The sequence below is a fragment of the Colias croceus genome, chromosome 7 (genome assembly GCF_905220415.1).
Source record: "Colias croceus chromosome 7, ilColCroc2.1".
NCBI classification, from domain to species: domain Eukaryota; kingdom Metazoa; phylum Arthropoda; class Insecta; order Lepidoptera; family Pieridae; genus Colias; species Colias croceus.
In genome coordinates this window covers 2,509,268-2,631,638 of record NC_059543.1, presented here as the reverse complement: position 1 = coordinate 2,631,638, position 122,371 = coordinate 2,509,268, and the positions used below count along the sequence as shown (strand labels likewise).

Below are 122,371 nucleotides of genomic sequence, written 5' to 3'. Positions count from 1 at the left end.
GGATCAAATAAAGCTGTAATTTTTATAATATAAATGATAATGATCAACATACGACTTTGGATTTGGTATATAAAACGGAGTCAACAAGTGTTTATGGGTTTCTCAATTTCGGCCGTTACGGAGTCGATTCAGTTCGAGATCTTAGCAATAAAAATGTTGAGTATATCAATTTCTCCATGAATACGTTTGGCAACGTCGCCCAAACATTTGCGCCTTTGCCACTCCGGGCAAGATCTATGCAACCGGAGTCGAGTAATATCGGGGAAAAGGTGGAGTCAGGAATGCACGGCAGTCGGGCTGGATCAACTTAGTGCCCAAGTTGGTATTTATATATATATATCACTAGCATTTGCTCGTGACTTTACCTGTATTCATGGGCTGATTGCATAATATAATTCACATCTTTTCGTCCATAGCTTCTTTATTAGTTCATCAGTTTAAATTTTGTTAATATTATGCCCCCAAATACACTTTAACACCAAAATAGTACAAATAATATAAAGTGAAAAAACTAAAACCCAACTACGACAATAACTGGCGCTGAAAAAGTATAAAACAAGATTTCAGAATACTGAACTGAACAAAGTTGCTAATGTAGTTGCAAGTAAATGGACACAGTAGACTCTACCAAGATGCCTTCGTTGTAAATTGACAATAATGCCATACAATACTATTCTGAAGTATGCAATATTCCACTATGTAAAGATAAATTTTCATGTTTGGAAAGGCGTAGTCACACGTTGTTGAAGTGCTACGGTAGATAGGTATATTATGTAACGTGTGACTACGCCTTTCCAAACATGAAAAATTTATCTTTACATAGTGGAATATTGCATACTTCAGAATAGTATTGTATGACATTATTGTCAATTTACAACGAAGGCATCTTGGTAGAGTCTACTGTGTCCATTTACTTGCAACTACATTAGCAACTTTGTTCAGTTCAGTATTCTGAAATCTTGTTTTATACTTTTTCAGCGCCAGTTATTGTCGTAGTTGGGTTTTAGTTTTTTCACTTTATATTATATCAAAACAAGAATTAATGATATTGCTATCTGGTAAGAGTGCCAACTGTTTATTGTGGCTAATAATTTTATAGTTATGCTTATTTAGATGGAACTCTTACTGGTCGATAACTGATGATTTAATAAAGTAGTTACTTGTATTTTTTCAAAAGAGTTTTTACAGTTCCACAGTAAAGGCGGCATTTGGCGTCTTCGCCTACTGAGTTAGTCATAGAATTTAATACCGTCTAGTGTCTCTATTATATCAATGATGTCAGAATTTATCATATTTTGGTATTTACTCATAAAATGTATTTACGACTATAATTTAATAATTCACACACATTTTACTCCAGCACTAGCACCATTTAACGCGAATGTTCAATTAAAGCTCATTTACGGTCGCTGATTACATGTTGGTATTTAGAATGACCTTTATGATGAAATAAACGCTATCATATTCGCAAGTTTTTTTTTTTTTTTTTTTTTGATATTACTGCGACCAGGCAATCTGTTAGGTAACAATTGGCCTTTATATTGTTTGGAACTCCGTCCGGGAACATGATATTGTTTCAAGGGGCTCGTCCAACGACTCCACCCTTGTAGTCCAGTGTTATATTTGTTTAATTTTTATCTATTTTAGAATCTTTTAGCAAGGTTTGTAATGTCCTGTCTTTTTAGCCTGATGTATTGTTGGCCTCCCTCTCCACTTAACGCTTGAGCAAGGTCGTTGGTGTGTACTGTTAGCCTTTCCTGATATTTCTGGCTGCTTTCGACAATTTGTTTTCGAACTGTGGCTATACCGAGGTCAAGGTACATGTATTTATTTGCAATACATTTGGGGATACCAAGTATTGTTCTGAGAGCCTTAGTCTGGAATCTCTCTAGGATTTCAATGTTGCTATTGCTGGCAGAGCCCCAAAGCTGTATGCCATAGGTCCAGATTGGCTTTAAGATTGTCTTGTAAATTAGAATTTTACTATTGTCTTTCAATTTTGAGTGGTGACCTATCAGCCAATTTAGGCTACGCAGTTTTCCATCAAGTTGCTTTCTCTTTGTCCATATATGTTTTTGCCATGTCAGTCTTCTGTCTAAGTGCATACCCAAATATCTAGCACTATCTTCTTGGGGTATTTCTTTGTTGTTTAAGGTTACCGGCGGGCATGTTTCCTTTCTGAGCGTAAATGTCACATGCGTGGACTTACTCTCATTTGCTTTTATCCTCCATAGTTTTAGCCATGTCTCAATTACAGTGAGGTGCTCTTGTATCATGAGAGATGCAGTTACTGGATCCTTATGGATGGATATCAATGCGGTGTCATCAGCATAAGTCGCAATCATTGTTTTGCTGTTCGCGGGGATGTCAGCTGTATAAATAAGGTACAGTATCGGTCCTAGGATACTGCCCTGTGGGACACCAGATTTTATCTCGTAGAGTTCGGATAGATCTTCGTTGCATTTCACCTGGTAGCTTCTTTTGGTGAGGTAAGATTTGAGAGTTAAATAAAAGAAGTGAGGGAGCTTCTCTTTCAATTTATATAGAAGGCCTTCATGCCACACCTTGTCAAATGCTTGACTTATATCCAAAAAGACAGCAGAGCAGTACAATTTGTTTTCAAGACATTTACTTATTATGTCTACAATTCGGTGGACTTGCTCTATTGTTCCGTGGTTTTCACGAAATCCAAACTGATGGTCGGGCAGTACAGTGAGTAGGTGTTCCTTAATTCTGCTGAGTAGTATTCTCTCGAACAGTTTTCCAATAATTGGCAGCAAGCTAATGGGTCTATATGAGGTCGTCTGATGCGGCGGTTTACCTGGTTTAAGCACCATCACCACTTGTGCTATCTTCCATTGCCCTGGGAAATGTTCGAGTCTTAGAAGAGCGTTGAAGATGTTGACAATTTTCATAATTCCTTTAGGTGGAAGATGTTTTAATAAAGTAGCATCGACCATATCATATCCAGGTGCCTTACCTTCTTTGAGGTTTCTGATTTCTCTAGCGACTTCTTTTGGACTAGTGCTTTTAAGAGGAAGACACATCTGTTTTGCCGAGCCTAGGTATGTATTCACCTTTGCCGTATGATCAGGATTACTCTCAGGGTGTGGTTGAAAAACAGTGTTTAAGTGTTTTGCAAATGTTTCAGCGTTTTCTTTGTCCGATCTAGCCCACCCTCCGTTGCTGTTGTGGAGAGGGGACATATGAGCTTTAGGGCGTTTTAGGGCTTTAGTTACTTTCCACAATGAATAATCTGTGTCAGCATTGGGGCTTAGATTTGTAATACGATTTTGGATGTTTTCATTTTCTAGTTGGCTAATGTAAGTTTTCAGTTCCTCCGAGAATTTGTTGAAAGCTGTTTTGTCGCTCGGATACCCGCTCCTGTGCCATATTTTTCTAAGTCTGCGGCGTTCTTTGATTTTCACTTTGATTTCTAGTGGATAAGAGTTTTGTTTTGGAGGCTTACCTTTCTGTTTTGAAGTGGCAATATTTGCAGCATTATGAATTGTCATATTGAGTTTTTCTATTTCATTTTCTACTTCATCCGGGGTTTTAAGTTTGCATTTCAGATCCACCAGTGTGTTTATTATGTCTTGGTACTTACGCCAGTTCGTGTTTTTACGGTTATATAACTTAGGTTGTGGTTGCAACAGAGTGATTGTTGAGCTTATGTTTAGGATGACAGGAGTGTGATCTGAAGTGAGGTCGATAGGTGATTCTATTGAGACGTAATTATTATCTATATTTTTTGTAACAAAGAAATCAAGCAAATCAGGTATCCTGTTCCTGTCATTTGGCCAATATGTAGGCTTGCCACCAGATAAGTATTCTAGATTCATTTTTTGAATTGTTTTCATAAGTTGTCTACCTCTTGGGTTATAGACTCTAGAACCCCAGTGAAGATGCTTTGAATTCCAGTCCCCTCCACAGACAAATCTTTTATTCAAGGTCGCAAAGTAGTTGTTGAAGTCTTTTTCAGATATTATATGTCTAGGCGGGCAATAGACGGCTGACAGTACAGTTTCCAATTTATTGTCTTCGATTATTATAGAAGTTGCTTGAATTTTCTCTGTGGAATAGTTCTCAATTGGGTAGTGCTTAATATTATTTTTAACAATAATGGCACTTCCTCCATGGCTGTTTCCAGATGGGTGATTAGTTGCATACATTTTGTAATTGTCAAAAACTGTGTGCGATTTAGAAGTGAACCTTGTCTCAGATATAAGTGCTACGTCAATAAATTCTGTTTTTAAAAATAATTCAAATTCTTGACGTCTCTCCGTCAAGCCGTTGGCGTTCCAAGTGACCACTCGGAGGTTTCGAGTCATTTTTTAACAAGGCTGCTGACTAGCTGGACCATGCGATCCATCATTTTGTCTACCATTGTTTCAACCATGGTCATTATTGTCTTTTGCTGTTTGTCAAGCATAGTTTCCATAAGTTTCATGATGTCGTTAAGGTCTGTTGTTTTTTCAAAATGTGTGTCTGTTAATTTTGCCTTGGTAGCCTCTGCATATGTTTTATTGAGATTGGGTACTCTTGAGTACCTGTTATATAAAGTAGGTTGCATATATGTAGAAGTTACGTTTTGTGATGGTGGATTTACTTTTGGCTTTGGTGCACTCTTTAAGATCCGTTCTTTGTATTGCTTGTAGATGCTACAACCTTTGTAGCTAGCCGGGTGTTTCTCTTCACAATTCGCACAAGTAGCTTCGGTGTCTGGTTTTTTAATGCAAGATGAAGTAGGATGATCTTTACCACATTTAACGCAACGGAATGGTCTATAGCATTGGTTCTTTGAATGACCAAATCTCTGGCATCTTTTACATTGAAGTATTTCCTTTTTTTATATGGCGCTTCAATTGTAATTTTCATGTTATTCAAGTATTTTACCTTGAATATATCTTTATTGTTGCTCTTTGGTTCCAGGTCAACATAGAAGGTAGGTAGTGGCTCTTTTGTAGCCCGGTGCCTTACATTCACCACTTGTCTGACTTCATGTCCTATATTCGACAGCTCTTTGGCTATCTGTGCAGTGTCTTCTGATGCATGTAGCCCGCGCAAGACAACTCTATATGCTCTCTCGCACTTAAGCTGATAAGTATAGTGAGAAATATTGTTCGCTATAAATTTCTCTCTAATAGTTTTATATACCTGGATGTCTTTAGGCATGATTTTTATAACATGTCCAGATTTCAGGGTGGTCATAGTGTATGAACTATTGTCTACTATTTCATTTAAAACTTCCTTGAGAGATGTAATATTTAGGACACCTGTGACAAAGATAGGCTCAGGTTTAGGAATGTATACTTTTTCTTCTTTCTTGTTGTCTTCTAAGGTATCTTCATTCAAGATTTCAAAACTATTTTGTGTGGGTACTGCAAAAACGGAAGTATTTTTCAGTTTTTTATTTGTGTCGTTTTGTATTGGGCTAGTTTCTTTTCTTTTATTTCTCTTTGTAGGAATTTGGTCTCTTTGCCAGTCCACCTTATTGTTTATTATTTCTAAGGGGGGGCTTTCTGGTCGAAGCTCTATCAAAGTCTGATTACTTTGTTCTGAATTTGGTTTGTCTGAAATTCTCTCTTCAGTTATCAGTTTTGCTGGTAAAGAAGAAGTCGAGTTGCTTCTAGTTCGAGTAAACATACTTTTGTGAAAAGTCTGTTGAATCATATTATTTTGGTTTATGCTTTTTTTTTGTTGATTGGTTTCGCTCATTTTGTTCCCACGAGTAGGGTCGATTTATAACCGTCACACTAGGGGTGACGCCCATTCCCCAGTGAAGGCACGTATACAACGTCGTTAGCCGGGTCCGACGAGGTTGGCGCTAGTAACTTGCCTCCCGCAAGCCATGCATCTTATTGGCGCGTATCCCACCTTAAGATTGGGGTGACTTTTTAAAGAGGTTTTCTACCTCGTAGCCCGGGCGATTAAGCCAAGGCCCCCGATTCCATAGGAAAAGTACTAAGAGTTGCGGGTTGTGAAGGTCATTTCCTACCCTCACTTATTCAAGCTGGTTAAGCTATCATTGTCGGGTTAATTAACCGTCGCCCGATACTCGACGTTGACCTTTTACAGCTGGCTCGGTCACCTCTCAGCCAACCCTCCTCCTTTTGCATACGGGCTTGGGACCGTCATTGGCGGAGTTAATAAATAAATATTCGCAAGTAGTTAAATTTTTAATTGCACTGTATGCACGTGAAGCACATAATATTACACAAAGAGTTGTTTCGTATAGGTTTTCCATTGTAGTCTCTAACGATACGTTTACATCAAACGAACATAGAGCTAAAACTAGAGCACGAGCATTCTTTCGTGATCTTTTAGTGTATATTCGAATGCACTAAGAACAATAAAAAAGCTCTAAGTACGCAGGTTAATACTAAAAGAATTTAACATAGTGGGCTTCTAGAATTAGCATTCGCTCGTTTGATCTAAATAATTGGATGAAAAATGCGATACCTTGCGTTACCATCCGATGAAAAAATCTGCTTCAATTATTTGACACTAAAAAGAGTTACTGGTTTCTGGTTAATAATTTTTTTGATGTCAATTCCATGGTTTTAACAGTCAAAGCAACATACTCGCATGGATCCGCTATTTTGTAGATCCTATCGAAACATTGAAGGGAGATATTGCAAAAGTGCTTCATGCAAATAAAAACTTTATAACACTTTTGCTTAGTTTAGATAACCCAAAGTACGAGCAAATGTAAACTTCATATTTCAATGTGTGTAGTAAATTATCGTTTATGACTATCATTTGTAAACTGTATGTACCTACCTATGTTTAATATTAATATACACAATTTTCACTTATGTATGAGTATGGATAATTTTAATATTAAACTGATTCATTCCTTGTTACCTCGATAGTTATAGAAACATCTTATTTTGCAATCTAGTAACGCTAACAACCTATAACTTCCATTTGCGGCGTCCCCTGAGCCACCTTATCTAGGCTAACGCTTTGAAATTGCATTTTCCTTTGAATAATACATAACATAATGTATACATAGCGCTACAATGTTCTTTGAGGTATGTAAATGCTTGCGTGTTCTTTACTTGCAAGGGAATTATGGGTTCTACAACTTTTACATATTTTCAAAGGAATGTTATTAACGCCAATTTTTTTGAAAACCTGAAAGCTTTGGGAAATTTTACGTTGGCTTTATTTGAATTTTTATGTCCCTAAAGAAAACTAGCCACAAGCTAGCCAAATTGGGTCTCCATAACAACCCTCTATCGATTTTGGTACGACAAAGGGATACTCACAATGCATTGTAATTTCTCCTCTGATTTGACATTTATAGTGGTGGACCCAAACCGTGTTACTAGTTATCCGACCTCGGATAATGTTATATAACGTAACGTATGTAATAAAGCGATAGACATTAATTGGATAATCACATAGGTGACCTTAATAAGTTAATTGCTTTCGACTTTAAACCAACATTCAGTTACCTTATAGAAAGTTTCAGTTTTATGTCTAACAGTAATCGATAGTAATTTTTGTTCTGTATAGTGTAATTCATAATTCTAAATAACTAGCGGTCCGTCTCAGCTTTGCCCGCCTCTATAATATTATAGTCTGTAGCACTCAGATATCACTTTAATATCCAACGGTCAAAAAATTATTAAAATCAGATTGTTGAAATAAACAAACGAACTCAACAGCTTTATAAAATTAGTATAGATTAATTATTAATAATGAAATCAGTGTGTAGAGCAAGGATGTTAATAATTATAATGGGTTTACTATCTTAGCCTTGTTTCTTCGTCTAGAGAAATGTATTGGAGAAAAGCAATAAAATTAGTACCGGGCTGAGCTAAATGATTAGGTAATTGGAACCTTATCACTTTAGTCAATGAAGAGATTATTGATTATTGATGATGGACCCAACTGAACATACATTATTTCATTAATCGTAACGAATAATCTCGAAAATAATGTATACCTATTGTAAAATGTTACAATAATAATTGGCAAAAAGGTAAAATTCATATTCCGTCGAATATCGAAAGCCATTATAAAATCTGTCCCCAAAATATAAGCTTGTCGTCCATGTTCTATTGTGTTCGATTTAATCAAATAGAATGGGTTGAGAATATCAATGTGTCGTGTGGAGCGGATCACACTGATTTAAATCCATTTTGTGACCGTCAAAAGGCCTTTATAGAAGTCTCTAGATTTGCTCTTATCGGTAACCTGCCATTTTCATATCTTTTTATAGCGATTTCTACATTGTAGTAATTGTCACAATGTGTATGTGTTTTATTTGTGTTACAATGTGTTTGAAAGTTTGCGTTTTTACTTGTGTATGTGAATCTGTTAAATATAAGTTCTGTGGAAAGCTTTTGGATAAAATTATTATAATATTTCTCTCCTGGTGCAATACCTTTTGCTACTTTTGGAAGACGTCGAAGCACTTTATGTCGGATATTAAACTATCGCCTTATTCAATCAGCTTTAAGATTAAATTATCCAAAGCAATTTGATCTAAAATTTGTTTTTCCTAAATTAAATAATGTAAATCAAGTCTCTATTAACTATAGTGCTACCTTTTTTAATGTTTATGCATTTAATATCTGGGTGGAAATGTCTCCAGGTGGTATTTTAAAGATAAGACAAAATATCTCACAAACAGCAGAAATTTTACATTAAATCTATAAAAAGAACCCAGATACGAGTAATTCAATTGATAAGAGCACCGCTGTCAATCCCATGGCTATCCCATTGATTTAAGCTCCATTGAATATAATCTGTGGATTCACAGCCGTTCTATTGTCTATGATTACATTGTTTATTGTTTGTTCTTAACACGTATCGCCAGCTTTTAGAATTGACGAATATGATTAATAGATAGCAAAGTATCCTTGATTTTAGTTGATATTTGAAATATCTAACCTGTTTCTTAACAATACTTTTGTGTGTCTTAAAATATCTACAATAATAGATAATAATTCAGGGGTTCCCAATCTTTTTCAGCTCGCGGCGCAGATTCATGTAAAGTATTATGTCACAGCCGCGGCCGCGGCGTCCTACCCACCCAACCTAGCGATTAAAGTGCTCAAAAAACGTACTCGCGAGTATGAGCAAATCGACTCACGGCGCGGCGCCGCGCGCCTCCAATTCTACGGCGAACAACGACGCCGCGGCGCACAGTTTGGGAACCCCTGGATTCAATTATTTATCTAGAATTTAGCGAGTATTTTTTTGTGACGAGGGCCTTTGACGTGGGGTTCAACTAAAAATATATATATTATATATAATCTTTCTATCCTCATCATATTATAATCTTAGTCTAAGCTTTCTATTCTATTTCCACTGTATTAATTCTGGCTTTATAAAAATAAACGAAACAGAATCGTAAATAAAAGTAAGTGATCCACATAAGTTATCAAAGAGCCGTTCACGAGAGTCCTTTGTGAATCACTAAACCACGGTCTGGCTAAGTAAATACTTAACTGTTTAATCGCTACAAAAATATGCTTATAATTTTTTCCTTTTATTCCTTCGCCTCAGCACACGTTCACGACTCGCTTGTCAGAGGCTACAAAAATGATCGGCAGCTATTTATACGATGCAAACATGACAGATTACTTTCTCACGTTACTGACAGGATCTTGTTACACTAATCAGCAAATATTTGTGAGTCTTGGATTAACACGGTTCGAGATTGCCTTTAAAAATATTGATCCAATGATTCATAGTACAAACGACGGCTGACCTAAAAATGTCGAGATTTACCTGCCATGGAAAACCTTTGTGTTTCGACGGAATAACTGCAAAAATTCGTAAATCCTTTTGAGTACGTTTTTTATGCCTAATCCTAAAAATAAACAAAATGTTGTGTGGTTTTATGAAACCACGGTAAAAGTGAAACTTAGGCACAAAATTATCGTATTTGTACGATAATTATCGTACGGTTCGACCGTCACGCGACATGCGCTAGTCGCTACACAGAGCAAAAAGTTTGAGACGATGTAATAAAAGTTTCACTTTAAAAATAAAAAATGTGTGCGTGTACGTGTACACACGTAAGAAGTGAAACTTTTTTATGACCTTACTTTTAAAAAATAATTTACTATATGCGACTTAACAGAAATACGTTGAATCACGCGTGGTAGGGATAAGAAAAAGATGGCGCGTAACGGAAAAATGTCACGCGTAACGAAAAAATGTTATACTAAATTTTTTTCCAACCCCGATAGAAGAACCAAGAAGTTTCACTTCAATTACATTTTAGATTTATTTGTGTCGTCCTAGACGAAGTAAAAGCTTTATCATGTGAGCCAGTCAGAAGCTTAGTACCTATTACAATTAATTTAAGTCAATATCTTTTATATTTTATGTGTAATCATATAATTTATGTCATTAACGATTTATATATTAAAAGCGTGAAACCGCGCCAATAATTTTGTAATAAATAACTTAGTGAGTACGACATTCAACTAATGGCTCTGCGGTAGTACATGGAAACTGTACAAGCCCAATTACACTATTTGCAATTAATTTCCATTTCGACCTGTTTCATAGTAATTATACATAGTTTAAAATTGAGGTTGAAATAATTTGATGTCAGTTTTCGCTTTGATATCGAATCCCTCCATTTGATCTTAATTAATGGTAAATCTATGATTCTAATAAAATAATATGTAAAAAATGTAAGCAGTAGATCCTGATATGTTAAATAATTTTATATTAATGTCGAGTTTCTAGATACTAATTTTATACACAGAGAATTATAACGGCTTTGATAGAACCTCCGCGGAACATTCATTACATATTTCTAGAAAATAAATTTCTTGGTACAGCAATTTACAGAATCAAATATGAATCAACAACGGTCTGTAGAGGGTAATCTTAATCCGTAGCAATGGAGAACTCAAAGGAGTATTTATTTCACTTTATTTATGCAAATCTTAATTGCCTCATCAACGCACTTTGCGTATTAGATTGTCTATAAATACCTTGATAAATACACATAGATATTACTTTTCTGTTTTGTCATTTAGAATATAAGTAGTTAAAATTATTTTAGTATTTCCCCATAGGGGATAAATGATGTCTTGTTACCTACCTCCGTAAATACCACCGTGATATTCTTTTAAAGAATCATTTCATTGTAAGTTTGTATAGTGTAATTAGTGTATGAAATATTATGGGGGATTACCATGATATCTTATAAAGCAGCAGTTCTATTCTATTCTATATCATGGCATGTTCATAAAAGCTTTCATATAATATTATAGTTTTTTATTGTTTCGAAAATCACGAGCGCTTTACGTGTTAATAACATTATTGGATTTACCGGTCATCCTCAAAAACACCAGCAACTAAAGATACGCTGGATATCGTTAGGACAAATATAATATAAAGTTATATTTTATAGCAACAAGAAGGATTTCTTGTAAAATTCTGCAATTACAAAGAAAGAAAGAAGTGTTCACCAATAAATTAAATATTAGACAAGGGTCGAAATTTAGCTGAGTTTCATTGTTTTCTAAGTGAAATCCCATAAATTGAGAGGCGCGCTGTCAAATTATGAATATTCGTTTTGGGGACCATTACGAAGATAACTTATTGATCTCAGGACAAAATGCTTAAAAAAAATTGGGAAGTCGATTAAATATTATAACAATTTTCTATACTTAAATGTTATAACAATTTTTTATACTTAAATGTTTCTATACTTAATGTATTGAATTGATATTTTGATTGTACCATCGGATTTGGGTAATCGAACAATATTATCTACTAATTTAATATTTATTATATAATATTTATAATTACTCATTTAGCTTTTATTTTATAATTAATAGATACACAAATAAATAAGGGCTCCTGTACACGATGCCGCCGCCGCGCCGATACCGCGCCGCCACCGCGCCTCTACGCTGTGTATACGTTCGCGACCGCACCGCCCCCGCGCCGACGCCGCACCGCCACCGCGCCGCCATTCGCCACTGTTTGACTTTGCCTATTCCGCATTACCGGCCGCCAACGTAATATGCGCATGTATGCACTATGCACTTAATTTTAAGTAACCTATCATGGTAATGGAATAGGCAAAGTCAAACAGTGGCGAATGGCGGCGCGGTGGCGGTGCGGCGTCGGCGCGGGGGCGGTGCGGTCGCGAACGTATACACAGCGTAGAGGCGCGGTGGCGGCGCGGTATCGGCGCGGCGGCGGCATCGTGTACAGGAGCCCTTAATGTTTGTTTTGCCTTAATATTAAAATATCAGAAATTTTTTACGAGTCGCCTCATGTATGTACCTACAATGTATTATGGAAAAAGATGAAACTTCGATATCGGATGAACCTTACCATAAAATATATTGTACAAGTTCGAGGCATAAAGAGAGTATTGGTTTTTTTTCATTTTATGCAGCACTTTCCTTTGAACACATCTCGTTGATTTTCTTTCCGTTTGCTCTTTGTTCGCAGCTGCCGTCATAATGTAGGTAGCCAGTTTCAGTATCGCTATATACTTGATTTACTGGAATCTGCTGTTGACTTGCTATTCTATTTTCGACCCAAATACAAGGATGTAAGGTTCCAATATATACCAGGGTTTAACTTCTCCCACTTTGGCTATAAAATCAATGGGAACCTGTAATCGATTATTATACATTGTTGAACTTTGGTTTGCGTATATTTTGTACTGATTACGGTCTCCGTAACTTTTAGGTGAAAATTGTTTCCAATAATGAATTATGTAGATAAAGCTACGGATAATTTACATCCACATAACAGAATATGAGAACTTTGAAAGAGTAAATAACATATTATTTAGTTTAATAACACTTCGATATTACGGGTGAATTTATAAGAAAGAAATGCTAATGGAAAATCTGGAGCGTGATTAGTCTATCTCATGACAAGCGTTAAATCGTTTTTCCTTAGGTGACATCTATTTAGGTCGATTCATCACTCGAAAAAATCTCAGGCTCAAAAAAACATGACTTTGGATTTATGAAGAAGGCTTACTTTCGAGAATTGTTGGGTAATACGGGACTTTATTACTTGGGCAATTTTCTTATAAAGAAAAATATAATAAATGAAAATAACAAGTACAAATTTGATACTGTTCTGGAAAAGTGTTTATTTTCTGTATGTATATTTGTCTTTTAGATGTGTAATGTGTAACTAGTTAGATAGAATGAAAATGTATGTTTCATAACTATATTAATAAATATGGATATAAGTCACTATATTCGGATGTAAATGTAGTTTTTTGATTTGAACCGTTAACTAGTCAGGCTAAAGAATTATTAGGAAGTAGGTAGTGTGGTGTAGTGTGAAGTCCCGTGTCCCCGTAGTGGGGTAAGGGGCAGATGCATTTAGTATGGATACATCTGTTTCACTGATCGATTTTCTTTAGGGACAAGTCACTAGTAGGTGATCAGCCTTCTGTATCCTACCATTTTTTTTCCGCGTGTCCACCGGGAATCGAACCCAGGACCCCTCGGTTGTACGCTCACGCGTCAACCACTGTACCAAGGAGGCGGTGAATTAGGTAGTATGTAGTGTGAAATAATTAGTCCGGATTCAATAAAACAATCTTTAGATTAGCACATTTATTTTATAAAGTGGAAGTGTACACTGAATTATGGCACTTCGTTCCTGAATACATTGATAATTAAAATTAAATCTACTTATAAATAACCTATAAAATAGTAGAAAACGCAATACTGTTTGTAGATATAGAGAGATTCTTCTGGAAGCTTAATTTGTTCCATTTTGATGTTACTTTGTTCTTGAATTCAATTTTTCAAGATATTCTTAGAGAATTTTTTGTTGACAGTTTTTTTTTGAACATTATCTTTTCCCCAAATTTTTGATAAAAATATTTATTTTCTTAAATGCGAACAGTTTTAAATATTTTTTGTGTATAAAATTAGTTGTTTTAAATCGTGTTTTTCACAGGTTACATGAAAGGAAACTTCGTTAATTAAAGTACAATAATTAAGTATAGTTGGCAAATGGCAGCTTATGGAGTATTTAGCTTGACAGGGTGCATTAGGATAATTGCAAAAGCACAAGTTCTTTTTATAAATTATTTTTACTTCCAGGTGTCTTCGTCATTTTTTAAATGTAATTAAAACACGACTTTTTCGCTAAAAGAAATGGTATTATGAGAAACCTCGTGTTCACGATTAACCTATTATACCCAGAACAAATTAAAAAAATATTTCTTACGTGATAATTGATTTATAATTATTCTTAGGCATTGTTGCATACTTTACAATAAAAAATCCTTATGTAGTATACCTAAAAAACTTATAACTGATCTCTATTTTCTTTTGCAACTATAAGATTGTATAGCAGTGGGTTTCAAAGGAAAAGTCGTTAAATAATAATATGAAAGCTAATAAAGATGAAAGGAAATTGGAATCATTTATTGGTATATGTAGCAAATTACTTTGGTATACATTAATTGCTCATATCAATACGGGACATAACATTGAATATACGAATCAATTCATCTAACAATTTCTAATTTTGTATTGATACTGAATTCATAACAATATATTTGCTTTAAATTCAGTATAGAATTTGTTTCACGATTTTGTCGTGGTTCCCTTGCGATCAACTTGCGCAAGTCGAACTACTGCGTGTCATGAGACACGGAATGGGCGCCAGCGGGGTTATGATATCCTGGTACTCTGTAACTATAGTGATATCTGATAACTATGTTTATTTTGTAAGTGTATAATTATTAGGGATGTAACGATACATGATTTTGCCGATACGATACCGATACCGATATTTGTAATCATGTATCGGCGATACCGATACCGATACCGATATCGATGGCTTGGTAGAAAAATAAATAGTGAATTATGCATAAAAAGTTACCAACATTTAACAGAGACTCAACTGTTAATCGTATTCTTTTAAATAAAAATGCCAAATCAAAAAACAACAAAACTATTTATTTTACAAAGTCAGTTAAACTTTAAGTTATACACATACAATCAGTATCTAATAAAAGTTTACTATTGGTAGAGTTTTTTCAGAAAACAAAGTGCGCACGCGCGGGCGGCCTCCCGCATCGTTCATTGGGCGCGGTTTTTTGAATTGTTTGATATCGGTATCGGTTGTTTTAATATCGGCGATACCGATATATCGGCTTGCCGATTATATCGGCCGATATATCGGTATCGGTATCGGTATCGTTACATCCCTAATAATTATTTCCTTTTGTTTTGATTGCACATACCTATATTTTTCATTATTTATTTTGTCTAATTCCGTTCCACGTTCCCGTTCCCTTGCCAATTTTTCCCTAGTGAACAGGTCAGTGGTACGGAGTGTCATCAGTAGTGGCACAGGCCCGTGTAGTACACAGTCGCAGACGGCCGCGGGGTTATGCTGCCCTAGTACTTTTTGAGTGGACTATATTGATAATTGCCAAGTTTATTTTGTAAATTGCAGTATTTTATAAATAAATGGTAATTTTGACACAATTTGTTTTGATTGCCTTAATATTTTTCATATTTTTTATTTATTTATTTAATTCCGTTCGACAGTTTTACACGCATTACAGCAATACTTTCTAAAGGGTGGTACAGCGCAGTTCCTCGCAAGTTGTTCTCTAGTAAACAGGTCACAATATTGGGTGTCGTCTTTAGCTGGACAGGCGCGTATGGTACATCGTCTAAGACGGCAACGACGACGACGCTCACGTGGTTTGGGTCCGCAGAGGTGTTCTGCCGCGGGACACATAAGTGGTCTGTAGGATACCCCCCGCCCACAGCTTGTTGAACACTGTGAAAATGTCATATAAGTATATTGGATACTTAAAAGAGTTACGACTGGTTTTTGAATTAAGTATTTGACGTTGTCTCAAGAACGTTAAAAACCGTTCTTGAAACTTTTTCTTGTATACATAAGTTTCCTGAAACCTTATTTTCTCAAAATATAAAAAGTATGCCCAAAAAAGTCAAGTTACAAATCGTCAAGCTGCAAAAAATGAATAAAAGTTTATCATCCAAAAAAGCTATTTCACACCAAAAATATTTATTACTAGATTTCCGCCCGCGGCTTCGCCCCCGTTGGCAAAAGAAAACCCGTATAGTTCCCGTTCCCGTGGGATTTCCGGGATAAAAACTATCCTATGTGATAATCCAAGTTACCCTCTATATGTGTGCTAAATTTCATTGTAATCGGTTCAGTAGTTATTACGTGAAAGAGTAACAAACATCCATACATTCATACAAACTTTCGCATTTATAATATTAGTAGGATAATATACGGTATCTGTAATCTGACCTGTGTCCACGGCAGCTCCTGCCAGTAAACCGGGCAGGGCAAGCGGTTGCAGGGCTGCGTGCGAGCCGGCGCGCCGCCCGCGCCCGGGCACAGCGCGGGGGACACGCTGCGCGCTATCAGCTCGCGGCGGGAGGAGATACTTGAGGAGGATACATGTTACGAGCATAAAGTTAGTATAGTGGATATAAGAGGAAGAAAAAATATAGATGTTGTTTATCCGGCTCGAAGGATCAGTGACAAATTCCTCTGTTATGTTTATATCTATAGCTTCGCATCTAAGCTTCGCATAGCGGGTGCTTTTGCATTCCGCTAAATTGGGCATTGAGTCTATGGTAGCCATAACCTTAAACGTTAAAGTTGTGCGAGTAGCAAAGTTCAGAGTTCAGTTCACAATTTATTAAATAGAAAAAAAAATGTCTAAATCCATTCATTTGATCTTAGTACACTAAAACTGTCTATTTAGTGGTACATACCTAACGTTAGCAGGAACGCAGAAAAGTTGTCTCTCTTGTACGCCGTCTTCTCCACACGTGGCGCTGCAACTCTCCCACTCCCCTCCCTCCCATTTGAATGAACAACTATAAGTAAAATTTATATAAAAATAATATAAATTCAGCGAATTTGTCTACACTCCAAAATATCAGCCCAGAACAAATTACTGTACTAAATTTTCTAAACTGGTGTTGAAGGTAAAATAAAGGTTTTAATATATTATCATGCTTAATATTAAATAACTAGCTGTGCCCGCTACTTCGTCCGCGTGGAATAGTCACTGTATAGGTAGGTCCTAGTAGTTAGAACATAATACACAATTATTGAGTAAACACGTACTACCGTAAACAATTAAATTATAAGCACTTACATATTATTATACAGTTAAGAAATAAAATAAAATAAATAAATAATAACAAAAAAAGAACTATTTTCTTTCGAACTTTTTAAATGAGCCACAGTAATGAGCCACATAAAACATATTACAGAATTGTATATCAATTGAGATTTAAAATGATTTCAGCATAATTGTTTTACTTGTCACATAAATTTGTTTGCATTCAGGCAAATTGTATCGAACGTTAATCGCATAGCTATTTGAATGATGGCTGTAAGGTTTATAATATCATTGATACCATAGATGGCCAATAAATATGCCTCAATAAACAACAACACAAATAAAGTATGATCGTAAGAGATGGTTTCTATTAAATAAAATATATGAATGTCTATTACAATCAAATTGTGCATTTCATCAAATTCAATTAAATTGTTAAACATTACGAAAAACTACACAATAAACAAATCCAACCAATTCATGTACCATCTATCCTTTCGCCATAAATAATACCCACACGATGCACATAACTAATCCACCACGTAACATACTCAAATTGCATTCTACGTAATATCGTCAGAGTAACTCGATCGGAATGTCACGTCATATAACCGAACTATATCGGCTTGACCGACGGCTAATGAACTTACGTGATTTCACGTCTCGTCTCATATTGAAGGTTGATTTATCAAATTGTATATTTTGTTACTAGCTGCGCTCCGCGGTTTCACCTGCTTGGCTCCGCTTCTGTTCTTAGCGTGATGATATATAGCCTATAGCCTTCCTCGATAAATGGGCTATCTAACACCGAAAGAATTTTTCAAAACGGACCAGTTAGTTCCTGAGATTAGCGCGTTCAAACAAACAAACTCATCAGCTTTATAATATTAGTATAGATTGAGATTGTTCTTGAAGCACCTGTAAACTGTGACCAGTGTTATAAATGTTTATGGCTAGTGGTGACCACTTAACATTAGGTAGCCACTTCCTCTTTTGCTTGCTCTGATAGGTATAAAAAAAAGTTTTTGAAATATTTACTAGACCTAGCAATAGTTACTGGACAACTCCACGGATTTTAGAATTACTTACGTAAATGTAGATAGTGGTACTTTTTCTGATATCAATAAATTTTGAAATCTTTATAGTGAGGATTTCGGTTAATTAACTACCACTAAATACTAATCTACAAAGTAGTGAGTGAATCTTCTTGGCCGTTCACAGCTGAACTAAAACGTGATTTCACGTCTCGTCTGAGGATATTGAAGGTTTAACATTTAACAAATTGTATATTTTGAGGGATTCTGCTTCGTTTGGATAGCTGTTGAAGCACAGAAATAGTAATAATGTCGCTGTGGGTAAGACTTTATTTAGATCGTAAATATAAAATAGTGTTGAACGAAATTGCTCTTTATTTTTTCAGTATCTTCAAATCATTTTATGGAAATTGTTCTTGTGTTTCAAGCATTTTTTAGTCAGTTATTTGTTGTTTTTTTTCTCAAATATTAAAATATGTACGAATCGATTTTGACATAACGTTTATTCCTTTAATGTTAATAATTTAATTTACGTATAATTTTGGATAAATAATTAACACCATCAAAGTAACTAATATACAGAAAAAAAACAGTCGAACCTACGTCCGTGGCTCAAAGTGATAGTCACTGGAAAAATCAGGTCATCAAAGAGGTCAAATATATAATTTAAAATGGATACGATATTTCCGTAAGAGCAACCTTCGAACTGCAATTTCATTCTCGCTAACACGTGTCAGAATTCAACCGTCTGTAGAAATGCGGAAATAAAATCTTGTAAAAAGTTGAAATATAACTTTGTGCTGAATGTTGAAAATATAGCTTCAACTAACTTAACAAATCAGTTGTTTTGTTCATATGTTATCAATATGTTCATAATTTTATAGTAAAAATTATGAACACATAACAAATAATTAATTGTAATTTATTAACAAACAACAAATAGCAAAAATGTTATTTTAGTGCTGTGCCACGCCTTTTTACCCGCATAGCTCCGCTCCTATTGGTCTAAGAATAATTTTCCAAAACGGACCCGCGGTTCCTGAGATTGGCGCGTTCAATCATACAAGCAAACTCCTCATCTTTATAATATCAGTATAGGTATGTAGTAGATAAATCCTTACTCCCGTGGAAGTCAATTCTTATTGGCTTCTAATTTCCATTATTATTGGCACCGACGGGGTCAGAAAAAAATACAATAATTTATTCACCTTCATTTCTGACAGTGTTTTAAAAATATAATATAACATAGGTACTTTAACATCTTTCCCTATCCACATAAAGAGTATTGTACATAACGTATTCTGAACGCCCGCAGATATCGGCCATTATTTATTTAGGTCCTTTGAGTCGGATCCGAAGCACTCGACCATAATACATCCTGTGTTTACTGTTAAATAGGTAGGGCTTAGTGACTTCTTTGATATTTAATGGTCTTTCTATGAATTACAATGTACGTAATGATAATTAAGGTGTTATGGGAATATAATATGAAAGAACGTACAGAAGAGGCAAAAACGGCCTTTTTAATAAATATTTGAGAAACATTATTGTTAACTAGCTGCGCTCCGCGGTTTTACCCGCGTGGTTCCGCTCCTGTTGGTCCTAGCCTGATGATATATTATAGCCTTGCTCGATGAATGGGCGAATTGAAAATGAATTTTTCAAATCTGACAAATACTTCCTGAGATTAGGCGCATTCAAACAAACAAACTTTTCAACTTTATATTATTAGTACAGATTAAGCAATGCTCTGTAATACATTCGAAACAGGTTTATTTAATGAAAATGATAAACAAGTATTAATCTTTACAATAAAATACATTTTCCTTAATAAAAGCGTATAACACAGCACACAATCATAAACATTTGTATATTTTCCGCTTATCATATTAAAACTATAAATATATTAAAGTTGAAAACATTCCGCTGTATTTATTCTACGTTATATTGAATAACATGAAGATAATACACGAGTACATTTAAATTGGCCAGCATTTCAACAATATGCACTGAGCGTAATGTCTTCAGGTAGTCGTGACCTTTTCAGGTAATCGTGTGTTCTGAATGTGGATGTGCCTGTGTTTACGTTGTTTTATTTTGAAATATATAGTTAAGTTATTTGTATCTATAGTTTAAGTATGCAGTAAAAATAAATACTTGACGCTAAATTCTTGTATTGAAAAAATACTTCCAGGTGACTGTAGCTTGAGTTGTCAATAAATAAAAAAAAATGTTTTATTTACTAACCTAAACTTACGTACTTTTTATTTCAGAGCAAGCAAAGGGGATTATCTTACTTTATCGAATTTTTTATCCCAGATATTTATTTTCTCTTCAAACCCGACTGAAAGAAAGAAAAATTTTCAATTATGTTAATATTCATAAATAAGTATAGACATACCTGTGTGTATTGCAACGCTCATACCGCGGGGTGCAGTGTTCACGTGCACATCGCGGCCGCACCATGCGTACCCCGCCACCGCAAGATACTGAACACGGCCCTCTTTCCGTGGACCATCTAGAAGAAACATAATTAAATCAAATAGAAGCCAATGCATACACAATAAATCTAGATAAACCTGTAGAAAAAAATTTAAGTGACTAATAATGATAGTTGGTCAGGTTGGATACGAATCCGCGTCATTTTGCCATTCCGGAGCAACGGCTAGCCTAGTGTAATTCAACAAAAAACAATATTTATGCTCCGATCTGCCGGAAATTCAATGCATTAGTTTTCTTGCTCACTTTACCAATTAAAATAGATGATGAACCTTTTATAAGTAAGCTACATACATTATATTAAAACCTATACCACAGAATACATAATAGTAGCTAAACGCTACCTATACATAACACAGGAGAAGAAAAAAATTCTAAACATTAAGTATCATAAGTAATGCCATCTCAAGAAAACTGTTCACGAACCTCCGCTCCCGCAGTAGTTACTATACAAAATAGTGAAATAAATTCGATGTAGAGATTTCGAGTAAATTGGATCGCGATGAGAAGATTATCACGTTGTCATAGACGCTCGGGGCTATAGTATGTTATCGCTTTGCAGTTGAATTAGACAGACGTCTTAAATCCCTTGGGCGAGTGTCTGTGCTTGGATCGATCTTCTAGATTGGTGGCACCTGTTATTTTATAAGTACTTTGTAACAAGGATGATGATGCTTTTAATTTTGTGAGAGATATTAATTGAACCGCTGTTTATATAATAATTCATTTAATAATTCTAACTGTAAAAATTATATATTACACATATTATGTATTGAGTATTCTCAGGCTATAAAGGTTACGTTGTTTCAATTTCCAATAGATTTTAGAAAATATAAAATTAAATATTTAACTTGTCCATCAAATAGCGCGTGCAAAAAAAAATTATTTACCTCATACTTCCCTACGTGAAGTTCTTAATATATTCTCAAATCAGAGCGGTAAAATAAGGTTTTACATAAAAAAAAGCGGTGTTTTATCCCAGTTTTATGTATGGTCAAACTAAATTATGCCTACTCTACATAAAATACAGTACCTATGCGTCGACGTATTATTCTGTTTCACTGCGCTCTAATGTCACATGTCATTCTTCATTGGTTCGTAAATTGTGTCCCGGGGGATTTGTGAATTCAATCGGGCCTTGATGCAATTTGTTTTAGGTATCAATTTTAATTACATGTAAATTAGGAAGATATTTTGTTGTTAATATATGAAACGTTGAAATAATCTAATCTTACGCTACCTACTCTAAATAAAGGAAGGAATAAAATCATTATTATTATTATAATTTAAGCAAATAAAATTCAAATAACGTAGGTAAAATTATATAATAACGCAGTAACTTCACGTAAAAGTTTAACAGCGTAAATATAAATCATAGCAAAATAATTATCCATCTGAAGGTATATCAAATTACATAGGTCTTCATAACGAACTATGAAGCCATACTGATTGTTTCTCAAGTTTTATTGAAGCACATACTTTGAGCAATTCCACGCAGAAATCGTAAGCACCTTGACACAATTTTGAAATTGTTGATTTAGGATTCCAAAGCTGACGTGTTTATTATTTATGAAATTAAATTTTTAATTATGATTTTTATCTTTCAATAAAATTAAACAACTTCTTGTTTTTATGAAATTTGTTTTATGGCTTTTCTGTTCGTTAATCTTTTGTAGGTTAAAAAAATATCTATTTTGTATATTGAGAAAAAGAAAAAAGGTGTATTACAGAACACTTTATTTTTTTATTACTTCTACTTATTTCAAAGAAAAAATGTTGATGGAAAAGTTGGGAAATATATTTCTCTTTAACTGGTATTACTTTTTCTGTGTAACGTATAAACGCGGATCGCTAGTTATGAAAGTAAAACAACAAGTGTGAAACTAAATATTTGATGTATTACTTGTTTTTGGCCTGATATGTGACGAGGGATAAACGTAGTTTCATTTTCACGAGTCACAATTTACGAGGAGCTTTTAGTTTTTCACATATTATTATGAATTTATTTAACGTGTAAAATGAATAATTTTTCAAGCCAATATAAGTATTATTTGATAATATATTATTTTATAAAATCCTAAATTCCTGAGATAGATGTACTAAACAGTAAACATACCAAAGTTGTTGTTTGTTCAAACTACCTATGTTTTTGTCGTATAAAATTAGGTTACCAAGACTTTTAGTGCAAACATAAATCTAAAGAGCTGTTCAATAAACACTCATGTTAAAGTTTCATACAAAAATACCGAGCGAGGAAACTTCGGCACGGAGTGACGTCACAAACTTAGTTTTCTTTCAATTATAAATTCCTACGTCGCTTCGAAGGTAGTTTCTTTGTGAAGTTAGTTTTCTTTAAGTTAAATGTATCGACGTTGTACGAGATAGTATGCAAAGGACTTGTTAAACGCGACTTGTTTACAAATAGTAAATAGAAGCTTTAAATAGAACTGCTTAGTTGTTCTTTGTTATTCTAAACACTTGATGACATCATGCGTATAATTGTGCAAAATTGAATATTTTTTGTGATAGGAACGATTGCAGGAATGAAAAAAAAAATATTAAAAGAAAATTTAATATTATACGTAATAACTAACCCAACAAATAAATACTCATGTCACAAACATCTTGTAACATCATTTTAAAGCTCATTAAAGTAGCTCAATAAATTTTAAAGCAGATTCAAAATTTTGATCAAAATTGAAAGAAATTACCTTTAATAAAAAGGAGGACAATGTTCGGCATAAATATTCATTCAAATCATAAATAAGCAAGCTATACCGGGATAAGGAAAAGTAGGAAATTCCGAGTCGCTTCACATTATGTTAGTCGATGTGAATTAATTTATATTGCTCGGCACTTATTTAACCGTTGTCACAGATTTAATGGTATGCTATTAAATTGTTCGTTCGTTAAGTTTTATTCAAAGAGATATATACAAATGCTCATCGCTATCAACGCAAAGAGAAAGATTGTTTTATTTTGAATTTGTTTTAACGATAATTCTTTCACAATATAATCAATGATAGATAGCGGAAAAAAGTAAAATCACATATCATGTATAGAAATCCTTAAAAAATCAACTTTCGTTTTGCAAAGTTGATAAGTAACCGATATCAAAATATCGCATCATTCTTCCTGCTTCGCTATCACTACATAGTATAAAACAAAGTCGCTTTCTCTGTCCCTATGTCCCTTTGTATGCTTAAATCTCTAAAACTACGCAACGGATTTTATGTGTTTTTTTTTAATAGATGGAGTGATTCAAGAGGTTTAGTATATAATTTATTAGGTTTTAGACAAAGCGGGCGAAGCCGCGGGTGGTAAGCTAGTTACAAATGTTCCGAGAATTATATTTTCAGTGTTTATCAGAATTGGAAATACAATTATTTCAAACAAACACAATACGCTGAGTTCTAGTTAATTTTAGAAAGTACGTTCTTTATTTTATTCTGTAAAGGTCTTCTACAACGAAACCTTTCAAATGTCGCCGCAGCCTTCCAAAGAATTCTAGCTTTGTGACAATTTCCGTTTAGTCTAGAAAATAGTAAGTACTTTTGCTTTTTCACTATTATAAGAAAAAGTGTCCAGAACATTCTAGCCATTTTTTAACACATCGATCTCAATACAATAAACTTAATAAAACAACTTGTGTTTAGGAAGGTCATTCATTATACTACATTATGTTAATCGTTTAATAGTTCATGTGTTGGATCTACCCAGACTTAAGTTAGTAGCAGACTTAGTTAATTAACGTAAAATTTCGAAATCACAAAGGTGAGTTTAGATCGATTAATAAATATTAATTAAACCCAAATTATTTACGCTCTACGATTTCAAAAGTGCTTCTAGACGAAGTCTAATTGAATGTAAGTATAAATGATTGAGTTTTTAGATAGTACAAGATTTTTTTTTATGGGGAATAGGGAAGCGCTTGACCACAATCTGATGATGCCTGATGTGTGGGCTAAGATGGAACGCGCTTCCCTAGAAGGTACCTGATCACTCTACGCCTGAAGACCCCCATATTGTACCCGTCGGATAATCAAAGTTGACGTTTTTTTATATACAATATCAAATATCAAATTAATTGGTGATAAATATTAAGTAAATGAATATCTAAATTCAACTAGAAATATTTATAAAAATTAAATACATTACCTATATTCCATGGGCCTAGTTCGCGAAGCCGGCGTGCTGTAGTTCACTGAAACTTCTACTGCTAATATTTCATTCGATATTGGTGTCTCTGGTATTGCCTAAAACATGTGAATTTTTAATTAATGTTATCCTTTAAAATCTTGCTAATTTGTAAATGAAATTAGATTATTAAACACAGATTTTGAAAGTATTGTGTCATAATTTTAACATCACAGTTAATATACCTAACACACGTATGGTATCAAATACATTAATTTAACAATCTTTGTTTAATTAGTTTCACAATGGAGCAATACGTATTATTATTTTTGCATAATAGGGCTTTTAGGTAAAAGACCAAAATCACGTCCAGCATATAAACCTTGGAATTTATACATACTGTTTTCTATATAATGTAATTAACAAAACAAAGCTTCAAAATAAACTTGGAAAAGCTAAACGTGGCGTAACATAAACAACGTAAAAAGCATCGTGACATTAAAAACTCCGCAATTAACTTCAGTTCAGTGGAAAGTGTTTGTGAATAATTAAGAGCGAGCTTTATACAAGAGGCGATTCTATGGTTGCCAACGTTTGTTATAAGGGTTTGTATGTAATCAACTAGCTCTCCGCCCGCGGCTTATGGCTGGTTCACACTTTGATTAGTGTGAGTGCAGGTGATTAGTGCGAGTGCAGGTGTGTAGTGCGAGTAGTGTCCAATTCAACTGCGAGTGCAGGTGATTAGTGGGAGTGCAGGTCAATGGTGCAATTCGCGACGCTACACACTACGCTAAACACTAAACACTAAACACTCGTGTCCAGACGTGTTTAGGCAGGCACACTGCGAGTGAGGGGGAAGGGAGGGCGCGCGGGACGTGGCTACTCGCAGTCCACTCGCAAAAAAATAGAACACGCTTCTATTCACTTTACTACACAGCCTACTAAACACTCGCACTAAACAGTCGCTGTCCACACGTAGTACTACTCATCACCTGCACTCGCACTAATCAAAGTGTGAACCAGCCATTAGCCCGCGTTTTCAAAGAAAAACCCGTTCCCGTAGGATTTCCGGGATAAAACCTATCCTATGTCCTTTCTCTGGTATCATATCAATCTCAATACCAAATTTCATGCAAATTGGTTCAGTAGGTAAGGCGTGATTGAGTAACAGACAGACAGACAGAGTTACTTTCGCATTTATAATATTAGTATGGACTATAAGCGAAAAGAGAGAAAGATAGACTGCACTCTCTATTTCAATTAAAATAAACATTATCTAATGATAATGTAACAATATTATACAATAATAACAGCAGTTGACAACCCTAACTAGATCATAATAACATCCTTTGTTGAATATTTTTTATAATAAACCAACCAACAAATTTCCCGAGAGATGAAATAGTCTAACATGTGCCTTTGTAAATGTCTGTAATGCATGACGTATTTGAGAGCAAATAACAAAATACAGTTCAAACAATAATATAGTTCAAAGCTCGTTTTTCGTTTAGAATTTGCTGGAAAATTCCAGAATGTTTCGTATGGACAGTGCATGCGATTCAGTTAGATGATTTCGAGAATTTTGCAGAAGTTTTTAGTGTATTTAATTATTTATCAAATGTGTATTTTTACCATTGAGTTAATATGTACAAATGATTTTTACAGATTACGGATTCTATAAATTATGATTTCGAAATTTAATAAGGAATAATCATTAGTGTGTCTATTTTAAGTATGTCACCGCAAGCAAAGGTTACTGGAAATTTTCTTCATAATGTTTTACTTTTTACACATTTTCCATGACAAATTTGTTGGAATTCGTATTCAAATACGTTTATTTATTTATTTATTTACTCTTTATTGTACAACAGTCTTATAAAATAAAAGTACAACAAAACCATTCAAAATGTACAAATGGCGGCCTTATGGCTCTAAGCCATCTCTGCCAGGCAACCTTCACCATATTTATTGCAAAAAATTGCGAAAAGCAACTCTGGAAATTGTGTTAAATTATTACATTCTATGTTATTAACACATAACCGCTGTGGAAATGTGATATTTGTACAAAAAATACAATGTAAAATCAAATTTAGCTTGACTTGAATGGAAAGTGTGAATAATGTATCATGTAAGGGATCGCGTGATGAGGGATCTTCATACAGCGACTCGCTGACACTTTGCGAGTGGATTTTTGTAATCCCTTTAATATCCTAAGAGGCATTATGAATGTGCAGCTCTTAATCCATACTAATATTATAAATGCGAAAGTAACTCTGTCTGTCTGTCTGTTACTCAATCACGCCTAAACTACTGAACCAATTTGCATGAATCAAGACTTCCTTGATGATATCTGAAATTAAGTTTTTTATGTCAACTACTACGTTTTAAGTTTCTTACTTCTATATCTAGATTCTTAAAAGGAATCATCAAACTAATGTACCAAAATCTACGATACATTACAATCTACAATTCTAAAACACATTACTTACCATAATCATCAAATCCGTGTGTAACCTGGAATCCGAAGTAATAAACACATCAGAATCAGTTTGCTTCCACTTCACCAAACCCCCCGCAGCAATCACTTCCCCCTCATACGCATATTTATCTTCCTTAATATCTATCACATTACTATCAACTTCTATAATTTGTAAATTCTGTGGTACATTCGGATCGTATTTGAGATATTTGTCCTGTTTGCTTTCTATATCTATACGTTTTGCGTGTTTGCTTAGTTCTAGGATGGGTCTGTCTCGGCGTCGTTCTCGTATTGCTATGTTTAGGGCAACGGGGGTAGCTATGTGGATGGATAGTTTGTTCGCTTCATGTGGTATTACTGTAAGGCGGGTCCAACCTAATGTGGAATTTAAATAAAGGTGATTTACAATCGTACAGTAAATTACTAGATTCACAAGTGCGCTCAAAAAGTGTCCGAAGCAAAACTCTGCCTGCAAAGATTAAGCAGAGTTATCTAATAAGGTTTGAACACTTTGAAGGTTACGAAATAAGGTGCTAATTTGAATAAGAATTATATAGAATGATTTTGTATTATACAACGCTGCTCGGACATTTTTTGACGACCTTTTATTAGGCGATTTATATGAGGCTAGTTTTTTATAGGTAATTGGGAAGGCTGGTTATATAAAGTGGTTTGTAGATATTTAAAATTTCTTCTATAAATACAATCATAGAATTGTTTGCATCATTCATATTACTTAAAAACAAATTATCGTCACAAATGGTCAAAGTTAATTTTCGTAATTAATCTCATTCACCAAAAGTTGGTAATTAGGACCCCAGTTTCCTAAATGTGGGAAACCATTTGTAAGTTCCCTTTATGGTTTTTGGAATTATTCCTAATTAGATAAATTAATATTAGTGACAATTATATGCAAATAAAAAAAAGAAATAATAAAAGAAATAAAAAAAAAGAATAAAAAAAGTTTTGTACGTTTATCAAGAAAATATTAATTTGATGTACTTTTGTGGATATAGCTGTACTATATTATCTATCAATGACCTTAAATTTGCATGTAAGAAAGAACATTTCAAAGTACAATAAATAAATAGGTTGTAAATATATATAACTTACTTACATTATCTGACAGCATTAAAATGTTACTTTGCCTTAATTATATTCTTGAATAAATATACAATTACAATTATATGATTTTTAAGCATTTCAATAAATAATAATAGTTTAAAAAAACTAAAAAACACGCTTTTTATAGAAAACCGAACTAAAAAATAGAAAATTTTATCAAATTAGTGTATTGTCATCGGTCCTCAATAAATCTACAAAGTTTGAACGAAATCTGGCCGTTTAAAGTGGGTCAAAATCGCGCCCAAAGAAGTCGGTTACAAACAAACATACAGATGAAGCTAATATAAAGCGTGTAAAAACAACTAAAAATGAAAATATAATATCCTTACCTTTCCCAAGCTGGCGCATATAAATATGCGTGTTATTGTTACAGTAACCATCTGGGCACCAGTTGCAAGCCGGGTCGGTGGCGTTGCATTGTCCCTTCACACATGTGCCCTGATGGACCGACATTTTTATATTTTTATGTGTTGTGTTGATATGTTGTTAGTTAAATTATAAATAGACTTCTATGAGTAAAGAATTACTTTGATTTAAATATATAAAGTGTCATTGTTAATTTAGAATAATTAACATATGACACAGATGTGCGTGGCTAGCGAGTAGGCTAGAGTGAATTATAAACTAAATATTTGCAATTTAGACAAAATGGTTTTCTCTTCTTTATACTCCCAGAATTTATTTATCCCTACTTACGTAATGAATTAAGAAAATATTTTAACGGAAAATATATAAATATAAAAACGGCATTCAATAAAGAATCAAATTGCATTTGTATGTATAACGTAGTTAAACTCAAATATAATTTAATGAATGACAATATAAATTTGTCGTGCTTAATACAGGTCCAGATTTTCCATCACCAAGATAAATTTAATTTTGAATAAAGCCTTGACAACGTCCATTAGGTTTAAGCATATTGCCTAAACTATCCAGAGCGCCGAGACAAATGTCAAAACGCCAAGGAATAGAATACGCTATCGATAGAAATTGACATAAGCGTACGATGTTTTGCCTAAGGATTCGGTCACCCTACCAACGACAATGACGACCACGAACAAAATTTTCAACCAGTCGCAATTAAATAAAATTGTGCAAAACATAATTAAAATGACATTTAAGAATTTCCTGTCGTATTGGTGTTTGGAAACATTTTTTTTGAGATCAATGAATAAACAAACAGGTTTTTCATAGAAACGGAGGCTCCTAGAAAAAAATGTATTTAACATTTTTTATGGATAATTAGATGATCTACAATTTTGGTTCAGATGATTGTATGATAAACTTATCGTCTCAGCGAAAATCGCAAAAAAACCCTATTTTTTATTAATTGACCTCGAAATTTTTTATTTCCGAGTACTAGAATGACGAGAGATTTAAATATTGATTTTGAACAAATTTCGGCAAGATTGGAATTTTGGTCGTGGTCGTCTTCGTCGTTGGTAGTGTGACCGAACCATTACCAAAATGTCATGAGCTTATGTCAATAATTAGCGTTAGCAGTTTCTATTCCATGGCGTTATGTACGTTTGTCTAAAGGCCCAGGACCCGGTCAAACACACACTCTTAATGGGCAGACTTTCAACACCATTATTCGGAACATGTCAAACATAAACTTCATCACAACTTAACTACTTACGAAGTTAACCCGACACATTGTCCGACTTAGGTGTCTACATGATAATAAATTCTGTTTCTATGGGCTTCTAGTTCTGAGAAGCTGACAGCGTTTATATTAGACATTCTAGGATTCGGTAAATTGATGTAGTGAATAATACAATTTTTCAGAGGTCAAAAATTATTTTAGTTTAAGAGTGTATTCTAAGAATTTCAATATGTGTAAATCAAATCATATTTTCGTAGTAAAAAGGACAAGAGTCTTGAAGTGATACAGAAAATCAAGAAATTAATTTTATGTATAACATAAATAATATAAATCTTTTCATTTGTATTAACTGTAACTGAAAAAGAAGTGTATAATAATATGTATTGGATAGTTCTTAGAATAAACATTGCTTAGGCAACACACCATAAATCGTCTGTGATAGACGTAAAGGCCAATGATGAGTTCTTAGAATAATTTTTAAGTCTTTAAATTCTGAATGAAGAATATAATTTAAAACTTTCTCAATAAATTAATATAACAGAGAAATATAATATGTACCTGAAAACAAAGATCAAAAGGCCTCTCATAGCTGCAAGGCGTGCCGTCCGGTAGCGCCCCGAAGTTGGATGGGTCCCCGCCGGCGTAGTCCATACACCAAATCTCACAATGTTTTGATTCTAATTAATATTATTATTATATTATTTTTGATTTCTTGGTAATATTTAAATATACATTATTGTCTTGTGCCAAGTTTCGAGATAATATATCACAATGATATGGTGATAATATCACTACAGGTAGGTACCTCTTTAGAAAACTAAATCTATTTTAAGACTGTTTTTATTAAAAAAAATACATTTTACCGATTTCACTGAACACAGTATGATAAAATGTTTCAAAAAGTTATAATCTACTGGATGTCTGAATATAAGAATTGACTTATAAAATTCACTTGGAAGAAAGTATAGAAACAGCACCGGAAAAAAAATTCTATTGAGATTTCTTCTCTTACCTTGAGCATGCAAATGCGGTATAAGATGGCTGGCCTGTCTGAAGCAGATGTCCGTCCGTACGTCTCTAGTGGCGGCACACGCTTGGCCAGACCAGCAGGTCGTCACTTGCGAACCAGCACCCTCACATGCACTCTCCGATATTGATCTATGTTTATATTAAATCTGTTATCATCTATAGACCAAAGTGAGCACGAAAACTATGGTAAAAGACTAAGTATCGTCATCAAGAGCATAATATAATATGCATAATACTTTGCATAAAAAAGCTTCAGCATCAGGGACAATTTTCGGGTTTTATTAAATGCCAAACAAGTGATAACTACGTTAAAAACAACCGACTTCAAACTTGCACTTGCAAAATTTACAAATACCTACAGACAAAAATGCTCATAAAATAAAAACTACTGGACCTATCCGAATCAAATTTTTATGGGACCAATTCGACACCATTCCGCATCGAACAAAAAAGAATCACGTAAATCGGTTCAGAAACCTCAAGTAATCGGTGTACATACATATAAAAAAAAAAAAACATATCGGCCTAATTGATAACCTCCTCCTTTTTTTCGAAGTCGGTTAATTATAGGTAATGATAAGTTATATAAAGTTCCCCCGCGCGCTTGCAAGGGTTAAACGCATTCGCACAGCTGTTACGTTAAAAAAATAAAATCTGTGAATATGTCGTTCAAAACTTTGGAAAATGTTATTCGTGAGTTGAATAAGACTGTGTTACATCTGCAAGATAAAGTAACTTCACTAGAAACGCTTATTCTAGAACAGAATTCGATTATAAAAGAATTTGTTGAAAGTAAAGAAATGCGAGATCCGACGGTACATTTGAGTTCACCAAATAAAAAGTGTGATGATGAAGAGGGTAACTCTAAGCTGCGGCCACTTCGCGATGCTCGTCTTCGTGCGCTTACGACTATCAACGTCGCGAAGCCCAAAGTGCGAGCAGGGAAGAAGACATTGCCGCTCGCATCTCCGTCCCCACCGAGCGGCACTGACGGCGAGATCAGCCCTACTACGTGTGCTACGCAAGTCACGCAGAACTCGCAAGACGCGTTCGTGGATGCCGATGGTTCGGACGACCGCCGTAACGGAGTCGGGGCTACAACGGAATGGGTCGACGTGAGGCCGCGTCGAGTCCGACGTGAGGCGAGAAATGTAGCTCGTGGTACGGCCGCGCCCGGTTCGACGTCATTGGAGGCGTCCGAACGTAAAAGTTACTTGCATATCTATTATTTAAAAAAAGGTACTACAGTCGAACAAATTATAAAACATTTGTTATGTATTTGCCCGAATGATAAATGTTTGGTGGAACAATTGAATTCGCGTGGTGACTATGCATCCTTTAAGTTGACAGTTCCCACAAAAAATTTGGACACTTATATGTCGCCTATTCATTGGGCGGAGGATGTGCACATTAAGCCATGGCGTAGTGGATTTCGCAACCGTAAAACGACACAAAACCCCTAAATTAAAAAATATCTGTATGTTTTATCAAAACGTGCGAGGTTTGCGTACAAAATTAGATGTGTGTAAGAATTCTATATTATGTGAACAATACGATGTTTATGCTTTAACTGAAACATTTTTAAATAGTAGTGTGTGTGACTCAGAGTTGTTTCCTAACGATTATATTGTATTGCGTAAAGATCGGTGTAATGATTCAGGTTGGGGTGGTGTATTGTTAGCTATTAGAAATTGTTATGATATAAAAAATATTTGTGTTAAAAATTACATAAGTAGTTGTACCGATTGTCTCGAAATTACAGTAGCCTCGGTAAAACGCAATGGCATTAAAATATTGTTATGTGTGTTGTATATACCACCTGGTTCTAAGGATGACATATATTATAATATTTTTATAATATTAGAAGAACTAAGTACACGTTTCTCATCATATAAAATTGTAATATTTGGCGATTTTAACTTAAATTCAGCATCAAAAAATGTTATTTGTAAATATAATAATATGATTTCCTTCAGTAAGTTGCATCAGTATAATACTATTACGAATAAGATGGGTGGAATTCTTGACCTTGTATTAAGTAATGCCAGTAGCAGGGAATTACAGGTAAGTAGTGACACACCACCACTTGTCCCCATTGACAGTTATCATCCGTCTTTGTTGGTGAAATTAACATATCTAAGGACTTACAATATAAACGATTCATCTGTACGGTCTGGTAGTAAATTAAATGAATGGAATTTCCGTAAAGCAGATTATAATGAATTATATGCGTGCATTCAAACATTGCGTTGGGATGACGTTTATTCCTGTACTAGTGTAAATAGTGCCGTAGATAGATTTTACACACAATTATTTGATTGTTTCGATAAATGCGTCCCTAAAAAGAGACATTCTATGAATAGTTCACGATATACTTATCCGACGTGGTTCACTACGGAAGTTGTAAATAATATAAAAATTAAATATTTTAATTTAAAAAAATACAAGCAGTTTGGTCTACAGTATAACTTTGAAATGTTTAAATACTATAGAAGTAAAGTAAAAATACTTATCAATCAGGCTTATCAGAACCATATAAAAAAAATTGAGGCCAATATTAAAGATGATCCCAAGAAATTCTGGGCATTTGTAAAGGAGCAGCGGTCATCTAGTAAGTTGCGTATCGAATACGACTATGATGGTGTTAAAGTAAGTGGTATTGACGCCGCAAATGCATTCGCTAAATATTTTCAATCGGTATTTTTAAATGAAAAACCAAAACTTGATTATAAGGAGGCTTCTCTTGTATCCGGCGTTGCATCATCACGTATTTCTATTGATTACATTTCAAAATCTGATATAAAGCTTGCAATTCGGCGCCTTAAACCGCATTCGGCAGCAGGTCCGGATAATATACCTCCGTTCATTATTAAAGACTGTATATCAATTTTTATGGAACCTCTTCACTATATATTTAATTTGTCACTCCAAACAGATACGTATCCTACCGTATGGAAAACTTCGCGTGTTACACCAGTTCCAAAGAGTGGCTCCAAAGTGAGCATTGAGAACTATAGACCTATCGCGGTGCTATCTACTTTTGCTAAGCTACTTGAAATTATTTTAAATAATCACGTCTCACAACAAATAAGTTCTCGATTATCGGATTGTCAGCACGGTTTTCGTGCCCGTAGATCAACATCAACAAATTTAATAAATTTCGTCGACTACGCTTCTATAAACTTAGATCGGAAAAAACAAATCGATGTCAGTTATTTCGACTTTAAAAAAGCGTTTGATCGCGTAGATAATGACGTCCTTTTGCGTAAATTTTCTATGATTGGTTTCACTCCTAGGCTGGTAAAATATTTTGCAGACTACCTCCGGGATCGTTTTCAATTTGTACAACTTGGTAGTTACCGTTCAGATCCATATGCAATAAATTCTGGTATCAGTCAAGGCAGTACCCTCGGTCCTACTCAATTTCTGGTAATGATAAACGATCTTCCAGATGTTATTAGTTCTTCCCAGTGTCTTATGTTTGCCGACGATCTCAAATTATACTTGGCTATAGGAAGTATTGAGGATTGTCAGGCATTACAAAACGACATAAATAGCGTCTGTGAATGGAGTAAAATCAACCGTTTAGATCTTAATGAGGCAAAATGTAAAGTAATGACTTTTACTAGGAGTAAATCCCCACATCTTTATCCCTATAAAGTTTCGGATAAGATTGTAGCTAGAGAGAATTCGATACGTGATTTAGGCGTATTATTCGATCGTACCTTAAGTTTTAATGACCACATAATTGATCTTTGCCAGAATGCATATAAAGCCCTTGGATTTATTTTTAGGCAGACTGACCGTTTTAATGACAAAACTGTTATCATTAGCCTTTATTATGCATTTGTACGTAGTAAGCTCGAATATAACGCTATCGTGTGGAGCCCACATGAAAAAATTTACACGTTAATGATAGAGAAAATCCAACGCAAATTCTCAAGATGCCTTTTCCGCAAGATGTATGGATATTATCCCTACTTATATCCATCCTTGTACGTAACGGGGATGGTTGGAATGGATACACTGGAGCTACGACGCGAACGCGCGCTTATGGTTCATTATTATCTGCTGTTAAATAACAAAATTGACAATCCCGTGGCACTGGGGGCCTGTGGTGTGTGGGCACCGAGTTGCTCCGTGCAGTGGCGCTCGCGTCCGCTGTTCGCGGAGAGCCTGCTCCGGACGCGAGCCGCTTGGAGTGCACCCACGCATCATGCACTCAATTTGTTAAATAAATTCTTACGTGCTAAATCTGAAGTGGACCTGTTTAATGTTAATATTGTATCGTTTGTCTCTAATTGTACCTTATTTTTAAGTCAAACTTTGTAATAATTGTTATCTTTGTGCGTGTTGGTATGTTTTGTACTGTAAGTCAAAGATGAATAAAGAAATAAATAAATAAATAAATAAATAAATAAATAAATAAATGAGCAAAATAAATTTTACTTAAAATTAACAGTACTAAAGAAAGAAATAAGTAATGTGGTGAGAGATTGTTTAGGTAAGGTGTGACGTATTTCGAAACCTTCATCCACGTTTTATATCCTAGACCCACAGTAAGATTTGGTCCAGTTCATCTTTCTGTATTTATGTATATATGGTTATTCATTAAAAAAATACTAATCGATGGTCTAAACTCTAAATGGTTTAAAATCTCGAACCTAACTCTTATAGTAATAAAAATGCGAAGAAAAATAGACTACTGCAGCATGAATGCATGAAAAGTATTTCTTTGCCATTTTCTCTTCCGGATTACAACCAGACATACAGTAATACATTTTTAATCCAAAGATTTTCAAGAAACTGTGAATAAACTTTTCTCGCTTCAGTAAAATATTGCATCATTTCTTGGTAATTCATAAAGGACGTCTTGACGCAAGCAATGATTAAACTACATGAAACCGTGTCCTTTTTGCCCTCATAGAAAGGAGCTTAATTAAAACTCGTTAACGGTCAAAAGAACGCCTCGTGCAAAGCGCTTTCAATATGCAGCCGGTATTTCACTTTAGATTATTATTTGCATTGGCAATTATTTAATTTTTGTTTTTGGAACTACGACCGGCCGGACGGATTATTATATTTTTAAAATGAAAGGTCATAAAGAAGTTTCACTTCTTACGTGTGTACACTAGTACACGCACACATTTTTTAGGAACTAATAACAGGCCTCGTATTCTAAAAGCATTCATATTTGAGCAAAGAATAATTCTAAATAAGAAAAATCTCTTGTTACATAGAATTATTTGTGTTGCCAGCTTATGGAGAAAATAATACTTAGAATAACAAGGAGATTTATCAATCCAGTGGGTTTTAGCTTTACATTGTTTCGAATGGAAATTTCCAACGAAAAAACGAACACAATTATTTTATTCTGTATATACTATATTTATTTTATTTAATAACCACGTTTTATATAGAGGTGAGAATAGTAAATGTATGGCAATATTCTGTAAGGGTGTGGTGACTTCCCCGGTGCGAGCTTGACCCAATTCGAGTCGAAACGTCGCTTACTACCTACCTATAAGCTTTAGTTAGAACTAGACTAAAATTGTTTTGCAAACTATTATAATATATAGTTTTATAATTACAGTGGACAGCTTAGAAGTGACAGCATAGTGCTGCATCTTATTATTTTATGCTCTTATATCGTTCTAGATAGGTCACCTGGTGGTTCAAATGACCCATAAATTGTTACATATGCCTGTAGTCTATTACGCTCTTTAAAGTTCCTAATATTATTATAACGTAATTATCTGAACATTTCACAGAATATAGATTGTAAAATTTCTGAAATGAAATAAAGTCGTCCTTTTTTACACAAAACCCTAGGTAATTAAATTAAATAGTGATGTTTTAAGCACGAAAAAGCGAGCACATATTTGTTCACGTTTAAATAATCTCATTTACTTTTGTCTGTTCTTATTTAATTACGTTCTGCAAATAAAGCCTTTTACTCTAATTTTGTCGCTACAATGAAGTATTCTTGGTATCATTAACATTTTTATATTTTTTTATATCATAATTCTATATTTTGTTGCTTATTTGCTAGCTTTTAATTTTTATTCTGTCAAAAATAATAAATGGTTCAAAGTTTAATCTTTTATTTTGTATTAGTACAAACTATTTAGCATAGTTTCTTTTAGTAGTACAAAGCCTAAGTTTATATTGTAGACTTAAGACTTTGTACTACTAGATTCTATACGTAGTTAGAGATGAGAATATGTAGACTCTATACATCCTTATCGTACGATGTAAACAATTTCCATTCCTTCTCTAATCCAACATCACGTACTCACCCTTTATACCAACAGCGTCTGATCCTCGTCCTTAGGCCGTATCCACACTCTGCGTTACAATCGCTCCACGAGCCCCAGTCTCCCCACTCGGGGACCAGGGGCTTGTCTGTTTTGTTCTTTAGTGCGTGACCAGGCATTGGCTCGCACATGCGGTCGACACACCACTATAGAGGAATAAAATAATATAATGTAGTAACATGGATATGGTATTTCAGTAAAAAATTGTGTATGTTATTCAGCCGTTTCAATAATAGCCTAGGCTTCTCATTATGTTATACATATATTCTTTAACGATATGGCTGGATATCATCCAGCTAGTCCAAACGGTGATTAGCCCAGATGGCTGCGATATAAAAATTATAAACACAGTGATAACAAATAAAATATTTATGACTTTATATTATTTTATTATAATGCAAAATTTAAACCTCTTAAATTGTACGATATACCTAGAAATAACTGCAACATTTTAATTCACATCGTACAGAGTAAACTATAAAGTTTACTGCTGAAGCTTGAGCCTGCTTAGATCCGAGAAATATCTTACAAAATGTAATAAAGCTTTGGCCGCGTCTCAGGGATTTATCCAGATTATGTCCATCTGTATCCTTGTAATTATATGATCTAATTTCCTTTGTTTTCTGCACGTCTGGACATCGAACATCTGGTTTGCAATCTATTAAATTGTTCCAATACTTTTTATGGTAATTAGTTAATTCTTGTGATCTTGAAACATAATCCCCGCGGACATAACAATAGTTTTAAAATTGTTGTTAACATGAAAAGTTTAAAAAGAGGAAAAAGATTGTACAATGTACATGGTATTTTTTAAAAGGCATGACCACAATGTATGAAACACTAATTATAATGCATAAAAATGGTGTTAGACTATTATTAACTATAGGTATATTATCCCTATAGGTAATTAACACATTAACCTACAGTAAATAATTAGATATAGTCGTATTAACTATTACCATAAAAAGTATTGAAACAATTTAATAAATTGCGATAAAACCAGATGTTCGAGATCTTTAGTTTATCTAAAGTCGTTACTCCTAACTATCTACTTTACTCATCTCAAAGATATAGGTCAAGAATTCGCAAAGCATTTCAAAACAATTGAGTTTTACTTTTCTCTTATTATGAAGAGTTTCCCGACGGCTCCGAGGAAAGGAATTTCTTTATAAGCTTGATAAGAAGCATCATTATTATTGTTCAGTCGACAGGAAAGGCGGATATTAAGGCATTCCTGAATCCAGTCTTACATAAATGATAGCTTTAAAAATTCAAGGACACTTTAAGCTGCCTCTGATTATTGGTTTAAGTAGTGTATTTACAGGCTACAATCTAATATTAAAATCAAGTATTATCTGAGCTAATATTATAAAAAGAAAATATTTGATTGTGTATTTGTTTAAAATAAACATCCTCCGAAAGTACGGGGCCTATTTGAAAAATTCATCAGCAAAAAACTACATTATTCCGGGGTGACAAAAGCTATAAGTAAAATATACTTTAAGCCTAGGTCAAAGCAGACAGTTCAAAACAAGCGTCTAGTAATTAATATATCGTTATGTATAAATTACGTTGAGTTCATAAACCTGGGTCAATCTTTCACATTCCTGTTATGGGAATCCATTATGAGATGATGCACGCGGAAATATGATATGGACAATGGAATTTCTTAAGTAATGACGTCATATCTTCCATTCATTGTACTTAACCTATATCTTAGATGCTTTTATTTGTGTTTTGTAAATTACTTTTATATTTGCCATATCTTCCTACCAGTAAATATAGGAAAAAGATATCTGTTTTGTGTGTTTTCAATGCGGTAATACAAATATAATAATCCTAGATATTGGGTAACTGGGATTAATATAATCAATATTCTATTTAGATTAACTAGTAAATCTCTACACGCCCAGGTGACTACAAATACATAGTGATTTGAAGTAATTCAAATTGAGTCTATTGCAAATTGCGAGCGTCTAGATGTCTCCGATGAGGCATATAACTTATAGTATTACGGGTCATTGGTACATCGTATTACGTATATTACTTTATATTCTAGCTAACCGCTATAATTTACTTCAAGTATGATTCAAGGGTTTAAATTGAAGTGTATTCATGAGTTTGATTGACTCTTGTACATGTCTGATTTACGCTTATGTAGTAGCTATGTATGTCCTTTACAAATACGTATAAAATTATTATTGTCTTAGGGCTGATTTTTCAATCCTTGTTTTAAACTTATTCATCGAATAACGTACTAAACTACCATTTCAAAAATGTATTCTAATTGTCCGTATTTGACAGTTTACAGGTGACAATTTAATATGATCGTGTAATACTTTATTGGACGGATAAATTTTAACCAAGGATTGAAAAATCGGCTCTTACTACTCGACAACTACTAGAAATCTTTGAACGATTGTGTTCATATATTATGTATGTTTATTGTTCTTGTAGGTTTTATGTCTCATCAGATGATACGTGTTTTAATATACTTAAATAAACGAATTTAATTATAAAATTTGTGTGTTCTCCTTGTTTCCTTATTTGACCTTTGGCGACAGGCCAGTATAACGCTAGGTCAGACAAAGATGTATAATCATATTCACATCGCGTACTTACAAAAAACTAAATACAGTTGCCAAATCAAGGAGCGACACCAAGGCCACAGAATTACTCATGCGTTACGATTTAATTATGAAGTCATCAATTTTGTTTGTAATTTATTGATTGGCTTGTATGCGATTTTTGTTCATTTTTCAATGAATATTGCGTATCATATGGTATTTCATTTCGGAATGTATTCATGAAGGATTTTATTGAATTTATGCACACACACGAGCGGATGGCGCAGACGTTGATGGAATTTCGAGTAGTTGTGTGCATAACATGAATGCAATGAGTGATGCTCTTTTAAGGGAATTTATTCAAGCATTCCCTTTTAAATTACTGTGTTTTTTGTTAATTAATGTTAAATATGTAAAATAACATTCTATTTGAACTGTTTAATATCAAAACGTAATAAAAGGTAAAGGTGCATCTTTTGAGATAAGAAAAAGGATTCCAAAAGCTGATACCTACTTATCTATATCTATATCTATATATATATAAAACTCAAAGGTGACTGATATAGTGATCTATCAACGCACAGCCCAAACCACTGGACGGATCGGGCTGAAATTTGGCATGCAGGTAGATGTTAGAACGGAGGCGTCCCCTAAGAAAGGATTTTGATCAATTCTACCACTAAGGGGATAAAATAGGGGATGAAAGTTTGTATCATGTTTATTTATCTTTTCCGCGTAGGCGAAGCTGCGGGCATCTAGTTATATTATGAAATTAAACTCTATTAACATTCGCTTTTCCATTTTTGTAAAACGTACCTTAAAAAAATTGCTAAAAATATACCGAAATTTACTTAATATTTTTCTAACAAATTCCCATTTCAGCTAAAAGCTTCATTATCAGCCATTTAATATATGACTATAAACTGATTTGCATAATTTTTGCTCATATCAAGCAAATAAATAAAAAAGCAGACAGCGGCAGAAATATGACCGCAATTATAAAAGACTTTCATAGTCTTTACTATTAACATAGCTCGGATACTGTGACTAGCATTTCATTAAATTACTCACAGCGAGCATGAAGCTATTTTATCTACTTAAGCAATCTTAATGTCCACTTAACTAGGCCTTTCATAAAGGCTAACTTATTTTCTTAAAATGTTAACTTGGCTTAAAATTATCATTACAGCCAGCTATTTATTATTCGAAATACTCTTTTAGTTCTTTCTTTTTATAGCGTTAAAGATTCATAGGTAATCTAGCCATTTTAAATGTTAACTTTGGCTATAAATTTCCGTCATCATGTTATATGTCTAGGTATACGATAAACGAGATATTATAGAATTCTATGATTGTAGAATGTAATATCTAATGCGTCTCTTAAGTTTTGTTTTTGTTACAAAAATAAGTAAGAAGGATATGTAGCACAGTTGACAGATATATACGAACCAGTCTATACGATAAACGAGATATATAAGGAATGTCTATGAAAGTAATGGTTGTATATTATAATGTCTCTAGATATTTTTGAAAAATAAGTCTAAAGATAATATTAACAATACCTGATTGACTCCACAAGGCGTGCCTTCCAATGGTGGGGCTCGTTTCGACCGGCATACGTGGGGCATCGAACGATGCGCACACCACAATCGAGCACATGGCGATTTGATTTTTACTGACTTGCATATTGAAAATCTGAAATAAAATGTATCTTTATAAGTACTATTAGTGAGAAACATTCAGGGAGGAAAAGCTGTTTTAACAATATCTGTTTAGTTTTACTGCAATTTGTGAAAGATCGCAACGCTACATTATATATCACGATTTAAGGTACTTATTTTTGTTAGTAATCATTTTCCTCAAAAAATTAAAAACGCAAAATTGACATTACGCCGTTAGAGGTATAAATAAAATGAAGGTAAGTACATTCATAATATTATTAAATTGTATCTTTAATTACACAATAATAATGTTACAATTATGTATCAGTTTCATACTTACAAGGAACTAAGAAATTCTAATAAGTATAGATTTTGTGATAAGTAGGTACTCTTTCTAGCTTTCATATTACAATACAATGTACATAATCTTGTCTAACAATAAAAATAATCTTACGTATACGGCTGCGGGTATCCTTGCTTTGTATTCAATAAAGTTTATTATGTAATAGATATTTCGAACTTATACACTGCAAAGATACCTATTCTACATCTATTTTTAATGTATAATGTACCTACATTACATTATTTAAATACCTATATTAATGAAAAACTGTCAAGAACTTTTGCAATTAAAAAAAAACTTTCCCGCGCATTTAGTTTTCCACCACAGATAACCGCCATTTTGGCACCTGACATTACATAGCAATATAGATTATATAAAGCTTTTAAAAATGTACACTATATCATTTAAAGTATTTTAAACTTAAATAACATTAAAATTATTATTTAAGCCATGAATTTAAATGTGTGCCAATAATTATAACTCAATTTAAATAAAGTATTTTTAAACGTTCAATTTAATTCAATGAAATTTTTTTATTGGTGGCAATATTACTTTTTATTTTTTTTTCTATCGCCATAATATTACTTGACAGCCAGAGGCATTTCAGACAAAAAATAAATAAACATTTGGAAAAAGAAGAAGAATAAATAAAGAAACATTGTCGGTATGTATGCTTTAACTAACATTCTACTTTATTATTTTAATATTATTTTATACTAGCTGTTTCCCGCGGTTTCACCCTCAGGCCGCATTGCTCCGCACCTGTTGGTCTTAGCGTGATGATAATATATAGCTATATAGCTTAGCCTTCCTCGATAAATGGGCTATCTAACACTGAAAGAATTTTTCAAATCGGACCAGTAGTTCCCGAGACTTGGTTATACCACAGACTAATAATAATATACTACGTATACAAGTTATACCTACTTGTATCTGAAATATTTTGCGTTTTTAAGTGAATTAAGAGATGTACGAGTACTTATTTTTAACCGTGCTGACATTTACATCACTCATGAAAAAAATATTTTTAGCTTGGTATTTTCACACGCGATCGTTTTATCAGCATTTTGTAGGTCAATTTCAATTTAACAGTGGCACACTTATCCAAAAATATCAGTGTAAATTTTAAAATTTAGGTTATGTCGCATCCAAAATGTTACCATGAATGAAGACTAATGAAGACAGAATAAAAGCATTTCATGTCACTTGAATTTGTCGTTTATTTATAAAACGATAAAAGCACGTAAAAGCCTGTCCATATATTTTTGCTTTACTTAAGTTATTAATCAGTGGAGGAATCTTATCACATTTTTGTTCTCGAGCGGGTAAATATTTAAAGTAGGTAGGGAATAGAATAGTTAATTTATTATTCAAATATCATTTGTATGTATGTATTTGTATATTGTCATAAGTAAATTAAAATAATGGTATCATAAAATGAATAAATTGAATAAAATGCTTTCAGTTCAATGAATTCTCTATACGTTTTAATGAGCACATTTAACGAATGTATTAGTTTCACAATATATTCGTATAACAATGGGTATTAGTTTTGGAATCGCGGTCTATATGATAAAGGCTTTTAGACAATGAAGTTGGAGCTTTGTTCTCTGTAATTATAGCCAAGTTAGGTTCAAAGATTGAGATGTTATAGGGTTGTCAATATTTAATTAATTGTTTTACGGTAGGTATAATTTTATTTTTCTATTTTGTGACAGTTTTTTTGTGCTTGTGTTTAATGTGCTCAAAATGTATTTTTAAGATACTCAAATCTAAAGATTTGAGTATTTTGCACGACGATGCGAAGCATCAGAGAGTGCTTTACGATCGAAAAATTTTTTTCGCCTTATTTTTGCAGCTATTCTTATTATTATAGCCTTGTTAGTTCACGGAATCAAGATATTTTGCATACTATTGTCGAGATAATTTAATGGAGATTAATCCCATACTTTTTAAAAATTGATTTACTTCAATAGAATTGGAAAAAAACACCGAAATGGGTCAAAAAATTGTCCTGTCCGTCATGTGTGAAACCTGAAAACACTATAACTTGTGAAAAAATCCATCATTTGAGTTAAATTTTTTTTTAAATATTCTAATCGACGATTGTAGGTCACTGAATGCGAATGATTAATTAATTCATTGTCGTTTAATTGCAATTATTTATTTTTGTATATTTTTTTTTTTATATTTCATAATTAAATGAGCATTATGAGTCGTGCACTTTTGGATTTTCCAAATAATTATTTTCATTTGAAATGTTAGAAAAACTTAAATAGAAATGATATTTTTATATTGTCTTAAAAAATTGTTAACAATATTTATATAATATGTCAATAGCAAAGTTCAAAAAAGCTTAAATTGTTTTGTAGAGTTAGCTTCTTAAAACTATGTTGACAACCCTAATTATACTTAACAATTGGTATAGCCTTCCGAATATGGGCGTGCGTGGCAATAGACCGTATCTCCCATATTCGTAGGATGTAGACAATCCTCTTTTGTCTATTATTTGTCGACCATATTGGTCTATCCAAAGTTATATAGGTTTTTCTAACATCACTACATAGTATAAAACAAAGTCGCTTTCTCTGTCCCTATGTCCCTTTGTATGCTTAAATCTTTAAAACTACGCAACGGATTTTGATGCGGTTTTTTTAATAGATAGATTGATTCAAGAGGAAGGTTTTAGTATATAATTTATTAGGTTTTAGACAAAGCGGGCGAAGCCGCGGGCGGTAAGCTAGTTTAAAATAGGTATACGTGTAAGATGTATTGACTAGTTTAGTGTGTTTTATTTATATGTACCTATAGCTTTTATAAGAAACTATAATACAGAATAAATCCTTCTATCTTCTAACTAACAATTAATATTTTAATCATTTTCTAGTTTTAATGATTCATCAATACATATAATAATATTTAAGCTTCATATTAAATCTGAATGAATTGAATGAACTAAATAATCATTCATTGTCATTAAAGGAATGCATTTTCATAACAAAGAGTAGGGAAATGAGCCTAATTAGCAAATACAGTTAGCATGCATGAACTAGTGCACAATTACACGCTATAGTATGCGTTTTAGAACGCAATCAACTATGATAAAGTCCACCACTTATCAGTTCAATATACAGCAGACGCACCGAATGTTCGCAACCACATATATTTCGATAAACGAATGATTTACGATTCCAATTCTGCACGTTTGTTTGATCTTCGCAAAATACATTTGCAAGTTTAGCACGATAGTGCGAAATAGTTTTGCTATTTGATAGTCTGAATCAATAATCGATATACTATACGATGTAAAAACATCAATATCATATAATCGAAATAAAGAATCTACAAGATGATGATTTATTTTTATTTTCTACTTTTTATTTAAGAAATTATTTTGTTGTATTTGACATTAGTAAAATAATGTGCATTTTTAATTAATACTACACATCACTACATAGTTTAAAACATAGTCACTTTCTCTGTCCCTATGTCCCTTTGTATGCTTAACTTCAAACTACACAATGGTTTTTTTAATAGATAGAGTGATTCAAGAGGAAGCTTTTTAGTATATACTTTATTAGGTTTAAGTCAAAGCGGGCGAAACCGCGGACGGTAAGCTAGTAATTAATACGATAGAATAGGTACCTATCACTAGATCAATACGCAATACGACATTGACCAACTTTTATAAAAGAAATAGCGATTATTTTATGGACATAATAGTAAAACTTGAAAACATTGTAGCTAAATCGTATTTGGTATCTAATTAATTATCAAATAAATTAGATATGTATTTATGGAGGGCAATTGAGATTTATAGCACAACTAGAGGTCAGCTCGGAACAACTGCTTCTACATACTGTTAATTTTGTTGTTGTTATCTTTTAAAAAATTAATTTAAATAAAGATTTTTTTTAAATAGAAACGATAAATTATACCTTATTTTTAAATCAAATGAAAATTCTGAAGTATATCTCAAATTCAATAGAAGTTAGGTACTAAAAATATAAAATTACGAAAAAAAAGAAAAAAAAGAAGAGTATACGTAATAATTATTCGTAGAATAAAGGAAATAAGGTCATTATGAGCTGATAATTATCTGTAAACTTCCTCTTATATAATAATTGCATTACAAGTGCACAGTACTCGTAAACATTTAGTGATAAAACTTTGATACTAATGTCAAAGCTCTCACTTTTCAACTGTTATTAAATAAATTGTAAAATAATTGGTAATTAATAGATAGTCTTAAGAGTGTGTAAATGATTATAATAGATCATCAAAAATTTGCCAATAATACTTGTACTTAAAAACAAATTCCTCATAAGTATCCTACTAATATTATAAATGCGAAAGTTTGTGAGGAGATGTGTGTGTGTGTTTGTTACTCTTTCACGCAAATACTACTGAACCGATTACAATGAAATTTAGCACACAGGGTAACTTGGATTAACACATAGGATAGGTTTCATCCCGGAAATCCGACGGGAACGGGAACTATGCGGGTTTTTCTTTCAAAACGCGGGCGAAGCCGCGGGCAGAAAGCTAGTTAAGCATAAATATGTGGTTTATTGTTTCTTGTATATTTGTATGTCTTATAATAGTCCGATCCCAATACTATGTTCAATAGTAGATAATAACACTTTTACTGTAGGTACAACTTTTCGTAAAAACACCTACCATACTATAATTTAGCGCATACTGAAAATGTATATGAAAACCGTGAACGCTGACTATTACGTCCCTCAGTAAGACGAGGAGAATGATTGCGTACTTAAGTGCCAAAGGGCTGTTAACAGCAGCTCCGTTTCAAAGCGCATATTTCAAGATTCTTTTAATGTTTCAAACATCGTGTTAGCGCTGGCTTTTTGATGTTTTTGTTGGTATAAGAAATAGTGAGGAAATTAAGAAAATAGAGGAGATTTTTGAATGGTGTGTGTGACTTGAGAGACTATTCTATCAATTTGTAATTCAATTTGTATTTCTCAATAAATTCATTATTATTAATTATATTAATAGTATTTTTGATATAACTGACAAGAAATTTTAAAGAAACTCAAACTCAAACATTTATTTATTCAATTAGACTTCTTTTAGAAGCACTTTCGTATCGTCATTACATATTTTTAACATTTACCACCGATTCGGAAAGCAGTATCTATGGAGAAGAACCGGCAAGAAACTCCATAGTTGCTCTTTTAAAATCATGTCATATAGAATAAAACATTTTTAACGTTTTAAGGATTATTCAAACAGAACCTCATCCAATTAACAGTCTGTAGATTAGAAATATTATTAGAATCCAATAGAAAATAAAAATCCATTCAGGATTGGTTAGATTTTATTATCTCCAGCTCAAAATCGTTTTACTTGTTTAACGCCAGCTTAAAACAGCTAAAACTTTAAATGTGTTTACTTTGGTTCAGATTGTAAACTAAACTCGTGAACTTTTATTCGTTCAATTGCTTTTCTTTTTATTTTTTATTGCACATCTATGTTCTTCTGCGATAATATAATAAAATTATATGTATACTCATTAATAAAATTATATATATCATTATTTTTATGAAGCATATATCATTATCATTGTGCAATATAAACGAATACTAGCTTACCGCCCGCGGCTTCGCCCGCTTTCTCTAAAAACGATTTGAGATTTAAACTATCCTATCTCTCAAGTTGGATCGAACTGCACATGGTGTGCGAATTTTATTATAATCGGTTAAGTGGTTTAGGAGTCCATTGAGGACAAACATTGTGACACGAGATTTATATATATTAAAAGATTAAAAGATTTGTATTTAAATTTTTTGAAAAGTACCTCTATTAATTTTTATTTTCAATATACCTGCAAAACAAAAGTTAATTATTTATATAAATATGGCTAATCATAGAAACAGTTGCTCTGAATTTGGCATGTGAATGCTACGAGACCAAATTATCGGAAAAATCTCCATATGTATTCAAGATGTCACTCCGATGTGCGCACTTATGTTATAAAAGGCGCAATTGGAAGACGAATATATATTTTTTCCTCAAATATACGAATATTTAGGCATTTTCAATTGTTCGTCTTGAATACCAAAAAGTTCACATTTTCCTTCCCGCATTGATTATTTTACTAAACTATGGAACTGTTACACTTTTAATAGAAAGTAAGTTTTAGTATAAGAATTATGAAATTTTAAATTATCCCGAGTAAACATAATTTATTCTTCGATTTGTAAAGAAAAAGAGAAAAAATACAAACAATCAATATCAAAGAGTAGATTAATAGTGATCAAAGAGTAAATGAATTTGACAATTTTGCACGACTCTGAAAGACTGACTCGGTACAAACGAGAAATAAATACTGTAGGATCAAATTGAAAACAATTTTCTTCACATTAATACGTGACTGACTTCTCAAGGCAAACTCATTATTCTGTCTAATAAAAATCATTCAGTGAAGAATCCTGTGTCTATATAATATAATATCATTGGTGAAGAATAGTTCTTTTATTATGATCCCGTATCTCTGATAAGTGATATATATTATTTTCTTTTACTATGATCCCGTATCTCTGACATATGTTATTTTCTTCGTTAGGAATCTAGTTTACTGTTTGAATGGATTTTGCAGGATTAAATTACCTATAAATAACTAAATAAAAGTTGCCGTCTCGTGAAATATCTCACGAAATAGAATTTGCATATATACATTAATCCATTCGCTGAATAAAACTATAATAATAATAATAATAAGGGCGTAGGGATGTGACGACCCCATCGCCCACGGTTGGAATATCTGTTGTCTACGTGACAACAGATATTCCACCCGTGCAATCAGTCAACCCGCAGGACACCTTGTGGCGGGGTGTCGGGGAGTAGCGACCCCGCGGGAACCGAGTGCTCCCGGGGGAGGCCCCTGTCTTCATCTCCGGCTTGCCTTCACCGGCCGGTCGGAGTGAAGCCTGACGAGGACAGGACCCCCACCTCTGGCTTGCCTTAACCGGCCGGCCAGAGTGGAGTCGCGAGAGCTTTTAGCTCGAAGGGTGGATGCGAAGCGTAAGTGGCGAGTGGGCACGTGATGCTGGACCCTCAGGGAGCGCGTGATCGTAGTTTAAAGTCCAGGGACGCCTCTCCACCCTTAGCTGCTCACAATATGTTGCCCCCTTGTCGCACTGTTGCAGCGACTTATTTCGGGGGCCCATACAGTGAGAGGGCGAGTCACCACCTGCCAACATATTTTTACTTTCTTTTAGTAGAAAGGCAGGTGCTATAGTTTCCAATAGTCCCCAAATACCGGCCCATTTAACATCCCACTCCATAGCCCAGTTTATTTTGTTTTCCATATCTCGAAATAGTCCTACATCGGCCGCGGACTGCCTAGGACTGTATCTCTATAGTGCAGTCATGGGCAGGCTGCGGCTGGTGTCCCACAACACAGTAAAGTTCTCTAAAGGGCCTCTGCGTGTTGGATCCGTGTCCCCACGTAAGCCTTCCAAAAGACCGGGTACCTTCCTTATGATGGTACCCGAGTATTATGGATGAGATACACATAATAATAATAATAAACTCTTTATTGTACACCAAATAAAACAATACAAAAGAATAACATCAAATAGGATTATTGTACAATAGGCGGTCTTATCACTAACAAGTGATTTCTACCAGACAACCTGTGATCAAGGAAATGCTGGAAGATTATAATTTTGGAGGTGTAAAACAAAGCAAGCGTAACTTAATTAAATAAGTACCTATAGATAAAATAATAAATAACATATAATATAAAACATATAGATAATATATAACAAACATACATACATATTATAATAAAACATACATACATAAAAATATATATATATATATATATATTTAGTATATATATATTTAGTATGTGCGAGTTAGAAATATAAATACAAATGACGTTACAGCGAAAGATAATAATTTTTAACCAATCTATCAAAGGAAGATATTGTTTGGGCGTGTTTTATTGTATTAGGTAAAGCATTCCAAAGATTTATAGCACGTACTGTGAAAGAGGAATGATAGAAATCTGAATGATGCGATGGAATCAAAAGAGAGAGATTATATGCAGATCTCAACACAAGGCTATTGGAACAAAGAAATTTAAATCTCTCCTTTAGATAGATTGGTGTTCTAACATCAAATAGAATGCAGTAAAGCAGATGAAGAATGCGTGCATTCCGGCGAAGGCGTATAGGTAACCATTTCAGTTTGGTACGGAAAGAGGATACATGATCATATTTACGCAAACCGAATATGAACCTTATGCAGAGGTTTTGAACACGTTCAAGAGCATCTAATTGATATTCATTAAGGTCAGGATAGGCGCTGTCACAGTAATCAAGTATAGGGTGAAGCAATGATTGTACTAGCTCAACCTTAGTGGGAATTGGTAGGACATTACGTAAACGTCTAAGTGAAGCGGAAGCATATATTAGATAATATATATGCAAGTCATTTTCAAGTTACCTTCTTTTTACCTGCTATATTCATATATTTATACTAGGTTTCCGCCCGCGGCATCGCCCGCGCGTATTTCCGGGATTGCGTCATTTTCCCGGGATAAAAAGTAGCCTATGTCCTTTCTCGGGTATCAAAATATCTCCATACCAAATTTCATGAAAATTGTTTCAGTAGTTTAGGCGTAATTGAGTAACAGATAGACAGACAGAGTTACTTTCGTACTTCTTTCGTACCTATTTATAATATTAGTATGGATGGTATAAGGATCTTAAATATAGAATCATCTGTCTAGTCAACTTTAAGTAAAAACAACGCAGATTTCGTTAAATTAATACTCATGGGTAGTAGTAGTGGTAAATCTTTCAAATTTGTCCTAAAATTCTGTGTTGATCGTATATCTAAGCCTTTCACTTGTATAGAATCAGATGAAGGTTTTATGGCTTAGTCTGAGATGAAGACGGTAACAACTTTATCTACCGAGTTTCCACGTGTCTCGCCTCGTGGAAGGTTCGAGAATGTAAGGACTTTTCTGGAATTGTCCCCTTTTAAAGTTTCTGCATAGCGATTGAATTTGAGTGGAATTTTGCTTTTGTTTTGTAGCTATTTTTTAATGATTTCTTAATTAAAATATAATTATTAAAAAACAAGGATTCAAGAGTGACAAATTATCTTTTAAGGCTCTCAAATTTTAACAAAATTATTTAGCTTTTGATCGATTGATCGTTTTTTTGTGTGATTGCAGCGATTCTATTTGTAATTATTAAAATTTCTAAACAATTTGAGTAATATAATATAAATAATTTTTAACATTTTAAACTGCAATCTTTTGTTTTTATAGCAGATAAGTAAATGTATTACGTAGTAGATACAATCTGTTAGAAATAAAAAGTATAATAAAAAATAGCTTCCATTGATTCCGTTGTTTACCGTGGTATACACTAATGGTATTTTAAACAACAAAATATTCACTTTGTTTATAAACACACAAATCTCTTTTAGATATTGCGTCGCAAAAACTTTATTTACATTAGCAGTAATCCTCTGTAATGCAAACGGGCGATATTATTCAAAATAAACAGCACTCTCTAAATATTATGTTTTGAACACGTTTTGTACATATTTTAGTGGAATGCTCAATGGTAATTGGTTGAAAAGCTTTTCGGGGCTATTTCTCTTTATAGTATTTGTAAACGTAATTGATTGTTTTGCGAACTATAAATCAGTACTCAGCGAGTGACAGACAATTCGTTACATAATGGTTAATGTACCTATTTATTTTGTTTCCTATAAATAAACTCAACTAAAATCTATGCTAATAAAGGATGTATAAAAACATAGAACAACCATCAGTTCAGTATACTTATATTAGTTACTAACATAAAAGTTGCGAGTGCCCTGAGTACCTACCCTTTTAATACGTGAGAGAGTAAAATCCGTACCAACCCTGACAATTTTCATGTGAATTTCATATGTTAGGAAACCTTTCCGTTTTATATATTATGCACTAGCTGCTCCGCGCGGTTTCACCCCCGTGGCTCCACTCCTGTTCGTCGTAGCGTGATGATATATGTATCATGTATGTGCCTTATAGCCTTCCTCGATAAATGAGCTATCTATCACTGAAAGAATTTTTCAAATCGGACCAGTAGTTCTCGAGATTAGCGCGTTCAAACAAACAATCAAACAAACAAACTCTTCAGCTTTATAATATTAGTATAGATTTAGATTATAGTCGGTAATTTATCTAACTATCCAAAATATTTTACGTCAGACGGTACAATTTCACGATCTAATAAAACCAAACAAAAATGATGTATCTTACGATGGTACCCATTATTTTACATACATAAAGAACAAGCTTGTAACTAAAGCGATTACTTGTTTGCATATCTTACTCTATTCATGAATAATTTGCTTTCAGTAGATTATACAACAATAGAACTGTCATCAAAAGCGTACAATGAAAATAGCATGTAAATTACTAATATTGGTTCTCTTCACAATCGAGAGCGTTGGCCCAACAAATGATCGTCGACGATTGCGGCAAATATAAAAATAAATATCTACAATGCCAGCCGATCATAGACATAAGGCACTCTAAACTAGCGTGATTGCCTCTACTCCGTACTCGCCAACGCTGCCCATTGTGAAGAGGAACCATTACAACTTACCCCTCTCCAAATTCAGTTCTACACTGTTCGTCCATAGTAAACACATAGTTGGATAGTTCCTTAGCACCGCCCAGCACTACACCATCATCATGGCTTCGTTGGTGAAGACACCATAATTTCCTATAAGAAAGAATTATAATTTAATTTTTCCTTTCATGTAGATAGAATTTGATATTAAGCAAGCTTGAGAAGGTATAAGCTTTGCTTTAGTCTAAGTTATTGTTAAGAATGTTTTTTTTTTTTTAATAAACAATGAGGGGGAAATCGGGAATAATTGATAAAGAATTATCGATTATTTGTCTAAACCAATCAATTTATAACTTACTTGGTCTTTTTGTGGAACTGTTCTCTAGAGCAAGAAGACCAGGCATAATTGTGAAGAGTGGCCAGCACTGTGGGGGCCATCACAGATCCCTTCAGACCATCTGTTTCACACTGACCTTCACCGTCGTGAGTCAGGCCTAGTCTGGGTAAAAAAGTGTGAATTAAAATCATATTTTAATATAATACATAAAATTCTCGTGTCAAAATGTTAGTTAACAAACTCCTCCGGAACGGCTTGACCAATTCTAATGAAATTTTGTTTTTAGAATCTAATAACATCTATTTTTATATAAAACTAAATGGAACTAAATGGAATTCATTGTTATTTCTATATCAACTGTGTTGAGCGAACCTTAAATGGATCGATGTGACCCAGACTTCAGAAATAGATATTACTCTCGGAGGGAACACAAGTACCTCAAACAAATAAAGATAAGCGTGATCTTATATATTTGGAAAGGTACTTAAAATAAATACATAATAGGTAGCAAATATTTGTATGAATAAAACAAATATTAATTTTTGATGATGCCTTAAAATGTGTCCAGTGTATAAAAATTATAATGGAATAATTATTATGATAAACATTCATTTAAACCAGTTACCAGCTACTTGTTATATACTAAAAATTTAATTATTGTCAATTTACATCCGAAGTAGCTATAATATATCAGATAGTATATTCTGAAGTTCGTTACATTTTATTGCACAAAACAAAATTACTAAATAATTTGCTAAACATCACCATGTGTTATTATTTTACAATTTCTGCCACATCTTACATTAAAAGTCGGTAAATTTGATTGCCACTATAAAAATAACTTTTACTATCTCCTCGTGATCTGGGCTGCCATAATCGTAAAAATATTTGAAATAATGTTTATAGCGGTGTAATTTTACTAATGGACCTTCCAAGTTTTGCACATGCCAGATTTTTAAATATACCCTTTTTATGGACATAAACTTATTTCAAATTTGAGGAAGAAACGAGGATTGATGATTCAGCACAAATTAAGGAGTTTAAACCAATATTGTACAGAAGTCAGTCGTTAAGCATCTAATAGGCCCTAATGTTTGTAGTTAGGAATTTGTATTAGTTTTAATTAAACGATAAACAAGCGTGAAATAGGGACGTAATAATAATCCTTAACTATAATCATAACATCATTTAGTATGGATATCATAATTGGACTTAAACGCCCCTAAAGGGCGTTATTAAGCTATATTGTACAAATAATATAGGTACTTGATCTTTATTCTTTAAACCTTATAGTTAGCTAAAGATAAATTCAGTCATATTTCATTGAATATTGTAAGATGTTAAAAGGAACTATATAGGTACATATAAACGTATTTATGCGAGAGAAAATAAATTATATTACAATTAAAAGCGATTTGTGCCAAATGTCTGGGGGTAAGATGAACAATAGAGCAAAAGAAGCGTATTCGACGTAATCCAAATCTTTTTTTGTCTTCAAATCATATTAATTATTACGGGACACCGAAAATGTGAAGCCACAGACTAAAAATGTTGGAACAGTCGAATTGTTTTGAATAAAAAGTTTATAGAACAGTGAGATTTTAATGAGAATGTTTACGAAGGTATTTGTAATAAATAGAAGCCTTATTATGAACGGAGTTTTATAAATCGCATAGAATGCTTCAAGAAATAATAATGAAATGAATGATAGTATATGTGGCTCGTGCTTAGGTATACTAGCGTACTAGAAAAGTAAATAAAAATCTTTGAGAGCTTCGGTAATCGCTGCAATGCTTTTTGCGGCAATACTAGATATAAAAAAACAAAACAGTAATCTTTCTCATTTATAAATAGATAAAACTCAAGTCCAGTAGTTGAAATGTGTAGTCGATTTGCAAATAGACCACTTGAAGTTTATCTCAGCAATAAATATGGCATGTGCGCGGTTTGTTTAAAGGGCCTTATCAATCGTAACAGGCGGCGTCAATTAGCCCTCTGAGGCCACGAAACTTGCGGCATTTGAGCGATGGCGATGCGACGCGACAGCGATTTGTACAAGCGTTGCATAGCCTGTTTAAAATTTTACTTAGGCAAACGGAACGATCGCTTTGCTTTATTTTGATCTGCCCCTCTATCAGCCAATGGAAAGCTTTTAATTTAAACGAAACGGGCGACAGATCAGATAAAAATTTGGACGTTCGAGCGTTGCACGGGAGACGGTGACGCGACAGCGATAAAAACAAACACGTTTGATTTTGTTGCTTTCTCTGGTAGGTATGGAATAAAGAGTTTTGTATTAAGTGCGACTATCGCCAGCTTGTTTCGTGCCCAGGTGCGATGTCACTGCCTAATCGTCTCCTATCGTATCGCGTCGCTGCAGATGCCGCCATCGCTCGCCCATCGCAAGTTTCATGGCCTTATCTTCAGAGTCGAGTGTTTTCGATCGTCGCATAAAAATACTGGCTTGAACAAAACCAGTTGAGATTGAAAGATTGACCCCTCTGACGTATTATGCTGTAATTAGAGGTTACGGAGGTCAAACTGTTATAAACTATATACTAGCCTAAAAATTAAACATATTATTATTTAGGAAATATTTTGGAACAACGAATCCTTTTTCTCCAATTATAAACAAGAGAGACTTAGATGGATAGTAATAGGTAGGCCCTTTCCTTCGATCAATACTAGCAATTTATGATCGAAGGCCCTTTCTAGCAAAAACTGATTGGATCTGGATCAAATTTGGTTCAGTGATAAACTATATTAATATTGGCCGGTTTACTACGTACATGAACTAGCTTCTATAGTTTAATAATTTATATTTTATTCAACAAATAGTCATAGACACCTACAATACCTTCAACCTTCAAAAGCTACATCCTTTATACATATAGGAAAAAACATGCGTGTACACTGTACATACAAAATATCTATGATGGTTTTTGCATAATAAATTTTGCTGACACGGCGAAGCGAGGCGAGTATTGAGAAATATTTTAAATATAGGGAAGCATTTTTTATGGCATATAACAATTCTAGCACTAAGCCGATCCTAATTTTTATATTGCATGAGAAGTAACTAAATGTTCTTCATTTATTTATTTCTAAATGAAGAACTAAATTAATAAAAAATATGCTTGAAATATCATTTTTTGCTTTTCTAATATTTTTCTATAAGATTATTCGAGCGTGAAGTGTTTACGTTTTATATCTTCTGAACTTATTCATTTATATGATCATTAGAGTTTGATTTACGGCTTTAAAAACATTACATAATATATAATTGTAGAAACCTATAGAAAAATATAGATATAAAATACTTATCCACGTTCTCTAGTTCGTTTCTCTTCTAGGACTTAAAAAGCCAATCACTAGCCGTTGTCAACACTTTAATTTGGCTGCGAAAGAGCGCAATTTGTGTCAAATATTATAAAGGAACCGCGGACGAGGAATCTAAATACAAATTGAATCATCATGTTAACATTGAATACGTTTTTGGACTGGACTTCCGTTTGTTTGTCACAAAGAATGAATTACATTTATACGCTTCAAGCTGGCCCCTAATTGTAACAACGTGGATGAAAGATTGCTTGCAATTACTTTTTTGTTTGCCTTTTAAAACATTATTTCAGACGAAGCTTTATTATATACATATTTTTGTTAATAATTAAATTTAAATTAATATTGACGTAGGTCTTATTTTACACTTAATTGTTAAAATTCAAAGAACTTAGTTAAAATAAACATTCTAAATAGAACCTCATTCTTTGGAACATCGTCAATAATACGTTTTCAAAATAATATTATTATGGACAAATACGTGACTTTATATGGAATGCATACCGAATCGTCGTCGTTTATCTCAAATTCCTCCCAAATACAAACAGCGAATCTTTATTAAATGAAATCATGCGAGTCCCTAATGATTATGTGTATTGAATATTTATAATCTAATTATACCTAATAAGTAATATATGAATTTTGAAGTGAAACTTTTTTAGGCGCGCTGAGAAAATTTCAAGGTCCCGTCATGACAATACCGTCACGTCATGGAATAAGAAGACGATTTTCGTACCTTTGAATCTTGCCAAAAAAGTTTCACTTCTGACACGTGTGCACACTTAAAGTTTTTATTAAGAAATGAGTAAAGTTTTATAAAAGCTCTATGCAGCAAGACAATCTATACTAATATTATAAAGCTGAAGAGATTATGAAGAGATTATATACCTATTAGAGATTTGTTTGTTTGAACGCGCTAATCTCGGGAACTACTGGTCCGATTTGAAAAATTATTTCGGTGTTAGATCTCATTTATCGAGGAAGGCTATAGGCTACGACTAACAGGAGTGGAGCCACGGGGGCGAAACCGCGCTGAGCAGCTAGTTATAAATACATGGAATTTTCTTGTGTTTAATGTTACGTGTGTATTTTACAATTATATCAACTAACTGGTTGTTTTTGTTTCATTTTAATGTTTTCATTTAGTCTGTCCGTGAACACGCTCGCTATAGTGAGAGCACATATTGTTTTAATAATATTATAATGAATAAATTTCGTTTAAAATGAAAATATTTAATTTCTTATTGATAAACATAACAGTAAAATATTTAGAAAAGAAACGAAAGAACCTTACCTTAAGCCTTACCTTTACAGATTCAAAAAGACATCAAAATGACATTCTTTGAAGGTCGTATCAAACACGGCTCTGTTAATTCCATTACATCTTTGTAAAACCTTTGAAATTCTTGTATTTTATTTGAGTTTGACTCGTAAATGCGAGACAAAGGCTTTAATTATTAAGGCTTGCCTAAACTCGGTATGACTTTAACTCTTCAGAGGAGCTTAATTGCAAATGCCCAATCAACCTTTTGTCTGCTTAATTTAATTAAAATTATTCTTGTCTTGATGAGCTTACATCAGTTATCGTAAATTAATATGCTATTTAATATTATTGTGATGGATTGTTGAGGTGTTATAGTGTAATAAAAAAAATTGGTTGTCTGTAAAGTCGGTTTACTGACGATAATTATTGAACGTGACAACGTCCGATTGTGCTTCTTTGTCGCTCGTTCCGCGCTCTCGCTCGCACTTCAAGCCTTACATGGAATGATGGAACGCCTCAGATGAGTCCGAGCGAGGTAACGCCGCATGAGTCATGTTTTTTTCGTGCGTGCAGCCGGCTTTATCGAATTATAAGACGTTGTCACGTCAAAAAAGCCAGCTTTGTGAATTAATTAACAAGAAAGAACAATAAATTGTAACATTGTAGGTAACGTATCTTTCTAGAAAGTCTTAAAGAAAACTAAGGTTTTGAACTGTTTAAGGACTTACTCAGCTTGGCCAATTTAAAACAAGAACAACGTATGTATTTTAATAAATGTTATGTATAAAAGATTGTACATAGAGCACTATTATCAATCATTATTAATTTTCGTCCAAGAGTCTTCCTTTCGGCGAATTAATTACTAGGTAATGGAACTAATTGTGCGTGTGAACCGTGAATGACCGGTAAATGTAATACATACGATAATTCACTTTAAAATTAGAGCAATAAGGTTCCAAATGGTCTTCACGATGTTCAGAGCTGGAGTTAAGTAAAGCCACGCTAATTTAAACCTTAATGCAAGATGTAAGAGCTTATTTCACTTATCTTTGTGGTCAGGGGGTAATAACCTATCTGTATGAAAGGATAATGCTCGTAATAAGTTTGGAAAAATCTGAAATTACATTCTTAACTACGTAGGTATTGTATGTTTTCGGTTGATCTTATTAAAGCCAGAGGATTTGATATCGTGGCTTTATTGGGGTCTGATTTATTTAGTTATCAAAATTTCAGTTTATTTTTAAACAGCATTGTATCAAATATTTAACTATAAAACATGAATGGAGGTTTGGTTTAAACAAATGTATGCTGATTGAATTTAATGTAAATGAGAGAAAATTTTGTTACTAATTTGTGAATTGTGAGAAGAAGAGATTTTTCTTCCAGAAAAATCTGGCGTCAGTTGTTATTTAAAATTTCCTCCCAAATTTCAAAATCATTTCATTGAATATCAATCTATACTAATATTATAAAGAGGAACGGTTTGTATGTATGTATGGTTTTCACGCATAAGCTACTAGAGCGATTTTGATGAAATTTGGCACAGATAATCTTTAAACCCTGAGAAAGAACATAGGCTACCTTTTATTGCGAAATAATATGTACCACGGGCGAAGCCAGGGCGGACCGCTATTACATTATATTCATAAACAAAAGAAATAAATACACGATAGATATATAACAAATATTTGGTTCTCTAATTTACTCTCTGATTTCCAAACGATGTACGTTTTACTTGTACACCTTTTCTTCCAAACCCGTATGACATTGCTCCGATAAGGCTCCAATGTTTTGGGATAGAATAAAATAAAAATAAAAGAAGTAAATTCAGCATTATTCAATAGATTCACTATTTACATTTGGAGTGTATTTACTTGATTTGACTTTGCAAAGGAGTAAGTTTTGCCTAGTTATTATTCTGTGGTTTTGCTTCAATATACCTATAGGTTTATACTTATGTATCATTCATCATCATCATCACTACATAGTATAAAACAAAGTCGCTTTCTCTGTCCCTATGTCCCTTTGATTTGATGATATCTCTAAAACTACGCAACGGATTTTGATGCGGTTTTTTTTTAATAGATAGAGTGATTCAAGAGGAAGGTTTTAGTAGATATATAATTTATTAGGTTTTAGACAAAGCGGGCGAAGCCGCGGGCGGTAAGCTAGTTATTTATATTAAAGGACATGATGTTCTTTGATGCGGTTATTATTACAGATATTAAGTATTTATAATATCTGGAATGAATCTTTGGCAATTCTACTGTTTATACTTATGTTCTTGTTTTATGCGAACAAAATCTATTAGCTACCTACAACATGAAACTTACAGGTACTTCGTTTCATATTATTTTTATACGTATCATATCGAATTTACATATAAATACAAAAAACATAATATCATAAGGAATTCAATATCTATTCTTAAAACAATCTCAAATCATTCAAGCAGACTTGATAAGGCCAATTATAATAAAATATGTATATGTACAAGATCTGATCAAAGGCATCAGAAATAGATGTGTTCTGCAAGTAACCGGGTCACGATTATTATAAATACGATTTGGCTTTACTAGTAGCTCATTCAGTAATGGTATATGTATATTATAGAATTAACTAGCTGCGCTTCGCGGTTTCACCCGCGTGGCTCCACTCCTGTTTGGTCTTAGCGTAATGATATTTAGCCAGCCTTCCTCGATAAATTGGCAATCTAACACCGAAATAATTTTTCAAATCGGACCGTTCTTGAGATTAGTGCGTACAAACAAACAAACTCTTCAGCTTTATAATATTAAAGTATAGATTAATAAAAAAACTACTTAGTAGTGGAAGCATAAAAGAAGAATTATTGAACTGCCACACATGGTAAATATTGACGATGATTCTATGACAGATCAATAACAATAAATCATGTCAAACACAAATGAAATGATAGACTTTGACCCAAGTGAGAAAAATCCTGAAATTGTATTTATTTTTTATTTCCCGTCATTCATTCAATGCAATTTTAATTATTATCTTAATGTTTTAAGTTAATGTAATATTCGATTAATTAAAAAAAAAATAAATAAAGAATTATAAATATATATCTTCAAGCAATATCTGCTAAACGAGTTTTGAAATGCCCAATTTCTTGAAGAAGTCATTTTAGTCAAAAATATCCTTAATCGATTTCAAATTCAGACTATATCAATATCTTTACTTCAGCTTTAGTCAAAATATAATATTTTGGAAACGGAACTTACATAATGTATCTATATTATTCAAGTTTTTATTCCTGTAGATACCTAATTGTAATTTTTCTAAACAAGTCCCAAGTCTCAACATCTAAGTAACAATATTGTTTTGTTGTTTTGCTCGTAAAATATTATCAAAATTAATGTTCGCTTGTGGTCAAAGCTTTCTTTGTTGCGAATTTAGATTATGGAATTCGCGAGAGATAGTAAACAAGCGTTTATATTAAAAGCGATAGCGGAAGCGGAAAATTAAATATTTCTATTTAAAATTCAGATATGATAAATCTACGTAAAAGAAACGGTAAATACAAGTAAGTAATATTTAAAAAGGTTGGTAATAAACTGTAATCAATAAACTATCGCAAAACGCATGTTTATTTTTTCCGTAATTTCAAAGTACTTTTAATAAACATAAAAACGCAGGAAAGTATTTTATTAGTGTGATATTCATGCTACTTCAGTGTGCTTGCAGTTTTTACAGTTAATACATAACTGATTCTAACGGCAATATAAATAATTACTTCACTTACTCGTATCTTCCGCGTATTCTTTTTTTAAGATGTTATTATTCTATGTATAGGACACAATATCCTGCTATTCGATAACATAAAAAAAATATACCACAAATAATATAATACTATACTTTTACACCAACATTTTAGTTTATTTCAATATTTTAATCTATCTTATTTATAATAATCGCTCTCGCTTCATAACAAGTCACGGTCTTATACCAAACTAATGGCAGCCACACAAAATTATCGCTATCAGCTGTGAAAATACTCCAACGATAACATTTCGTTTTAGTTGTTCTTTTATTATGGTCATAAACGTTCCAATTGCACAAAATTAATTTCTTTACAGGCGTTTGCGAGCTTCTTCTCAATGATGTATGCGATATTGAATTAATGTGATAAGTGATTGTTACTTATTTATTAATTGAAAGGAGATTGCCCAAGTGACTATCGCAATTGGTATCGCAATCAAACTTAGTGTGTCAAGATGAATTAATATAGTCCAATTTAAAGCTTGATGTTGTACTTTTAGATATGATTAAAGTTTTTTTTTGTAAATAAGGCGCAGTTCGCGACAATAAAAATAAAACAATCGTTTTATTCAACACGATGAACGTAAATTTTTACATTTATTACATGGGTATTATTTTAATTAACAAGACAAATGTGAAAAATAAATCGTAATAAACATTATTTCAAAATAAATCTCAAAACAAATAGAAACTATGACATTAAATGACGCTTCAGATTGTCAGTGTTACTAGGGTAATGATTAAAAATACCCACCTTGGTATTGATTTTTATTTCGATTTGTCAAGTATTTATTCTATTGAGATACTGTTACTATTTGCATTATACATTTTTTGAAATCAGCATCGTTACAATTATTGTATTCACTGAAAAGTGCTTCATATTGGTTGAGATGGTTGTTAAATCATCTCAATAGATGGCGCGCGGTGTGTCCCTTAAGACACATAAAACTGAAAGGATAGAATAAATTCGATTGCTCAGGCGGGTCACGAGTGGCTGAGTTGGTTAGGCATCCGCCCCGGAATGGCGCGAAGGATGCGGGTTCAAGTCCCGCCTCGTGATCGAATTTTTTCTATTCTTTATAAATTTATAATCAGCAATTGATTAAAAAATCCGCAAATCATTTTACCGAATTAAATTGAAAATATTTAATTTTTTTAAATCTATACATATAATAAATCTGTAGAAGGGTCAATTCTGTAGTTCTGTACATTGAAAATATTGAAAAAATAAATACCAGGGGGTGTTAGTGGATCGATACCAAACCCAAATATGTGATTAAAAAAATTTTTGTCTGTCTGTCTGTCTGTCTGTATGTTCAGGCATCACGTGAAAACTAACGGTTCGATTTCGATGAAACTTGGTATAATTATACCTTATTATCCTGGGCGTAAAATAGGATACTTTTTATCCTGGAAAAATACGAAGAAAAAAATTTATCTTAATTTTTCAGTTTTACCCATAGACGTTGTTCTGTAGAACCGCGAACACACGTTGCGTATTGTTATAGGCCTAGCCGTATTTGGGTCCAATTGATATTTATAAGATGTCATTGTCAGAGTTACTCAAAATGGAGAAATAAACCACCCACGCGAAGACCGACATCCGCGCGGACGGAGTCGCGGGCGGAAGCTAGTATAATATAAAATGTTAAATTTTAGTAATGACTACTTGTTACGGACTTAATATTTGGTACAGGTACTCGTACAGATTTATTATTTACTAGCTTTTCACCCGCAGCTTCGCCCGCGCAGTCATAGAAAAACCCGCTAGTTCCCGTGGGATTTCCGGGATAAAACCTAGCCTACTTCCCGGGGTAAAAAGTAGCATAAGTCCTTTCTCGGGTATCAAAATATCTCTATACCAAATTTCATGCAAATTGGTTCAGTAGTTAAGGCGTGAATGAGTAACAGACAGACAGACAGAGTTTCTTTCGCATTTATAATATTAATGTATGGATTTATGACTGTTATCACCGGACGATTAATATATTTTATTCATCCGATTATACGGACAACTAGCAACAGCCAAATTAATTAATAATTTTAATTCTAAGTATAATTATTTATTATACCAAATTTAAATTTCTTTTCTTTTTTTATAGATTAATAAAACCTTGTACGTTATCCAAGGTGTCAAAAATTGACAGATTTGAGTTCTAGGGGGTTTCCCTCCACGTATAGTGAACGGAAACCACTTGAGCACCGTTCGCTGAAATTACGGTGATATTTACGTTGCGCTAAAAAAATACTTATAGCGCGATCGTAAAACACGTTTATGATTTGTGGAGCCATCTAGCGTCAATAATAAATTATTTTAACTTTCTTAAAGTTGAATACTTTACAACTCAGTATACAACTCAGTATACAGTATACAAGTAAGTACATAATAATATGTATGTTTGAATCGCGTCAAAATAATTCATCATCAATTATTTATCAAAGAAAAAGACAATATCATTAAAATCAGCGTGACTTATTGAATGCTATAATACAGTTTTCATCTCAGGCCCGTTAGTTATTAACGAAAAGGAACCGTTGGAAATTATTAATTACATCTTCGTATTGAACTCCAATTAGAGCAGTATTGTAAAACTACCGTTTATTATCGATTTAAACTTCAATCTACAATCTAAAATATAAGACAACAGCTAAGCAGACTTTTTCTATTGTACATCAAAACATTCAAGGCTTGGCTAGCAAATTATTAGAAATAGAATTATTTTTAAATCATAATAGAATTAAGGTTTTTTGTGTAACAGAACATTGGCTTAAACAATGTCAGTTGGTAATAAATATTGATAATTATACATTAAAAAGTATATACTTCAGGACATATGCTATTCATGGAGGTTCTCTTATTTTTGTACACAATAGTGTAAAATGTAAAGAACGAACTGACATTGTTAGTCTTTCTGTAGAACGGACCATTGAACTGTCTTGTGTTGAACTGGAGCGTTACATTATTGTTTGCGTTTATAGACCCCCTTCCAGTGACTACAATATGTTTGAGACAGTCATGGAAGAAATATTAAAGCGTTTAAGTAGGAGTAAAAAAAAAGTTATAGTATGTGGTGATTTTAATATTGATATACTTTTACAAACACAAACGGCTACACGAATTGTTAATTTGTTTCAGTCATTTAATCTGTATAAACTTTTTAATGAACCCACACGAATTACACCTACTTCTGCAACCTGTATTGATAATATATACTGCGACTGCTTCTGTTTAGAGAAAAATATTCTCAATACACTCACTTCGGATCACTGTGGCCAGAAAGTAGTTTTTGAATGGGATTGCTTACCTGAATTTAAAAGAATTAATGTTAGGCCTATAAGTAAAAAAGGCATTAATAAATTTAGAGATAATATTAATAAAAACCTGCCCGTACTGAATGATCAATCCTGTAATAATAATCCTTGTGAAATGTTTAAAAATCTTTTCAATTTAGTTCATAATGAATTTGAAAAAATATTTAAAGTTAAATCTTTAAATATTACCAAGGATTTACCATTTAGTAAATGGGCGACACCTAGCATACATAGGTGTAGGATCGTTCTTTATGAGTTATATGGTATGAAGCAATATAATAAAGACCCATCTTTTCTTAGTTATGTTAGAAATTACTCAAAAACTTTTAAAATTGTTTGTTTTACTGCGAAGCGATTGTATATCAGAGATAAAATACGCGAATCGGATAATAAAGTTAAAACAGTTTGGTCTATTATTAATGGTGAAATGGGTAAAAGCAAATCAAGTAATACTATAAAACTTGTAAATAATGACAGGGTTATTGACAAAAGTGCTGATGTTGCGCTTGCTTTTGAAGAATTCTTCAGTAGTGTCCCTGTTACTATTACTAATAGTTTAAATTCGTCTTCAGCACTTGCAGAAACCTTTTTGAGGGACCATGTTGCGGGGTGCAGTACATTATTTGAATTACGACACGTAACTGCTAGTGATATTGTTACTGCCTTTAAGACGCTTAATCTAAAAAATACTTGTGATCTTTGGGGAATGTCCGTAAATTTAGTTAATAATATCATAGAAAATATTGCGAAAAATTTAGCTTTTATATTTAATAAGTGTTGTGACTATGGTACATTTCCTAATTTACTAAAGCTTAGTAAAGTTATACCTCTATTTAAGAAGGGCGATCAAGAAGACTGTAACAATTATAGACCTATCTCTATTTTACCAACATTAAGTAAGGTTTTCGAGAAGTTAATATTAAACCAACTGAGTAGTCATTTTGCATCTAATGATTTACTGCACACCAAACAGTTTGGTTTCACAAAGGGGCGCTCAACCACAGATGCTGGGGTTGCACTTCTAACACATATATATAAAGCATGGGAAAACTCAAAAAATGCTCTGGGGATATTTTGTGACCTCTCCAAGGCATTTGACTGCGTTGAACATTGTACTTTGTTACGTAAACTTAATCACTATGGAATTAAAGGAAAAGCACAGAACCTCATAGCGTCATACCTGCATGATAGGATACAGACTGTAGTTGTTAATGGAGAACGTTCTAGCGGTGCGTCAATTAACATTGGTGTTCCACAGGGGTCAATTTTAGGTCCCTTCTTGTTCTTGGTATATATCAATGATCTTCCCTATTATTTGCAGGATAGGTGTGAAATAGTTCTGTTTGCAGATGATACCTCATTAATTTTTAATGTGGATAGGCATGACCCAAATGTTGACGAAGTGAACAGTGCTCTTTTACACATATCTGAATGGTTTAATGCCAATAATTTATTATTAAATGCCAAAAAAACCACTTGTGTTGAATTTTTACTTCCTAACGTAAAAAAGTTGAACAGAGATATTACCTTGAACGGGGAGGTATTGCATCCTACTGAGTCTACTGTATTTCTAGGGTTAACATTGGACGAGAAACTACAGTGGGGAGCCCATGTCAACACCGCTGCAGGTAAGCTCAGTTCAGCTGCATATGCAGTCCGAAAAATAAGGCAACTCACCGATGAAGATACGGCTAGACTGGTTTATTTCAGCTACTTTCATAGCATTATGTCCTATGGAATTCTACTGTGGGGCAGGGCTGCAGATATAGAAACTATATTTATCTTACAGAAAAGAGCCATTCGCTCTATATATAATTTACGTGCTCGGGATTCACTAAGAGATCATTTTAAGAATACTGGTATCCTTACTGTACCATCACAGTATATATTTAATAATATTTTGCATGTACACAAAAGCTCCGACTTACACACAAGAGTAGGAGATAGACACGATTATGGCACAAGGAACAGGAATAGAATTGAAATGCCATTTTTCCGATTAGCTAAAGTTAAAAATTCATTTATGGGTCAAGGTATACGCTTTTACAATAGAATTCCTCACAATATTAAAGAGTTTAGTAGTTCTAAATTTAAAACTTATATAAAAAATGTATTAGTTCAGAGAGCGTACTACAGTATTCAGGAATATATGGACGATAAAAACCCATGGAGGGTTGTCGCGTAAAAACCACAAGACAGTTCATTGGCATATTATGTAGTTAGATATAAGTTTCATATATTGTAATATTTACCTACATGATTTTAAAAGAGCAACTATGGAGTTTCTTGCCGATTCTTCTCCATAGATCACTGCTTTCCGAATCGGTGGTAAATGTTAAAATAATTATGTAATGACGATTCGAAAGTGCTACTAAATAGTAGTCTAATTGAATAAATGAATGTTTGAGTTTGAGTTTGAATCTGTCGATGAACTGTGCAAAATTCATTCAATTATTAATTTAATGATGTCGTATTTTTTTCAGCTTACAATAATATAATATTATGAAGTCCTACATAATTTTTATGCCTAACTTCAAGAAAGCTATAAGTATATTTTTTAAATATTAGATAGTACTAGCGGTCCGCCCCGGCTTCGCCCGTCGTACATATTTCGCAATAAAAAGTAGCCTATGTTCTTTTATTTTATTTTCTTATTTTCTTTATTTAAGGATCACAAAAGGTCGTTACATGTGTACTTAGGCTAAATACAGTTTTTTTATATACAAGTTGGCGTATGCACTACCGGTTATATGTGACCACAGCTTACACACAAGCGTTAACATAAATTTATGAAATTAATACAAAGTGATAACAAATATTAAAACAGCTTAATCATGCATATAAATATACCTGCACCAAGTGACTAGAATTATGCTGTTTTAAGAATTTTATTAGGACAAAAAAAGTTTTATAATCTTGTTCTTCATTACAGGCCATTTATCAGAAAAAATATCAATATCCACTAAGTTTAACAACGAGTTATAATATCTTAAAGTTCTTGTAATAGGTGAATTATATTTAGTATTTGTTTTACATGAGGGTAGAAAAAATAATTTATAAGAGCTAGGACGCTTCTGTCTACAAGGCACAGATTTATTTATATGGTTAAGAAGTTCTGGACAATCAACTTTACCATTTAATATTTTATGCAAAAATGCCATATCTAAAAGTTTGCGTCTGTTATCTAGGGAGCATAATTTAAAAAACTTTAATCTTTCGGAATAAGAAGAAAGCTGTAGGTTGTGATGATAAGAAAGTAGGGACAAAAATCTTTTCTGAATCCGTTCGACTCTGTTCCTGTGCACGTCATAGAAAGGAGACCATACTTGAGAACAATATTCTACAATATTGCGACATAAACACAAATATAAAATTATTTTAGTTCTAAGTATAATTTTTAAATTGTTTTGTATTACGTATTATAAAACCTATTAATTTGGAGACTTTAGTTAAAATTGCGTCGATGTGTGGATAAAATGTTAGCTTTTTATCAATAATAACGCCTAAGTCTCGTATCGAGTCGACCTGTGCCAAAGATTTATTATCAATTACATAAGTTACTGGAATCAGATTTTTATTTCGTGTAAAAGAAATGTGATAGCATTTCTGAATATTTAAAGACATGTCATTCTCTTGGCACCAATTAAATAGTCTATTAAGGTCTTCTTGTATAAGAAATTGATCGTAAGTACTAGCAACAGGTCGCATTATTTTGAGATCGTCTGCGTAAATATAGGGAGTTGTATTTTGGAAGCAGTTAATTATGTCGTTCACAAAAACTAGAAACTTTCTCAAGGTCTAAAGATTGTCTGTGTCAAATTTCATCAAAATCAGTCCAGTAGCGTCCAGCGTGAAAACCATACATACATACAAACCTTTTCTCTTTATAATATTAGTATAGATAAGTAATTTTAATAAATATGCTTCTATTCACATAAAGATACAGAATTATTCAATTCGATAATTTGCCTTAGGTGTAATGGATACGTACTACCAATAGTTTTTCAACTTAATAAATTACTTATAGTAAAAAAAAAACAAATAGTAAATGAGTGTCTAATAAAAATAACACGTGTTCCAAAGATAATCTATACATATAATAAATCTGTAGAAGGGTCAATTCTGTACATTGAAAATATTGAAAAAATAAATACCAGGGGGTGTTACTGGATCGATACCAAACCCAAATATGTGATTAAAAAAATTTTTGTCTGTCTGTCTGTCTGTCTGTCTGTCTGTCTGTCTGTCTGTATGTGAAGGCATCACGTGAAAACTAGCGGTTCGATTTCGATGAAACTTGGTATAATTATACCTTATTATCCTGGGCGTAAAATAGGATACTTTTTATCCTGGAAAAATATGTAGAAAAAAATTAATCTTAATTTTTCAGTTTTATCCATAGACGTTGTTCCGTAGAACCGCGAACACACGTTGCGTATTATTATAGGCCTAACCGTATTTGGGAATTGGGTTCAATAGATATTTAAGTATAAGATGTTATTGTCAGAGGTCTCAAAATGGAGAAATAAACCATCCACGCGAAGACCGACATCCGCGCGGACGGAGTCGCGGGCGGAAGCTAGTAAATTAATAAAATAATAATAGTTTAAAAAAACTAAAAAACACGCTTTTTATAGAAAACCGAACTAAAAAATAGAAAATTTTATCAAATTAGTGTATTGTCATCGGTCCTCAATAAATCTACAAAGTTTGAACGAAATCTGGCCGTTTAAAGTGGGTCAAAATCGCGCCCAAAGAAGTCGGTTACAAACATACAAACATACAGGTGAAGCTAATAGATGTAAAAAATCAAACAGTAAATGAGTGTCTAATAAAAATAACACGTGTTCCAAAGATAATAAACTTTTTACTTTGCATATTCATTGTAGCTCACTGCTCAAGCTTGATCGATTATTATAAAGAATGGCGACTCCGTGGAGTTATTTATAGATGATTGTAATGAATAATGATAGTAAACACTACAGAGTATGCCCTGATGCGTACCTAATTGGAAATTGCGTAGAGTTGCAATGGCTCATAAATTATATTGATAAAAGATAGCCTTAGAGTACGCTAGTAATGTCGATTAACTATATCTGTGCTGTGATTGTAGAGCCCATTTATACATAATATACTTTATATTGTAGGTAATTTTAGTAATCATTTGATATTTTTGTAAGGTCTATAAAAATTCGTGACTATCTGTCTCTCTGTTGGTAAAATTTAAAGGTACCTACACTTTAAATTAAACGACGGATTTTATAGATACTTTTGAACGTGAAAGCTAAATTAAAAACTTTTGTCTTTTTTGGAATATTGTCGCTGGCTGCTTACGGCACAATTTTAACGTGTTAATCTGGATTTCATTAACGATGATTGGGCTAATTTACATACTTATTCAATAATTTACATAATAGAAACATCATTTTTTGTAGTATTTTCTTGACTATACGAACACATCGTGCAAAACCAAATCTATTTTGTGTGTGTGAAAAAAGTGTTTATTCAATTTAGCTTGAATAGTTAGTAAAGTTTCTTGCCAAAAGTATGTTACATACAAAACTTTCAGATGTTTATGGAAAATATTATATCCTTTCATAGAAATACTGTATAGTGTGTACATTAGTCTTGTTATTTAGATTTCTATGATCTGGCCCTAGACACTCTCGTAAAAAAATTGAAAAGTCAGATTGCATATTATAATGACTTCATCAAATGAAACTGCTTCTTTATAATTACGTCAGTTATCTTAAACTCAATAAAGATATGGTTAACGTTTAAAAATAAAACACGACAACACTTACTTACACGCTATAAACCATAAAGAATTAACGTCACAATTTAATCTGGAGATTTATGGAAGTTACAAATCGACTTATTACAAATTTATTTTTGAAACATTTTCAAGGATAGTGGGAACGGAATATGTTTTATATTTGGGCACAATGTATCGACACACGCCCCTTATTCTTAGAAGTGTTACTCATCTAATGTTTATGCTAACATGAGTTATGTACTAATCATTATTTCGTAGTGTTGTTTGAATTTTTGCTTGGTTCATAGCGGAATAGCGGCGGTATATATAAAAGTAGTTTAGAAGAATTATAAGTGACAAGCTGTCTACACTCTGCAATTGATTGGCCAATTTAAATTTTACGTCGTCAAATGTGGGTTAACGATGGGTCAAAGTAATATCATATATCTAATTTACCTTTAATAAGTGTAGAAATTATGTAAACAATATGCATTCATTGGTCGTGAGTCCGTGACATGGAAGACGTCGAATAAAAAAAAACTTCCTCATCGTATATTTTGACATTTATGATCTGTTTTTATTTACGCAGTTACAATATAATTTTATGACCTGGATTAATTTTATTTATCAATGTAGAGTGTGAAATGGCTTTCATGTTGTGTATATTAAATTAAGTTCAATTATACATGAATGAATAAATTATGCGGTCTGGACGTTAATACGCAAATGTATGGAAATAAACAGGATGTCATGTCGCCAGCTGAATCTTGAATACAGGAATGCAGTAATTATATAATTGTATACTGATTTTTGCATTCTTTTCGGAAATACACACACTGTATACACGTGCACAGTGAGTAAATAATGGTAATATATTATGTAGATAAAATTGTAAGTAAATAAGTAATATAATATTAAATACCCGTTTAAGTATCTACTAGAATAAACTAAATATATATTTAAATATATATTTTGTTAAAAATACTTAATTCGAAATTCAACAGTAGGTCTATGAAGTTGTCAGCTGCCAGAATCTTTACAAAAATATAATTTCAACAAGCTTTTTTGAACTTTTTTCGCTTATTATTTTAGAAATCTAATACAAATTTAAACTTCTTGACTTTATAATAAATTATTTTGAAACCGCTTTTATTTATTAAACTCGTATTCTAGAAGTATGTGAACTAATAAGTTATCCAGTATCCTATATAGTACTGCTACGGCTAATTAATATAATACTGCATTATTTTTAAGTAGGTATCAGATGATAGAAATTTATTACTGCAAAAAAATTTGAAGACGGTCGGCGGATTATGACTATAAAAATGATGACAAATGAACATCTATTAATAACACATTTTGCATACAGTTAAAAATGTTAAATCATGTATAATCTCAATAATATAAAGCATTATATCCAACTACTTTATACTTAGTAACTCTACATTTTGTGACGCTATCGTCACAAAATGTATCTACCTATATACAGAAACGACTGAATGTTATTAAAATTTAACATAAATAAGACTGACCGCTATATTCGCGTATCGTTTCAGTGAAGTCAGGAGCTAAAACTATACAATGAACATATAGCGATAAGTTCTTACATCAATTAGTTGCCATAAAAACATATCAAAGAATAAAAAATACAACTCACAGATGCGCCAACTCATGAGCGATGACAAACGCACTAGTCAGCCCCTCGTCTCTGTCTATCGCCGCTGAACGCATCTGGGTGCACACGCCTCCCACAGGGGCGAAGCCCGAGGGGCCTCCGAGCTGCGCGCGAGTCAACCACACCGTTGCGTCCCACCCTGTACTGTCTAGAAGAGAAGTTGTGTTTGAGATCCTAATCGTAATTGTTGGTTAAAAAGTGAAAGAATGGTTGGTTTTAAAGCTTCTGAATATGTACTGTTTAACTGGTCTGTCATGTAATGACACGAAAATGTATGTTAAAGTGTTAAAAAGGAAAATAGTGTTCCTGATAGCCAATGATGAAACTCGACCTATGCATGGAAATTTCGTAATAAAGATAAATATGTCGAATACCTTTTTTCCTTTTTTTCAGTCTGAGCAGAAAGCCAAGATAAAAATATTTATTTATTAACACCCTTGGGTTTGTCCAAAACAACAATATTCATATCTCGTGAATAATATTTGCAATTGCAAGGGTCATAGGTTTATCTATAAAGTTAAAGGGATGTTTTGTGTTGATTGTATAATTTCTTAACGATTTTATTAAGACAATAATAAAATGTTTATTTATTTTTAGGAACGTCAAGGATATTTTTTTGGAGTTAATTTAAAGGAGTTTTAATAGCACACGAAACTACAGTAACGTGTAGGTATTAGCAAACACATCAAACTAGTTTGCCTAGTATTGAAAAGTTATTATTGTTAAAGCAATTTGTGTTTTTAAGTTAAAAGTAAAACGTAGAGAACTCTTTAAAATTTTAAATATTATTTATATGGATACTTTTGACCATATGATATATGTAAATAAAAATATAAGTATATAAGTAAATAAATTTGAAAAGCACAAAACTCTAAATTTATAGCGTCCTTAAATGATATATTGTGAATACAAAAATCTTTATTGTTCCCAATATTTCGCCTTATGATAATATACATACGAAAATATATCGTATTAGTGAGTTAAGACATATAGTTAGATCCTATTATAAAACTGCAGCAGACAAAAAGTCTGGCATGTCGTACTAAACAGAAATAGGTCACTAAATCAGATATGAATTGCATCTGGCCATTGCCCCAGTAGATGGAATACGATTAGTTCAGTCAGTAAGTATTATAATTTATAATATCTGTGGTTCAGATAATCGTTAAATATATTATCGCTATAAATATAACAAACTAGATTTCTGCCTGCGGCTTCGACCGCGTTTTCAAAGGAAAACCCGCATAGTTCCCATTCCGTGGGATTTCCGGGATAAAACCTATCCTATGTGTTAATCCAAGTTACCTTCTATATGTGTGCTAAATTTCATTGTAATCGGTTCAGTAGTTTATGCGTGAAAACCTACATACATACATACAAACCTTTCCTCTTTATAATATTAGTATAGATATATTAGTCGCATATTATCCCGGAAATTACCAATAATTATATCTATATTTCAATCGATATAAAAAATAGGTCGCGTACTAGTATCAATATCAAATTACAAAAAATAATCAACATTGCAATTAAAAATTGTAACATCACGAATTCTCAGAACTTCGCTAGAATTTCGCGTTTCAAGCGAATTTTAATTCAGTCAATAATTTGCCAACGTAATATATATTCAAATATAACACTTTTTTAATTTATTTCTTTGAAGTTGTATGTTTGCCAGATTAAATATTAGATGAGTTATAAATTATATGATAATAAACAGATACAATCTTTGGCTACTGTTTATTTACTAAAATGAGAATAGAATTGTTTACAAGCGTATTAAGTATTCACTTATCAAGAGCGATATGTGATACCAACGTCTATTTACAAGATGAAGGGTTTGATTGTTCATTAATTAAAAGGTTTGTATAATATGTACATATTATTTTGTTTCTTTTCAACATCGACTTTATTCTTATCTATAGGTACTCGTTTATATTTAATTATTGTATGCTTATCCAGATGTTACGTGTAAAGTGTTAAAGGAAACATTTATCACATTTTCCTATTTTTATATTTATAGCATTAAATCAAATTTTATGTAGCGATTCTGTAGCAGTTTATTACATTTATAGCGACATTAAATTTAACGATTATTATATTATATTACGACTGTTAAATATTGGAAATTTCTCTCAAAATATAAAATATTCCCGCTCTATTGAACCAAAAATATTATTGCTTATTCAAATACGATCTTTTACGTTTGATTGATAAAATATATTTTCTGTACACGTTTCTGATGTAATAAGTTCATACCTGCCGGCAACTTTATGAGATGTCTGTAATTCCATTTATTCACAGCCTCCAGCGACTTCTTAACATTTCCATATTTTATAACAGAATCCTTTTCTTCGAATAGAAACAATTTGTTGATAACCAGAGTCATGTTCGACTCCAGGGAGCGATCGTTGAAGATGGCACTGACCTTAAAGCGTTACATAATCGTATGAGTAACTATGCACTTGAAATTAATTGCAACCCGCCGGTTCGTGTATCTCGTACTTACGATGTTCATTATTGCGAGGATATAATGTTTCACCCGTTCCCGGCCGTGGAATTTGAGCATCGTATGATCGGCAACTATGGCCAGTTCGAGCCAAAGACCTTTCGCTCCTGGAACAAAGGAAACAATGCATTTTTGCACACCATTCTCGTGACAACACAATCCACAGTGAACACACCTGACACCGGTCTCGTAACGGGAAGCATATTACGAAAATCCGCGACATCGGAATTGCCGTGTCGCGAGCGCACGTGCATCGACGGCATGGGGTCATCATCTTCGTAATCAATGTCGAGGTCGGTCACGGTGTCACCCGTGAGGTTGAACTCTGCGTTACGTTCCGCCAGCACGACATCGCGGCGCTTCAAAACGTGGCTCCCGTCCGAGCGCGTCGGCTGCAGCACAAAATCTTCACCGTCCACTTGGAGCAACCCATATAATTGTCCTTCACACTCCGTCACTGTAACTGAAGATCCTTCCTCGTACAGCACGCGGCCTTTATAAAACTTGCACTCATTGTAATACGGGGAGCGTATCGCTCGGTTCTCCTGCAGCTCCAGGTGCCAGCCGAGCAGGTGCAGGTGGTGGATGGCGTGCACGTGGCGCGGGGCCCGCGAGTGCAGCTCGAGCGGGAAGTAGACGGGGGTGTGGGGCTTCCACGCGGCGGCGGAAGGCAAGAGGGTGACGAGGAATGCCCACAGACAGCGCGCCATGGTCCGCGCGCCGCCGCGGGCTCCGTCCTTCTGCCCGACGCATGCGGAGTTGCGCTTACGCATTTACGCACATGTCGACTGTCTCGCCGCACGGAAGGTAAACGACTCCGCGGTTTAGATTGCATTGGACGGCTCATGCGTCACTTGTAAACAAAAGGCGCGCTTTTGTTTTATAACCCCGCGCCTGCGTAACGTACTTGTATTGTGTCGCTACTAATTTATTTTACGATGTTTTTACTATTTATACCCATACTTTTAGAAACAAAGCATATACTTCATATATTTTTATGGTTTGAAATATTTATAGAGCTAGTTTTGAAGCTCATAATAATAGTTACATATTTCATACTTGTTATACAGTGAATTAATTAGCAATTAAACAATAAAACGTTTTTGATCCATTTAAAATGATATTTTGTTTAATATAATATTTAAAATAAACGTTTTACGTTTCTGTTTATAATTAATATTTATTATTCGATCTCTATTTTTCTAGCGTGTTTTTGTTACATTCGTATTTCGTATAAAACTTAACATAGGTAAGTATTTTTGTGAAACTGTTTTTACAATTCAGCATAACCTGAGCAAAATAAAGACATGTTGTAATAATAACTGAGCAAAAAAGTAGACTTGCTTAACTAAGTATTTTTTGTACATATTCTTTACTAGCTTTCCACCCGCGGCATCGCCCGCGCAGTCAAAGAAACAACCACATAGTTCCCGTCCCCGTGGGATTTCCGGGATAAAACCTATCCTATGTCCTTTCTCGGGTGTCAACATATCTCTATACCAAATTTCATGCAAATTGGTTCAGTAGTTAAGGCGTGATTGAGTAACAGACAGACAGACAGAGTTACTTTCGCATTTGAAATATTAGTATGGCTGACAAAATATAGAGTTATGTAGAGTTTATTCAATACGAATCATTATTTAATGAAGTAACATTTATTATTTCTACTTGTACTTTATTATAACAAATGATCGAATATTTATTTCTGTTAAGAGTTTATATGAATTATTGCTAGATATTTGATTTATTAAAAAAACTCATAAATGAGTTAATAAAATAGTGCTGCTTGCTCTCTCGATGGAGAGCCATTTAGGTTTTAATTCATTTCAATTATATAAATTAATAAGGATAAATTAATTAATTATTTGAGTACATATTAAAATCTATTTTTTGTTGTATCAAATTTATTTTAACCTTAGTTATAACCATTAATTTCAATAATTATAACACATCATGCTATTTACAAAAAAACACGCACTACATATCGAAATTCAATTTATACGCCTAGTTCCCACTTCCCACGTCAATTTAAAAAGATGTAACAATAATGTATTTTTAATAAAAGCACCTTTAAAAACCTAATTAATATAACGTTTATTCAAGTCACTTCAATCTTTACATAAAACAGTTTCTGACAGACATAATGTTACATTACAGTATCTCTAAATATTACACAATACTCGATACAGAATAACTCCATACATATTATAGTAAATACAGGTGAGTGACCGGTATATTGTAACTTGTAAGTGATCGTCTTGAGTCGCAAATTGATAATTGAAATGTAAGCCCATGCGCATGCTGGATAACGGAACCTGCACACTTATCGATCTTATTATTTTGACATTAAAAAACTATTTATCAAAAATTGGTTAAGGTTGTTGGTATGAATCAATGTAATTCAAAATTGATTATGTTTTTCTTCAGTTTTAACTGGTAATGTTTTTATTTCTAGTCGATGAAGTATTTTAATCGCAGTAGAGTTTATTGTCCTAAAATGACGAGCTATAAGACACTTTTCTAACGTTAGACGTGTATTATTTTTTATACTAAGTTTACAAAACATGATTATTTAAGCTTTTGCTAATATAATCTATATATTTTGTAATATATTATAATATTATCTCGGTAACTTACTTAATGTAGCTTTACTGAGATTAATCTCAGAAGGATTAATAAGATAAAAACATTGATAACAACTAAGATAATATATTATTATGATAGTTAATTTTATCATATTTTGTAAAATGTGTGTTGTTGTTGTTGTTAAATAAGGGAAAAAACTAACATTCATATTCCTATCTTTCAGGTAGGAAGCCCGGTTGAGAAAAAAACCAGGAGGCTGAGAGTTTTGTTATTCTAAAGGTCAAAAGTAAAGAAGAATATTTTGGGACCACTTTTATCTAATCTTAAAAGTTACATTTATTCAGTACCATTAACAGTACCTAAAAATTTTTTTTAATATTTTCTTATTCCAGAATATATTTTACTTTACAGTTTCTACACCTAAAATTAGTCACGCATATTCCTAACGCGTGTACAAGTCCCTTTATCTCTGTGCATATGGACAGTATTGCTATGATCTCATTTATTCCGCAAAAGGAAGAGTTCTTGTTTCACCACATATTTACGATAGGCCGTATATGTTCTTTCGCTGCTTTGAACATTATGTGAGACAAGGTTTACCATTTTAGGGTTCTGTATGGAAAATTTGAAATGGCACATATTATGTTTCATTTTTAAAAGCCAAAATATTTTTATTAATTTCAATTCATAATGGAAGAGAGAATCTTGAACTACGATAGGATGAATGAAGTTTTAATTTAGGACGAATTTTTTTCGTCGTATTTTTATGTGACCCAGAACTTTGAAAAGTGCCCTTCCTACAGAAGAAAATTCAAACATGAAACAATATACTTAGCCTATAAAAATTGTATAAATAAAGACAGTAAGAATGTTTAAAAAATGGAAAAAATATCCAAATAAAAAAATACCCTGAAGTCTGAACAAATTTTACAGTAGGTAGTCGTATTGTAATTGGGACCAATATTCCATATCAAAACTTTACCACTATCCATAACAATCCTTCCTAAATCCGCACATATATCCATAACAAAAGAACCCTTAAAGCCAACACAGATTCGCACTTGCCCATCTTCTCCATAAGAATAGTTCATTAGACGCGTCATACCGCCGTAAATAGCAACGCCCTTGTATTGTGACATTTGCCGGTTTTCTAGGCAATAAAAATACGTGTAATTACAAGTTTTATCTATTCTTAGATAGCCATGTGTGTTTGTTTGTTGCGATGCGATTTAAGGCGTTGTGCTTTATTTTTATTGTATAATAGTTGATACAGTTTTCTAGTTTCCTTGGTATGTAATTGTTTATTGAATTTTTTATTTAAAGTTAATATAATATATCATGTTAATTTATGTATAGCTATAATGTTCTATTTTAGTGTTAATGTTCTAGTTTAGTGATATCACGAAAAATAAGTTCTAGAAACCTTCAAGAAAAAATAAAGTAAAATTAAAATCTCATGCGATTCAGCTTTACTTACTACGTATTTGAATCCATTTCCTTCCGTTTCTAACGCTCACATTGTAAGAAAGGGAATGAAATGGATACCTAATTGTTTTATCTTATATCCTGTCAAACACAATTAAGAGAAAATCCTATCTTTATCATTTTATAAATTAATTTGCCTTATAGCAAAATAAAAACATAAAACAATTAATATGAACGTGTTAACAAGACATTTATGATCATGTTTCTTTTTTTGGCAAATAGAATCACTGTTTACAATGACTAATTTACATTTGGTTAGAGGAAGTAACGCTTTGCTTCGAGATTAGCATGCGATATCATAGTGTCGTCAGATTGTAAGAAAAGATTTTAAATTCAGTGTTAATAACACTCCTATACTTAAAAGGTGATAAACTCGTTAATGCATGTTAATAAAGCAATAATAAAAGAGCAGTAAATAGACAATCTACTAAAACTTAAAATTACTTGCACCAAAATTTTGTATACTTAAATGCTCTTTGCCAAATCTATCAGTATCCTACTACTGTCCTATCCTATCCTATCAAATCCTATCTTATCCTACTAATATAATAAATGCGAAAGTTTGTGAGGATGTGTGTGTGTTTGTTACTCTTTCATGCAAATACTACTGAACTAATTACAATGAAATTTAGCACACATATAGAGGGTAACTTGGACTAACACATAGGATAGGTTTTATCCCGGAAACTCCACGGGAACAGAAACTACGTGGGTTTTTCTTTGAAAACTCGGGCGAAGCCGCGGGCGGTAAGCTAGTGTTTAATAAAAGCGGAATATTTCCGAAACCACAGTCACATAAACACTTCAAATAGCCACCACACATTTTCCACTTTTAAGAATATTAAAATATTAAATTTAAAATTGAAAATTCTACGTCATTCAGGATAAGTTAGTAACAGGGCCATTCAAATTTGATTTTGCTATAATCTTGTTGTTTTGGCTTGTATATAGATAAAATCATAAGACAAATATTATGTAGTATATAAATCACTGATATCTAAAGTTATAATAGAGGTTAGTTACACGATGCCTGATAAGTATAGTCTCAGTGTCTTGTCTAGCTTACTCTGATACAATTTTTCATTGAAATTTTTTACTATTTCTATAGTGGCTGGCCTTAAGAAATATGGAACTAATGCAATCTATACTAATATTATAAAGCTGAAGAGTTTGTTTGTTTGTTTGTTTGATTGTTTGTTTGTTTGAACGCACTAATCTCGGGAACTACTGGTTCGATTTGAAAAATTCTTTCGGTATTAGATAGCCCATTTATCGAGGAAGGTTATAGACTATATTTCATCACGCTACGGGCAACAGGAGTGGAGCCACGGGGGTGAAACCGCGCGGAGCAGCTAGTGAAAAATATAGAGCCACATAGTGTTTATTCAATTGCTGGTAACAAAATAATTTTTAAAATCAAATAGCCTGTAGATTACGAGATAAAGCATAATTAAATCATACATAAAAACAATGTAGCTAGTACTAATGAAAAATAGTGGAAGTATTTATTTATTTATTTATACAGAATCATTCTTTGTAATTACAGTAATAACACAAAAGCGTACATAGAATTTAGTAAAAATATGTTAACAAAAATACAAACAAAACGGAGTTACATACTATGTGCATCCAAGTACCTGATACAGAGGTCTAGGACAGTATTTGTACTGCTAGCAAAAATGTGAATTGGGGCATCGGAGGCCAGCACACGATTTAACAGATGAAGGGAGTATGAAAAATGAAACAAATAATACCGGGTTCAAGTATTTATTATGATAGAATTGCAGAAAAACAGTGAATATTTTATAATATTTCATTGATATAAATCAAATAGAGTAAAAAGCGTGCTAGTTGACTCGACGTTATTTCATCGAAGCCGGAGTAATACAGTGAGAGCACTATAAGCCGTTTTAACCATCTGCAAACGAACATTGTAACATGTTAATAACTAAACAAGGATCCTTACATAAGCCTATTAATGTTCCCTGTTGGGAATCATAATCAATATTGTACGCACATATTATATTTTGTTGAACAAGTTTTTACTATAGAGTTACCAGCTTTTATCGTGAGACACGTTATGTTTCATGTTCATTTAATAATATTATCTGTATAAACAATTGATTTGTACATTTAGATGTATTTTTTTACCTCAACATTTTGTTAAAATTTAGCATAGATTGATTATACTGAAAAGGGCTTTCTGTGTGCAACAAAAAAACATATTAATTTTAGATGATAGCAGAGTAAAACCTTTAGTCCCCTTCATTTGTTATTATGTACTACTACTGACTACTGGTAGATTAATCCTTATTAAATAAACATTGTTTCTTAACACATTTAGTACTAACAGTAGCATAGGCCTCCAGCGATAGATCGTACATGCCGCCCGCGGACATGACGAGCGGCTTGTTGGCGCGCGCCAGGATGAGCAGCATGCTGGACTTCACACCAGGAATCTTGGTGATACCGCCCTCCCAGCCTGAGAAGTATACCGCGTCGCCAATCGCTGTGCTCTGTGGAATTCTAGACTTTATGATTATGGAAATAAAATACAGTTTACAAAATTACTCTTATTTTTTCGATTACGTCCACCTAATATAATGCTTAAAGTTGTAAAAATGTGTGTACTCATTGCGTAAAAAGCTCGGAACCGATCTTGATGATACTTGGCAGTGATGTAGCTATCTTCTATTTGCTTAAATAGAAAGAAACGTTTATGTTATGTCTGTAATGTATGTAAAAATAATAATATTGAAGGTCTACTAGGAATTCTTGTGATTTGCTTTTTGTTTGTTTTTAGCAACTCTTGATTGTTTCAGTTTGCTTCCCTGCTTGCTTTAACCTACATACTACAAACTTACTTATTCAAATGGTTAACGAGATAATAAAAATATAAAAAAGAACGAATATTACCTGTATTTTCAATTCCTCGCACCATCGACACAATATGTAGAGTACAAACATATTATATCCCAAGTAGAGTAGACTCATTACCCATTTCGTGAAGTTAACATTCACAGACTGAAAATTACATTCATAAATATGACTTTTTTATCTGTTCCATATAATATTAAAACGTTGTGAATAATTGTCATACAGCATAGCTACATCATAAAGTATGGCTCTATATTTTTTCGTAAAAGAAATTTCACTGAGAAGAAAGACAGACAATAAATTTGCTAAGAACAAAACTATTAAGACAAGAATTTATTATTATTTTAGTAATAAGTTACTTATATTTAACGTCATTTTGTCTTTTTTAAGTAAGTAAAAATCTCTATCTGGAATGACGAGGGTGTCCTGGCAGAACAACGTTAACGTTACGTTAATAGATCACATATAATACTTATCTTTATAAAAACCTTACTATAATCATCATTATCATTTACTCAATAAAGTAGATTGTATAATTTTATTAAACTTATTAACTTATTTGTCAATCAAAGGCCGGCAAAGCACCTGCAACACTTCCAGTGTTGCAAGTGTTTATGGGCGGTGGTGACCACTTACCATCAGGTGGCCCACCTGCCTCTTTTTCTTGCTCTGACATAAAAAAATAATATGTAAAAACGTGTCAAATTGTATACTCACAATGGCCACTTGAAAACCAATACAGCAAATGAGAGTAGTGCTAACAACCATCTGGGCCAACATTGGCCTACTCAAGATCTCTCGAAGCTGTGACGTGATGCTAAAATTTGTGAATCAATATTTTACTAACCATAAAAATTATCGCATTTATTTAGTATAAAATATTTACTGTAAGCTAAACCGCGTATATAAAGGTTTTCAAAATATTCGAATGGTTTTATTATATTATCTGAACATTTTAACTGTGATACTTTTTTAACGACGAATTGAACTAGAAATACGTCACATAAATGTAACAGTTATATAATTTACAATCAAAATTGATGAGTAATTCATTAATAGGAAACAGGCTTGATTGAAAGGATGTTAAGGAGATTAAAGTCTATTGAATCCCGTTATTAGGGTGTACCTACTAATCTCATGCGTATGAAATTTGTACGAAGAGCTTGCATTTCTACTATATTTCACATATAAATCTAAACAATCACATGAAATTCAAAACAAAATCAAAGCATTCACAACCACAGTTAGTAAGTTCACCGTTCAAATAGTTATTTCAACTTACTCACAGCTCATATTAGAGTTACTAATAAATTCACATAAACCGTATATTTGTAACATAAGCGAGAATACTAAACTATATGCGGTATCGCCTGTTTCCACGTGAATTTAACTCAACAACGCCGCTCTCGATTTCATGAATATGTAATGCCTCCTGAATATGCTGACGTTACAAAGAGTACGTTAAAGGCTGTACATAGATGTACGAACTATAATATTATGCATATTTCCATAATAATAGTTGGTTGACTGAATTGTTTAGTGAAGTATACACAATATTTCGCAAACGCACTGTATACCTAAATCTTTTCTTTCGTACTGAAACTTATCTTTTAAAACAGTAACATAATTATGTTTTTGGATGTATACTAGACCGTGTACGTAAGTATAATCATAATATGTATTATAAATCTCGTGTCACAATGTTTGTCCTCAATGGACTCCTAAACCACTTAACCGATTATAATAAAATTCGCACACCATGTGCAGCTAACTTGTGAGATAGGATAGTTTAAATCTCAAATCGTTTTAGAGAAAGCGGGCGAAGCCGCGGGCGGTAAGCTAGTAAAATATAGATTTCAAAAATTACAATTAGGTATGTAAGACCCTTGTATTACGTAGACAACGTTAAAATATTAATGTGAATATATTACTTTACTCATACTTTATGTTACGTTCACGCTAGGAAAATGATGAAAATTCTTAGTAATATCTGTGGTAATATTTAAAGGAAATAGAAGCTTCTTTCCTTATTTATACATAGATTAAGCTTTTACATGTTGAAGTGTATAAAATATTATTTTCTATATATTTTCTATTCGGTTTGTAGACTTATAGTTAGCTGCCTGGAACTAAGAGGTATAAAGAGCCAGGGATGTTGCGGATGCTGATTTTTTCACATCCGCGGATGCGAATGCGGATGCGGAGTTTTGAAGGCTGACATCCGCGGATGCGGATGCGGATGCGGATGTTCAAGATATTATGTAAATAAAGTCTATTAATGAAGAATGGTAACTTAATTATTTACATTTTTTATTGTAATCAAATCAAAGAGAAGTACTTATTTTTATGTTAAACGCCTACTGGTACTTATATTAGTAAGTAAAATTAAAAATAGGAGCATTATACTCAATAAACAGTAGTATTGCCGCGCTACTAAATAATTGTCCGCTATGAACACTGCCCGGTGGAGAGGATAAAAATCTTCGTACTATCGGCGATAATACCTTAAATTCCTCTCGATGAACTCCACCAATTTAGAGAATTTTCACCCACATTTATTCTTTTTTTAGTGCGGTAAGCAAGTATGTAATTCCTTTTTAAGTACAGCTTCAATGCTTCCTAATTCTGGCATTTCTGTATTCTCGTCTTCACTCGACGAATCTAATACACAATGATCACTGTATCACAACAACATATATATTTATACGATAAGTAGACCACACACAGCGCAAACAAACACGTAATGATTTATTCACAAGAAACAAATGCACCACAAAAAACGTGTCGAAACTTGTCACTAATTCCTTCACTCCCATTGGTCATTGTCACGTGCGAGCGGCACGTGCCAAACGTCGGGCCCGCTCAATTTCTTTCTTGTCGCTACTTGCATGATTTTCACATCCGCATGAACATCCGCACTGATCAATGCGGATGCGGATGCAGATGCAGATGTCCAAATTTATGCGGAAGTTCCGCATTTGCGGATGCGGATGCGAATGTTCGCAACATCCCTGATAAAGACTTCCTCATTAAGTATTTACTATTTAGTAGCTTTTACAGTAGGGTTCGGCTTTATTTAATCCGCTTATGAATTCTATTTCAGTGATATCTTTCTAAATTTATTGGCTATCTTTTTACTTACTTTAAAAGAAATTTGTGCTGTTCTGTCAGGTCTCCCAATCTCCTTATGAACCTTTGTTGAAATTTTTTTTTCGAAAACAATTGACTGTCGTTCAGATCTGCAATGAATCAATTTCAAGTAAGTAGCAGTAGTATAGTTTTTATCTATTCATATTTAAAAAGATATAAAAAAAAATATTCACATTTCTCCTATTGTATAATATAATATTATTTCACCACTTAGAATACGAATAAAAGGATTCCTTACTTAGAAACCCTTACATATCTCAGATCTTAGAAAACATATTGTTGATTACCTTTATGGGTTCGCTCCAATTTACTTGCTTCTTACTTACTTAAATCCCTCATCATATTATTTTTAATATGTCATACCAATAACATGCTCAACGGTTTTAGGAATTAAACTTAATTAAATTAAAAAAAAACTATATCTAATAATAAAAAAAAACTATATCTATCTAACTATATCTAAAATCGTGTATTCTATTGACACCGATTATTACTGTCGAGATTATTAATAATTCTTATATACTTAAAGAAACTTAACACAAAATCCCTTTTGTGATTATTAAATCCAATAGGTATAACTCTATATTCATTTTTTTATATCCTCGCTTATTTTCATGACCTTATACATTAACTCATATCTTACCTTTCTTACCTTTACAGTCTTCAACGCAGTCCTTCGAAATATTTCTGAAGCAGTCATTCAACACAGCGAATTGGCACAGCAAATGCATTAAATGTGCTTGTATAGTCAGATCATTCACCATCACGAAGTACGACACATATGAGAAGATAACTACCAAGGCAACATAGGTTATAGGGTATAGAGTGGAATTCTGGTAGTCGTAGGGCAAACGAACAGACACCATTAGGTTGTAATCTAGTTCATCTACTAAGGGATAAATGTACCTGAAACATTTCATAATATAGTTGAGTAGATATTTGAGATTGTTAATAAAGCGGACTACTCACTTACCCACCGCAGGGGCAATATTGGGATTCCACCCTTAATTGCCTCCTTAAATAAAGGCAAGCAGAGGCAATTTAGAGAATAGCTGAAATTGCTCTGTCCGACGTGCAACCGAGATTGTCCCGGCGGCAGGTGTATGAGCAGCCCGCCATTATTAATTTAATACTTCGTTTGATGAGCTGAGATGTTTAAAATATTTTTCTATAATCTATTTATTAATAACTCAGCCCCCGGAATCACAGACACAATAGGAAATCTATTGTGTCGTGGCCCGATCGGGCCGCTCGGGGCTCAAAGTGGGTCATCGTATGTATGGGCCTTAGAATGCTTTCTTATTACACTGGAGTCTGGAGATGAGCTGAATTTATCTTTTACATTGTAACATGTGCAGTGGAATACAGGTGAAAGTCATTAGGAGAAAATCTAAGTTTCATTCACTGAAGATTCAAGTAGATATAAAATAGCGCTAGGATCATGAATTAAATATATTACTATAAAATTAAACATATCATTATTCTATTTTATTTGTTTTTACTCAGTGTCCCTTATATGGTATGATATCATGTTTAATTTTCCGACTCTATATCCTAGATTAGACTACAAAATCGAATTTAATATTATGTAAAAGGATACAATAAAGTTTAATTCATTTGAGTTTAAAGTATGTGAAATAGGTCTGAAAGGGATGTGAATAAAGGTGGAAAAGGACCTTTACGGTTTCATTTCATCCTTTGATATTTACCGTTCCAAATAAAACAATACCTGGCATACAAATAATACTTTACTTAATACCTATATGTATATTACCCATGAGCCGATTGCGAATAACACATCTGTGAACTGTAATATTATCTATTTTTTAACTCTTACTTATCACAAGCAAATAAATTAAATATTAGTTATTAAAATCATACTACCAAGCTATAAGTGTACATGTCCCAAGAGCCAAAAGGAGTTTCAAATGCGCCTCATTTCTCTTTTGCCAAACTTCCAATAACTTTTTCCTTTCGGCAGTCGATAGATCAAAGTTAGGGGAATTCATGGACGAAGCGAGGCGTCTAAACACGTTCTTGTGTACTAACTAAAAGAAATAACGTTAAACTATTTCAACTGGAAACATAACAAACTTAGAATTTCATTAAACAATACTTTAGTGAGAGATTTATTAAACTCTACCGAGGAGTTAGTTCGTTCGGAATGCTCTAATGGAAACAGATCACTATAATAGCATATTGGAAACAAATAAAACATATTGCTAGACGAACTGCTAAGATTAGGTTCATGCCCTTTTGATAGACACTGGTCTTATGTAAAACTTTTTACGCATATTTTTGTAATTTTAATCGACAGATAAGATAAACATTATCTATCAAGAAGTGAAACTATAATTCCTTCGATTCGAATGTACGATGTCTGACCTTTCGACACGAATATCCAATTTTATATTAATTATGCAACCTTACCCTGCTTCTATACTTATAATATGCACTCATCTGAATAGCGATAATATTGGTGCTGTCTATAATAGTATCTATAGTCAGTCGTGCGCTGACAAATTGCCATACTTCGCTGAAAACCAGCAAGAGTATCAGTGACTTTACTGTGGAGCTGTATATCCAATAGCCTATATTTGTCTCTGAGAATGATATACCTGGTAGAACAAAATGTTTCAATGAATTAAATAATCTTTTTACATTAAATAAATAAAATATTGTTATTTATTAATAGCGATGGGGTGTTTTGGGAGCTATTGGTTTTAAAAGTGTTATAAATAGTTTCAGGTGGTGTGTGTTCCTTAAAAATTATCAAAATGTTATGTTAACATAATATGATTATGTTCAATGTACCTTTATGAATTTTTATTATTATTTTTTTAAAGTAAATTTTTCGTTGCAAATAACCGGAACAGAAATCGGATTTTTTTCAAAGATATGCGATAATAATGATAAAATATAAGAACCGATTATCGAACTGTATGCGAAATAAACAGGTACTAACTTCAGCTACATTATTGAGTGAAACAATTTCCTAACTTCTTACCTTCTAAGTATATTACTCGGTACATTGACTCAAAGTATTGAGTTTCAAGTTTACCGCTGGATTCTACCAATGCTCTGGTATTTGTTAATTTCCTCCAAATGATTCCTAATATTCCTTTCATTTTAGATTTCTGGTTGAACTGGGATTGGAGGTATGTGGGCGTATCGCGATTCGGTTCAGTTTATTGATGCTTAATAATTTAATTGATTTTTAAGCTTAGTTACCTCGTGCTCAATGTGTCCATTGTACGATTTGGATTCATTTGTAAGATATAACGTGACGTAAATACCTGATATTATTAATAAGATTTTCTCATTAGATTATTAGATTATATTATTATATTAGTAGATTTCTCATTCTAATACATCATAATAAATATTGTTAAGTATTTATGATATTATATGATAATAATTAATATGTTTTACCAATTTCAAATTAAAAACTTTAAATGTTTTACTTTCGTATTACGAATTTGTGTGCATATAAAAGCTATGAGTATAATAGATACTATTTCTGCACACATTTATAGCCGTATCGTCCTCGAATTTTATATAGTTCCGTGTAAAAGTCCGTCCAAAGCTGAAAAAGGCTGCGCTTTGCATATTTCACAGCAATAAACCTTTGCCGAGCGAGCAATACGTGACCATTATCTATTCCGATTTGAAATTCCTACCTAGAACTCCATTGTAATTTGTCCCGACTCAAATTCTGACATAGAATATCAAGAACATTGTTTTAATGAACAATATGGTCTAAGATCCGAATATAAATCGAAATGCAACGGCGTGATAATAGAATGAGATCAATTTTATAATAAATTTAGTGTAGGTATTAAAAAATGTATTAAAAATGGGTTGACTGGGAAAATCCTGGACAGGACATTTTTAATGAATTTAAAAAAAAAACGTTTTTTTTTAAATTAATTGCAGTATCAACATAATAAAAATATTTATAATAGACTTAAAGTATGAAACCTACAAAATATGCAGTCATAGTCGTTTTCTAATATTTACCGGGACAAACGGCTAGGTTGGCAGGTATAAACAGGTATGTCGGTATAAGTTACTTTCACTTGATAGGATGATGAAAAAAAAAATGTCAGCTCTGTTTTATTACAAAATTGTTTTATTATCACGAAACTGCAATTAATAAAAAATGAAAATAAAAGATTAAAAAAAATATATCATGTCCAGGATTTTCCCAGTCACTCATTTTTAATACATTTTTAATACACTTATTAAAATTGGTCTCATTCTATTATCACGCCGTTGCATTTCGACTTATATTCGGATCTTAGACCAATAATTTATTTAAAATATCATTTAAAAACAATTGATTTAAAAAAAAAAAAAAACATGTACCGAATGTTAATTAATCGGCTTATTTTACTAAAATATATTCCAGAATGTTTACCATTCCATTTTAATATAAATCCATTTTAATTTAATATATTCCATTTAAATATTTATTAATGAAATGTACGAGAAAATTTATTAATTGAGTTATATAATGGAAACAGTTAATTTGTTTTACACTCATTAATTATTCGTAAATCATCATTGCGGTCAATTTAAACTCCAAATTCGTGTATCCTAATTGACAGTTGATACCTCACTTGAGCTTCTCGTAGATTGGAAAGTAATTGGAAAATAATAATAACATTCTGTATAGCTTTCAACAAATTATCGTAAATTATTTGAATATTTTCCGTAATGTTATGAACCTATATTACTTACTGATCCTATCTGGCAAATCATCACTTCTTTTCATTGTTTATCATAATTATTTATAAAACACTAGCTGTGCCGCGCGGTGTTGGTCTTAGCGTGATAATATAATATAGCCTATAATACTCGTGGATAATATAGCTTTCGAATGGTGAAAGAATTTTTAAAATCGGTCCAGTAGTTTATGAGCCTATTCATTACAATCGAACAAACAAACAAAATTTTCCTCTTTATAATATTAGTGTAGACTATAGCTGTGCCCTGCGGTTTTTATCCGCATTGCTCCACTCCTGTAGGTCTAAGCGCGATGATATATTATAGCCTACACAGCCTTCCTCGATAAATGGGCTATCTAACACCGAAAAAAATTTTCAAATCGAACCAGTAGGTAGTTCCTGAGATTAGCGCGTTTAAACAAACAAACAAACAAAATCTTCAGCTTTTTAATATTAAGTATAGATATATTTTTTTAATTAAGTTTTAATAACTAACGTAAAACGTTGAGACCATAGTTGACACAATTAGGTATTTAATATCAGTAGGTATATTATTTCAATGCTTTATAAGAAAATGTGTATACTGTATAAACTATAAAGTATACTTTTAACTGTATAAAGAAATAATAAAGTTTTATTTCATTTTGCTTGCAAATGAACTCGTATAAGTTTCGACAGCACCGTTAGCGTATTTGTTAGAAATTGCATGAAAGCCGCAAAGTTTCGGTCGAACGAATTGAAATATATTTTATTCCTAACTAAATATTGTACTAGTTTTTACTTAGGCTGGTTGCAGAGCTCGACCGACCATCAGTGTGTACATCAGTCGCGCTTGTCATATGTATGGAAATTCTTAAACCGTTCATAGCTAGACCGACCATACGCACGCGTATTGTCCTGCGCATTAGTATCATAGTCATACAATTGTTGATGCGTATCGTCAGGACCGACGGTATGCACTGACGGTCGGTCAAGCTCTGCAACCAGCCTTAGGCAAAAACATTCGTACCTAGTCCTAGAGTTAGATAGAGGTTAGTTAACGTTAACTTTCATGGCGGTATTTAATAGAAATAAACACAGTTTATAATTCGATACCTACATCTCTATACACTTTTTAAAATATTTATAACTATGAAATGTATTAAACTCTACAAAATTAATATTTTCGAAGTCGTTTTTCTTCCGCTTATCCAATAAATTAAAAAAATGGACCCTATGTTAGCTTCCTAATCTCTTCGAATGTATATTCTAACACACATTTGAATAAATCAAGAATAACATAAATAAAAAGCAATGTAAACATTTCTGGTCAATAAAATTTCGTAAACTAATAAAATTAATTATCAGATGACGGAAGAACATCTATTTCTGTTTCGCCCAAACATCAGTGTCTGTCATACATGTCCCCTTTTCTAATTAGAAGTCAGACATGTGGTAACGATTTATTTGTAGGTCCGTATTGGTTACGGGTTATTTTTACGGTAAAAGTTTAAAGGTAAGCTGAAACTGTTATACTTGTGTAGAAGGAATTATATTTCAAACATTTTAAGAGACCGATATCTCGCTAATGAATAAGGAATAGTAAGGTCATAGTCACGACTGTTATTTACTACTACAATAATGAACACAATTGGGTCTTTATTGAAAGTTATTACTTTGCTCATAATTGCTACGTTTAAAAATATTGTTGACAGACGTTTGATCTGTTTAATTTAGCCCTAACACATTGTAGTTACGAAACGCATCTGTTTTAAAACAATCATTGAGAACAAGTTATTTTTATACTCTTTGACAGTGATATGTGCATTATAAATGTCCATGTCAGGTGGCGGTTGGGTTTATTGAAACTGTATACTTGTGTTGTATTTGTGATTCATTGCTGTCCTTGAAAGGGATAATGCTTTCTTAAAAGCTAATGCGCTAATTGATTTGAGAACGTTTAATTTTATTAACGGGTTGTTTAAAACAAGGTAAATGTTTGAGACTGATTTCAATACGCTTGATGTATAATTATTAATTCGATTAGTTATAAGGAAAACATTGCTAAATATTTTTTTAAGTGCTCGTTAACAGAACTCCTCAGAAAAGGTTTAACATCAGCTGAATATTAGCTATTAACGTAAAAACTATAGATACGTTAAAGTGTCAAACAACTTGTCAGAATCTTTATCAGCAAGATGCAAACTGTCTCTTTCTCTCCAATTAAGCAACTCAAATACCTTTAATAAACAGAAACACGTGTGTCCAAGTTCTAGAATGCACAAGTTAGTTAATGCATTCTCTATGCTATTGCACTTAGAGTAAATGAAACTTGGACTGTTTAGAAAGATCATCATTAACAGTAGTAAAGCATGCGTTTGACAAAGCGCAAACAAACAAACATTTAGCTACGTTTTTCCATGGACGTTTTCGGTCAGTTTTAACAGTATTTTGGAAAATTTATCGACTTCAATTATAACAAATAAAATAATATAGGTACATAATATTATAATAAATCTCAATTTAAGACGTAAATATTCAGTTTGCTCGTAAGTACCAATCACAATGAAATAAATTACTCTATATTAATAATCATTGTTTGCTAATTTAATAACTATTCAATGAACCTCATCTAATTGTAATGATCATTCCCAATTCAAAAAAATGTTAATAGAGCGTGACATTGGGCGTGGCTCATATAGATTTTAAAGACACACACAATTCTAATTGAATTATCGAGATAACCTTCATTTATTATCACACATTTTACACTAATAATTTCTAATACCGTTTTTGTGATAATACTCTTTTAACCAGTATGAAGTGGCATTATTGTAAAAACTCTGTTTTAAAAAATCTCAACATAACTATTAATTAATAATTGGTCTCCAAATAAATATATTATTAGTTCATGTCTGAGGAATTATTAGGTACTCCTAAAAGGTTATACTAAAATCATAACAGTTTTAAATGCTTCAGTGAAACGCTAGGAACTCGACAAGATTACTCGTTAAATAGGGACTGCAGACTCATATTCAATTAAAACTTCTTCATCTTAGAGGAAACTTACTGCTTCGATGACACAGCTTTTATGTTATTAAACTAAGGTATAGTAGTATATATTATCTATTTATACATAAATATGTAAATACGTTAAAAATCAAACGTAAATACATTTGATTGGTTATGTATCTTGTAAATATAAAACTGAAGAATTTGTTTGTTTGAACGCGCTAACCTCAGGAACTATTAGACCGATTTAAAATCTACTTCACCGTTGTATTTTTTTGCGATCGCTGAATTGTATTTGTAGATATTGTAATTGTAAGCATTATATTATGTACCACGGGCAAAAACGGGGCGGAAAGCTAATACCTACTTTATAATGACCACATTTTTTTATTCATTGCATTCTATTTAACCGACTTCAAAAAAAGGAGGAGGTTATCAATTCGGCCGGTATATTTTTTTTAAAGCTGCAATTAAGAAAGGTTCCAAGTTTATTATTTAACGCTAGAACAGTCCAAAAACAGATACCCATACAAAATAAGTCATAAAACGAGGTACAAAGTTTGAAAACATAATTTGCCCCGCAAGAACATTCCAAGCCGCAGATGTTGAAAACTTCAAGCATTAATGCCACTTTGAACATATATTAAACCACAAAACTCTTAACGGAATGTAGTCTTGCAAACTTGTGATGACAATGTTATATTTGTAGTACGATTTTGAAGCTAAAGTTACCAGCTTTTTAAACATATAAAAATGTGATACAGTTAAAAAAATATATCTAGGAGATGCATTAAGGCTACTGGTTATCTTGTAAGTTATCTTAATATATATAAATCTCGTGTCACAATGTTTGTCCTCAATAGACTCCTAAACCACAATAAAATTCGCACACTATGTGCAGTTCGATCTAACTTAAGAGATAGGATAGTTTAAACATGTAGGTACCACGGGCGAAGCCGGGGCGGATCACTAGTAGGATTATAAAGACTTGTTGATTATAAAGACTAAGTTTAGTAAAAATCTAACTATTTGAGTATATTTTAGGATCTATTAAGAATAAGAAATAATTACGATATTGTCCCTTTATTCCTTCAGATTTCATAAATAGCTATTCTTATTACGTTTTGTGTATTTAACCTAAAGCTATGTCAATAAAACACCGTGTGAACATTGAAATCTCAAGGATCCATAACAAACATAACATCAAAAGCGTCGAAAGCCACACAGCTCTGGTGATAGACAATAAACACTTACCTTCTAAATACGTAACGCGGTACAAATATTCAAAGAACATAGCCTCCTCTCTAGCTGAGTGCTGTAAAGCTTTAGTTGGTGTTAATTTTAACCAAACACGGTGGAGCAGACCCATTTCGGCCCCTTGAAATGTATATTGTTGAAATAGATGCATTTCTCTTAATTATATAAGTTCTAGGGAGTGTTTCCATTGACAGAACTAACGATTTCATTTGATATATTTAGAACAATAGTTGCTTTGACGTAATATTATGATATTTAAGTGAAGGAACGTTATATTTGAGTACTAGCTTAGCGCCCGCGGCTCCGCCCGCTTCTAAAACCTAACAAATTATATACCTACTAAAACCTTCCTCTTGAATCACTCTATCTTTTAAAAAAACCGCATCAAAATCCGTTGCGGAGTTTTAAAAATTTATGCATACAAGGGGACATAGGGATTAGGGACATAGGGACAGAGAAAGCGACTTTGTTTGTAGTGATTTTAGTCTTTAGACAACATCGCAAGTAGTATGGTAGAGTAAGATTAAGAAACATTGCATATAACAATAAAATACATGATAGATACCTAGGAAAAATAAATAAAACACCTTGTTCATTTCATAATTTAATACCACATGCAATAACACACATTAATAATTTCAACAGTAAGTATATTTTATTTACAATAATACTCTTTACTATAAATTAATTAATAAATAATCAGAGTTATAACAATAATCATTTTATATTATGTATGTGCTTCTATAGACACTTTTATGAATATAAAATTTCAAATGCAAGCGTACACCATAGGTATCATAATAGATAGGGAGGCGAGGTAGCTAAATGGCGTAATTCAACGGCGTCGTCGAGACTTATCAAAATCGAAAGAAAAAATAATTTCGAAAAGAAAAGCTTATATGGTAAAAACCATTTTAGCGGTGGGTTTGGCGTGTACGGATTTTCAAAAATGTAAAAAAAAAAAATAGTTACTTGGGCATTCTCGAGCGCGTCAGATATTCATACTACGTATGCCCCAAGTGCCTCTGATAACAACGGTACACTAATCTGCCGGTTTGCGTGGTGGGGCTAGGCATATAAATTCGTCAAAATGCACAAAAAAAAAATTACTCGAGCGCGTCAGATTTTCGGAAGGGGTGTTAAGTAGGCCCCAAGGAAGCTCCCCTTAAAAAAACTGACGATTACGGCGTGACGATAAGTTACGATGAATTTTTGAAAATGCAGAAAAAAAAAGTCCTTTTGAAATACTCGAGCGCGTTAGATTTTCATAGGGGAGGTTTATCTCGGTATCCTGAAAGCATATTTTCTTAATCTGACAAAAATGTTGGTGGGTTCTCTTAATCTGACCGAAAAAGATTTGTGGGTTTCTTTTTTTAATCATCGTTATTTCATATCAATCTTTCTTGACACCCTCAGTTTTCGAGATATACTCAAAAAACCGGGAGTTTGAGTTTTTATAATGCTTCAAGTAAAAAAAGTTTTAACTTTCGACAAAAATGAAAAGAGACCTTTTTTTGTAAAATAAAATTACCTTTTTTGTTTATTTAAACTTTTTTTTTTGAAAAAGTAAAATTCGCGACTTATATGCTGCAACGCGTTTTTCGGAAGACGAAATGGCTCCTCCAGACTTCCGGTCATGCGGAAACCGGCAGATTTTGTATTTTTAGTAAGTTTTAGATTATATTCTTCAAAATAAAAATAAAAACAATCGCGCTCGAGAATGCCGGATTAACGTTTTTTTTTTACAAGTTCGCGACCCTATAACTCGGCGGCGTCAAGGACCAATGGTCAGATTAGTTAAATTTAGTCTTAAAACACTAAAATCAACCCCCAATATCTTAATCTGACGCGCTCGAGTATTTCAGACTATCGATTTTTTTTACTAATCTGATCGTCTATCCTAGGCGCGCGTCACTACATATAGAGCTAAATAGTTAACAAGGTTGTTCTATTAGGTCTAAGGTATCTCTCATATCTTAAACTGCCACGCTCGAGTATTACAGAAAATTCCCCTCTTCGCCTCCCTATCTATAATAGGCAATTATTAACTTGAATGTGAATTCATTGTTAAAAGTATACTTATTAATATAAATAATTAAATAAAGATATTATTTGCAGACAAAAATCTGACTTGAATATGCTATTCATATTCTGTAAAAATGTATACAATTAAAAATTGTCTCAAACAACGAGTGAAATAATGAGTATTCATTTGAAATTTAACTAATTTATCATTTGTCGTGAAATTGTACATAATTATTATATAAGTACATACCACATAGGTATATCAAGTTTATATTATAAAGGTAATAGATTCAATAACATAATTATCAATAAAAGAGATCATATTTTACACATTTCATATCATTAAACATTAAAGTTATCAACATTTTATAATATTCCCACTCTCAATACATTTTTAATAACTTGTCAGCTATAATAATTATTTTTTCTAACTCTTTGTACACTAATATGGAAAACCATTAAAACAACAAACGTAACGAAGTTCACAGATCATACGAGAAGCTCCGCTATGAACACGATCTTACGAACCCCTTGAGACTTAACAACCTAATCCCACAGAAACTAACAACTTAGACAACAAAACAAAAGACAGATCTATATAAAATTCACAGATCCAAATACGTAATCTGTGTAGCAGTAACAGCAGCGCACGCAGACAGCGTAGCAGCGCGAGTAGCTGTGCTATGAACACGACCTTACCGACCCCCATAAAACATGATAACTTAATCCCACTGAAACCAATAACCAAGACAAGACAACCATAATACCCAGACAGATCTATTGTAGACAATAACACATTGACAGATGTGTACAACAGAATTCAGAGATCCAAATACGTAATCTGTGTAGCAGTCACAGCAGCGCACGCAGCCAGCGTAGCAGCGACCGCTACGACCGCAGCCGTAGAGCCCGTAGCCCGCACCGCGACCCCCATGATGCAGGACACGAGCAGCTGCGCTACGAACACGGACTTGCTAACCCCCATAAAACATGACAACCTAATCCCACAGAAACCAACAACCAACAAAATACGACCATATCATCCATACAGATTCAATTAATAGTAGACATCAGCCCGATTTTGAGACTCAAAAACATAATTCACAGATCCAAATACGTAATCTGTGTGGCGGTCACAGCAGCGCACGCAGCCAGCGTAGCAGCGACCGCTACGACCGCGGCCGTAGAGCCCGCAGCCCGCACCGCGACCCCCATGATGCAGGACACAAGCAGCTGCGCTACGAACACGCAGCTGCTAACGACTGCTACGTCAGTGCCGATTCCGCGCGACCCCCCGCTGCCCCCGCCGCAGCTGTCCCACTATAAGGAATAGTGGCCACTTAATTGTTTATTTATAATACAAAATATTATTATATTACTTATTAGTTATTCTACAAAATATGAAAAAAAGCAGAGTAAAAAAAGCATAATTTGCATAAAAGGCGGCCTCATAGCTGAAAAGCAATATTTTCAAGATTTGTTATATATTATATACTAGTTCAAATAAATTATTGGGAAAATTTTAAAGAATAGAAAAAAAATAGATCACTTGGATTCGATCCGCGTCTTTTTGCCATGCCGGAGCAACGCCTAGTATCTCGGCCACTCGTGATCTTGCCTGCGGCCTGAGCAATCAAATTTCTTCTACTCTTTCGGTTTTACGTGCTTAAAGCCCACGGCCACGATGTTTCGAATTAGAATTCGAAACATTCGTGAGCTAAAATTTTTCTATTCTTTAAAAATATGTTCTCTGAATGAAACTAAATACCTATTAAAAATAAATTGATATTATTATATTTATTTACACTTTATTATAGACACACAATATTCATTAGACGGAATTTGAGTTTGAGACTTCAAAAGTACTAGTAGAAGGAGAATATTTCATTCATATGATTTTGTAGGGCATTAAGATAACACGTAGTACGGTATAAAAGTGGTCCACAGAGTCGTAGTAAAAATTTTCTTGGCAGTAGGTAATTTGATTTTGTATGGCATCCATTCCATACAATTTCAACACCTCGTAAATTTCGAGTGACTACACTATACAATGGAAACGTTCCACAACCGTGCAGTCCATTAATTAGCATCGGATTTAATTACAAAGTGTTAAATTCTATTAAATCTCTTTGATGTTGTACCTTGATTTCATATTCTGGATTTCAGATTTATACATTAATTATAATAAGACGGAATTAATGTAGGAATGATGGATTAAAATATCCTCTAGATAAAACTAAACAGAAAAGGTAAAATTCTAGAGATATCTCTAGAATTTCACCTTTTACATTTTACGTTCTTGCGTCTAGTTTCTGGTTGAAAAACAAGGCAACTAAACTCAAATTCAAACATTTATTTATTCGCGTAAACTCCTTCTAGAAGCACTTTTGAATCATCATAACATTGTTACCATTTAGAACTAGTTTTGAAAGCAGTTTCTACACAGAAGAGCCGACGGAATGCTACAGTTAGCTCTTTTACAATCATGTCATCACTAGAGTCTAGAACAAGCTTTAAAGCTGACGGGTAACAATACAGATATAGAAAATAAAACTTAAAGAGAGGGCCATTTATATGAAGATGAGAAAGCGTTAACAGGAAGTACAAACGACGAATAAGTGCTTAATTAATAGGTACTATACTAGTGACTTGAAAGTGATAACTCCTATAGCTTTTTTTTTTATTATATTATATAGCGACAAACTAAAAATGCAACACGATAAATTATGACGAATAGCTTTTTTAACCTATATAATAACTAGCGGTCCGCCCCGGCTTCGCCCGTGGTACCTACATGTTTAAACTATCCTATCTCTCAAGTTGGATCGAACTGGAGTTGGAACATGGAGGACAAACATTGTGACACGAGATTTATATATATATTAAGATTAAAAAATAACTCACCATTCCCGTAGCATGATAATGAGCCACCAATAAATACGGCATAGTGAACAACGTGGAGTACATGACCCCAGCAGTCCAACTGAACAGTAGTACAGCAGCTGGAGCCCGCAAGATGCAGAGCAGCATCATACCACAACTGTACGTGCTTAGACCACCTACATATACCTTTTTAGCCCTGAATTGGAGAAACTATTGTTATTTATTTGTGTCGTAAAAACAAACACATAGTAATAAAATCGAATTTAACTTAATTATGGAGATTTTGGTGAAAGATGGTGCCAATGGTAGGTATTATTTCTGAAAATGGTTATTATGAGGCCATCAACATGCATAATTAAATAAAATTATTGACGATTTGATCTATCTACTCTTTACAAAAGCTGAGAATAAAAATAAGCCAAAAATTGCTCATAAATCATAATATGCAATTAAATTTCTTAATTTGCATTAAAAGTACCTAGTATACGGAAATTTAATATCATTCGTAATATTTTAGATATCAAAAACAGAACTTTCGAGTTTAATTCTGATACAATTCCAATCCAGCCTGGGAGCCTATTATATAATACAACATGCTTAATGACAAAAAATAGCACCTTACCACTTACAGTAACAATAGACAAAAACCTAAAGAGCTTCAAATGCTTATAATTAAGAGCAGGCGTTCAAATTTTCAAAGAAATAAATATTGAGAATATATTTTATTTCGTAATATCACGGTATAAAAAGTAAAAACTTCGAAGGACATAGACCGTAGTATTAATTTTATTATAAAAAAATGCCAAAAAAAACTGGGCCATGAAAAAATTTCTAGAGCATGAGAAGCCACAAAAATGATTTAAGAATGAATGTCAAGTCTTGTCCTATTAAATTTCAAAGTCAAGTTTAAAGTAAATAGATAGGTAATATAAAAATCGTTTCGAATATTTTTTTCATATTTAAAAAGCATTACCTAAGAGCATTACTTACTTACGTCTAAAAGCTTCCAAGAATTTCTAAATAATTTAATGATATTCAAGAATGGCCATTCAGTTACAATCTCCAAGGTTTAAAGCTATTTGTTTTAATAAATTTAACTTCATATAATATAGGACTAAGATGAAATGTTCATCTTAGTGCACATAATAATTTACCTTAATTAAATAATTCGGGACTATTTTCACACACGGCATGATCTGATCCCATACTAAGCTTTCGCTTGTGTTATGGAAACCAGATGGCTGATGAACATACATATTTATTTAATCTATACATATAATAAATCTGTAGAAGGGTCAATTCTGTACATTGAAAATATTGAAAAAATAAATAGCAGGGGGTGTTACTGGATCGATACCAAACCCAAATATGTGATTAAAAAAAATTTTGTCTGTCTGTCTGTCTGTCTGTATGTGAAGGCATCACGTGAAAACTAGCGGTTCGATTTCGATGAAACTTGGTATAATTATACCTTATTATCCTGGGCGTAAAATAGGATACTTTTTATCCTGGAAAAATACGTAGAAAAAAATTAATCTTAATTTTTCAGTTTTATCCATAGACGTTGTTCCGTAGAACCGCGAACACACGTTGCGTATTATTATAGGCCTAGCCGTATTTGGGAATTGGATCCAATAGATATTTATAAGATGTTATTGACAGAGGTACTCAAAATGGAGAAATAACCATCCACGCGAAGACCGACATCCGCGCGGACGGAGTCGCGGGCGGAAGCTAGTTTTAAATAAATACTTATCTAGATAATTAACAAACAGAAACATAGCAAACATCTATGTTCATCACACAAATTATAGCCCCGGGTGGGAATCTAGCCCACGATCAGACGTGCCTTGGAAGGCAGGGTCACTATCAACCAAGCGAACCGGCCAGTCATTCATGTTTTATATTGGAATTGCTCTAATTTAAAGGTGCTTGATATTAAAAATGCTACTTAGCTTTGATTATAGATAACTTTCAGATAGATGATGATAGGAATATGAAATCATATATCATAATGAAATCAACATACACATAATATATCGAACTTAATTACAATGTGGCGATTAATTCAACAATGATAAACCCAATTATATCGAATAATTAGACTGAGAAGCCATATTAACTCGTGATAGTTAGGCTTCGTTTCGACCTCGCAATGTTTACCTATATTAAATTAATTTTAAGTTCTCTATTCAACGAAATCACGGACAAAGTTTTTTCAGGTAAGCGAGATGTTTTGAGCAAACAATAAAGCGTCTGTTGACTGTTTGTATTTTTTTGATTAACTAGCTGGAACCAATTTTATTTATAACCAATTTTAATTTTATTTTTCGACTAAAAAACCGACAGTATTCAATACCTCAAGTATTTACTAGTACAAACATAATATAAAATCCCTTATTTTATATCCCACATATAGAATAGTTTATAAAGAAAAAAATAGGTACTCTAATGACTAATTAAATGGTAGTTACCCAAAAAAATCGCAACACATTTTAATATGTTTCTGTATTACGATCAAGGAATATTTTAAATATTAATAATTAAACAAAACCCCATTATTACTAACAAACACACACACAAACTAGAAAGGTCAAAGGTCTGTGTGTGTTTAGGATAAGGTCCTACTTACCCATGTTTCTTTATCAGCTTCTCAATGATAGTAGAATAACAAGCACAAGACAGCGAGTACATAGCCATTCCCCAGCATCCGAAACGAACGCCGGCTTCATAGTTGATTCTACTCTCACTACCTTCTGGCGCCTGTTGGAAATAATCGAGCAAAACTTGTAGCCACATGTATAGAATTATATATTTTAGGAGAAATAAAATATAGATCTACATTTTTATCACACACTAGCTTTCCGCCCGCGGCTTCGCTCGCGTTTTCAAAGAAAAACCCGTATAGTTCCCGTCCCCGTGGGATTTCCGGGATAAAACCTATCCTATGTGTTAATCCAAGTCACCCTCTATATGTGTGCTAAATTTCATTGTAATCGGTTCAGTAGTTTTTAGGTGAAATAGTAACAAACATCCATACATCCATACTTACAAACTTTCGCCTTTATAATAGTAGTAGGACTACAGAGGTAACTCTTAAATAATGATAAATAAAAGATTTGAATTTAGAGGCAGCAAAATATATTTTAAGACCTTACACAAAAATAATAATAGAAATACATTGAGGCTGCTGTCGTAATCATATAAATAAATTGAAGGTTTCGTAAGCCTCAAACAGGTACCTCAAACATCTAATAATAAGTTCTTTGAAAACAGTATTCAGGATTTAGTTAAACAGTTTAGTAAGTTAAATCGCTTATAAATTATTTCATAATATTAAATTGTTGACGTACTATGGATCAACATTACCAAGAAGCCATATTCATTTAATCCTTCTCTAATAAACAGTTTGTTAGATCAAATAACTGTTTAACTAAACTCAGTCATAAAATTTAAGCCCATAAATATGATAGGAAGTTCTCTATAAAAAATTCTGACTCATTCGTCTTTTCTTGAAAATACGATGTAGGTGTGACTGTCTTATACTGCAGAGGATTTAGATTTATTTATTTAAGATTATTTGGAGATTTACAGAGATCATAGTAAATAATTATTCCATCAGATTGTGATTTAATAAATCTGGCCAATTTTTTTTCAGTAAGTACTAAATAAACTTCATAATATAACCACAATTATTTAAAGACCTAAGTAATAAGTTAAAATATATTCTATTTTAAACACTAAAGATTATAATAGAGTATTCCAAAAACAAATAAACATTACAAAAAGCATACTCACGGCTGGATTACCACCATACACAGATTCACCAACAAAATCGGTGAAGTACAGTGAATAGCACACGTGAGCCATCCAACAGAACAGGTTGGTGAGACACACCACACGGAGGGAGTTGGGCATCATGATGATGGACAACAAGTAGTGCTTCAGGGATAGTGGCTCCCCGTGACCCTCGGGGATCGGGATACTGGGACCCTGGAGTAGACCATGTAAAATGACGATAACACCCAACCAATAATCTAAAGAAAAGTACCCATACCATTAAAAAAGAGAAAGGATCCGATTACTATTAATAATAAAATTTTAAGGATGCATCTAGAACGTTTTTTTAAAAATGCGTCTAACAGACGAGGTTGGTGAGACACACCACCCGGAGGGAGTTGGGCATCATGATGATGCGCAAGTAGTGCTTTAGTGATAGTGGCTCTCCGTGGCCCTCGGGGATCGGGATACTGGGACCCTGGAGTAGGTATAAACCGATTTTATTATTAAGGGAAAAGTACGGGGACCATGGAAAATAAGAAAAAAAACCCACCCAGAGGCTCTATTAACCTCTCTAGCAGCAAGGAGTTGAAACTTAATAAGCTAGCTAAAATTATTTAAAACTAGAAAGTAAATTAAAATTATCTTTCTTTTTATTATAATTACTATAAACCTCATATTAATTAACATTACCATCCCTTACCTCATTCTGTTCCAACGCTCCATACATAACAGTGCCATCCTTAATCAACCCATCTTTTTCCACTTGTTCCTCCTGGATACCCTCTACTTGAACTACCGGAGGTTCCTGACTTTCATCGCTTTTTCTAAATTCTTCATATTGATGCAACTCATCCAAAGGAATTTCTTTAAAACTGGTTATTGTAGCTGATACACATACTATGAATATTATTGTGATTAGAGAAAACACTGCTCGCACGTGCCCTCCGAAGAAGTCACCTGAAATTTTGGGAAGAGATTTTTTTATTTTCTGTATGTAGTTTAGAAGTTCTTATACCATTTATTTAAAAGTCTTTATAACAATCCCTCCTTGGTTAGTACTAATAATAACACCGCTGTTTTTGTATAAATAAAAAACGATTTTAATTTAAGAAAAATAATGTGAAATGTAGAATCTATACTAATATTATAAAGTTGAAAATTTTGTTTGTTTGTTTAAACGCGCTAATCTCATGAACTACTGGTCCGATTTGAAAAATTCTTTCGGTTGTAGACTATAGTAGACCGTAAAAAATCAATCATACGATACATAAATGGACTCTATTACATTTTCGAACAATAATGATGAATTATTTGTAAAATTGATGCTTACGAAATAAATAATAAAACTATAATAATTACCAAGGCTAGTTTCATCCCAGTTGATCCCGCCCAGAGCGTATCCCATGAAACCACCCAGTCCTGCCATTATCGTGAACGTACTCAAGCCTTTCGCGTGGTCCTCTGAAAACGAGAAAAATAAAGATAAATAATATCGTTTACAATTATATAAGTGTGTTTATTTATTTCCTTATCTTAGTATTTATCTACTTTATTATTTCGCTCACAAGCATTATTCATAATTTCTTGACTAGGTATATTTTTATGTATTTTTCCTTATTCAATAAATTATAGACAACTTTCTTAATTCATATAAATCCAAAGATTTTGAATTCAAGATAATAAATATATCCTACTATGTAGTATAAATCCTATTAGTATTATATAAATGCGAAAGTTTTTGATGATGTATGTGTATGTGTAGGTGTTTATGTTTGTAACTCTTTCACGAAAAATCTACTGAACCGATTACAATGAAATTAAGCACACATATAGAGGATAACTTGGATTAACACATATTAGGTTTCATCCCGAAAATCCCACGAGTACGGGAACCTATGCGAGTTTTATTTGAAACGCGGTCGAAGTCGTATGCGCAAAGCTAGTCAAATATAATTTTGGGTGTATCAGATTTTCCCTTTTTATGTATCAATTATGTTTCTATTACACAATTAAAAATATTAATATTATGATGGAACACAGTTCATACATTACACTCTTTTTCTAATAAGATACCTCTTTTTGGTATATATATAGAAGTACCTACTATATCAAAGAAACCCATAGATAGGTATCTCATGTTATTCGTGATAACACGTTTGGAAAATCCCAAAACAAGACGTGTCTCTAGAGATACTTGCACATTAAATTTCATTAATCTTTAGCTAGCGCATAATTTTGGTACAGTTTTAATGTTATTATTCAATTAACCTTAGTTATATAAGGGCTGATTTTTCAATCCTTGGTTAAAACTTATTCATCGAATCGCGTATTAAACTACCATTTCAAAAATGTATTCTAATTATCCGTATTTGACAGTTTACAGGTGACATTTTAGAATGTTCGTGTAATACTTTATTGGGCGGATAAATTTTAACCAAGGATTGAAAAATCGGCCCTTATATAAATAATTTTTTAAAGTGAAACTTTTATTACATCGTCTCAAACTTTTTGGTTTGTGTAGCGCATGTCGCGTGTATCGCGGCTGCCGAGTAGGTATACCTACTCGGCAGTTCGGCACGCGACATGCGCTACACAAAGCAGTGTTCGGAACCGTTCGAACAGTTTCACTTTTACCGTGGTTTCATAAAACCACACAATATTTTTTTTAATGATTAAGTTATTATTCAATTAACTAAATCCTTCCATTCAAGAGTGCAGTAAACTGACAAACTAGCTGGAATGGAAACTAATTAGGTAGTACCTACTAATATAAAAAATGTTTTGATTCGATTAAAACTATATTGATTTGATTATATGTTGTAAGCATTTTTACTATCCTATATTGATTTATAAAGTTATTTAAAATCAGTTAGATTGTAATAGCTACATTATATTATAATTGACTGAAAACTAATATTTTTTTGCCGGCAAGATCTATCACAAGAATGAAAATATCTAACGACTAAAATAATACCTTATATAATCTGCCATTACCCGTTCAATCTTAGTCTTGACGCTAAGCTAATAATAGTTTTACGTCATATAAATTTACACTGGAGATAAGGACGAAAATATAGAATTCCATTATCGACTACTTCAAAGGCAATTCAGGTATTTATAGCACAAACCCTCGTAAGTAGCTTATAGATTCCGAGATTTACCTACATCGGAATTTTTAGCAAGCTTTCACAAATTACCTATTGTTGTTTTGTTTGTTGTTTATTAGGTATTTAGTTTGAAGGACACAGGCTTCATAGGACAATAACGAATATCTAATAGAACATCTATTAGATATTCGTTATTTTAATAATTGTAAATATTGTGAAATTAATTTAGTTGACATTACTTTTTTCTATTCGAACCGTAAACAACAATTTAAATAGATATATATATCAATTCTATAGTACCGTTTGAGAACAGCAAACATGTCTAACCTTAATATAACTTAAATGTACCAAAACTGTACCTATTTACATGAATATATCAGTGATAACCAAATAGCCAAGAGGAAAATACCAAAATAAATATTGTTAAGATAGATCAATCACTGCGAAAGGAAATGATAGTGGCTTGTTTTCAGGCTGAATTCAAGTCACATGCCGTGACGTAGCAAATAAATATTTAATTAAACACTGCCCACGTCTATCAATCTGGGTTAAGGATAGCAAGCAAAACGTTTGAAACTGAATTTTATTTAAAATATTGAGATAACACAAAAAGAGGTCACAAAGTTCGCGGTGAAATAGGAGCAATGCTCTCGCAGGCTTTTAGTGTTATTATATGGTGTGCAATGTTATTGATTCTCTAATTGGTATATCATCATTGAATTAACTTTTTTTTAATATTAAATAGCAAATTAAGAGTACTCTAAGTACTCTTAAAATATACTCTTAGGAAGGTACCTACCTAAATGAATATGTTACCTGAAATGTTATCATGAAAAAAGTAAATTTGATTGATGAGTGTTTTGTTTTATACTAAAAGAATTTTCAACAAAATGGGTTTTATTTAAGAGATAAAAATATTTTAATCTTTAGGAAATTGTCAGAGTATTCGTCAGTGCCGAACGAATATCATTGGATATTAACTAAAATGTTTTTTCCATACAAAGATAATATACCTAGCTTCCTTTAGATATGGTAATAAGCCGGTAATATGATCGACATCTTTAAGTACGCCTGATAAAATAATCTTTCCATCGGAAACTATGATTCTAAAGTCTATATAAGAAAATGTTTTGATAACAATAAATCCAGTTGTTTGTAACTCCTCAAAAAAGGTTTAAAAGATGCTAATTTTTTCTCTTGTTGTTACTATGAACCGATTACACGTATTCCAAATTCCACACACAATCTAGGTAGGTACATTTTATTTAAATTATCTTTTATCTGAAGTAGTACAATCAATCATAGCGGCGATATGATACAAGAATCTTTAAAAATCTCCTTGATATATTTTTATTAGAATATGACATCATATAACGGAAATTCATAGATATACTTAATATTCATAGGGATTTTATGTATCTGGTTGTAGTCATCTACAATTATAGTATTTTTTATTTACGAAAATAAAGATATTATTATCATTCATGAATCACTTTTCACGTTTAATTCAGGTAGATTTTTCTCATAATAAGTTAACGTAACATAATAAATTAATCCCCTTAATCTTAAAATAATACCGAGGTACAGATCTGTACCCAATTTATATAATAAAAATGAATCACCAAATGTGTTGCTAAACGTAAAATTCGAGAACGGCTCTACCAATTTGGTTTTTTTTTAACGTTAAAAGAAATAGCCGAATTAGTCGAATGATCTAAGGCACAAGGAAGAATCTTATGGAGAAAGGTCGAATGATCTAAGAAGGAAGAATCTTATCGAAAGAAAACACGAAAAAGTGGCAATTAGACAGACAATGCCGTTGGGCTAGTACCTACTAAATAATTTCTATACAGCTATACTCACCCGGTACAGTAACATCCAGAAGGTAAGCTCTCGCGGGACTCTGACAGGCATCAGCATCGAAATCCAAGAGAACTGTACCCAAAACTGTGAACAAAACCCCCCAAGGGTGATGGTTTGTGCCCTGCGTCTCTAACGCGGAACTACGAGGGCCCAGCGCTGAGGGGACATTTGTTCTGTTTATGGACCCTAAGTCCCCAAACGCGTACCCTATGTCTTCGCCGTTTGGTACTAGGATGAGACCTGAAATTATGGTCATGAATAGTATACTGTAAAATATCTGTTGAAAAGGAAATAAATACTATTATAAACTTAAAAAAGCTTTTTATTTATCTTAAAAATAATTGAATTGATATATCGTAATTTATAGAACAAATGACAAGGTATTTCATGAAGTCTGTGTATAAAATAGATCCTGACTACAAATTACGAAGATCATGTCATTGATCGTTTAAAAAAATACCGAAATTGCATAATACTAAGTGCTACGGCGTAGCAACTCTACAGCAAATCTTACATTTCTTACAGTTAATTATAAACTAGCTTACCGCCCGCGGCTTCGCCGACTTTGTCTAAAACCTAATAAATTTTATACTTAAACCTTCCTCTTGAATTACTCTATCTATCAAAAAAAAACCGCATCAAAATCCGTTGCGTAGTTTTAATGTTTTAAGCATACAATTAAGGGACATAGGGACAGAGAAAGCGACTTTGTTTTATACTATGTAGCGATATGCATTTTTAATAATCATCTACTCTTTGATCTTATAGCAATAATAACTCCACTATACACTAATCCAATAACCTACATACTTACCAAGAAAAACACCAATAGACATCATAACGATAAAGGGTCGTCGTCTCCCATATTTAGAGTTGCATCTATCACTCAAAGAGCCCAACAGAGGCGTCATAAAGAAGCCTATTAAAGGCGATAGAGCCCACACTAAAGTCATTTGCTGATGAGGAACACCAATTTGAAGTAGGGTTGGTGACACGAACGCCGTTTCGCCGGCATATGAAAATTCTATACCCATGACTGCGGCAGATATTCGCATGAGTTCTATCCTATTTTTTCGCCTAGAATACATAAAGGATTGGTTTTAGATAATGGATAAAATGTATAAATAAATGTATGTATGGATAAGTGGTTAATAGAACATTCTTTAACTTTTATATTATATAAATACATAATATGTGTGTATTAACGTAGCGTCGATTACAAATAACAAATTAACATATTTTTTATAATTTCTTTACAAACTATTTAAATAGATAATTATTTTATTTTATTTTTTAATTAAATTTAAAACTAGCTGTCCGCCCCGGATTCGCCCATGGTACATGTTTACGTTTTCTCTCCATAAGAACCATCCTCGTACTTCAAGGAATACTATAAAAAAATAATTAATGACATCGGTTCAGCCGTTCTCGAGTTATTCGTTTACCAACACATTTTGCGATTCATTTTTATATTATAGATGCAACATATAAACCTTGTGTATATTAATAATTCGTAACGAAGTAATTAATCTAATTAGGTTATCTGATTCTATTTATTATAATGCGTAGTACATGTTTAAACAATTCACATGATGATATACATTTTTTAAATATACAAATAATGAAAATGTGTGTGGAAAATTGTGAAAAAAGCTTCAAATTAAAGGTAGGTAGATAATAATTGCGAAGCGTGGAACAAATATAAAATTTTTGTTTGTTTAACTTTAACTCTTGTTAAAAGGATTTTTTGTTTATTTCTTCTCATGTATTTTCATACAATTAAAATGTTGAATTTTATAAAATTCATAGACAAAAAATATATTAAAATGTCATTAAAAAGTGAACATTAAAAACTGTTCAAATGTAAATAACCAATATCATTTCGATTGATTTAATTTAGACCTTAACATATTTTAACGCTTTCTATTGGTCAAAAATAGATTAAGGTAGGTACTTAAGTATTAATTTTTATTAACTAACAAAATAATATGATTCATGAAATCACTGAGCATAATATTAATTATTACTTTTCCAACATCTTTAGTCGGGTTATATCACGAAATTCAGCTATGACTATATATATTATAAATAATGAATGACTAGGTATTTAAATTTAATAATATTACCTAAACAAATCACAATATTCGCTGTTATCATACACACGGTCCGGTGGCTCATCTGACGTCGGTATACCAAAAAAATGTTCCTTCAGCATCTCACGGATACCTCTCGGGTGCTCTTCTTTCCATTGCGCCCACCGCTCCTTATATTTATCCCTTACACCGTGCAAACGTCCCGTCACACCTTGATATTCATTTAATTTTTCCGCCATGTCTACTAATTCACTTTTTACAAAATAATTATAAAAAATGGAACGCGAATTCACGAAAAAGAAAACGACGAACCGCGCATTTTTGAATTTGGAACACTCTTTTTTTTTAAGAACGTGCTGCATTCATGCCATGGTTGGCATAAAAAAAAGTTATTTGTTGCATAAGGGTTGATATTTGTTGATGCTAGTTCGGAAGTCTAAAGAATACTGAGGCGCCCGCGCCGCCCTCTGTCATGGTCGCCCGCCCTGCACGAGGTGACATCGCCGTATAACCCCTAGATATGGCTTCCTTAGGTGTTGGAATAACATTTTATTACTTCTAATATCGATACTTTCTAATATCGATGACAATTATAAACTCATTTAGTTAAGGATAACTATATAAAAATACATTTAACAATCAATACAAATAAATAGGACTTGACACGTGTAAACGAAATATTTATACAAGGAAAACAAAAATGTGATCTGAAACAACTATTTAAGACGGTCACAACAATAAAAAGTAAGTATTTCATCCCACTTAAGCTGGTTAGATAAATAACAAGCATTTCGGACTCAAGAGGCAAACAATCAAATGAATGTTCCGCTACTATGATAAGTGCAGACTTAGTAATCTAAAGTAAACTTCTTATCAATAAAATATCAAACCGTATAAACTACAATTCTTCATGATAAATGCATTTTTTTAATGTTCATGTTACACGGAGAGCCACAAACCATTGTTTGATGAAAAAAGAGTGATGTTTTGCCCGAAAATATCTTCAAGCATGCATGACGAACCATCATACTTAACAAAGCGTCTGGTCGTGGCTTTATGTTCCAAATATTATCAAATGCCATGAATAATGGAAGGTGTGGTCACTGACATGATAAGCTTTGATCATAGCCGAGAATTGTCTCAATTGATTCTTAACTGTAATACTGACCTTCATAATAAGTACATTTGCTTATCATGGTAGGTACTTATTAAAGAAAATCCCACAAAAACATTTTCCGATAAGTACCTACTTTTTTATTTTGAAATGATTTTCATATGTATAAATTTTATTTATTTATTTATTATATAATCACTTTCAATTCTAAATTTCAATTCGAAAACACAATTTAGGAAAAATTTATAGGTACGCTACTTTATCTTATCCTCCAATTAGTAACTGAACTACCTACTTTACCAATTTCAAACTCAATTAGCCTTAAACGTTAATACGAAGTTAAAACGTCGTTTATTATAAAAAAATGTTTTATTTTTCAAACGAACTTTTCAGGTTGAATAAGATTGAAGTGAAGCTTGTGAAAAGCATTATGAATATAATTGAGTTCACCTTATATCGCAGAGTTTCAAACGACGTTCTCGATTTTACAAAAATCAACAACAACTTCATATCTTTTTATAATAACTTATAATACCTAACAAATAAATGTTTTGTCCTTGGGATCGTAGACGCCAGTTATGACCTCTTCATTGCTCCCGATCTAAAAAGTGTGTAAACACTACTTTAATTAAACACAGTTTATTTATAAACCACGTGCTTTTCCTTTTATCGTATTATACAAATATTTAATGTTAAATATTTTCATAATATCAAATTTTATCATTTCTTCTAAATGTATTTGGTAGCATCTGAAATAAGACTGTTTACTTTGTTAATTTGAAGTCTTTGCATTGCTACTGTATAAAAATAAATTATGATCTATTTTAGTACACTATTTGTGACTACGTGGTCACTACCAAGTTTCATTTCGAATTTTAACTTAATTTATAAGTACCTATTTTTTGTGCAGAAAATGCCATCAATTACAACGACTTTACAATATTATATTAATCATTTCATTATCTCGTTGCCTATAATGAATATCGGTATCTTTAGCGATCAAAAACACAAACCGTATAATATCCTAATACAGGCAAATTATAACCATTAATTGATACTTTGTTTAAAAATATAAAACAAGATTGTTTCATTTTATGTCCATTCCAGGATCTTAAAGTCTACGTCATCCGCCTTTGGGATTACACTTATTGTAGCCCAGGGAACGACAGATTGTTTTCTAAGCCTTATATAAACAAAATGATTGTTTATTTTATTGCTTTTCCCAGTCTATTACGATCAAATGCGTATTTGCCAGGATTTCCTACAATAATCGTTTATCCGTCTCGTTTTGAACTAATATATAATAGGTTAAGGATAAGTTATGGTTTTTTCTTAGCAAATAGTCTAGAATTTTAAGATGTTTTAATTATAAATACATTAATTATTTCAGTACACTAAGAAGGAACACATAAAGACAAATATATTCCAAAGGTTTATTAAAGGTGCAAGTGTACATTTTTTTAATTATTATAATTTCATTAAAATAGAAACTTATTTTAAACGACAAACTTTAATGTTAAATATTTTTTAGAATGTGATATAATACTTAAATACTGCTGAATGGCAAGATCTAGATCCATTTAGAAGCAAATTCAATAAGCATTTTGTGTAGTATAAAATTGTCATTTCTTTATAAACAAATTGCTTATAAGAAATGACAATTTTATAAGCAAACCGCATCAGAATTATTAGCCTCAACCTCAACTATACCCACGATACATAAAAATAAAGACAGTTGTAACTGCATTAAGTGAAATACATACTAGCTACATTTTTAGGGTTCCGTACCGAAAAGGTAAAACGGGACCATATTACTGAGACTTTGTTGTCTGTCTGTCTGTCTCCAGGCTGTATCTCATAAACCGTGATAGCTAGAAACCTGAAATTTTCACAAATGATGTATTTCCGTTGCCGCTATAATAACAAATACTAAATCAAACACTAGAAAATACTACAAATACTAAAATTTAAAAAAATAATAATATATTAATAGGGGTCCCCATAGTACGGAACCCTTCGTGCGCGAGTCCGACTCGCACTTGGCCGGTTTTTTTTTATGAATAGTATTTCGTGCTATAGCGTCCGGCAAACTTCTTGGCCAAAAAGTAGCGTGGTGGGGGAAGTTTGCGCATCAAGTTTTAGTACATTTTTATATGCGCAAGCTTCCCCTTCCACGCTACTTTTTGGCCAAAAAGTTTGCCGGGCGCTTATCAGTATATAGTATATCATATACAGGGTTACTTGTAAAACACCAGCAACCTCGCAGGACAAGATATCTAACATCATAAATAACAACATTTGTTCTACGACTTTTGGCATAACGCAATAATTTATTTTTAAATGATTTTTTAAACTTTAATTGTACTCTCCTAACATTTGTAATTCTATGTTCTATTCATTATCGAAAGGACGACGCGACGCCCCCTTCCCCCTCTCGTTCGCTTCTTGTTTACATAATTTTTGAAATGCGCGTAGAGTTTATAATATTCAAACAGAAAATTAAATGAATATTTATTTTTGTATGAAAATAAAATCTAACAAATTATCAAAAGTCGTAGAATAAATGTTGTTGCTTATGATGTTAGCTATCTTGTCCTGCGAGGTTGCCGGTGTTTTACAAGTAACCCTGTATAGTATATCAGTATATAGTATAGTATATCATTTCTTATTTCAGGAAGTAATTAAAGTATTACAGTTCATACAATAGAGCCTTTTCTCAACATATTCATATCGACGTGAGGCAGGCATAAAGTTGGAAACACAAAAAGATTGTATGGAAAAGCCAGCGCTTAAACTTCTCGAGTTTTCTATTATGAAAATATTCATTTCGGTTCAGTTATTTCTCGAAATGTTACTATAATATTATAAGAATAACATGCACTTAGTATATAAATATTTTCAAGTGATTTTTAATGTTGCATTTTCAGTTCTTATATTATTATTTTATATAATATTAAAATTCATGTTTTGCAAAGATTATAAAAAAAATTATCTTAGCAAAAAATTTATTATTTATTATTATTATATCCTGTAATTTGCTTTATTTCAAAGATGTTTATATGTAATTAATTTAAAATAAATTATGTATATTTTATCATAATCTAGTTCTTTGAAATAAATAATTGCTTATGCATTTTTATAATGATAAATAACCAACTTATAATTAACTTATTTTATACGAAGCATCGATATTTACTCGTAAATCTAAAAACGTCCAACGTAAGACGCAAATAAACAACTATCTATAAATTTGAATTAAATATGTAAACAGTTGTGTAATTGAAGATACGGCGGTGTTTGTCATGTTCCTATTATTTACCAGTAGCTGTAAATCACAAGGTGTTGTTTATAAGTCCTTTAGATTAGAAGTACTATTAATTACAATAGAAATGAATCAAGGCTGGTTCCGCACGACGCCAATCTTCGTGACTTAACACAAAACCTTTTACTTGACTGATTTGAATATCTTTGTGAGATGGTAATGTAATTTAAGATTGTGCAGATGTAGCTCCTAGTGATGATATAATTTTATGTTTAACTGGCGTTCCTTTAAATATAAAATTAACATACTTATTAGATGTTAATATAGTAGGTATGACTTTAGACTGCACGGCTGTGCACGCTTATACCCTGCATTGCATAAAAACATTTGCAATTTTTTATTAAATTTATGATTAATTTTAGAAATTGTGTTTATTATGGCTCTATATTTTATTATTAAGACTAAGCAATGCACACAATTCTCTTTTAAAATCTCTGAATTTCAAACAACTCGATTATAATTTGACATTAGTTCAACCTTGAAGCATTCCCACTTTGGCTTGTGACAACTTCATAGAAAAACAATTAAGCTGCTAATAACAAAACGCACTGAACAAACATAAAATATTCTAATGTAAAAAATTTGCATGAAGCTTCAAAAAAATTTATCTTCAACCAGAGTATTTCATCATTTATATCTCCCGTCTAAGATTGCTTTATCTGTGCTGTTTCAATTTGAGATAATCGCTATCAAATGTCAATCGTTGTTTATCTGTTGGTTTTGAACCGTTTTTGGTGGCAATAATATTATGCATTTAGATTTTCGATAACTCTATATTACAGGGCCTTTTAACAACTTTTATTTGTATTGTTATAATTTTGATTTAATTGCAGCATTGTATTAACGTTGATGCAGGGTCTGATATGATATTTACCTAAATTGAAGCACATAGAAGAAAATTAAAAATCAATCACGCGGCACGAGCGAGTTCATCGAGTCGCCTACGTCCTACGCTATCGATGGCGAACATTAATTATAAATCAACAAGTTCTTGTATTTACAATACCTCATCGCAAGTTTCTCACATATTATTATAGGCAGCAAAAGGTTGCGTCTCAGCATTTGCTGTCCAAAACTTGAGAGACAGCGCTGATTTTCATGCAACTATTATACATTTACAAAAACATTATTTATTAACGATGTTAGAATAAGACAAACTGTCCATTATAACTACGACTTGCATATAATCCTATTAACAGACATTAATGCTTAAACAAACAGCTACTTTACTGACAATGGTATAAATATTGACAGACAGAAAATGATAAAACTTCCTGACTAAACAAATGTAACGATATATAAATGTAGGTTAGCATTTACAGTAAAATATTCGTGTAATGAGATCAATGCCACTCGATACGGTATTTGTGTTATAGGTATACAATTGTAACTACTGAATGAAATGATAATTTCCATAGTACCTTAAACAATTTCAAATAAAATGATGCAACTGATGCTTTTTATAATTTATGTTTTCTTCTTTTATTTAGAATCAACTTTTCGTAAAACAATTATTGATTGATTCTTATAGTAAGAAAATCGATTAGGTAAATATCGTATTGTAAATAAGACGAATATTCGCATAAAAATAAAAGGAACCATAGAGCGACAAACACTCGCTTGTTCCTTAAAACATTAACATATAGATTGAATGTTGTATTCGCATTTAATTAATTAATTAAGTTAACCAGATGCGTGTTAAATGTACTATATAAATAGGATGAGATTCGTCAAACAAGATTTTCTTTTGACTCGACCTCTGAATCTCTAATACATGAAAAAACCTGATGATAGTCATTAGTCAATGTTTTGAACAGATCGTATCTATTTTTTATCAGTCAGACATTTACCGTTACACTATTTCCACATAAACTATAAATGTAGAATTTTATTCACAACTACGACCAAATATAAGCTGTTACAATATCATTCATAATTCATTAAATGTAGGTACAGCTATGATTATAATTAAAAAAATAGTTTTTTCTAGATAGATCAATCTCTTTAAGAAAACGATGTAATAAATACACTCTACGTTCTAAACTTCTAGTAAAAAACATCAGATTGGATATAGCTGAAGAACCGAAAAATAGCTGAAGAAATTGGCAGAATATTAGATTTTAAAATATGAAAACTACAGAGAACATCAACGAAGATACATATTTAAAACAGCTGAAGCGTAAACAGACATTTAAAAAAGATTATTATTCGAAACACACAAACGGTTCATAGGTTTTTAGTTAGATAAGCGAAGTTTAATAGGATCATACAGTCGTAAGGTTTCATCGGAGGGACGTCAGACTCATGGATAAACTTGACACAATATAACATCGATTTTAAGGTCGACAGTAAAATAATACGTGCGTATTAGTGGCACAGATATACGAGTATCACTATTTGTTTGTGTTGATTCGAAAAGATGCTAAATATCTGATGGAATGTACTTATAAGCATTCATAAGCGAAGTAGTAGTAGTGAAGTCCCGTGTCCCCTAGTGGGGTAAGGGGCAGATGTATTATGCATACATCTGTTTCACTGATCGATTTTTTCTTTAGGGACAAGTAGGTGATCAGCCTTCTGTGTCCTGCCAGACCGTGACATTTTTTTTTCCTTCGACTCCGGGAATCGAACCCAAGACCCTTCGGTTCTACGCTCACGCGTCAACCACTTTACCAAGGAGGCGGTCGAAGGTCATAAGCGAAGTAAGTAAACTGTAAAGATTTTTCACACGGTTTTTTAATAGCGTATCTACGCTACGAAGGCTAAAAAAGCTAACATTCAAAAACATTTACGGGTTTTTACAGACGATTTTATAGTAGATACGTAGATATAAATATCATGTCTATCAAAATACTGTAATATCAAGCAAGACACATAGTTTAATAGCAGTTAATAAGTAGATACTAGAAATATCAATAATTAATGTTATATAAAACTTTTTATTAGGAAAAAAAGCATTAAAGAAATATTCACACATTAACCTCAGCTACTTTAGGCCTTATAAGCGAGGAGGAAATTTAACGGAAACTGATACGATTCAATCTGCCATGTATGGAAGCTGTTAATATGATCAATAGTGATTTTATAAACTATCGACGTAACCTTACAACACCTAGATACATTTAGAATCTAGTTTAGTAGCATTTTTAGCATTATATACTTACTTCATTTTTTATTTTAGGTCGTTTAATTGAATATTGTTTTGTTTCAACAATCTTGTTAGTTTTCGCGTTTAGATATCCCACAGTTATTCACAAGCAATTCAATAATACCTATGATGCCTTTATCAAGAAAATGTTTATAGCCTAGATGTTGTATAATATAGAAATACTAGCGGTCCGCCCCGGCTTCGCCCGTGGTACATATTTACGTTTTCTCTACATAAGAACCATCCTCGAACTTCAAGGAATATTATAAAAAAAGAAGTAACGAAATCGGTTAAGCCGTTCCCAAGTTATGCGCTTACCAACACATTTTAGGATTCATTTTTATATTATAGATGAAACCCGTTTCGATAGGTTATACAATAATTGTCTTAAGGGTTTACCCGCGTTCCCGATATTTCGTATGTAGAGTCATGTCGTAACACACAAGGAGGTCGAGGTCCGTGCTGTTTATTTCCTTCTATATATTAATATTCCTCTCACAGCTGTAGCGACCCTCTCAGTCATTACGTGGTATGTTTATTGTCCATTTCTTTACACCTCTATCACTATGTTATACAATGTGTGTACTAGTAGCCAATTGTACATTCATTATAGTTTTATGTCTCACTTATATTATGTACTGACTGATCAAAAAAATGTTGGATAGTTATAATTATGTGTATGAATGTAAATAATCACGATAAAGTTATTTAATTATATACCATCATTATTTAGGTCATAGATAAATTAATTTTGACTGCTAATATAGAAGTAGTCACATTTTTTTAATTTTTATAATGCTATTTTAAAAACGTGTTAAAGGTATCTGTGAATATGTTTGTAAATTATCATTTAAATGACTATATGAAAGGATTAGGTACAGTTATAAAAAGTATCCTAGATATGTAAATCGTAATAGTTACCACGTCCTTAAGAAGTACCAATTCAAAGAAAATCAGAAGGACACAAACAAACGTGAAGGGAAGTTGAAATGATTTATAGTTATTTTGGCTTAGTTGAGGACATGCGAATTCACTCAGAATGTCGAAATCGATATTAAAGGACACATACGTACTGCATACGAAATAAGTAACTAATGGACGATGTTGACAATGGTGTTACCTTGATAACCGTATGCAAATAATATTGTGATCGTTTTAATCGATCTATGGTTAAAGGAAACATCAAAAAACTCTCTAAAGGAAACTGACCTCCTTGTATATAAAATTGTTAATTTGCCCTTTTAATAGAATCGGTTTGGTAATCAGACACACCAGATCAAGATGGGTAGAATTTTTAGTCGTCATATTTTTTATACGGATAACATGTAAATTAAATTGGACTTTTTTCACCACTATTAAATGTGCTTATCGTCAAAACTAAAACGAGAACTTTATCAAAGTAAATTTTACAATATTACCTACCAGAGGAAATATTACTTTTCCCACGCAACACTGATTAACGCCATAACTTATCGTGTTTAACAAATTGTTTCATTACAATGTAACTCTTATACGATCGTTCGATAATTGAATTAATTACACGTTAAAACCGTTAATTATTTGACTTGCACAGCCCTATACCACCACCTTACCAGGCAAGCAGTCGCACTTGACCGGTACACGACCCTGAGTCGTGTCGTCAGCGTGTCGTAGATGTACTACGACATTTTGATACACAATATACTATTAGCCCTTATATAGATAGTAAATAACATAAAATTTATTAAGTACAGTCGTTATTGTACGTGGACCGTATAGTAAAAATAGTAGGAAAATTGTGTGCGAAATTCCATGCGTATTGATTGGCTGATTTTGTTTTCTTGATTTAGTGGTAAATAATGTAATGCACCTGTGATACAAATTGACCGATAAAGTTCCTTGTCTGAATAAAAACGTCATCTAAAAACTATTTAAAAATAACCCAGCCCCCGGAATTACAGACACAATAGAAAATCTATTGTGTCGTGGACCGATCGAGCCGCTGGGGGCTCAATGGGTTAATCAATATTTTTCGAATGGAATTATTTCAAAAAGAGAGCATTTTCTTCCTCGTGTTTTTATTCCGCTGATATGCAAATAGCTCCCCCATCTATAAAGTGTATGGACATTTTACCCTATTTAACTGATCTATCGATAACCTTTTTATGGGCAATATTTATGCGATGCGATGATTTTAATTCAATTGACATAAATGAAACACCAACGTAGAATCGCAAACATGTTAAAATTTAATGAAAATTACTGTTGGTTAGGGAGCCAGGTGCAAATTTGGTTAATTATTTCCTCTCAAGAGATAATTCGTCAGACGCATCAGAGTATAGTATTATAAAGCCTCGTGAACGTCAGCTGGCGCTTGGTTGGGGGGGTGAGCGGTTGTAGCCTCCCACGCACGTAGGAAAAAAAAATACATTCATTCATTTCCTCTCAGCTAAAAATTTGTCAAATTGTAGCTAACCCAATATCTCAACGAAAAAAAATAATCAGCTGGTTACAACATGGTGTATTATACGTCAGCTGGTGTCTCGAACATGAAAAAAATAAAATTATTTTCCGTGATTTCCTCTCAAACTAAAATTTACCTGATGATAGCTTTTATGTAACTGTGGATATATATATAGGTCAGCTGGCTGTATCTGGGTGGAAAAACCGTCAGCTGATACTTTGAAAGTTATTACGTAGGAGTTAGACAGAAGCATCTATTGCCAATTTATATGCATCAACTGACTAGGTTTTCCTCGAATTATTGCTAGCTGATTTTTTTTTATTTATCGCATCAGTATATTAACAATCAGCTCACAAATTTTCATCTGAGATGAAATGACGTATCTTTAATTATTATCGTTATTTTTAAAAATTCAAGCAACACACGCTAGCATAATATAGACAGTAATAAGGTACTTGGAGGTGGTTAGTTGTGCACATGATTACACTACGTACATTCAGCCACATCGGTAAACATGTTTTTACAAATATTATAAACTGCATTTAAAAATAACTATCATATCATCAAATTCACATAATTACCTAAAAGTGTAACAAATATGAAATAACCCACTAAAAACATTAGTTAACTTTATTTATTAAAAAAATAATAGTATAATATATAATTAATAAAGTTATTACTTATCTTTTACGGGGACTTATGTTGATGGAATTCCACGTATCTCGATGATTTTGTTAATGTCTCATTATATTCGAGACACCAGCTGACGCATAATACACCATGCTGTAACCAGCTGATTATTATTTTTCGTTGAGATATTGGGTTAGCTACAATTTGACAAATTTTTAGCTGAGAGGAAATGAATGAATATACTTTTTTTTCTTACGTGCGTGGGAGGCTACAACCGCTCACCCCCCCAACCGAGCTCCAGCTGACGTTCACGAGGCTTCATAATACTATACTTTGATGCATTTTACTAATTACTAGAGATGTCCCGACTAGTCGGCGACTAGTCGGTAAAGCCGACTATCCGGCCACTATTGTAGTCGTCGATTAGTCGGCGACTAATTGGCAAAGAGCGCCGACTATCCGGCTTTTTACGTAGTATGTATTTCTCAATGAAAAATAACTACATGAAATAAAAACCTTAATTATATATTATTTTATTTTTATTTTATAATCAGTCTTATTCTTCTAATATATAAAAATCAATGCCACTTTTCGTTGTAATTCCATAACTCGAGAACGGCTGAACCGATTTCGATAATTCTTTTTTTATTATATTCCTTGAAGTACGAGGATGGTTCTTATGTAGAGAAAACGTTAATATGTACCACGGGCGAAGCCGGGGCGGACCGCTAGTACATTATAAAATGTAAAGCAATCTTTCCTTTGGTAATCAGTTTTTAAAATTACTTGCTTGTAAAAAAAAACATAATTATGACATTTATTGAACAAAATTAGTTCCTATCTTAATTAACATAAAAAACAACATAATATCTTCTTATCTTCAATGAACATGTCGCACCTTCATTCAAATAACGAATTAACTCAAAATTTACATGTTACGAGTTTTAACCATAAAGCGAATTAACTTTGCGAGAGGAATACGTTCAATCCAACAGCCAAAACTTTACGACGAAAATGACAGAGATAGATGAACGTCGTTCTCTTTTTTACGAAATCATGTGAACAGGTTGATACTTGTATAGTGATCAAATTCAGTGATGCGCCGGCTTTCTTTAAAGTGAGACCGCAGCAGATTGTAAAAATAACGTAATAAATCGAAATAAATCTGTCATTTGCTATAAGGTAACTATATTTTATATCTAAATTTATTCAAAGAGTGCATTCTTTTAGACTTACTTCACTCTACTAGAAAATAAGATAGATTTTTTTTGTAACATTATGACTTATTTCTGTTTTGTAGTAATTATAATCTATATTATTACAATAATATTTTAAGTTGATGCAGTTTTATAATAAAATATTTAAGCAAAATTTGAGTTATCAAGTATTAATTCAGTATTACAATATAATTTATAAAAACCGTTGTCATTATATGTTTTGTATCTGTTTATTATTTATTTAAACGTATATTTTTTGTTGTATTTAGAGATATTTTACTCTTTAATAAATTTAATAGTATTTTTATGGATTCTTAGTTAAAATTATTTAGACGTTATTATTGACTGAGCTGATGATGATAATAAATAAAATTATACTTTATTATTACTACTGCAGTGCACGTAACGACCATGTTGCTGAGTGTAATGTATTACAGTGAAACCTGGTTAAGTGAGACATCAAGGGACCTGCAATGTCGTTTCACTTATAGAGGTATTCCACTTACCCAGTGTCTCAGATATACAGGTATAAATAAATATCTGTCTCCTTAACAGAGGGTTCCATTAATAGAGGTGAGAATACAGGTTATTTCAGTTATACAGGTGCGATCATTAAAAAAAACATATGTATGATAGTAAAGCGAAACTAAAACTGAAGGTAATTGAAGCTCAAAATTTGTACTTACTTACGTACTTGGAATTACGCGTGGAATTTGTGCGTAGAATAAGAATGACTAAACAAACAATGTTATCTCAGTTACAGAGATTTATGCATATAAAATTTACTCGCTGTCTCAGTTATAGAGGTAACTATGATGATAAATCGAAAGAACAAATCCCAGATATAGAGGTTTACCTCGTCCCACTAACAGAGGTAATTCAGTGCCAAAGTGTTGGGACCTCAGCATGAGTTCCAGTTATGGAGGTTTCTCACTTATCCAGGTCCCACTTAACCAAGTTTCACTGTATTTGAATTGCGACATGTGACTGCAGAGGAAATTGTTAAAACTTTTAAAACATTAAACTTAAAAAAAACATGTGATCTCTGGGGAATGTCTGTAAATTTAGTAAATAATATTATAGAAAACATTGCCAACCACTTAGCGTTTATATTTAATCAATGTTGTGACTATGGTATATTCCCTGATTTATTAAAGTTAAGTAAAGTTATTA

At 32.7% G+C, this 122,371-nt stretch overlaps 3 protein-coding genes across 3 annotated transcripts; all 3 read right to left on the bottom strand.

Annotated features, from left to right (window-relative positions):
* Window positions 1-15,205: 15,205 nt before the first annotated feature.
* Window positions 15,206-75,300, bottom strand: LOC123693054 (A disintegrin and metalloproteinase with thrombospondin motifs 3-like). The gene is made up of 17 exons (XM_045637980.1): window positions 74,670-75,300; window positions 74,495-74,601; window positions 74,245-74,413; window positions 71,968-72,133; window positions 52,876-53,016; window positions 52,551-52,670; window positions 41,466-41,598; window positions 37,319-37,482; window positions 31,003-31,148; window positions 30,549-30,667; window positions 28,714-28,822; window positions 27,270-27,634; window positions 24,802-24,899; window positions 20,546-20,662; window positions 16,755-16,859; window positions 16,282-16,420; window positions 15,206-15,777 (listed from the first exon to the last, which is right to left on the bottom strand). Exons 1-17 carry the CDS (start codon window positions 75,265-75,267, stop codon window positions 15,523-15,525), a joined length of 3,051 nt encoding a protein of 1,016 aa, XP_045493936.1. The 5' UTR covers window positions 75,268-75,300; the 3' UTR covers window positions 15,206-15,522.
* A 5,107-nt stretch (window positions 75,301-80,407) lies between these two features.
* LOC123693210 (odorant receptor 13a-like) lies at window positions 80,408-93,682 on the bottom strand. The gene is made up of 11 exons (XM_045638208.1): window positions 93,568-93,682; window positions 87,824-87,888; window positions 87,600-87,738; window positions 87,023-87,210; window positions 86,477-86,640; window positions 85,245-85,498; window positions 84,585-84,681; window positions 82,160-82,259; window positions 81,482-81,589; window positions 80,917-81,081; window positions 80,408-80,483 (listed from the first exon to the last, which is right to left on the bottom strand). Exons 1-11 carry the CDS (start codon window positions 93,680-93,682, stop codon window positions 80,433-80,435), a joined length of 1,446 nt encoding a protein of 481 aa, XP_045494164.1. The 3' UTR covers window positions 80,408-80,432.
* A 2,217-nt stretch (window positions 93,683-95,899) lies between these two features.
* On the bottom strand, window positions 95,900-109,831 carry LOC123693328 (proton-associated sugar transporter A). The gene is made up of 9 exons (XM_045638371.1): window positions 109,358-109,831; window positions 108,046-108,308; window positions 107,232-107,471; window positions 103,621-103,722; window positions 102,962-103,218; window positions 102,277-102,471; window positions 101,111-101,241; window positions 98,500-98,674; window positions 95,900-96,915 (listed from the first exon to the last, which is right to left on the bottom strand). Exons 1-9 carry the CDS (start codon window positions 109,684-109,686, stop codon window positions 96,697-96,699), a joined length of 1,911 nt encoding a protein of 636 aa, XP_045494327.1. The 5' UTR covers window positions 109,687-109,831; the 3' UTR covers window positions 95,900-96,696.
* Between the last annotated feature and the right edge of the window lie 12,540 nt (window positions 109,832-122,371).

Excerpts from the sequence above, each read along its gene's own strand:
- LOC123693210 (XM_045638208.1), bottom strand. The coding sequence starts at position 93,682 with ATGGGTCTGCTCCACCGTGTTTGGTTAAAATTAACACCAACTAAAGCT. Across the intron at positions 85,499-86,476 it reads ACATGTACACTTATAGCTTG|GTACATTTATCCCTTAGTAG; the intron begins GTAGTATGATTT and ends GAAATGTTTCAG. Across the intron at positions 81,590-82,159 it reads TTGGTTTTCAAGTGGCCATT|TCTGTGAATGTTAACTTCAC; the intron begins GTGAGTATACAA and ends TGTAATTTTCAG.
- LOC123693054 (XM_045637980.1), bottom strand. The coding sequence starts at position 75,267 with ATGCGTAAGCGCAACTCCGCATGCGTCGGGCAGAAGGACGGAGCCCGC. Across the intron at positions 74,414-74,494 it reads TCCTCGCAATAATGAACATC|GTCAGTGCCATCTTCAACGA; the intron begins GTAAGTACGAGA and ends TAACGCTTTAAG. Across the intron at positions 72,134-74,244 it reads TCTCATAAAGTTGCCGGCAG|ACAGTACAGGGTGGGACGCA; the intron begins GTATGAACTTAT and ends CTTCTCTTCTAG.
- LOC123693328 (XM_045638371.1), bottom strand. The coding sequence starts at position 109,686 with ATGCAGCACGTTCTTAAAAAAAAAGAGTGTTCCAAATTCAAAAATGCG. Across the intron at positions 102,472-102,961 it reads GAGCGTTGGAACAGAATGAG|GGTCCCAGTATCCCGATCCC; the intron begins GTAAGGGATGGT and ends GGTCTACTCCAG. Across the intron at positions 101,242-102,276 it reads TGTATGGTGGTAATCCAGCC|GCGCCAGAAGGTAGTGAGAG; the intron begins GTGAGTATGCTT and ends TATTTCCAACAG.